Source organism: Macaca fascicularis, chromosome X (genome assembly GCF_037993035.2).
Source record: "Macaca fascicularis isolate 582-1 chromosome X, T2T-MFA8v1.1".
Classification (NCBI taxonomy): Eukaryota; Metazoa; Chordata; class Mammalia; order Primates; family Cercopithecidae; genus Macaca; species Macaca fascicularis.
Window position 1 is genome coordinate 155,689,147 of NC_088395.1, and position 144,179 is coordinate 155,833,325.

Genomic DNA, 144,179 nt, shown 5'->3' on the forward strand with positions numbered 1-144,179 from the left:
GGGGTGCCTGTTTTGTCCACACACCCTCTGAGAACAAAGTCCTCACCTCCCTGAGATCCAGAAACAGAGGTGAGGAGGCCCCACATCTGTCACCCCTGCGTGGAGTGTCCAGGGCCGACCCCACCAGCTGACCCTTTCGGGTATGAGGTGGGTGTTCCAAAGTCCTCCTGTGGGTTATTCATCTTTACTCCTGCTGGGACTTGTATTTCCTCGACCTCCAAACCCGTGAGATGAGCAGACATCTCCCTTTACACCAACGCCTCATCCCCCTGAGGGTTCCTCAACTTCCTGCCGTGGTACAAGTGAGCTTGCCACTTAGCGCCATCCTTGATCAGGCTTCCCCCTCTCCCCCAGATCTAAGAACAGAGTTCACCTAGACTCTGTGGGGTGGCTTCTTTCTGGGCTGGGAGTACCTCCATTCCTCATGAAGGGGGTACACCTTGGGTCATGCTGATTCTGGGAGTCCTCCTTCTGCTGACCAGGTGTGGATCCCTCTGTTGAATCTCTCAGTGCCCCTGGGATCAAGGTATTCACCTCCCTGAGACTTCTCATCCCCAATCACGTGGGAGAAATGAGAGCATGCCACATGTCATTCCTGCTTGGGGCCACCTGGGGCTGAGAATAGGTGACATCAGTGTCTGTGAGGTCCTTTGTTCTTTGGGAGCATGGAGGTACCTTCTTATCTTCGGTCCTCACCAAACTTCCTCCCCCTCACTCCTGGAAGACCCTGGATTCCACCCTGTGCTGACCAGGTGTGGCTCCCTCTGCTGAGCTGAGGACGCCCCTTGGACCAAGGCCCCCACTTCCCTGAGACCCGGGAGGCAGAAGTGAGGGGGTACCTCATGGTCACTCATACATGAGATACCCAAGGCTGACCAAAGGAGCAGGTGTCAGGGGGCCTCATCAGTCTGGGTGCCCTCTAGGTATTCGTATTTACTTCGGACAGAATCTGGCCCCTTCCATTTTGCTGAACCAGAGATGAGTCTTGCAGACCAAGGAAAACTTCTCCCTTAGACCCTCTTTGAGAAAGTGTGTTTTGGGGGTGGGGTGGGGCACTTCCCTTCCTCACAGTCCTGCCTGGGGCCTCCCAAGACTGACGGCAGGGGCAGGTTTCCTAGGTCTGGGATGAGAGGTCTGGTGAATCCTTCCTCAGGGCTCTGGGACTCCTCCTTCTGCTCACCTGAGGCCCCACTCCTCATAGCACAGCCCTGTCCCCATTGACACCCGATCTCAGAAGCCACAATGCACCACATGTGGCCACCGTGCCCGGGATAGCCCAGGTCACGATCCCCACTGAGCTGGACCCTGGGGTCCCCTGTGTCCTCCATCTTGTTCCTTCCCTGGTCTCCTAGGGGACCCTCTGTGGACCTGAGTCTCTATCTGTCGGATTCCCGAGGCTGAATGAGGAGGCGTCTCGGTCTCAGGTGGGGGTGGGGTGGGCCCCTTGTCCTGGGGTGCTGCGTCCCTCCCTTCAGGCTTCCCTTGTCTCCCAGCAGGACCTGGGCCCTCCCTCTGTTCTCCCGCGGCCATGCTAACGATACCAAGCCCCTTCCCTTGGTCAGCCCAGGATGCAGACATCAGGATCCGCTTGCCCGCCATGCCTGGAACTTCCCAGGGTTGACTGCAGGGGCACTGACTCCCTCTATGGGGCCTCAGCCCTCCCTCAGGGTCCTGACCCTGATGCCGGGCAGAGCCTGGCCCCTGCCCTCTCCTAATCAGTCCTGCCATGGTCACACCAAGCTCTGACCCAGAGTCCCCTGGGGCTTAAGCAGTGGGGTGGCGAAGGGGGGCCCAGCCTGAGAAGTCCGCCCCCAGCTGGTCCAGGGCTGGCAGCAGAGGTGGTGCTGGATTATTTGGGACCCTCTATCTGGGGTGGGGGCGTCCTCAGTCCTCCCTCAGCGTCTCACTTCGCCTCCTCACAGAGCCTGGGCCCGCTTCCCTCTACCGATCTTCAGCCACCACTCAGAACCAAGCCCTTGCTACTCTCTGACCCCCAGTGCGCAAGTCAGAGGCCTTACATCCGGGCACCTGGAGCTGCTCTGGGTTGACAGCAAGGGCCGAACCGGATTCTGCCGCGGGAAACTTGGGGGGTGGGGTGCGGTGGGGTGGAGTGGGGGTGGGGTGAGGATGGAGGTGGGGAACCTGAGGCTGTAGGTCACGGTGGTGGTGGCTGGGTTAGGGGTGTGGAGGCCTTCGGCCCTCCCTCAGGGTTCTGACCTTGATTCCAGTCAGAGCCTGGGCCCAGCTTGATAAGCCCGACCCTGCGGTGTGATCCAGGGCTGGCGCAGGGGCGGCGCTGTATTATTTGGGGTCCCGTATCTGGGGTGGGGGGGTCTTGAGCCCTCCTTGAGGGTCTCGCCTTACCTCCTCACAGAGCCTGGGCCCGCTTCCCTCCGCCGATATCAACCCACCCCTCAGAGCGAGGCCCCCGCTACTCTCTGATCCCTCAAGTGCAAGTCACTGGTCTTACATCCGGGCACCTGGGGCTTCCCTGGGTTGACAGCAGGGGCGGAACGAGATTCTGGCGCGGGGGGAGTTGGGGGTGGGGTGGAGCCTGTGGTGGGGTGGAGTGGAGAGTGGGGCTGAGGATGGGGCTGGGGAACCTGGGGCCGTAGGTCATGGTGGGGTGGGGGGGCCCAGCCCTCCCTCAGGGTCCCGACCTTGATGCCCCGCAGAGCCTGGGCCCTGCCCTCTCCTAACCAGCCCTGCCCTGGTCACACCAAGCTCTCACTCCAGAGTGCCCAGCAGCTTGAGCGGCGGAGGGAGGGAGTGGGTCCAACCTCACAAGTCAGCCCCAGATCGGTCCCCGGGTGGTCCAGGGCTGGGAGCAGAGACGGCACTTGGTTCTTTCGAGTCCTCTATCTGGGGTGGGGACGTCCTCAGTCTTCCTCAGCACCTCACCTTGCCTCCTCACAGAGCCTGGGCCCGCTTCCCTCCACCGGTATCAAGCCGCCCCTCAGAAGGAGGCGTGTCCCTTCTCTCTGCCCCCCAGTGCGCGTGTCAGTGACGTCACATCCGGCCTCCAAGCCTGGGCCTTCCCTGGGTCGACAGTAGGGGCTGAACCGGGTTCTGGCGGAGTAGGGGTGGGGATGGGGATAGGGGCCCTCAGTCATCCCTCAGGGGGTCCTGACCTTGATGCCTGGGTCTGGATCCCCATCCTCTGCCGATTGGGTCTGCTCCTCTGGGACCAAGTCTCTGACTCCCAGTCACATGAGGTGGCAGTGAGGGGAGGGGTGTGGTCGGGGTGACAACATTGCCAAGGTCGTCCAGGGCTGACAGGAGGGGCTGAGCTGGATTCTGTGGCCCCTCTATGTGGGGAGGGTGAACCTTCAGCCCCCACTCAGGAGGGTTCTCCTGGCTCCTGCTCTTTGGTGAAGTGATGGGTGGGAGATGATCTGTTTATGTCACCTTTGAGCATCTGCTCAGCTGCACGCGTTGCAGAGAATGGCTGTGGGTCCAAGGCTAGATGCTCCCTGGGGGGCTGCAGCACCTGTGATTGTAGGACTTCTGAGCGAAGATGCACACCTTCCCATGGGGGCTCCTCCCCAGCCAGAGCTAGACTTTGCAAACCTTTTGTCCTAAAAGATTTATTTTTACAGGGAAGAGGCTGAGCAGCAGCAAGAGATTTGGAGAAGCCATGTGTTTTGAAGGTATCCGACATATCAGAGTCCAGATCAGTGATTTTCATATTTTAATCCTCATTCATATGGTAATAAATTTTACATTGTATATGTACATTATATATGTTATATGTACATTTTGTTTATATACATGTTTTAGACATCATATACATTTATGCTTATATGTATATATACATGCATCTATATCTTTATATCATATGTATAATTATCTGTACTTATATATCTTTAGATACATATTCGTTTGTATTTGTAGACTTTATACTACATATATGCACACATATTTTATTAATATCTACTCCTAGTATGTGGGTTTCACACATACTTACTATTCTATTCCTAGTTCATTCTTTATATTCCATTACAATAATAAGTTTTTGGAAGGTGGGTCTTCCCCTACTAAGTTTGTTTCAGGTGGTGGTTAGCAGAACTCTGGAGCCATAGTGTCTAAATCAACTCAAATTTCCTGGTGTCCTGATATTACCCCAGGGCTACTGGCACCAGATTTTGTGGTGTTGCCTCAGGCTTTGCGATGATATGGGGTGGAATGTTAAACACGTTCTCCTACCTATCCTGTAATCTGCCATCTATGCAGGGTACAGACCTCCTCGATTTCCCTGCTGCTCCCTGGACCCAAACACAAGTACTAGTCGAGCACAGTCTTAAGTCATCCCCAGGGCTTTCTCTGTTTTGATGTTGATGTGTGTGTATACACACACACACACACACACACACACACACACACACACACATATATATATATTTTGTCTTTTCCCTTCTATATTTTTCTGGGGTTGATTTGGGGAGCAGAGCACAGCAACCTGAGCTTGGTTGTCACTTTGGCAATGACAGTTAAGGCACTCACTCTGTATTTAAGTGGCATTTACATCTTTGCCATATTCTGTTCCCCATCAAGGAATATGGTATACAGATCCATTTACTTGAATTTATTCCCTGAGTCTATCAGCAACTTCGCACAGTTGCTTCCATAAAGGTCTTGTTAGGCTCTTCTTATTCACATTGTGGATTTTAATGCTGTTGTGAATGGTATATTTTCTATTTTCTATTTTATGCACTAAGTTGCTTTTGTGTGGCAAGGCTCTTGACTTTGCTGTAATGATCTTCTATATGATGTTTTCTGAAGTCTTTTACTCATTTGAATAATCAATGTGTCTATTCCTTTGAATTTTCTATGCAGACAGTCATATAGTTAACACATACTATCTGTTTCTTTGCAGTCTTGGTATCTCATTTTCATTTTGTCATCCATAGCTCTGGCTCTTTTTCATTTTGATATTCACTGCAGATGTGGATGGTAATGGTGACAGCATATGTCAATGACTGGTCACTGCCGTGAATGGCAGAGCTTCTGACATTTCACATTTACATATGCTTGCTGCTGATTTTAGGAAATGGAAGTTCCTTTTAATGTTAGTTTGCTAAACGTTGTTAATTTGTACTTACATAGAATTTCTTTCAGAGCCTTTTCCTGTACCCATTGTCATGACTGTTTTTTTTCTTCTAGTCTATCTTGTGTGCAGGGAATTAGAATTGAATTTTTTGCTAACATTTAATCGTATTCTTATTCCACGCATACAGGTGGCTTCTTCGGTTAATCCACTGTTGTGTTGGATATGTGATTATCTGTTTATGAGATGTGCTGCGATATGAGTGAACACTTGCCTCACAAATTCTTTTCATGAGTGCTTGGGTGCCTTCATCTGTTTTTGAATCCAGGAGAGGGAGCCTGGGAGAATGAGTTGAACAATTGCCCTTGTTTTGGATGCATTGGAAGAGTTGAGATAAGATGGTGATTCATTTTCCCTTGCCACTTGGCTGAACTGGCCTCCAAAATTTCCTGTCCTGGAATATTTGAGGGTAGACTGAACTTTGAATACACTTTCAGTTTGTGGATGTCCCATTGGTTTTACCCATTCACCTCTTCAAGGACATCTTGGTTGGTGATTATGAATAAACTACTATATACATTCGTGTACACGATTTTCCATGGGAGAACCCAAGTTTCCAATTCACTTAGGTAAAACCTAGGAGTACGACTGATGGGTCTAATGGTAAGTCTGTTTTACTACCTAAGAAAGGGCCAAAAGGCCTTCTAGAGTGAATGTAACATTTTTCTTGTCTACCAGCTATGAATGAGAATTCCACATCCTCTCCAGAATTTGGAATTCTGAGGTATTTGAATTCTATCCATTGTAAAAGGTGGGTAGAGGAATCTTAGTGCTGTTGACATTTGCATTATTAGTGAATAATTAATGGCGATCATCTTTTCATATGTGTATCTTCATTGGTGAATGTATATGTACTTCTGTGTATCTTCATTGGTGAATGTCTTCAAATGATTTCCATCTTTAATTGGATTCTTTGTTTCCAAATGGTTGAATGTTAAAAGTTTGGTATTTATTTAGCATATGAGTTATCAGACATCAGATTACTAATATTTTCTCTCCATCTATATATTTTTGTCCCTTTCTTTTAACAGTATTTTTTTTCTTTTTTTTCTTTTTTTGAGACAGAGTCTCACTCTGTCGCCCAGGCTGGAGTGCAGTGGCGTGGTCTTGACTCACTGCAACCTCTGCCCCCCGAGTTCAAGCGATTGTCCTGCCTCAGCCTCCTGAGTAGCTGGGATTACAGGTGCCTGCCAATGTGCCTGGCTAATTTTTGTATTTTTAGTAGAGACAGGGTTTCACCATCTTGGCCAGGCTGGTCTTGAACTCCTGACCTCGTGATCCACCTGCCTCAGTCTCCCATAGTGCTGGGATGACAAGCGTGAGCCACTGCGTCAAGCTGAGATTTACAGGAAAACCAGGATTGGAGCAGTATAAGTTTGTAGGGAAGAGTTTTTGTTTTGTTTTGTTTTGTTTTTTGAGACAGAGTCTCACTCTATCACCCAGGCTGGAGTGCAGTGGCGTCATCTCAGCTCACTGCAAACTCCGCCTCCCAAGTTTACACCATTCTCCTGCCTCAGCCTCCCAAGTAGCTGAGACTGCAGGCTCCTGCCACAACGCCTGGCTAATTTTTTTTTTTTTTTTTTTTTTTTTTGTATTTTTAGTAGAGACAGGGTTTCACCGTGTTAGCCAGGATGGTCTCGATCTCCTGACCTCACGATCCACCCACCTCAGCCTCCCAAAGTGCTGGGATTACAGGCATGAGCCACCGTGCCCGGCCAGGAAAGAGGTTTTTAAGTGGCAGCATCTTTGCATGATTCAAACTCTGGAGGCATATGTATAAAGTCCAAGAAATACATGTGAAAATTGTACTTCTTGGAAGCTAAGGAGCTCACAAATGATGAAATGTGATTCACACCAATTTGTAAATGAGCACCCATTTGTAAGTGAGCAGGTCGAGACAGGGAGATCCACCTGCAGACCATGGCTGGACTGTGAATTAATCCATTCCCATGTCTGCGTTCTCTTATGGCCTCTTCCCACTTCTCTGCCACCTACTGTCAAATTAAAAATCACAGACAGGGATATGTGTCGGTGTTGGGGCTGTCTGCACGCCCTGATTTCAGAGCTGTTTTGATGTCTGTGCCCAGTTGTGTCTACGGTAAGAACTTGAACCTATTTCCTCAGATCATTCAGTCAAAGAGGCTCATTGATGATAGCATGTGTTCTAAGTTGAACACTCCAAGTCACCAGAAAAGGCTGCTTCCTTAGTTAAAACATGACATCTTTTAAATTAATTTTTGACTCAAAAAGACAGAAAGAGAAGGAATGGAGGGAGCGAAAGAGACAGAGAGAGAGAGAGATGAGAAGGAAGGAAGGAAGGAAGGAAGGGAGGAAGGAAGGAGGGAAAGAAGGAAGGAAGGAAGGAAAAAAAACAAGAAAGAAAAAGTGGGGGCGTAGTGAGGGAATCAAGGAAGGAAGTAAAAAACCCCACCGGCTCCAGTACAGACATAAAAGCCAAACGTAAATCCTGTCCACCAGACACTAATGAGCACCCTCTAAACCGTAAACCCGTAGGACTCCTTGGTGGCATCTGTGACCTCCGCAAGTAACAAGGGCACTTTTTAACCCAATGACAAAGCCAGACGTGATCTCATCTGTGTGTAAAGTGAAGATCCTGTTATATAAAGGCACCGCCACGACAAGGTATGGCCAGCAACACAGTGACATTGTGAACCCTCGGCCATCAATGCTAGCACCACAATTGGCACTCAGCAAGCAGCTCCAGGTAATTTTTTTTTCTTTTTGAGACGGAATCTCCCTCTGTCGCCCAGGCTGGAGTGCAGTGGCGCGATCTCGTCTCGCTACAAGCTCCGCCTCCCGGGTTCACGCCATTCTCCTGCCTCAGCCTCCTGAGTAGCTGGGACTACCTGCGCCTGCCACTACGCCCGGGTAAGTTTTTGTATTTTTAGTAGAGACAGGGTTTCACCGTGTTAGCCAGGATGGTCTCGATCTCCTGACCTGTGATCCTGCCGCCTCGGCCTCCCAAAGTGCTGGGATTACAGGCATGAGCCACCGCACCTGGCCAGCTCCAGGTAATTTTTAATGAGCAGAGGCAGGATGTCTGCGGGGCTTCCTAAAACCCAGCACCTGCTCGAGTATCTCCTGGGCATTTTTCCAGGGAGGTGTGTTAGGCTGAAGTCTTTATCATGCAAGTCAAAGATGTCGGAGGGGGTACTCGACTGCAAAGAAACAAAAAGGACGGAGACCATGAAGACTCTTTTGTGCAGTCAGAAAATTACTCATTTTGTGACACATTTATTGACCGGCACATATTCTGCCCAAATGCTCGCCTCTATGTGCGCTGGTCTGCGTAGTCTGGGTATGCCTGGGGCCATCGCTAGCTGGCATGTACTGTGATGTGCGGTGGCTGTGGGGGCAATGGTGGTGCAGAGCTAGGGGATGGGGGAACATGGCCATGGAGACAACAGGCTGTGCAGCCCCAGCAGCCACTAGGGTCACCGGCACCCAGAGATGGCAAAAGGGCAGCATGCCAGGCGCAGGAAGTCCTGTGGTCTCCATGGCAAGGGTACTGGGGGACGCTGTGGGAAGGGCCACCACACGCCTGTAAGAATTCATCTGGGTGGGAGATCCGGGGACAGAGAGGAATGGCTGCGCTGCAGGCCCAGGGACAGCGGCCACCGGAGTGACGTGAGCCTGGCTGCCCTCTGACCACTCGCCGGCCGGCTGGGTCACTGGAGTGTTGTCACTTGCCATGGCGGGATCGGGCACCATCACAGGACTTGCTGGTAGAGCAGAGACACTTCTGATTTGGGTGTTGGGACCCACCGCTTCCTGGTGTTGCGGTGTGACCTGATCATTCTCATTCGGAGATGTGTGATCTTGTTGCTCAGTGTCTGCTGGTGCCAGACAGGATCCAGCAGCTTCTGGCTTGTCCTCCTCCTGATGTCCTGGTGCAGACTTGACGCCCACTCTTCTCTTCATCCTCACGAGGAGGTGAGGGGAGTCTCTTTGAAAGTAGGGATGGCAGTAGAACTCTAACTATGAGTCAAAGTTTAAATAAAGAAAAGGAAACTGCAAGTCACAAGGATGAACTGCAACTCCCAACCATCTACGCCCCTGTGCAAGAGAACTCTACTGGCCCAGGAGGACTTTCTGGAAAAGGTCCCAGTCCCCAAAGGAAGCTGGGGACTCGCGTTCGCATCATCAAGGCTTACCAATTTGTGGCGGGCATTTCCGTCTTGGAAAAAGCCTCAAAATGGCAGATTAGGGTGGCCACGGCCGGCGGAAAGGGTCTTTGAAGTTGCAGACCAGGAGGGAAGATGATTCTGGGCCTCCCCCACAGTGTCAGCTGGCAACAGAATGCACCCCGGCTGGGCTGGAGGTCCTGGGCACTGGCTCTTCCACAGCAGGGGCCCCACCTACCAAGGGCAGCAGGAGCGTCTGCACCTCCTGTGCCAGGCGCCCTTCAGCGCTTCAACTTGAGCACTTCTCCGACACCAGCTAGGGTGATAGTGGTACAAATACCAGACTCCCCTGGCCTGCTCACCTCACAGGGTAAAGCGCTATGGAGTCAGGGGGACACAGCAACCACCAGAGGACATGGCTGGTCCCGGGTAGGAGGACATGCAGATACGGCTACTTAGCACCTGTGATATTTTACACACTCCAGAGGGGCCGGCACCATCCTCAGCCCTCTCCCCACATTCACTCTTAGTTCATGTCACCTCCACCCAGAGGGAGACATAGGCCCACAGTGATGGCCCCACACCCTGCCTGAGGTCGCCCACTTCCCAGGAGGCAGTCCTGGGACTTCCACCTGACCGGGACCCAGAGCCCACAGACTTAACCCCTCCAGAGGCTTGTCGTTCATTACCTTATTCAAGATGGAGACCGGCCTTTGTGCGGGGAAAACGTGGGTGAGGGTCCTGAAAGAGCATTGACGCCGTTTTCGGAAGCCATACAAGTTTAGCTGGCGGAAGAAGCTCTTTATTGAATCCGTGGCAAACACTTTGTGTGCGACGTCCCTTTCGAGAATCTCCTTTTCAAAGAGTTTTTGATTGATCACTATAGAAGCCCCTCCTTCATCCCACCAGATGGATGAAAACTGATTGCTGCTGACCAGTCTCCACAGTTTCTGCGGAAAAGGGAGGGAGAGGAGATTGTCTTCTCCCTGGGGCGGGATGTCACCATCAGGGCGCGGCCTTCTGAACGAAGCCTCCTCGGCCAGAGCTTGGAAAGCGATTTCTTCTGTCAGCAGCCTGAAGTTAGGGCTCCCAGTGGACACTGGGTCATCCCAGGCAGGGGAAGGATCTGCTGGGTGAAGGTAGGTCTCTGAGTGCAACTGGGGAGGAAAAGGCACCCTGTCCAAGCCATGACCCTGTCCTCTCGAATTTCTTTCTTCACAGAGAGCCACACTCAGTGATGGCTTGTCCTCCATCTGGCAAACTTGCTAGTGCAGTGTGGCCAGCAGCACCCCTTGGCAGTCATGTAACCAGCCCCACGACATCACAAACGGGCTCTGACTGCTGGGGGGATGACATCTCCACAAACCCAGCAAGTTATGTAATAAAGGGCCAAGGCAGACAAGTAGCTGCCCATCTGCACGTGCACATTCTAGTCCTCACAGTCATTTCAATGGGAAAGACGACACTAGTACACAGGAGTGTCGAGGGGCCCTGCCACACCTTAGGTGCAGACCTGGAGCGGTCCCCTTGTCCCAGAGCTCCTGAGCCAGGCAGAACCACAGCAAAGCCCTGGCTCAGGAAGGTCAGAGCTCACCGTCTTGAGTCATGAGCCCGCAGACACCAGCACGACTGACCCTTTGAAGCACAGAATAAAGGGTAGGATGGTGCCCACGGGTCAGGCTGTAGCCACGCCCCCCTTTCTACCCTGTCCTAGCCAGCGGCAGCAATGTGCTCCATACAGATCCACCTAACACACCCCCACTGTCGGTCCCCAGCACGCAGATGCCCGAAGGCCACTTACGCAAATGGCTTAGCTGACTGCCCCACCAGCGTCGCCATGCAGTCCAGTGAGTCGGAGGCTGCCTTCTTCCCGCCTCTCCTTGGCCTGCATGTGTCCCCCCACCAAGCAGAGACACTCTTCTACACCCCGGGTCTCTGCGGTCACATCGTGGTGGGGCATGCAGCTGTTGGCCTTCGAGCATGTCTTGTTTTCCTTGGCCAGTGTCTCCAGAGAAACGCACGTGGGTTTGTGCCCAGAGGTCCATCTCTGCAACAGTTGTTCCTTTGGGATGTGATGCTAGGAGGTCACGGGAGCGGCGTCCCTCCAAAGCAGTGTCTGTGTCACACACTGTCCCCACACACAGGGCCACCTCTCTACAGATTCCCCTGACTCATTTCTGGGCAAAGAGCTCAGGGACCTTCCAGAGACTTCCACAAACCAGTGATGCCTCCACGCTTGAGACATCCTGACCCCAGGGCCCAAGACGCACTGGCTCAGGGGGTGACGGTGAGGGGTCTGCAAACAGACTGCTGATGCTGGTGTCTCGACCCGGCCGCTGCCAAGCTGTGTGACTTGGGCACGTCACTTAACCTCTCTCAGCCTCTGTCTCCTCCTGGGGATAAGAGTAGTAGCACCTGCTTCCCAGGGCTGTGAGGAAGGATCCAGTGGGACGAATAGGAACTAGCAAGGCACCTGGCAGTTGGGTCATAGCTACTGTTGTCACTTCACAAGGCATTTTCTTGAACAGCAAGTCGGAAATCTCATGAGCCTAAGGCAGAATCCACCTGTGGCCTCTGGTTACAACCCACAGGACTGAAAATCCTTCCAGCCACAGCAACTGGTGGATTTCCTCGTCAATTGCTGCAAGTCATGAGCTCAACCCCACTTGAGTTTCAGTTCAGGCAGAACTCTAGAGACAGCTAGGGCTAGCTAGACAGCAATTGCAGAGCCTTTTGTTGCAGCATGAGCAGTCCTCAGCTGTTGACATGACTGGGGAGCAAACGAGGGCCAGCAGCAGTAAAAGGACAGTGTCTGCTGCAGACTGTCTTAGCACCCGAGGAACACTCCAGAAAGCCTCCTAAGCAGTAACAAGTGTGGCACGGTGTAGCCCAGCCAACAGTGGCATCTGCGCAGCATCCCCTCCTTCCCGCTACCCCATATATCCCTGGGAGCTGTGCGCTCAAGGACTCATTCTAAAGGCTGTGTCCCAGCAGCCGCCAGCCTCACTCGGCTGCCTGTGCCAGCTGGAGATTTCTTTCCTCTGAGGCTGGCTGAGAGGGCCATTCCAGTTCCTGGGCCATCCAGCAAATAAGATACACATCGTGCACATGTAAAACGAGGAACCAGTTTATTGAACAGCTTAAGAGAGCAAAAATAGTGGCTTTCGCTACATTTTTTTACACACTGAGCAGGAAAGGCTAAACCATCCTGCTCCCCCGTACCCCAAAAAGAGCAGGCTTGCTGGAGGCCAGTGCCAGGGGCGGAGTCATGTTCGCAGCAGAGTTGAATTAACCCCAAGTATGCCGGCGAGCAGCTGGTCGTGTTAAAACGCCACACTCTTCTCCTGGCTGAGAAGATCAATACTCATTTTTTACCCTTTTTTCAGCATAGGACCTATTTGTTTTCGGGAAGGAGGATGTTAAACTTGTAGCCTCCGGCACACGGCGGAACCTGCAGTGCTTGGAGAAACGGCACGCACACGTGAAAACATCGTGCCTACCCCAAAGCGTTCTTGTTGCTGGCAGGAGGGAAGCCTGAGACTTTCCCAAGCATAATCGTGACCCGCGTGGCCATTTCTGCTCTCAGCAACATTCTCCAGTGTTCCGGCTTCAAGCAGCGCTTGTCAGGTTTTAGGCTAGCCACTATTCTGAGAACGTCAGAAAAGCATGGACCATCTCTTGCTTGGCTTTGCTGTTCTGGCAATAGCAGCTACTACGTACCTGCATGAGTTCCAGGGCAGAAGTGGCAATGTCCCAGGAAGGCATGGCACCCCACTGGGGCGGGGTGGGTGTGCCACGGGTGTCCACTTCTGCAGCAGAAGGCATGTGCCTACAGCACAAGCTTGTAAAAAAATACTTGAACAGAATATGCTGTACAGAACTAGGGGTTAACACCGCATATGAAGATGCTAAAACATTTGTATAAATACTCTGTATACAGGCATGGAGTCACTCCCGCAGAAAGGGCTCATCGGTGAGGCTATGAAAAAGTGCTGTCAGCATGCCCAAAGAGAAACTACTTCCACCGTAGGAACAGAAAAAAGGACTGTGCTGTGTCTAAACACGTGGTGCATCAGAGACATAGTTACAGTTCCTACTGACTGCGCCAGCTACGACCTGGGAGTGCTAAGGACCTGGGAGTGCTGAGCGAGCTGCAGGAGGTCAGCCCCGTAGAGAAACATTTCTAAACAACACTTTTGATTGGGATTTCAGCACCGTGTAGACAGATGTTCCTTTTGCGGACCTGGTAAGCAGCCATCCCCCGGTGGGTCTGACGAGGAAGAGGGGTACCTGGGGCCCCTCCCAGACAGATGGAAATCCCGCCCCTGTTCTCACACTCTTCCTGGCATCCACATCTGCTGGCACACACCCCTGTCACCTGCCACTTCCACGTCCCGTCGTGGTGAGTGGCTGATAGGCGCAGGATGCAAACAAGGCATGAGATGGACGTACCTGGAGACCCAGCTCCAGTACTGGTTCTGGTTTGTGGGGTGAACGAGGGGGCAGAGGAAGGTGGAGAGAGTGCGTCGCAGTCCACTTTAGCTCTGTCCCCGGAAGTGGCATCTAATCTGGCATTTCGATATTTAATTTGGGAGGTGGGAGCACATACTTCCCAGGGCTCTGGGTAATGACCACCCTGGCCTTCTTTCGAAACATGGGTGCGATTTTAGGAGGCTCCGGAACTGGGGTCTCTTCGGTTTCTTCATTATCTTCGTGATGGAGATCATAGGAAATATTTCCATATTCTCGTAGAAATGGGAAGATTTCAAGCAGAAACTGACAGAAATCTTTGCGGATACCAAACCACCCTGAAAAATAAGAATTTTTTGTTTCACACACGAGCTCAACTGACCTTCCTGTTAACTTTCTTTCCATAACAAGAAGTTTCACTCCTACAACGTCATAATATACTTTATCCAGACTCCTGAGTCACAAAGCCTGAACAGGGCTTGAGTACCCAAAATGGGGGAGAAGTACAAATGCTAGCTCTGTGGTTCTCTGAGTGAGGTTCCCGGACTGGCAGGGACAGTGTCCCCGGGGTCTATTTAGGGATGCCATTCTCGGGCCCCAGCCCAGACTTCCAGAAACTGAGTCGGGCTAGGGTGGACTCCAGCGGTCCCCTTTTTCTGGCCCTTTTGGGATTCTGCTGAGTGCCCAAGTTTGAGAACTACTGCTCCAGGGAGTCTCAAAATATCTGCGGTGCGTAGACTATGGTGTCTTCCGCTAATCTTCTCCAGCCAGGATAAACTCATGGATGACAGTGCCACCCAAAAACACGATTTCCATCACCCTCTAGAATCTGCGAGGGCAGTAGTCATGCATGGGTCCTGGCCAGGAGGGGGCCTGAACTCATGGAGCCACCTTAAAGCCACTTTCCCAGTCCCAATGCTACTGGAGTGTCAGCTCGGTGCAGGCCCTCCCTGCTCCCGGCGGGGCAGAGGCACAAACAGCAAGCATAGCCTGGGCTGCTGGGCTGCAGTGAGGCCCGGCCCCCAAACCCACTGGCTTTCCGAAGGGCAGTGCTCTGGGCTTCCATGCCATGGAGCTCACAGCCTCGCCAGGAAGGCACCCTCTGCAGAGATCATTTTGGCAGTGTCTGCCTCAGCAAGCAGATGGAGGGGAATAGAGTGCTAGCAAGGCAAGACAGGCAAGGCTCAGGTGATGGCAGCAAGGGTATGGGGGAGGCAGAGGGGCCAACAGGGACCTAGGATGAATCCCAGGGTTTGGGTGGGAGATGTGGATTTTCCATCAAACCCTCACAGGCCTGGGAAGAATCTATCTTGATCCCCATTTTGCAGAGGAGGGAATGGGATCTCTGAGAGGTTGCCTGCCTTGTCTGGTTCTACCTCAAATGGCAGCGTGCGCTGCGAGAAAAGTCCCAGTGCAGGCCAGCGGAACACCGGAGTTATGGCATGCCCTTCCCTTAGAGGGTCCCAGAATTTCCTCAGCCCTCGCTTTCCCACACAAGCTTCTAAATTGGGGCCCTCGGAGACTCATCCCTTCCTAGACTTCTATCCATCCCCCACCCCATGGTCCCACCCCACATACACACCAAGGACTTCTCAAATGCTGAGTACATACAGTGGTTTCCTCCCTTCTGTCCAAATGTGGTTGCCATCAGCGTGATCAACGAGAGCCAAAGGGGGACAAAAATCGGGATGCAGGAGAAGGCGTTGTGGCCATCCAGTTTGTGAACCAGCAGAATCTAAAGAGACATAGTCCCTGTTGATGCCAACATCGAAAATGGATAGAGGCGGAAGCCAGACCTCATTAGGCAGCTCCTCCCCACCACCCCACCCCCACATGGGCTCCCAGAAGAGGGAACATCAGCACCGCAGGAAAAGGCAGGAAACCACCCATCCATGGGGAAAACTCCAAATGAGCTTTTATGTCCCTCTTCAGAGCTCAGCAGTAGCCTCTCCACTTGAAAAGTTCGCAATGCCAGCAGTTTTATGGCAAACTCTTCCCAGTGTTTGTTCTAAGCAGTCAACAGCTCCCATTCTAGAATTCTCCATGCGACTCCAATACATAAATCCGGCATCGAACTCTGCTTTTCCAAAGTGGAAACTGGAGCCATACAGAGGCACCATGGCTAAAAACGGTGCACTCTTCTCCCTGCCAGGCCCACACACTGCCCCCAAGAGAAAGGAAGGATGCTTTCCTTTCTCCAAATCTCCCTCCCAGAGATGGCCGTGTTCTCTCCCCTCTCCTGGAGTGGGCTCACTGTGAGCTTGACGGACAGAGGCTGCCTTTCCAGGGGTGCAGAATCCTGTCAGGGGAAGCGCAAGCTTCCGGGGCTGAAGAGGCTTCCCGTGGAACGCTTACCTCAAACGTAAGAAGGGGCACGACGATGGTCATCCAGCTCAGGGCCATGGTTATGTGTGTCCTGCGCTGCTCGGCAATCACATCCATAGAGCGCAAGAACAAGACGGACCACACGATGTAGTAGAGGACCACCAGGCACAGAAAAGACATGAGAATCCACAGCGGGACACACACAACCTGGGAGTGGGGGAGAGAAGAAGTCTCTTTAGAGCTTCCCACCCGGCCTCTGATGGAAGGCACCTTTAGCACCTTGCTGTGTCTCTCCAGTTAAGGCGGTCCCTCCCGCGAGCTGAATAAGGACGTTCTACCTCCCAGGACTGCTGCGAGGATCGCTCAGGACGGAAAAGGTATGGTATGTTCACTATGGGGCCTGCTGCCACCGTTTATGACACAAACGCTCAGTGAGTCCTCAGTCCGTCTTCTTTTGGGTGACAGACAGCCCTGCATCTGGCTCCGCAGCCTCTACCCTTCCAGAGGCCCACCCTCTCACACTCGCTCAGGCTCCCCCAGGCTCTGCTGCCATCACAGCTTCCCAGGAAACGGGACACAGCTGTCACCCTGTGCACACACACAAGATCTCACCACAACAGACTCTCTTCACAGCCAACATTCCCACAACCTGCTGAGGGTACTTTGGCAACACAAATGGGAAAGGGCTCCCCGGAAAGTGTGGCTGCCTGGGCTCCTAAGGATCCCTAACCTCACCCCTACCAAGTTAGTGAACTTGACAGGTTGATGCTGGATACAGGTTGATGCTGGATACATAGGGCTGCCGGGTCCCTGCCTCCACGGCAAGGGTGCATTCCAAGTATGTTGCTGTCGTACCAGGTAGACCTTGTCTCATCCACACACAAGCCCAGAGGATGAGTTCTGGGGATGCCACGTGGCCAAGGCTCCCCTGTGACACGTCATCGCCCTCCTGGCCTGCCCCCTGGGACGACACTTCTCTGTTCTCCCTTTTTATTAATTATCTATCATACAGCAGGAAAAGTGACTGTCTTCCTTTAGTGTGCATTCCCTGAGTATTCACACAAGTGTAGATTCGCACAGCCATAGACAGGATGTGGAAGAAGTCTGTCACCCTGCAAAACTCTCTCGTGCTGTCCCTCCACTATCACACTGTCCCACCATTAGCCCCGGCAAACACTGATCTGTTCTCCGTCACTGTACTTTTGTCTCTGCTGGAACTTTATGTAGATGGCATCGCAAGACAAGTAACCTGTTGAGAGTAGCTTCCTGCCATCAACATAATATCTGTAATGAGATTCATCCAAGTTGTTCCCTCCCTGTATCCACAGGTGGACCCTCTCATTGCTGAGTGGTATTTCATTGTATCAATGCCTACAGTTTGTTTACCCAGCCCTCCGCTGCGGATGGTTTCCAGCCCTTGGCTATCACAAACACGGTGGCTACAAACACTAGAGTGTGGGTTTCTACCTGGCTGCGCCCTTTCACTTCCTAGGGTAAATACTTAGGTGTGGGGCAGCCACATCCCAGGGTAAATGTGCTTTTAACTGCATGAGAAACTGCCAAACCATTTTCCACAATGCCTGTACCATCTGCCTTCCCCCCAGTGACACTGGAGTGTCCCAGTTCCTCTGCATCCTCCTGGGCACATGCCCTTGTCAGTGTTATTGAGTTTCGTCATTCTGAAGCCATGTGTTTCGGGCCCTCATCCTGGTTGTAGTTTGCCTTCCCTAACCTGTAATGACATTGAGCATCTTTTCCTGTGCTTTTTCCCCATGTATATATCCCATTTGCAAATTGTCAACTCTTTTGCCAATTTTTAAAGTAGGTGTTTCTTTTTGCATTTTTGAGTTTTTAAGAGTTCTCTGTATGTTCTCGGTACAAGTCAGTGTTTTGATGTGTGCTTTGCAAATATTTTCTCCCAGTCTGTGGTCTGTCTTCATTTCAATTTTGAGGAAGTCCAAATTTATGATTTCTTTCTCATATGGACTATATTAACAGTGCCATTTCTAAGTACTCTTTGCCTAATTGCAAACCCCAAAGATTCTGTCCTATGTTATTTCCTAACAGATCTATAGTTTCACATTTTCTTTTAGATCTATGATTTGAGTTGGCATAGGAATTTTACCCCTCCTGACCAGCCTGGAGTTTTTGATCGTAGGTTTTTCTGCAGAGTCTATGCACAGCCTTTCTTCCCCCTTCCCCGTTCTGTGATGAGATTCTCCTTTTTACTGAAGTTCCTTCATGGGTGGAATGTTAGATCTCAGTAGCCTTCCTTCTTGTCTCTCGCTCACTATGGGAAACATGTACTCAGACTGCTTCATCAACTGGGATCTACAGAGGATGAAGGGCAGAAAAAATCTTTCTTCTCATTTGTGGAAAGCACTAAAAATTACTAATCATTTTTTTTTCCCTGACAGTATCTTATACTAAAAACTTTGGTCTTGTTTGGACATGTTTCCTCCATGTCACAACAGAAACAGTTTTGAACCCAATGACCATTCTCCAGATACAGCACTGTGAAGTTGAGGATGAGTGGCTGAATAAAAACAAAGGCTTTGGGCAGAAGAGATTATTCCCATCTTTAAGTATGGAGTGTATTTAGCTTCCCTTCGTTTCTTCTCTGCTCCCAATTCTTTACTGTACTTTTTACTTTTTAAAGGTAACTATATTTAATACATAAAATATATTGTATGCAAAATTATACATCAAACAACAGAGAAAATAAAACTGAAACAAAAACACTAGCATGACCTTACCTCCCAGTGGCAATAGAACTCTTCTGCCTTTAGTCTCCATCTTTTTTCCATGCATTTAATAGTGGAAACTATACTGTGTTCTCTAATTTCTGTCTTGCCACTTATCTTTCTGTCTCTGCATCCATCCACCCATTTATTCACGGTTAATTTCAACCAAATGCCCAGTAACTGAAGTCACAGTTTAGAAGCATGACAGATGCCACCACCAGCAAGAGTGTAAATGGGTATGGCTTTTTTTTTTTTCTAGTGAGACAGGGTCTTGCTACATTGCACAGGTTAGTCTCGAACTCCTGAGCTCAAGTGATCAGCTCACCTCGGCCTCCCAAAGTGCTGGGACTATAAGTGTAAGCCACTGCGCCTGGCCAGGTATGGCTTTTGGAAAAGCAAGTTGGCAGTGTAGTATATGTATATAGGAATCTCAAACAGTTCCCAACCTGTAGCCCAGTAACACTATTTCTGGACTATTTCCTAAGAAAACAACCAAAAAAAAAAATTAAGGCAAAAATTTTAATGCATAAACATATACACTGCAGCATGATTTAAAATCATTCAGTACTGGCAACAATGGAAATACCATATTTTAGAAATAAGAGGATGGTTTGATACATGCACTTGAAGAATATTTTGTATCAATTAAACTTTAGAAGTCATGTTTATAAAGACCTTTTATTAACATGATAAAATGTTTATGATACAACATTAAAACAAAAAAATCAGGATACAAAACGGTACACACAGTTATATCCCAACTGTTTGTATAAAACACAGACATAAAAAACACTAACCATGTTATCTCCCCATAGTGGGATTATGGGTGACTATTAGGTTATTATTTCTGCTTGTCTGTCTTTTTCAAGCTTTCTACAGTGAATATGAATTACTTTTATAATAAAAAAAGAAGTTTATTTAAGCATTTTAAAAGTTACATACAAGCCAAGGCCAGTGGATGATCTTGTCCAGTCTTAAGGCAATGAATATAAACTGGAGAATGTTGACAGAACACAGGATTTCTAACTAAAAATGAAGAGAAGAATCAGTTAAACAAAGTATAATTTGCATTTAATATTGCAGTAATTTGGTTAACACACTAAAAGACAATACACATTATAATACAGTGTAACTTGTATAATATTATGTTGCACTGGAAACTCCTGATTTTCGGTACCAGAGGGGCACGGCAGTATTACGGCAAGGGGAAATATGGCTCGGCCTGCTGCCTTGCCCCTCTGCTGCCTTGCCCTTTGTGGCCTGAGGCCTGAGCACAGATGAGAACCTTGTTTCCAGGTTCGCTGGGAACACAGGCTAACTGCAATAGACCACTAAGCTTCCTTCATGCCCCTACCAACAATACTGTCTATTCAAAACCATCCTTGTGCGTCCTTCTTCTCATACCTCAGATTTGCCCTTGGATCCCACCCTTTCCTTTCAGGCTCCTTGAGGACCTTGTCACATCAAGCCATCAATTATAGATTCTTTACTGTATCTTTAACCCCACCTATTCCATTGATCCCTCCTAGCAGCACAGAAATAACTCCTTCTCATTAAAAACAAAAAACCCCAAACCAGATAAACCCACCCCATCCTTTGATCCAAGACCCCTCTTAGCCTCAGGTTTCTCTCTGTGAGACAGTAATGAATATGCAAGCCCCTACTATCTCATTTACCATTCCCAGCTTCCTCCATTGTGATCTGGCCTCCACCCCCCATGACCATCAGTAGACAGCTTTCATCAAAGTCACCAATAACCAGGAGACAGCAAAAACACTTCAGCTGGCATCCTACTGATACTGTGGATGAGTCTTTCCTGTTTGCTCCCCTCCTCCTGGCCTTCTAAGATCCCACCATGCAGTCTTGGAGCCCTCTGGAGTGCTCTGGTAATTCCTTCTGTCTCCTTTTCCCCCTCCTTAAATGGTGATGCTCCCCAGAGCCACAAACAGTCTTCTCTCCCCATTAGGGAGACAGACACAAGAACACACATATTTTCACTCACCTGCTGCACCCTGGACTGGGGGAGAAGAAATTTCAACCAGACCCTTGGCTTCCATTATTACCTCCTTAGTGGTGAGTTCTCTCATCTCTCTCCAACTTAGCCTTCCTGCTGCATAGCAAACCCAGCTGTGCATATGCCACTCGGCTCTCCTAGAGGCACCTCAAATGAAGCCAGTCCCAAACAGAGGTCATTATCGCCTGCACTTAGAACCTTATCTCTTCTCTTTCTATGGCCTCCCATGTCACTTTGAGGCACAACAGTGGTCTCATTTGTCAAGCCATGAGCCCGGGAATCACCCTGTATTCTTTTTCCTACACTGTTGCATTCAGTCACCACATCCTGTCCACTGTAGCGTCCAGACTTCTCCTGAATCCCGTGCCCACTTTCTATGCTGATGATGACTGCCTAGTGAGGCCTTCTTCCTCACCATCCCCTACCACTGCAGCAACCCCTTACTAACCTCCTGCCTCCAGTTCAAATGCCCTGCAGGCTGCTCCTCACTCTGGTAAAGTACATTCTTGCCCACAAAATCGAAATCTGGGACCGGGCCCAGAGCTTCCCAAAGTTCTCAGTACATAGGTACATGAGGAATTTAGTAATTCCTCCATAGACCTCTAGGCCAAAAGAAATCCCTAATGTGGCTAGGAATGTCAACCGTTGCATTGATTTAAGTAATTACGTCTAACCTAGTAAGTATTTCTAAGTAGCCACTTGAAAAAATAATTCATATAAATCTAAAGAAAAATGTTAATATTATTCTTAAATAACCAAAACTAATTCCCAGTGGGATGCGTGTGACTGTCAGGTAGCTCACCATTTCCCACGCCTTGGAATCAGACAAGGTGCTCCCACTCTTGTCACCTGTTCTTCACCTGGATTTTCACACAGCACTAGCCTTCTGAGTTTTCAAAGCAGCTGCCGAAAACCCAGCTTCTTAAAGATACGACATCACTGAAAGGAATGTAGTGTGGCCTAAAAATAAACCTGTAAACTATTTCAAGCTAGTAGTTTGTATGGTGTCCCAACAAATGTCAGGTATTACTGTTTTCCTCAAAATGTCCACTATCCCCTGGTGCCCTGCGAGTGCACTGGGGTGCCTGGGGCACTTCAGCACATGCTCTGCAGGCTGAGGATGTGGCCCCTATTTGGCCCAATCCCTCTGTAGAGGCTCCCTCTCATCTCAACTCCCACAGTTCCTTCCTTTCCACCTTGTGCTCCCGTCGGATCTGAACTGCCACAGTCCACTCAGCTGATGGAGTGTGTCCTGCCTCTAGGCTTCAATGTGTCCCAAAAATGCCATCCCTTTCCTCCCGACACAGGGCTCCCTGGCAGACCCTCAACTCCTCCTTCCCATCTCTGCATGAACCTACTCCAAACCACCCCCTCACCAACATAGGTACTGTTCTTGCGTCACAGGAGGAGGGAGCTCAGCTCCTGGTATGTTGTTTCTTCCAAGGGCAGGAATGCCAAGAGTGTGAATGTATGAAAGACTTACTTTCTGCAATTCAGGCCCAATGCAGTCCTAGCCCTTGTATAGTTGTCCCTTGGTATCTGTGGGGGATTGGTTCCAGGACCCCCCGTGGATACCAAAATCCATGGATGCTCAAGTCCCTGATATAAACTGGGAATTCTAGGGAGGGTGAAAGTGGACCATCAGATACTCTCTCTCCATAGCTCGCTCCTACCTACCAGTCATACCCATGCTGTGGCCTTTCCACCAGCATGAAAATCAGGGAATAGCTCCCCTTGTTCAAGGCCAAACCCTTCCTGGTGCTCCGGGTCCCATTCTCCCTGAGTCCCACAGGGCCTTGCTCCATCACCATCCCTCTGTCTAGGTACCTTCCCCTCACGCCTATACCTGGGGTCCAGGCTTATATGCCTGACCCACCCTACGGCTGCTATGTTTACTTCCTAAGCCAACTGTGGTCTTCTTCCTTCACTCTTTATCCACACAGCTCAAAACCAGGCATCTACAGCCTCTAGTTCTCCCCTTAACCCATCAGTATTCAGCTTTGGGCCCTCAGCTTCTGTGCAGTTATGTAGTTATGTGCCCAGGCTTTAGAGTTGGGCCGACTCAAATGGAATCCTGGTTCTGCCCCTTCGCATGTGGCCATGAACAAATGACTTATCTTCTCTGGACCTACCTCACAGGGTTGTGAATAGTTAGTAAGAAAACTACTGCATGTGATGTGCCTAGCACAATGCCTGGCACACAGTAAGTGCTCAATAAACACTATCTGCAATTATTTTCATTACTACTATTACTAGTCCTGGTATTTTATTCATCTGCATATCCCCTATGCTTAGGGAAAAAGGACTTGGCATCCAGTAAATACTTGATAAATGTTTATTGAATGAGTAAACAAACACATGGGCACATCAGTATAAGCTAACCAGAGAGCAGGGGAGGTGCTAAATCATGGGTTCTCAGGTGGGGAGATGGTCAGTTTTGAGTGTCAACTTGGCTGGGCTATAGTACCCAGTTATTTAATCAAACACTAAGCTTGGTGTTGCTATGAAGGTACTGACTTTGAATAAAGGAGACTACCCTCCATAGCATGGGTGGGCCTCACGCAATCAGGTGAAGGCCTTAAAAGCAAAAACTGTGGTTTCCTGGAGAGGAAGAAATTCTGTGCCAGGACTGCAGTGTCAACTCCTCTTAGGTCTCCAGCCTGTTCACCTGCCATGGAGATTTCAGACTTGGCAGCCCCACAGTAATGTGAGCCAGTTCCTTAACTCTCTTTATACGTACATCTGTATCTAACCTATCAGTTCTGTTTCTGTCTGATACAGGATATGAAGCTGAGAGAAGGCTGATGTCCTGGGTGAAAAGCTAGTGTTCTAAGTGAAGAAAGAAAAATGGTTATTTCCATTGTCTTTTGTTGCCTTGTTGTCTCATGATGTAGAGTTAATGATCAAACTCTTCCTAACAAAGGGTAAAAAAACTGACATCTGAATAACTGAGCAAAATATTTTACTTTTGAAAACATTCTTTTTTTTTTTCTTTTTAAGATGGAGTTTCACTCTATCACCCAGACTGGAGTGCAATGGTGCAATCTTGGCTCACTGCCACCTCCACCTTTTGGGTTCAAGAGATTCTCCAGCCTCAGCCTCCCGAGAAGCTGGGATTATTGGCACGTGCCACCACACCCGGCTAATTTTTGTATTATTAGTAGAGATGGGGTTTCACCACGTTGGCCAGTCTGGTCTCGAACTCCCGACCTCAAGTGATCCGCCTGCCTTGACCTCCCAAAGTGGAAAACATTCTTAAATATATGAAATCTCACCTCTAGTGACCTGTCATGTCGAAAGCCCCAAACACAAGCTGCAACAGACACCGGGGAAACAAAGAACAGCGGCATGAAGACCAGGAGCCAGAAATGGCTTCCTCTCTCGATTCTGTCACAGACCAGAACTTCAAACATCAACAAGAGCAAGTGGATGCCCACTGCAATCAACATGGCTTTAAATTCCACACACGTTTCTCCTTCTGCTCTAAAAAGGGAGAGAAGAAGAAAACACCCTCATTTCAGAATCTCCATTATAAGCAAGCAGTTCAGGGCAAATACCAACTTATACTGATACTTTGAATTTTACTTGAAAATTTGACAAATGTAAGGGAAATCAGGTAGAAAGCTAACTTAAACCTAAGTTTTGGTAGGCAATCTCTGAAACATCGAAGAACTACTACATAATACCAAATGAACATTACAACCAAACCAGAATTTAATGTTTTAACTGTATAGGCATATTCTCAAAAGTAATAGCCAGTTATTTCCCTGACAATGTACATAAACACTTCTGTTCACATCTTTAAATTCAACAATGAGTTACTTCCAAGAGTATTCAAGCTGATTTGCTTCTGCTGCTAAAACCAGGCAAATACCCCTTAAGTCTCACGATCCTCATTTTTCAATGAATTAAAAACCATGTAAACCATCCTTCACACAATATTATAAAAATAACTCTAGTTCTATGAACAAGTGCCGGTTATATTTAAACAAGATGGTAGTAACTATTGTTAGGTGCTATTTTAAAATGCAAATAAAACATATAAATGATTTTCATTTTCCTTTCTATTCCATTAAGATACATTAACACCTGCAGATGAAAGAGAAAGAAGAACAAGAGTTAAAACTGTTCTCAAACAAAATCAGTTTAATTAGTTAAGTATCATACACAATAACCTTAACAGATCTACAATTGAGCAATGGTAAGGCCAGCAATCAGGAAAAGGCTCTATAATGCATTTGAAAGGCCTACAATGTTTATTCAAAATACAGATGAACATTTATGATATGCATGTATTGTGGGTGATAAATACACCAGAAGTTAGATCACAGAGAAAATGCTATCAGAGGTTATTCCTGTAGGACCCAACCGTGTTCCACTGGTTAATGTTAACACGAGAATGACCACGCCTGTACATTCCTTATTCAACCCCACATACACAATTCCTTTCCTTGCTCCAAGCATCTTAAATAAGACCAACAAAGAGAAGTTTGAATATATTCTAAATATCAATTAGTAGAACCTAAATGTTTATTTAACTTTGCATTCTTTGAGAAGCAAACATTAGATTATCTGAAATATCTCATTAAAAAAAGAAAACATATACAGCCACACAGGTCATCAATCTTTCAAAACAAAATCTAAGAACTTTGAAACAGCTATACATGAATGTTCCTCACCTGCCAAGGCTCTCTGTGTAACTGTTTTACAGTTCTTAGACATGTATGTGATATGGAATTTACATGATCTGAATCATTTTTATATTTAGTAAACAAAAATTTAAAAAGTTGATGTAGTGGCTGGACGTGGTGGCTCACACCTGTAATCCCAGCACTTTGGGAGGCCAAGGTGGGTGGATCACCTGAGGTCAGGAGTTTGAAACCAGCCTGGCATGGTAAAACCCTATCTCTACTAAAAATACAAAAAATTAGCCGGGCATGGTGGCAGGTGCCTGTAATCCCAGCTACTCAGGAGGCTGAGGCAGGAGAATCACTTGAACCCGGGACGTGGAGGTTGCAGTGGGCTGAGATCACGTCATTGCACTCCAGCCTGGACAACAAGAGCGAAACTCCGTCTCAAAAAAAAAAAAAAAAAAAAAGTTTCAACTTTACACTTTTCCCACACGAGCAGCTGCCTTCTGGGAATTCCTGTACTCCTCATCTTCCCAGTGAAGGTTCATAATAGCCTCCCAGTCTCAAGTCCCCCTTTTCCCTTTATGTAGTTACAGTCTCTGTGGCAGAGAAGGGAAAGTTTCTTGCAGGTCCCAGCAACACCAGGCTGCATGCTGGTGTGAGCCAACTCCCAAGAATTTGGGCCAGCAGAGGTATCCAAGAGCAGGGAGGGCAAGAGTTGGAAACAGTAAAGGGTACTCCTCTCCCCTGCCCCCAAAGGCTCTGCTTTCCTTCTTGGCATCCAACCCTTGACTTTCCTCATTCCCCAGCTGCTGTCTGAGGGACTCATGGTCTCCTGGCCAAGCCACCTCCCTTACACTACTAATAGTCCTAAAGCTCTGGGACTACGAGGGTGGGACAATGGGAGCCCCAGCTTCAAAACTGAATTGGAGACAGATCTTTCATGACCAAACATAATATGAGTGTCTTTTCCTAAAAACAGGGTGGTTTCATGCTGCTTAGTCTAGTATGGCATACCAGTTCTGTATTTTGGGTACATTTTGGATTATACAGGCATTTGTGAGCTGGCTGGCAACTTACCCCCCAAATGGCACTGCTTTTGTAAGAAACTACATACCAAAGACCAAATTTTCAAAAACACAGAAGAGATCTGTTAGCTTATACTATAGTTCTAAGACCCCAGATAGGCAGAAAATAAAATGGTCCTTACTTCATCAAAAGTGAGAAAAGTCAAGATATTGCTCCCTCATGCTAGAGACCAATGAGTTGTATAAAGCAGTATTACCGATATTGAGGATTTCGTGCCCAGACTCCAGTTCCAACTGAGGCTCCAACAATGACCATTAACTTCCACAGCCATATTGGAGCAAAGACAGCCCAGTAACTCCACTGTATGATGCCATCCAAACGAAGGGCCAGCAGCACAGAGAACAGCAGCAGACAGGCATAGATGAGGAATTTACTAGGAGAAAAGTAAAACGATTAAAGAGGATTCACTTTCACAAATATGTGATACTGAAATGGGGAGCAATAAGAGCCATATTTGTCAGCATGTAAAAGGAGTCACTAGCTTAACCAATCATTTATTGAAAAGGTCTATGGGGCAGACATAATGTGTTAGGAATAAGAGAAACATAAAGAAGTCTAAAATAAGTCTCCTGCTTTCCAAGGCTTCCTCATAGAAGGGAAGACCACACAGAAACATATAATACAGCATGATGTTTGTGATGAGAGCTTGGAAGAGGAAATACAGATTGTGTCTGAGGCACTCAGAAGCAGAGAGGTGGTGACCCTGGAGCTGGTTCCAGAGGGCAAGCAGAAAGCTGCCAGGCAGGAAAGGAAGTGAGATGAGGAAGTATTCCAGGCAGACGGAACTAGCTATACCAAGACACAGAGACTGGAAAAGGCTGATGTGCTCTGAAAATGGTCAAGTTCTATCACTGACTGATTCTATTTCTAAAAAGGCAGCCATCTGTCATATTCATATGGCATGAACATTTTAGTATATGTATTATACTTTCTATGAATGAACAAATTACACATACACACATGCTCACGTCTCATATAAAAGGGAATCGCTACTGAAGATGTCCTTGAAATAATTAGAAATTATACTCTTGAGGACCTCTATTTCCAGCCTTGATTTAATAATGGGAATATAATTTACCTTCCCGCCTAAATAAGAAACTTGATACCATCTACAAAAGAACAGTTTTCAGACATTGACAACAGGCAGTGGAGAACAGGTGAGAGGGAGGAAACAAAGGAGGTAAACCCCATTATTGCCGCAGTTTGCAGATCAGAGGCAGCTTCCAGGCTGCAGCAAGAAAGTAGTTAAAACTCAACCCTGTCAATAACTATATTAAATATAAATGGCCAACTGAAAGACAAAGATGATCGGATTGGATTAGTAAGCAAGGCACTATATGCTGTCTATAAGAATCCCACTTTATCTATCTATAAAGACACAGACAGATTAAAAGCAAAAGGAAAGAAAAAGTTATACCAAATAAACACTAACCAAAAGAAAGCTGGAATGACTATATTAATATCTGTTTAAGTCTTCCATTGCTGCTATAACAAATTACCACAAACTTAGCAGCTTAAAACAACGTAAATTTATTATCTCACAGTTCTATATGATAGAAGGCCAGATGAGCTTGGTTGGTTTCTCTACTCAGAATCTCACAAGGCTGAAATAAAGATGTCGGTTGGTGGAATGCTTATCAGGGGACTCTGGCAGAATCCACTTCTAAGCTCATTCAGGTTGTTGGCAGAATCCAGTTTCTTGTGGTTGTAGGACTGAGGTACGTGTCTCTTTGCTTGCTGTCACCCTGCAGTTGATCTTAGATAGTAGGGGCTTCTATTGGGCCTTGCAAATAGGCCCCTACATCTCAAAGCCAGTAACAAGCTATAGCATATTGAATCTTTCTCATGCTTGGGATTTTTTTCTCACTTCTGCCATATCGCTTCTGCTTCCAGTGAGAGAAAGTTCTCTGCTTTTAAGAGTTCATGTGATGAAACTGGGTCCACCTGGTTAAGCCAGGCTACTCTCCCTATTTTAAGGTCCATAACTGTGGTAGGCAGAATTCTAAAGAAGTTTTCCAGGATTCCTGTGCCCTGATTATTCAATCAAACAGTAATCTAAGTAATACTGTGAAGGGACTTTGCAGATGGAATTAAGGTTACTAATCAGCTAACTTTACAATAGGGAGATTATACTGGATTATCCAGGTGTGCCCAGTGTAATCACATGAGCCCTTAAGACAGCAGAAGAGTAAATCGGAGAGATGTGGTGGAAGAGAGATGAGGCAGAAGAAGTCAGAGAGATTCCAGACTTGAGAAGAATTCAGCCTGTTACTTCTACCTTTGAACACGGAGGTAAGGAACCATGAACCAAGGAATGCAGGCAGGCTTCAGAAGCTGAGAATAACTCACAGCTGACAGCCAGCAAGGTAAAGGAGACCTCAGCTCTACAACCCCAAGGAACTAAATTCTGACAAGAGCCCAAATGTGCTTGAAAGCAGATGAATCCCTGGAGGCTCCAGAAAGGAATAGAGCCCTCCTAACACTTTGATTTTGACCCTGTGAAACTAGGCAGAAGACCCATCTGAGTCATGCTGTACCCGGACTTCTGACCTAAAGAACTGAGAGATAATAAGCTTGAGTAGTTTCAGTAATTTGTCATGGTAACAGCAGAAACTAATGCTAATAAATATATCTTCAAAGTCCCCTTTGCCATGTAAAATAACATATTCACAAGTTTCAGGGCTTAAGGCCTGAGTATCTGTGTATTTGTGGGGGTGGGGCATTCTGCCTACCACAACATAAGACACAGTATATTTTTGAACAAGGACTATTTCCAGGGACAAATAGAGGCACTTCATAATGATAAAGGGGTCAATTTGTCAAGATCTAACAATCATAAATGTTTATATGCCTAATAACAAAGTTTCACAATACATGTAGAAAATACTGATCAATCTAAAAGGAGAAATAAAAAAAATCAAACTGTTATAAATGGAAATTAACATTCCTTTCTTAGTAACTAACAGAACACATAAACAGAAAATTACTAAGGATATATATGATTGTAGCAACACTATCAACCAACTTGACCTAATTAATATTAATGAGTTCTTCCCAAAAAAAGCAAAATACAGATTCCTTTCAAAAACACATGGAACATTCACCAAGACAGATTGAATTCTGGGCCATAAAACAAGGCTCAACAAATTTAAAAGGACTGAAATCACACAAAGTAAATAAGCACAATGGAGTCAAACTAGAAATCAACAGTAGAAAAATATCTGGAAAATTCTCGAAATACTTGAAAAGTAAATGCCACACTGCTAAATACTCCATAGGTCAAAGACTATGAAGAAAATTGAAAAATATTTTGGATTAAATAAAGGCAAAAACACAATATACCAAAATTTGTGAGATACACTAAAGCAGTACTTAAGGGAAATTTTAGCATCAAATACTTACATTAGAAAAGATATCAAGTCAATAATCTAAAATTCTATCTTATGAAAATAGAAAGAACGTGGAGGTAAGGAACCTCCATGTAAGAAAGGGAAGGAAATTTTTAAAAAGTAAACAGAAAGAACAAACTGATAAATATAAGCACATTAATCAATAAAATACAGTAAAAAGGCATTAGAGAAAAAAATCTATGAAACTAAAAGCAGTTTCTTTGAGAAAATAAGAAAATTGGTAAATCTACAGCCAGAGTAATCAGTAAGAAAGAGTAGGCTCAAATTATTAATATCAAGAATGAAAGCAGGGATATCACTACAAATCCTAAAAATACTAAAGGGATAAGTAGGGGATATTATAAACAACTTTATGCCAGGAAATTTCTTGAAACAAAGACATGGAAACTGCAATTCTAGTTAAAACTTTTTTCACAAAGAAAATGTCAGGCCATGGCAAAATCTACCAAACATTTAAGGAGGAAATAGCAGCAATTCTTCACAAACTCTTGCAAAGAAGATGAGGGGGGAACATTTCCCAATTTATTTTATGAAGCCAGCATTACCCTGATACCAAAACTGACCAAGAAAGAAAACTACAGACCAATATCTCTCATGAACAGAGATGCAAAGATCCTCAAAAGATTTTAGCCAACTGAATTCAGCAATATATAAGGATACTACATTATGACTAAGTCTGGTTTAGCTGGGATTGCAAGATCACAATCCTGGATTAATATCTGAAAATCAGTTAGCAACCTTCGTGGTATTAGTAGGCCGAAAAAGAAAAATCACATGATCATCTCAATAGTTGTTTAAAAAGCATTTGACATAATTTGCTACCCATTCAAGGTAAAAGCTCTAAACAAATTAGGAGTAGAGAAGCATCTATGAAAAACCTGTAGTTATAATGCTTAATGGTGAGAGACTCAATACTTTCCCCTTAAGACAGGAAACACGGCAAGTTTGTCCACTTCAACGCATCTATTCAACATTGTACTAAAGGTCCTAGCCACAACAATAACATGATAAAAAGAAATTAAAAGAATATAGTTTTGAAAGAAAGAAGTAAACCTGTCATTATCTACAGACAACATGATTTTCTGTGTAGGAAATCCTAAGGAATCTACGAAAAAGCTAGTAGATCTAGTAAGTGAATTTAACAAAATTGAAGGATACAAGGTAAATGTACAAAAATTATTGCATTTCTATATAGTAGCTATGACAAATTGGAAACAGAAACTTAAAAATATATATCATTTACTGCAACTTTCCTATAAATTTAAAACTATTCAAAAATTAAAAGTTTATGAAAAATCCACCATTACAATAGCATCACAAATATAAAACAGGGACAAACGTAACAACATATATGCAAAACCTATATACTGACAACTACAAAACACTGGTAGGACTGTGGGGAAGCTAATAAACAATAGAAATTTATTCCTCACAGTTTCAGAGGCTGGAAGTTGGAGATCAGGATGCCAGCATGGCTGGGTTCTGGCGAGTGCTGCCTTCTGGGTGGCAGATGGCAGACTTCTCACACCCTTCACATGGTGAAAAGAGAGTGAGCTAGCTCTCTGGTCTCTTCTTATAAGGACACTAGTTCCAACCATGAGGGTTCCACCCTCATAACCTAATCACCTCCCAATGCCCTGTCTCCAAATACCATCACATTGGGGATTAGAGTCAACTTGTGATTTTTGACGGGACACATTCAGTTCACAACTGCCTAGAAAAATTAAAGATCTAAATAAATGGAGAAATATACTGTGTTCATAGAACACTCACTACTGTTAAGATTTACATCCTTCGTGTATTAGTTTCCTATGGGTGCTGTAACAAACTACCACAAAATTGGTGACTTAAAATAGCACATATTTATTATCCTGTAGCCAGACATCCAAAAACGGTTTCTCTGGGCTAAAATCAAGATGTCAGCAGGACCTACTCCTGGAGACTCTACGGGAGAATCTATTACTTGTTTTTTCCAGAGCTGTATTCCCTTGGTTCATGGCCCCTTCCTCTATCATCAAAACCAGCAGCACAAAATCTTCAAATCTCTCTGTTTCCACCACACTGCCTTCTCTTAATGTTATCTCCCTCTTTTAAGAGAACCTGTGATTGACTGCATTTACTCCCCACTTGGATAACCCCATCATCTCAAGACCTTTAACAGGTTCCATGGAAGTTGGTATCTTTGAGGGCCATGATTTAGCCTACCACACACACCAAATTAACCAAATTATTTTAAAGAATCAATGCAATACCAATGAAAATTGGAAGCCAGCAGGTTCTTCTGTAGAAATTGACATACTGACTTTAAAAGTCATAATGGAAATGCAAAGGACCAAGAATGGGCAAAACAATTCTGAGAAAAAGCAAAGTTGGACAATTTATACTATGTGCTTTCAAAGCTTACTATAAAGCTACAGTAATAAGCACAATGTAGTACTGGCATAAGGATAGATATATAGAACATACTAGAGAGTCGGAAAACAGACCCACACATACTGAGTCAGTTAATTTTCCACAAAGGTGCCAAGGCAATTCAATGGAGAAATAATTATGTTTCAATAAATGGTGGTACAACTGGATAAATGAGGAAAGTGCACCTCGACTCTTAAACTCACAACATATACAAAAATTTATGTAACATGGATCATAGACCTAAATGTCATATACACAACTATAAAATGTCCAAAACACATATGAAAAAAAATACTTGCAACCCAGGGTTAGGCAAACATTTCTTAGATGGGATATGAAATTGGACTTCTCCAAAATGAAAAACTCTTACTCTCCAAAAGATATCTATCATTAAGAAAATGACAGCCAAGCCACAGACTAGACGACCATACTCTGAAAACACGTATCTGACAAAGTAATCCGTATCCAGTATATAAAAAGGACTTTTACAACTAAAAAAATAAGCAAACAAGCCAATTAAAAATGGCCAAAAAATTCAGAGACATCCCATCAAAGAAGGCATACAAAAAGCAAATAAGCACACAACAAATACTCAGTATTTTCAGGTGTTAGGACAATGCAAATTAAAACCACAATGAGATAAGATTACACACACACTAGAACTCTTACATATGCTGGTGGGAATGCAAAATAGTACAGCCACTTTAGAAAACATTTTGGAAGTTTCTTATACAGTTAAGTGTATACTTCTTCTATGGCCCAGCAATCCCACACCTAGGTATTTTACTCAAGAAAAATGAAAACATATGTCCACACAAAGACTTGTAATCAAATATTCAAAGAAGCTTTATTCATAATTGCCACTGGTAACAACTCACATATCCATAACTGGTGAATGGTTAACCCAATTTTGGTATATCCATTCAATGGAATACTAATCAGCAGTAAAAAGTAACAAACTACAGGTGAAAAGAACAACACTGATGAATCTAAAACACACTATAAGTAAAATAATTCAGATTGAAAACACAAGATACTGTACAATGCTACTTATTTGACATTCTGGAAAGGGCAAAACTCTAGACACAGAAAACAGATCAGTGCGGTTACAGATAAGGAACAGAAAGCTTAGATGTTAAGTAACTTGTCTAAGAGCTCAGAGTTGGGAGTCAAACTCTTTGACTCCAAAATCCTTTTAATTCAGTATTATACTAAACAAGTTTTACACTGATAAATGAACATGTTCAGAAAAGCATCTGAATAAGTATCTGCTGAGTAGCTAACGGGTCTCCACTCGGGAAGATTAAGGATAGTCTTTATACTCTTTTGCTTATGATATCTGAGTTTTCTGTAAGGTACGTGTACTATTTTCGCACTATGAAAAATAACACAAGAAACTTCGATTGGAAAAAAGGGAGGAGGGTTGTAAGAAGATGGGACCTACAAAATTAAACTCAGAAGTAAGCCTCTAAGAGAGAAAACTATGCTGGGAAGACCATGAGATTCAGAGGGGTTGCTAACAAAAATATACATAGCATCACTGTGTCATAGTATTCTTACCCGTAAAGTTAGGGCAATAATATGTACCCCATAAGGTGGCTACGAATGTAAGATAATGAGTATAACAAGTGCTTTGTATAAAGCACTAAGTCAGTGGCTCTCAAAGTTTTTAGTATCAAAAATTTTGACGTTTAACTCTTAGAAAGGACTCCGTTTCAGTCTTAACAATTACTGAGGATCCCAAAGAGCTCTTGTTGATGTGGGTTATCCCTATTGGTATTTAATATTTCTGATACAGTGGTTATTCAAAAAATATCTACTCTTTAAAGGTAATAATAAACACATTACATACTAACATAAATAACATTATTTAAAAACATTTCCAAATCCAACACAAATTTAGTGAGAGCAGCAGCACTGTTTCTACAGTTTAGCAAAATTTTAAATGTATGATTTCATAGAAGACGCCTAGATTCTAATATCTACATTGACATTCATTCTGTTGCAATACATTGTTTTGGTTCAAGTATATGAAGAAAATCTGGCCTCACAGAGATGTGTAGTTTGTAGAAGACTACGTGCTCGCAAACGAGACGTTCCCGATAAGTCCTGCTCTTGCAAATGAAGCAGGGCGTAGGGGGCTTGTTTATGTGTAAACATCTTGAAAATCCAGAAAGTCAGGGAAAGGTCAGAAAAACAACAATGTGTCTTGTGACTTGGCAACATTCCACAAACGACTGTATAAAATAAAGCAGAGCGCGCCATTTGAGGCGGCCGCCATGTTTGTCTTGTCTCGTGTTGTCTTGTGTGTTCATTCCTTTGTTTAGGAAACATGCGGACCCCAACAGTAGTTAGAAAAGAACTATTTTAATAGCTCTTTCAGATAATGGTAGATATTCAACAGGACACTGAAACTCAACAAGTGGTAGTTTCTTAAAGGTTAACTGCGATGTGGAATCCGGAATCATATCAATGACCTTTTTGTACTCTGCTACACTGAAATCCACTGGTCTCTCTTATACTTTCAGTGAATCTTTTATCCCAGCATTATTATATAATACAATGTAGGTTGACTGGAAAATATTGGTTTACTGAGTTATAAAGAGCTTTCAAATGTCGACACATTTCATATACAATAGCAAAAAAATATCACATTACTTACCATCTCCACCGACTTCATCAGAAATATTTTAAGTACTGGGAGGCTGTCAAACTCATGGTAGTAGATACAACTTTTCAAAAATTCTGTTTTCCCCATGAAAGATCAAATTTTACCATTTATAAAAAATACCATGAGTTGTTTTCTTTGAAGGTTTGCTTCTTGCATTTTCAAGAAAATGTCTGTCAAACACCATAACACAAATAACCACAGTCTTGTCTGTCAGTTATCCTTCCAAATAAAAATGATACTCCATGAAAACAGCAGCTTGTAACTCAGGCACACATGTTTTTCCTTAAGTCAACCACTGCATTTCAGCATACAACAAGCCTTTATGCATTGTTCTCATTTCATCACATGGAATATTAAACTAGATGTGCATTCAGGGGTCAAGATTAAATGAGATTAATATTTTTCTGCTTTATCAAGGACATTCGTAAGTGAAGCTGGCATTTTTTTTAACTGCAAGTCCAGCATGTGGTGGTGAAGAATCCAGTGACAGAAGACTAGTGTAGCTGGTGCCACTGTCCTGATTTGTGCTCTGGCACCAGCTGTTTGACGCACCACTTTTGCACCACCAGTGCCAATGTCGACCAAGGCAAAGAATGTCTTAGTATTATTATTATTTTGACTTTGCGGATACCTGGAAAGGGTCTCAAGGCCCACCTCCAAGGTCTGTGGAAAACAGTCTGACAACCAGCGTACTCAATACGCATTAATTAATATTATTAATACTCGAAAACAAAAACAGGCTTTTACAAGCTGCTACAAAGAGAGGGAGAACATTTAAAGAAACCAAGATAAAAATGACTTCATCCCTTAGACTTTGGACAAGAAGAGAGCCTGTGTCAAGGTGGGGTGGAGCAGGATTCACAAGTTAATAGAAATGGAGTTATCACCACAAATACAGTGCACAATTAGTAGAGGCAGAAGTTTTCTCTCTTAAAGCAGACGGAAATATTCCAAAATCTAAAAAAACAGAGCCAATTTGTCAACTAAAGCCTGTGGCTACAAATATAATTATCAGAAACAATGGACTTGAAAACACACAATTTAAAAGAAATTAGTGGATACAAACATTAACAAATGCTAAGATAATGAAAGACACAGGATTCATATGTAAATTAGATAATAGTACAGGTAATTTTTATCCTAAAGGATTTTCAGACTATAAATAAAAAAATAGACTGCTGGTGGTGGTTGGGGGGGTAAATGCTGTAAGCTAACTTCATTATCCTCTGTAAAACAGTTTCCTTATTTAATAAAAAAAGAGAATAGTGGAACTAAAGAAAAGGGAAGTACCAAAATGTTTTAAATGCTGGAAAAGTGATTATTTATGTGGTTTTTGACATAATTTAAAGGAAACTTAAAATTTTATGTCTATTACATGGAAAAGAGAAAAGAAGATAAACTTACAAAAGGACACACAAAACATAATTCATGATTCAAATACTAGGGTTAGAAAAATATACATGGGCTGAATGTTCTTTTATTAATTTCCTACTGCTGCCATTCAAAACTGCCACAGACCTAGTGGCTTAAAGAGCATAAACCTAGTAGTTTAAAAAGCATAACCCTTACAGTTCTGGAGGTCAGAGTCCAATATGGGTCTTGCTAGGCTAAACTTAAGGTGTCAGCAGGACTATGCTTCTGAAGGCTCTAGGAGAGAATGTTTCTTTGCCTTTTCTAGCTCTAGAGGCTGCCACATTCCTTAGCTCATGGCCCCTTCCTCCATCTTCAAAGTCAACAATGAAGAATGCAGTCCTTCTCATACTGAATCACTCTGACCTCCTTTTCTGTCTCCCTCTTCTATATTTAAGGACCCTGTAAATACATTGGCCCCAGCCAGAGAATACAGAATAATCCATCTTAAGGTCAGCTGATTAGCAAACTTAATTCCATCTGCTACCTTAATTCCCCTTTGCCATGTAACAAAACATATTCCCTGGTTTCATGGATTAGAATGTGGACATACTTGGGGGTCATTATTCTGCCTACCACACCTCTATAAAAAGAAAGCTTGCTTCCTAGATTAAGAAAGTAAATCTGTTACATTCAAGAGTTACACTTGGAACCAAAGTCAAAAGTCGAACCAACTATCAGAAATCAGATGACAGAGGTTTAGCACGCCTGGATAAAGATAAGAGCAACAATTTACTATCTTTAAAATGAGATAAATTAGATTTCAAAGCCAAAAGTATTAAAATGCCAAGAGGACTAATAAGGAAAACCTAAATAACAAAAACCTAACGACATGACCATGGAATATGGAAATAATTTTAGAAGTTTTCTTTCTTTTTTTTTTTTTTTATTTGAGACGGAGTCTCGCTCTGTCGCCCAGGCTGGAGTGCAATGGCGGGATCTCAGCTCACTGCAAGCTCCGCCTCCCGGGTTTATGCCATTCTCCCGCCTCAGCCTCCCGAGTAGCTGGGACTACAGGCGGAGCTTGCAGTGAGCTGAGATCCCGCCACTGCACTCCAGCCTGGGCGACAGAGCGAGACTCCGTCTCAAAAAAAAAAAAAAAAAAAAAATTACTAAAATACAATTGAAACACAAAAACACCTGGGCAGCTGCCAAAACAAAACTCAGAGAAAATGTGTTCATTTCAAATGTTTAAATAAAAGTAGAAAACAAAGAAAAAAAAAAGAGGCAAAGGAAAACTAGTAAACTGAGTTTCTAAGAAATTTGGGGGGAAAGCCAAGACATGAAAATAATAAAAGTAAAGGTAGAAATATAGATATGAAAATGAAACTGATCAGTAATCCCAACAGCTGGCTTTAAAAAAAATTAAACTACAAAGCTGATCAAGTAAACCAAAGTAATATAATCAGAAAGTTCAAAAGATGTAATTCATACACATTCCTAGTTGGGGAAAGAGGATAGTATCTTAACTATATCAATATATTTGGAAGCAAAGTCTAAAAGGTGACTGCATAGCCAAAAGGAAATATCAAGCCTGATTTGCAAGAGAATACACAATAATGTGCAATAATACAGTGATAAGAAAATGCATTTACAAAAATAAGTTACAGTCATAGCCTAAACTACTTTGAGTTACTTTTCAAGAAATATTCAGACCAGATTCCAAATATAAAAATAGACTGCTTAATTCTCCACAAACCTGGGAGAATTGGGAGGTTCCGGTTTAACATTAATCACTACTTCTTAAAATGCACCTTTCCAGTTACACCTTTAGAATGGATTTATTCCACTCTCATTTGAATCTGTAGTGTTAGTATATTATGAATCACTAAGTAGTGTTACCTGGTGTCCTCTCTGAAATTTATATGGAGCTTTCTGCTCAGGCTCAAATTCCCTCTCTCCAGTTTGCAGGGTTGGGAGAATAGGTAGAGAAAAGGAAGCAGGGAGGGAGAGAATATACATAGCAAAGGAATGATGACTCTGACTGTAAAAGTTCTGGTATCTGTTTTCTGCATATCATAAGAATGCAGCTGGACTCTTTTTAGACCTATCAGTTTTTTTCCAGTGGAAGCTGCTGGCTTCCCTGGAGCACATACACGCGCCTTAACACATGCCTGCATGCACGTACACACGCACAGGCACATACGCACACACAAACTTTGGATGGCACATCCCAGTTTACAGCTTGACAGCATGGCTCCAAATGACAACCTGACATTCTCACAAACTATCAAGGGAATTGCCCCTCTTACACCTTATTAACCAAATTTAAAGTCTTTTAGTGGAGATTTTAGCTGGTTTTATTAAGATGAAAAATGTTTAAGAGCATTTAACCAGTAGATACAAAAAAGCACAAAAGCCAAATAATAGCAGAGCCCACGCCAGTAGGAAGATCTGCATTTAAGTTCCTCAACTGCTATTCATCAGCGGTGTGGTCTTGGGTGAGTTATTTTCCCCCAGGTCTGTTTCCTCATCTGATTCCTCATATACTGATTCATTAAGACAAGGGTATGTGAAAGCACTGTGTAAATGATACATTTTACCCATTCTAGTTTTAGCAGTACTATGAAAGACAAAAGTTCTGCCACACTGTAGGTAACAACCTTGTTCAGTAATCATTGTTGTCACTATTAGGTTGGAGCTGACAAAGTATGAGTCTCCACTTATAAAGCATCTAACAGAGTCCGAAGCTTTTGTCTTAAATTCCAGTCACCTTGTACAGGCATGACATATCAGGCAAAATAATTAAAAACTCAAGCTCCATATTAAAAAGCTTAACTTCTGGAGTCCTAGGAAACTATCTACAACTCCTTCAATTCACCGTCTCTCCTGTACAACAAAGATTTCCCAGTGGTAGATGTCTATTTGTACTCAACATCCACTCATTCAGCACCTAATTCAGCACCTCCAAATCCTGGCCCTTAAAGAACACAGCTAAGAACAATGTGTGTATAATTATCAAGTAATAGGAATGATATTTTTAAAGCTAGAAATTATACATTCAAATGAGATTTCTCTCCTTTAACCAGTCCCCTTGGGAGGCAATGCAGTAATTCCAATGGTACTTCATTACTCAAATCATCTTTGAAGCTTTTTTCTTGGAAGCACCTTAAGAACCTGCAGTCTGATCTTCTGACTATCCCAAATGGTACTACATTTTCACTGAGGGTGGATTCGAATTTTGGAAATGGCAGTCAGTCAGCGCCAAGGTTAGTGAATAGGATGTGTGATCAAACTAGGTGGAACTATTTTGGTTGAAAATGATAGATGATCATAAAGCAATGAGATGGATCCTCTTATGTGATATGTAAACTGACTTTAAAGGGAATTCCAGATGAGTAACAAGGAGTATGAACGATGGAATAGGTTTATACATTCTCTTTCCCCAAGTAACTTCTTTGAATGACAACACTCATTTGGATGTATAAGCGCCACTAAGAGGTTTGTTTTAATTACTTACAATTTGTAAATAGAGGGTTCCTTAGTATACTGGATCTACAATGTCATGGGGGAAAGGAGTTGTCACTTAACTAGAAATACGGCATGGCATGCAGGAAAGAGCACAGGCTTCATGAGACTGACGTGGATTCGAATCTTGACTTGGATTCTTCCTGTCTGAGAAACTTCAGGGAAGTCACAAGCTGTCAAGACTTTAAAATAAGGCTGATATCTAATTTTGCAGGGTTGTTGTAAAGATCATGGATAATGGATGCAAAGCCCCTACATTGGGCCTGGCATGTGGTGGGTACTCAAGAAGTCACAGCTATTATTAACAGCAACATCAGTAAAATCAAGACCATTTTCTGACTGTAGGTGGCTTGAGAGGACAGAACAACAAATAAGCAGTCACTTGAGTGGTAAGTAGTTCATTGACAGTATTGACAGTACACTTGTGCATTGGATACTGCTTTCTTAAAAACAATAACGTGTAAAAAACATTTGCAGTAACTAACACTATATATTTTTAATTCACACGACACATGTCATCTGCAGTGCTCATACCACACGGACCTCTTCACTACCTGAACATACCAGGCACTATCATGACCCCATGCCTTTGTGTACTTTGTCCCTTCTGAGATACGGAAAGGGGCCAGCCCCTCCACACCTATGGGTATTTCTCATCAGGTGGGACAAGAGACTGAGAAAAGAAACAAGACACAGAGACAAAGTATAGAGAAAGAACAGTGGGCCCAGGGGACTGGTGCTCAGCATATGGAGGACCCGCACCAGCACTAGCCTCTGAGTTCCCTCAGTATTTACTGATCATTATGTTTACTATCTTAGCAAGGGGAGTGTAGCAGGGCAACAGGTGGGGAGAAGGTCAGCAGGGAAACATGTGAGCAAAGGAATCTGTATCATGAATAAGTCCAAGGAAAGGTGCTGTGCCCGGATGTGCACATAGGCTAGATTTATGTTTCACTTTACCCAAACATCTCAGTGTAGCAAAGAGTAACAGAGCAGTATTGCTGCCAGCGTATCTCGCCTCCAGCCACAGGGCGGTTTTCTCCTATCTCCAAATAGAACGAATGGGAATGGTCAGCTTTACACCCAGACATTCCATTCCCAGGGACAAGCAGGAGACGGAAGCCTTCCTCTTATCTCAACTGCAAAGAGGCCTCCCTCTTTCACTACTCCTCCTCAGCACAGACCCTTTATGGGTGTCATAAGGCCCTTCCTTTCCCATGAGGCCATATCTCAGGCTGTCTCAGTGCGGGAAAACCTTGAACAATACCCAGGTTTTCTTGGGCAGAGGTCCCTGCGGCTGTCCGTAGTGCACTGTGTCCCTGGTTAATCGAGAATGGAGAATGGCGATGACTTTTACCAAGCATACTGCCTGCAAACACATTGTTAACAAGGTACATCCTGCACAGCCCTAAATCCATTAAACCTTGATTCATTACAGCACATGTTTCTGTGAGCACAGGGTTGGGGCTAAAGTTACAGGTGAACAGCATCTCAAAGCAGAAACAATTTTTCTTAGTACAGATCAAAATGGAGTTTCTTGTCTTCCTTTTCTACATAGATACAGTAACAATCTGATCTTTCTTTTCCCCACAAGATACCCTTCCAACTCTCTGGTCTGATGACAACTCTACAATTTTAGCTCAAAAGTCTGGCTCAAAAGACTAGCTCAATTCAAAACCTAGCTCAAAAGTTATTTCCATTATAGACTCTTCCCTGCCTGCTCGAGACAGAACTAGTGGCTCTGCCATTTGTACTTCCAAGACATTTGTTTTCTTTCTCTGTAATGCCTCATACTCTACTGAATTCTTATTTCCCTTTCATTTCTGCTTCTTCCACTAGGCTTATGCATTGAGAGGAGGACTATATTCCATTTATTTTTGTACTTAGAGCACCTAGTACATCGCTTGGCATGAGATAGGAACCTAGGAGATGTTTGATGAATCAATGTTCTAAATATACTTTGCAAATAACTATTAGAGGCCAGGTAGCTGTCTTTAGTGAACTATATTACCAGCAATCGCATTCCTTTTTCCTGACTTCAAACAAGGTACAAGATAACTTATATGGACTACAGAATGTCTTTTGAAGATGCAGCATATAGAAGTTTCCAAACACTACTGATCTCATCAGTACCCCATGCCCACATGACGGAACCCCTGGAGCAACATTTCTCAGCCTTTGTTCCAGTCTAGCCCACCTGAGGGATATACCACACTCTCATCAGGAGCTCACTACACAGATGACTAAGAAGGCCCAGTAGAGTTCTCACAGCCTTCCAGTGCCACATGGCTGCGAGGGTGGAAGAGCCTTCTCTGAACCAGCAACTCCCCCAAAGTAGCAGAAAATTTCAAGGCTCCGTGGTGAGTGCAGGGAGCCCACCTAATGCTACCTACTACCAGATCCCTACCACCCAAAATGCCTCAGAATCAGTTTGCCTATTCTAAGAACAGGGCTCTTTCACTGTTAGGAAGCCTCAGGCATTCAAGGAAGGACTTGTTTGTGAGTCCAGTACATCTGTTTCAGCATGTGTTAACCTGCACAACTAAAAAGCAATTATGAAAAGAAGTTCATGATCAACCAGTTCTGTGCCAGATGGAAATAGGCAGAGTGGGTCAGCTGGCAGCCCTGTACATCTGAGTGTTGACACCCGTGAATCATTCTCTGTCACTGCAGTTTCCAGAGCCTTGCCAACACGGCAATGGGTTCAGACTTACCAAGATCTAAAAGGTTGGAAAGGGGATCTGGAGCCATGACCCATGCCTTGGGACCCACCAAACCATGACAGTGACTATTTCTGTAACAAAGACATACTCTTCAAAGTAAATATAGCCATATTCTGCCTTAGTGCCATGTTATTTCCCATCTCTCCAATGGAATGGCTGCACTCTGAAGGTGGGAAGAGTGTGAGAAGAAAGAGAACCAGGCCACAGACCACCAGGAAAGCAGTGATTGAAGGCAGCAGCTCTAGATTTCTCTTATAGGCTCTGGAGAGTTATCCACTTATTTATTCAAAAAATATTTATTGAGCCAGGTACTATTCCAAGTATGCAGGCTACAATACTGACACAGTCACAGCCTTGACCCCATAGAACTTAAAGTTTAGTGGGGAGGCAGGTATTAATCAAATAAGAATCCAGACAGACACAAGGGTACAAATATGTACTATGATGGAGGAGTAGTAAATACTACAGGAACCGTAGAAACAGGGAGCAGTAAATCTGGTCAGGGAAGTCAGGAGAGCTTCCCTTAGCAAGTGCCAAGTGAGGATAAATAGCAGTTCACTAGGCCTAGAGGAGAGGAAAAGAGAGGGAAACATTCCTGGTAAAGAGAACAGTAGGTGACAAGGTTCTGGGATAGGAGGGAGATATTGAATGGATTCAAAATTAGAGGCAGGGGGCAAAGCAGTAGCATCAAGGTTTGAATCCCCAGCATAAGGTAACTTCCTGTGTACACCCCTCAGTTTTCTTTCTAGCTATTGGGAAGGCCTTCCTCAGCATTCAAGGGGACTAAAGCACATTGTCAAAAACTAGTAGTGCTCAGGAGACATGAAACACTACCAGCTAAAAAAACAAATCTGATTTACCAATAATACCTGGCCAATGTCCTCTTGAAATATCTGTAAAATTAAGGAACTCACTACCTCTGGCAACAATGAATCAGGAAAATGGCACAGTATAAAAGACCTTTAAACTTTTCAGGCAGAAATACATTTTAATCCAGGTAGAATTAAGATATTGATAAATATGTTGATAATTACTATAAATCTGCTTAGATACCAGGTATTTCATTGTAATTTCATATACTAATTTTTTTTGGGGGGGAAAGGGCTAAAGGAAAAAATGGTTAAAGGTAATATCAGTGCAGCACTATTTTGCTTTGGTAACTCTGTTAGCCTGTTTGATCACTTGAGGCAGTTTCTTGTGGCTTCTGAATTATCTGTCACCTTGCAAACAAGTCATGTAGCTTTCTATTTGTAAGGCACTTTGTAATCAATCATTAATTGGCCTCCTTACCCTGCTGAGAGATTATACTCATTCTACAGATAAAACAATAGATGAGTGAGTTGCCCAAGGGCACAAAACAATTCAGTTTTTACTTAACTTTCTTATCACCATCTCCAAATAGAAGACACACATGGCTTGTCCAGCTACAGCACCAACCCTACTACCCTGCAGACCAATCCTAACCCCTTGATGCAGCAGAGGAACGACTGCAGTTAGTTCTGTTACCTCCTCTATGCCTTCCAGGCCAGCAATGATAATGTCTGCACTGTGTTAGAGACACTAGCACTGCAGACCAGAACATGAACTCAAAGTGGAATAAGAGCACATAGAAAGTCACAATGACTCACAAGTTAAAATGTCACCATCCCTAGGGAGACTGCACCCTCAACATACAAATACTTCCCTAAAACTTCCTTTCATCCTCAACAAGCAGCCAAGACAACGGTCCCCAGAGTTGACCCCCATAGTACAGCACTGCACAGTACTGTAAGGCATCTTAAGTGTACAAGCCCTTCTTCACCCCTATGCTGAGACCGCCAGCATCTAAAGCACCTAGCATAGGTTACAGCACACAAATGTTCACTGAGCGCATGTCTTCCCAACTAGCAAATAAGGGAAATGCATACTCCCTTCGGAGAGCAGTGCACTTAAGTGATCAGTTAGGCCAACTCCTTATTTTACAGAAGGGCCAAAGAAGGGCAGAGAATCACCCAGTTACATATGGCCTGGTCTCCAATCCAAGTCTTAGGGCTCAGTTTAGTTCCACAAACATTTTATATGCCAGATACGGTGGGTGGGAGGCGCTGGGGACACTGAGATGAGCAGGAGATGGTCTCAACTTCAGGGACCTCACAGCCTGGGGGAAAGAACAGTTACAAAACAGTCGGGCAAGTGCAAGGACAGGCGCTTGAGTTCTTAGCCAGTGTTTTCTCCACACTGTCCACTGGGTGTTCCCCAGCTGGAAAAGAAGGCCAGCAATATCTACTTCCTGCAAATAAACTTGTAGTGAAGACTGATGAGAAAATGAGTATGGAAAATGATCAGGCTTACCCAGAAATGCATTATATAAGGCATTGCCATACCCTGACACTGACTCCAAGTATTCAACACTGTTGCAGGTATCCGTTCAACAAAGAAGCAAACAAGAGAGGGATGGGCATAAACCCAAGGAAAACCCCAAGGACTGCGCGGAACTGGAGGAAACAGCTGGGGTGGGGGTAGGGGTGTTGGGTCAAGTGAGACGGCCCTGACGCGGAGAATGGAGGGCCCGCAGCGGGGTAGAAGAGGATGGAACCGAGAGGAAGAAATTGGGACACCAATGAGGGAGAGCAAGCAGAGAGGAATGGGGCTCCCTTGGGGCAGGACGGGGCCCGCGGCCGGGCAGGGGCTGAAGGCACCGGGCACGGGAGGAGGAAGCGGGCGGGCGCCGAGGCCGACTGCTTTGCCTGGGGACAGCTTGCACCCGCAGGGAGGCTCGGGCAGGCGCCCGGGTCCTCGGGCTGCAGCATCTCGCCCGCCGTGTCTCCCCGGAGCCGAACACCAGCAATTGCCCGAGCCCGCAGCGCGGACTCCCGGGGACGCCAACGACGCCGCCTCACCTCGGGTTGAAGTCCTGGAAGAGGCCCCTCAGGTTCATGGCGGAGAACTTCACCGCGGCGTCCTCCTCCTCCTCCCCCGCAGCCCGTGCTGCACAGCCTGCGCCTTACAGCGGGTTCATGGCGCCAGCTCCAGCCGCGTCCCCGCTGCTGCTCCCGCTACTGCTCCCGCCACCGCCACCGCCGCCGCCGCCGCCGCCACCGCCCAGAGAAACCTGAGCCACCGCCCCCTGCCCCTCCTTCCGGGCTTCCGTACGGCGGCCGCGCATGCGTCCGGAGCCCCGCCCAGAGCGCACAGCGCTGAGAGGCCCCCATGCCTGGGTCTGCACGCGACCCGCCTAGGAGACGAGATGGCAGGGGGATGGAGGCTGGGAGTGAGCAGGGCACCGAGGAAGGGGATACTGACGGGCTGAAGTCCTGCAGGGAGGGAGCGCGCCGCCGAGGAGTCTGGCGGACAGGTCTTGGCAGACACCTGTCACCTTGGCCCGCGCTACCTTCTGGAGATTTTCCCCAGTGACAGCTGAGCCCTGGGAGTAGTGACAACGAGTGAGACGTTGCGTTTTGGCGATGTCATCCCAGGTTTCACCTGTCACATCTGTCAACGACTCCAAAGTTTGGGTCCCAGCTTCCCTTCCAGTTCCCAAGGCAGCATGTCCAGGTATGCTGGCTATTCCCAACTCAAGCTACCTAGCCCCAAAGTCACTTCCCGTCACAACCGCCTCCCCCTCCTGGGTTCCCTTTTTCCCTTAGCAGCAGGCCTATTCGTAGGGGGATATTCAAGCAGGAGACGTGGAAATCATCCTCATTTTTCTAACCCAATTCAGAGCCTCCTTGGATCCTGTCTAAACTTTGTGGTCACTTCACACTGACGTCTGCCTCCACTCCAGGCTGCCCTACTTACAGGTACCAGGTTCATCTTCCTTGGGCAAGTCAACATCTTTGAGTCTCAGTTTTTCTCCTCTGGAGAATGGAAAGATAAAATCCTCTTTTCTAAGCGTGTTAGGAAGATTCAGTGAGATCATGTGCATAACACACTGCCTGGTACACGCTAGGTGTTCAAAGAATGCTGTTGATATCTGGTACTCTTTCAGGTGTCGGCCCCTCGAGGATTTTGTTTGCTTTTGGAATCCAAGAGCAAGACAAGCTCATAGCAGGTGACCTAGTTTACCATCTTCACTTCGGGCAGATTTAAGTTTTCATGAGCACAGCAATGTCTTAAACATTAGTCTAGTATCATTATGGATAGTAGTCATCCTTTGTTGCAATAGCAGAGTTTCACAAATGACAATTTTATACTGTTTAGCCCCAAGGGCAGCTTGAGAGAATCACAATTGCTATAGTCATACTTGGCCTTGATGTATCACCTTTCTTCTGAGAACGTAAAAACATATCATAAGTGGTAATTAAGCTTCCCAACACCCACTGGGTAATGGATATTATTATATGAGCTGATTTTAAGGATGAGTAACCCAAATCAAGTTTTCATCTGCTGAAGCACCAGGACCCTGTCCCAGACTTTTTCACCCATCTTCCTTTCCCATCATCTGGGTAAAGTCCAATGTGTAGCCCAGAGGAGGTTCTCAATAAACACTCAAATACAGACGAGGAACTAAGGTACCGAGAAGCTTGTAAAACAGACCCTGAGCAAGCCAGCAAGTAAGGGTGGAGGAGCACAGATGCAACTCAGGGTCTAGCTGAACCTGAAGTCCACACCGTTAGAAAGAGATGCTTGCCAGTGGTCAGATCGGACAGCACCATCTTCATTACCAGTGACCTTGCCCCAAGCAGGCATGAGAAGATGGTCTGCCAGTTCAGACACTTGAATAACAGGCACCGTTGTCCTTTCAAGAGCTTCATAGATAGAGACCAGGCAGGCTTCTCAGAGTCCAGATCCTTGAGGGCAGATGCTATTTTAGTGAGATCTCAGGGAGTCCTGGAGCTGAACCACCGCTCTACAGGCCCACAAGTTCAGTTTTAGCAGTTCTTCCAGAGTTGACCAGGCCCTAGAAGCTATCTAGCAAAGGCAACAGGGCACTGATGCACAAATTACTTGTCAGTGTGTTCTTTAGCTCTGACAAGGTAAATTGCCAAGAGGAACATACGAACCTGTCTGTGAGGAAATACAGGAAGAACTGGACTTTCCCGAGGCCTTACATCCCCAGTCTTCAAGAGGTGAATTACCTGGACTGCTTCTAGAAGCCCAGCCCGGTACGCTACTGGGAAAAAAAAAAGCCAGAAACCAGATGTCCATCTGGTCCTCTCTCCAGCAAGTGCAAAAGACCCTACTGACAACCCGCTGCTCACTTCAGAGCCCTCACTCAGTGTCCCACCCTAGATGGAGGTCCAAAGCCTCAATGACCTGTGTAGACAGACCCACAAGTGATCCTGACATTAGAGAAAGATCCTGGGCCATATGCAGGCACCAGGATTGTTGGGAAGCTTAATTACCGAAATGTTTCTACGTTCTCAGAAGAAAGGTGACATATCAAGAGTAAGTATTACTAGTGGAGAAGATGACACCCACATCTTCTCCACTAGCAGAGTTTGACTTTATCTTTTTCTTGACTTGCCACAAAATTCCAGGGCTATCTTACTAGGGGCTCCCAGTGTTCTTCACTCAAAGGCAAGAAATGGCTCTGGATTGAAAAAGCATGACCCCCAAATAAGCCAGAAAGCATATTCTTGTGACTTTGGGGTGGGCTTAGGTTACAGTGTTCCAGAAGCATTAGTGTATATCTGACCATGGTTTTAAAGACTAACTTGGATTTGTACCACCCTTCTGATAAGTTGGTGGCTTGACCAATTCAATATTCACATTAGCTCCAATGTGGTGATATAGGATGGCTGTCCTCTGAAGAGCAAGGCCCTAGTGAAGAGAATCCTGGTGCATTTAGACACTTGGACTGGGGAGACCTGGCATAGGGGAAGAAAATGGCAGTGGAACAGCTCTCCACACCACCAAGGCTCCTTCCCTGGCTGCAGCAGTAGAATGGAGAGAGTGTGGAATTAGTAGATTCGAACTCAACACCAGCTTCACCCTTGCTCCAGTGGAGGGAGGGCCCGCTGGGATCCAGTCCCTGCAAGGTCTATGGGACTATAAAGAGCTTCTGGGAGGTCAGATTGACAAGTTCTTTAGCCAGGAAACATGGAGGTGCCAGTCTGCAAGGCTTTCTCAGTCTGGAATTCCCCACTCTAGGTTCCCTAAAGTCCACACTTTGAATGCCACCAGTTAGAGAATTGCTGAAGATGCTGGGAATTAATCCACCTGCAGAATGCAATCTCCCCCTTCCTGACAGAACCCGTTGTTTCAGACAACTTTAGCCTAACTTGGATGCACATTGAGATCTCCCTGGGAGGTGAGTAGGTCTGGAGTCTAGACAGGGATTTGGTTAAATACAGGGCTAGATTTAGGGGCTTGGAGAACTGGAGGAAGAGATTGCGGGGAGGCAACCGAAGGGACCACAGAGGTAGTAGCTATAGTTCTGCTTGTACTAGCAGCAACCCCCATGGCCTTCCAGAGCCCAGAAGGAGCCACCTCCTCAGGGAGTCTTCCCTCAGGTATCAAACTACAGTTACTGAGAGAGAAGAGGGAGGGAGGACAATCCCAAGGCCCCAGTGGACCTCCTGTCACCCAGGGTAGCCCTGGGAGTGGGTGGTTTATCATCCCTCATGGAGCAAGCTTTCTACTAAAGGAAGCAGGGGCCATTTCCTGTTGGAAGGCAGAATGGGGAGCATTTGCCTGGGCCTGCAAACCACCACGGTATCCCTTTGCTGCTTCTCTGGACCTCTCCTGATGCCAGGGTTTCCAGGAAGCCTTCCCAGCTGTGCCACATTCCTCCAGGGTGCGGTGTATGCAAAGCCCAGGTCAAGTGCACGTGGCCAAGCACATGGGGCAGACAAAAAGGCCCATGCTTGCCAAAGGTCACCAACCAGCTGCCCACATGATTCCTTTTTCTGCTTGTTCCCAACCTGCTCTCATTCTTGAATCTCCACTCACTGCTTGTCTTTCTCCCTTTGTGTTTCCACATTGGATTTCTGACACATTCCTCTGGGGCCCTCTGCCCTACTAATCAAATGCACTCTTCCTCATCTTGCCTTCCCCTAATGGATCCTTTCATCTTGGGTAGGCTGTAACCTTCACTCCTTTAGTCGCATTCATCTGACATATATCTTCCAGAGTGTCTGCTTTGTGCCGGGCGCTGTGGAAGGCACTGGGAACACACAGATATGAATAATGAAAACACAGCATTGTGCACGATAAGCATTGGGGATGTGGGAACCGCCGAGCTGAATCTGAAAGAAAAAATAACATTGCAGGGTAGGAAGAGAGGAAATGAGGTTCCAGGCAGAGTAAACAACAGTTGTAAAAGCACAGAAGTCAATGAGTGGAGGCAGGTGCACCATTTTGGAGAACAGTGTTGTCTGCAACCATCCTCCCTTCCCTTCCCACCACCCCACTCTGCCTACAGGCAGCTGTGCGTGTGCTCTCTCAGCTCTCTGCACTTGGAGGACTCAGTTCTAGAGTCCCATGATGCTTCCCCACTATGACCCTGCATCCTTGGATCCCGGTATGCAGTAGGTGCTCAGGCAATGGTTATGAAATGAATGCTGATGTTGGACAGTCACAGGGCACAGACAAAAAAGCAGTTCTTCCTCATCCCTTGCCTCAAACCAGGCAACTTGTGTCTGCAGAAACAATGGCCATTTCTTTCCAAGTTTCTAATATCTGCAGACATTATCTGTGGATACCCACATTCCCATTTTCCTACCAATCATTGACATGTTGAGGTTTTTTGTGTCTTCTTATAAAACAACTTATACTGTGCTTGTACAGTTCTAAGATGTGAGATGAACCATCTATTTAATAACAGATATTCAGGGGAAAAACCCTGCATGAATCAATGTACTTATGCATCTTATGATCTATACTCTTTCAGAAATATTACCATGTACAGGAGAAGGTGCACCTTAGATGTTCAGCATTAATTGCTCCTTCTTATTGATCATGAGAAGGCCTACTCTGGGCCATCTAATTGTTGTTATGAGTTGAATTGTACCCTCCAAAATATACCCTTCAATATGCTGAAGTCCTAATCCCCAATACCTGTGAAGGTGACCTCACTGGTAATAGGGACTTTGCAGCTGTAATAAAGTTAAAATGAGGTCATTGGAGTGGGCCCTTAATCCAGTATGACTAATGTCCTTGTAAGAAAAGGGAAAATGAAACACAGACCCAGAGAGAAAACAGCCATGTGAAACTGAAGCCAGAGACTGGAGTGATGCTGCCACAAGCCAAGGAATACCTGGGGCTACCAGAAGCTGGAATAGGCAAGGAAAGATCTTCGCCTAGAGCCTTCAGAGGGAGCACAACCCTGCCAACACCTTGATATTGGGCACTGAACCTCCAGAACTGAGAGAGAATTAATTGGTGTTGTTTTATACCACACACTTTGTGGTACGATACTTTGGTATGGCAGTCCCAGGGAACTAGTGCAATCTTAACCAGTGCTCTGAAGTTGTGCTATGATTTGGTTTGGCTGTGTCCCCACCCAAATCTCATCTTGAATTGTAGTTCCCCGTATCCCCACGTGTCATGGGAGGGATCTACTGAGAGTTAATTGAATCATGGGGGCAGTTACCCTCATGCTGTTCTTGTGATATGGAGTGAGTTCTCACAAGATCCGATGGTTTTGTAAGAGGCCTTTTCCCTTTTTGCTCAGCTTTTCTTCTTGCTGCTGCCATGTGAAGAAGGACGTGTTTGCTTCCCCTTCTGCCATGATTATAAGTTTCCTGAGGCCTCCCCAGCCCTGCAGAACTGTGAGTCAATTAAACCTCTTTTCTTTATAAATTACCCAGTCTCTGGTATTTCTTCATATCAGCATGAGAATGGACTAATACACCCCATTTTTCAGATGAGGAAGCTGGCAGATCACTAGGGGTCAGGCATAGAAAAGGTGCAGCCGGAACAACTAATATTTTATAGCCTGTATGAGTCGGGGTTCTCTAGGGGGACAGAACTAGTAGGATATATATGTGTATATATATTTAAAGGTGAGTTTATTAGGTATTAACTCACACAATCACAGGATCCCACAATAGGCTGTCTGCAAGCTGAGGAGCAAGGAGACCCAGTCCAAGCCCCAAAACTGAAGCCCTTGGAGACCAATGTTCAAGGGCAGGAAGCATCCAGCATGGGAGAAAGATACAGGCTGGGAGGCTAGGCCAGTCTAGTCTTTTCACGTTTTTCTGCCTGGTTTATATTCTAGCCATGCTGGTAGCTGATTAGATGGTTCCCACCCCGATTAAGGGTGGGTCTGCCTTTCTCAGCCCACTGACTCAAATGTTAATCTCCTTTGGCAACACCCTTACAGACACACACCCAGGATCAATACTTTGTATCCTCCAATTCAATCAAGTTGACACTCAGTATTAACCATCACAGAGTCTTACCCAAACCACTCGGAGGTGGCTTCCAGTTCATTATGCGGGCATAATTATGTCCTCAGAGACATAATTCCTCTTCTGGCTGCTTTCTGGGAGGAAATGGAGAAAAGGAAATTGGAAATACTATTGGCTCAAGAGAGGTTTGCAGTTGACAAGTAGGTAACCCTAGGCTGATTCAAACCTTGAAAATGATTGTGTGAGCAACAATAGTTTTTTTTAAAAAAAATATCAATAGTTTTGGAGGTATAGTTGATTTTTGGTTACATGGATACATTCTTTAGAGGTGATTTCTGAGATTTTGGTGCACCCGTCCATCACCTGAGCAGGGTACACTGTGCCCAATATGTAGTCTTTCATCCCTCACCCCTGCCTATCCTTCCCCCTGAGTCCCCAAAGTCCATTATATCATTCTTACACCTTTGCATCCTCTTAGCTTAGATCTCACTTCTAAGTGAAAACATACAATGTTTGGTTTTCTGTTCCTATGTTACTTCATTTAGAATAACGGCCTCGAGGTCCATCCAAGTTGCTGCAAAGGCCATTATTTTGTTCTGCTTTATGGCTGAGTAGTATTTCATAGTGTCTATATACCACATTTTCTTTATTCACTTGTTGGTTGACGGACATTTAAGTTGGATCCATATTTTTGCAATTGTGTATTGTGCTGTTATAAACACACGTGTGCATGTGTCTTTTTCATATAGTGACTTCTTTTCCTCTGGGTAGATACCCAGTAGTAGGGTTGTTGGATCAAATGGTAGTTATACTTTTAGTTCTTTAAGGAATCTCCATACTGTTTTCTATAGTTGTACTAGTTTACATTCCCACCAGCAGTGTAAAAGTGTTCCCTTTTTACCACATTTATGCCAGCATCTTTTTTTAAAATTTTTAAATTATGACCATTCTTGCAGGAGTAAGGTGGTATCTCACTGTGGTTTTAATTTGCATTTCCCTGACAATTAGTAACAATGGTTTTTAAATAATCATGTGGAGGGCCAACCTGCAAGTACAAGCTGTGACAGAGATAATTTGGAATGTGGCTCCAGCATTCCTCAAAACTATGAACTTGGGAGGCCAGGAGAAGGCACAGTGTGGAACCTTTTCTTTGGCATTCAGGGTGTCCAGCCAGAGGACTGTCCCTCACAAAGCTTTGGGGTGTTGGGTTGAATGCAAGGAGGGTGGGCCTGGAAGATGTCTTAGAAGCCTCCCTCGTGGTCCACACCCACAGATCCATGTATTGATCCTGGCCCCAGTTCAGTGACTCTGACTTTTGCCCCAGCCGGGGCTAGAACAAGTTATATCTGCACAGTTCCGAGATGTGAGATGAACTACCCACGACAACAGATTTTCAGGAGAAGAAAGCTGTACCAGTCAATGCACATGTAGAATCTAAGACAAATATCGGTACAGAAACATTAAAAACAATAAATGGAGGCATTTAAAACAAATATACATGGATAGGAAGATTCAGTATTGTTAAGATGTCAGTTCTTCCTAACTTCATCTATATATTTAACAAAATCCCAATTAAAATCCAGCAATTTATTGTGTCGATGTCAACAAAGGCAAGGGCTGACAAGAGCCAGGCAGGAGATCAGCTCCTTGCCAAGGAGGCTGGAGTTCAGAGTAGGGTGTTAGCCATGGCTGGTGGAACAGGGAGGTTTCTGAGGGAAGCGAGACCTTGTCTGAGAGGCCTCCCACCAGCCCCTCAGTGCGCAGGCTCAGGGCATCTGGAAACCCTCAAGACCTATCCACGGATGGGCACAAGGAGACTCCCATCTGCTCTGCCCTGCCATGGTCAAGATTGGCTCTGTCCTGTGTGATGTGTGCCCACACTGGGGGCTGCTGTGGAGGATGCTGGACCCTGTAAATGCTTCCAGGGGAGGCTGTGGGGATGTGTGGAACATCCTAGCTGCTCCAGCCCCGCAGTCCTTAGGAAACATAGGGTGAGCACTCTCCACACACATTGGCTCTAAGAAGGGACATGCAGTGTCCCTGTTTCCAGCATTGTCCTTGCTTCCAACCTGGAGTGCCACATAGGCATCTGCCCCTGGCCATTCCCAGGAGCACCTGGCTCATAACATGGTCCAGCCTTGTTCTGCTCCCATGCCCCTCTTCCCACAGCCAGCCCAGGGCAGTACAGCTGGATTTGGCAGGTGCTCCTCCTCACGTATCTCCTGGGGTGGCTGTTCCTCAGCGTGGCCTAATCCCTCAGGACCCCAAAACCCTCTCACACCAAGCTCCTTTCTAAATCCTAATGTGGGTCTAGGAGTATTCTGGGGACCACGGAGTGTCCCGATGTTCACTGCCCCCACCATCCGCTATAGCCTTTAGTCTTCTTTAACTGCCTGTCTGGGGATACAGAGGCCCTAGCTGCCTCTCTGCTAGGACACCCCAGCCACACCTCTCTGGATCAACCTCAGAAAGCAAAACCTCATTGTCACCCATTTAAGGTAATCAGTTAATCAAAAGCCAGGCATTACATGGGGGATTATTTGAATAGTACCTCCTAATCATAGTGATTTGTCACTCATCACACTGCAATGATTATTATTTACCAACCACTAGGAGACTCGCCAAAAACTTCATCATCTCCTGCCAGTTCTACCACAATATCTTGGAAGGGGATTCCTTACTGGGGAATTTCAAATGATGATATTTGCGTGTTAACATAATCATCAGATCCTATCTTGGGCCCAGTGGTTGTTAGTAGAGATAAGAATGGTAAAGCTGTAAACAGGGCCAACTGAGGCCAGGTATTGGGGAGTATGGGCTAGTTTGGGCACAGCAACAGGAGAAGGAAACCCCTGGTCTCAACTGAGATTTTGGCTATTTTGGCCACTGCCTTCCACCCATACTGAGGAGGACAACACAACTTTCAGAAGCCTGAAGATTGCAGGTAACATGAAAAACTTCCTATAGTCAGCATCCTGTAGGGTGATTCCTACCCATGGCCTTAAATGCACAGAATCTGGTTTCTTACATCTAAGGGAGCAAATGTGTATGACAACTCCTAGGTGTAGAGTGATCTGTGTTCTGTGTTGTTATGGTTTGAGAATGCATTGCTTCTGCAGCACCTTCAATAGAAATGACTGTCACAAAATAATGTGTCTGCTCATATTTCAGTGGCAAAGAGTCATCGCATGACCCTTCCTAACTTCAAAAGGACTGTGATGTTCCCCTGTGTTCAGGAAGGAAAGGAGGATAAGACATAGATGAGCACTTGTGTTTTCTCCCATAAACTGTTTTGCAGATGTCCAACATAAAGCAACTACAATTAATCCTTGAACAATGTGGGAGTTAGGGGCACTGACCCTCCATGCAGTCAAAAATCCACCTATAGCTTTTGCCTTCCCCAAAACTTAACTAATAGGCTATTGTCGACTGGAAGCCTTATTGATGATGTAAACAGTTGATTAACAGGTATTTTTGTGTATTATGTGTATAATACACTGTATTCTAACAATAAACTATAAAAAAGAAAATGTTACTAAGAAAATCATAAGAAGGAGAAAATGTATTTACTATCATTAAGTGGAAGTAAATCATCACGAAGATATCATCTTCACATTGAGTAGGCTGAGGAAAAGGAAGAGGAGGGGTTAGTCTTGCTGTCTCAGGGCTGGCAGAGGAGGAAGAGGTATCAGGGGAAGCAGGAGAGGCAGGCACACTCAGTGTAATTGAGTGAAAATAAGTTGTAATTTTCTTTTTTTTTAATCTAAAAATGTTTCTATATGGTACCAGTCTTTCTTCCACTGTTTGTTTTCGTTTCACTGCCCACATCACAGAAGGGTCCATGTCATAAAAGGAGTCAAAAGCAGTCTTAAAAAATTGGAATCCTTCTGCCAGATTGTCTAGTGTTAATTTTTATTTCCTGGCGCTGTTTCTTATACATCTTTTTCCTCATGATCTGTCACTGGTTTGGAAACACTGATCTCCATCAAGTCACTTTCTGTTATTTCCTCTGGCATGGTGTCTATTAGCTCTTGAATTTTTTCAAGATTGGTATCTTGAAATCTTTTACACTCCATCTTTTGGACCATATCCACAACCTCTTTCATTATTTCCTTATTTGTCTCTGTCATAAATCCTGTGAAGTCATGCACAACATCTGGGCATAGTTTTCTCCAGCAGAAATTTATTGTTTAAAGTTTGATGGCTTTCACAGATTTTCTATAACAATAATGGCATCTTCAATGGTATAACCCTTCCAGACTTCCACATTTTTTCTCTATGGGAGTTCTCTTCCATAGCATTGACAGTCCTTTCCATAGAGTACCATGTGTAGTGAGCCTTAGAGGTCCTTATCACCCCCTGAGTTAGAGGCTGAATTAGAGACCTTGTGTTTGGGGATAACTTCGATCATTTCAGCACCTTCAGTGTTGAACTCATTGGGTTCTGGGTGGCCAGGGACATTGTCTAATATCAAAAGAACTTTAAAAGGCAGTCACTTACTGCCAAAGCACTTCCTGTCTCCAGGGACAAAGCATCGATAGAACCAATCCAGAAAAAGTGTTCTAATTGTCCAGGCTTTCTTGTTGTACAACCCAAAGACTAGAAGCTGGTGTTTTATCTTTCCATTTCAAGGTTTGAGGGTTAGCAACTTTATAGATAAGGACAGTCCTGATCACAAACTTGACTGTATTTGCATAAAACAATAGAGTTAGCCTATTGCTTTGTGCCTTAAATCCTGGTGCTCACTTCTCTTCCTCTTCCTCACTAATTAATGTCCTTTGTGGCATTTTTCCCCCCAGAGTAGGGTATTTTCATCTGCATTAAAAACCTGTACAGGCAGATATCTTTTCTCCTCAATGATTTTCTTTTTTTTTTTTTTTTTTTTTTGAGACGGAGTCTCGTGCTGTCACCCAGGCTGGAGTGCAGTGGCCGGATCTCAGCTCACTGCAAGCTCCGCCTCCCGGGTTCACGCCCTTCTCCTGCCTCCGCCTCCCGAGTAGCTGGGACTACAGGCGTCCGCCACCTCGGCCGGCTAGTTTTTTGTATTTTTTAGTAGAGACGGGGTTTCACCGTGTTAACCAGGATGGTCTCGATCTCCTGACCTCGTGATCCGCCCGTCTCGGCCTCCCAAAGTGCTGGGATTACAGGCTTGAGCCACTGCGCCCGGCCTCCTCAATGATTTTCTTAGTGACGTCTGGAAACTTGTCTGCTACCTCTTGGTTAGTAGAAGCTTCTTTTCCTGTTATCCTGACATTTTTCAAGCCAAACCTTTTTCTAAGATTATCAGACCATTGCCTCTAGCCCAGTTTAGTGCAATACTTGTTTAGTGCAATACTTTAAAACTTGAATAACACCATCGGATCTATACAATGTGCCACTAGTGATGCTAGAATTCCTGCCAATAAGCAGAGAAAAGAAATAACATTACAAGAAAAGTTGAATTGCTTAACATGTACAGTAGATTGGGTTTGCAGCTGTAGTTGCCCACTGCTTCCAGATTAATGAAATCAGCATAATAAGCATTGTAAAAACAAAAGAAAAAAGAAAAAGAAATTCATGAAGCTGTTTCTGCAACTACATCAGCAGGTGTCAAAACCTTGCACATTTTGTGAAACACCTTTTTATCTCATATGGAAAATGCAGCCTTTATGTGGTGCAGAATTGCCACAAGAAAGGCATACCTATAGATTCTAATATGAATCCAGAAAAAGCCGTCATATGATATATATAATATATATCATATATATCCTATATGAGATATCTATATGAGATATCATATATATCCTATATGAGATATCTATATGAGATATCATATATGTCCTATATGAGATATCATATATGAGATATCATATATGTCCTATATGATATCTCATATATGAGATATCATATATGTCCCATATATCTCATATATGAGATATATCATATATGTCCCATATGATATCTCATATATGAGATATATCATATATGTCCTATATGATATATCACATATGAGATATATCATATGATATATGAGATATATCATATGATATATGATATATATCATAAATGATATATATCATAAATATATGAGAGGATATGTAGGATGTATATCATACAGGACATATATGACATATATCATACAGGACATATATGACATATATCATATAGGACGTATATGACATATATCGTATAGGACGTATATGACATATATCATACAGGACATATATGACATATATCATATAGGACGTATATGACATATATCGTATAGGACGTATATGACATATATCATATAGGACGTATATGACACATATAGGACGTATATGACACATCATATAGGACGTATATGACACATCATATAGGACGTATATGACACATCATATAGGACGTATATGACACATCATATAGGACGTATATGACATATCATATAGGACGTATATGACATATCATATAGGACGTATATGATATATATACCTGTGCTTTGCCCAAGCGTGCCCATACTCCCCAATATCTGGCCTCAGTTGACCCAGTTTATATATGTGTGTATATATATACACACATATATATTTCATTTTATTATGTATATATTTAAATATATATATATTCACATAATAAAATTATCAAACCATCCTTTGCTGGCATTATATTCTCCAGCTTTATATTCTTCACATTTCTTTTGCTTTAAGTTATCATATAATGACTTGGCTTTTTCTGGATTCATATTAAAGTCTATAGGTGTACCTTTCTTGTGGCAATTCTGCACCACATAAAGGCTGCATTTTCCATATGAGATAAAAAGGTGTTTCACAAAATGTGCAAGGTTTTGACACCTGCTGATGTAGTTGCAGAAATAGCTTCATGAATTTCTTTTTCTTTTTCTTTTTTCTTTTGTTTTTACAATGCTTATTATGCTGATTTCATTAATCTGGAAGCAGTGGGCAACTACAGCTGCAAACCCAATCTACTGTACATGTTAAGCAATTCAACTTTTCTTGTAATGTTGTTTCTTTTCTCTGCTTATTGGCAGGAATTCTAGCATCACTAGTGGCACATTGTATAGATCCTATGGTGTTATTCAAGTTTTAAAGTATTGCACTAAACATGATGAAAAATGTGTGAGAACCATGAGAGATCACTTTTTACGGCTATAGGCAATTTACTGGAGAGACAAACTCCTCACATGGAGATAATTAGCATACCATGACTTTTCAAGCAGATACAAGAACACTTGAGCTCACTGCAATAGCAACAGGAGGTGGCTATGAAATTATTACAGTAGCACAGCTTATGCTATAGTTAATTCTATGTAGTTAAGATTTAATACTACATCTCAACATTTGTTTACATTTATCTTGACTGAATAATACCATGTATGGTCTATAACTTTTTGTGTGCATAAATTTTGATAAATTTTAACCTTTTACAATAGAGTTCATATATTTTATGGTACTAAATAACAAAATAGCCTAGTATCCACATATATTTTATTCATTCATGACATAACTCTTTTCTTTTTTGTATCTCTAGGCTATGCAGTTTGTGAGTTTTTTGAAATTGTTGCAAACTCCAAAAAAATTCCAATATATTTATTTTTAAAAGTCTGTGTATAAGTGAACCCACACAGTTCAAACCCATGTTGTTCAAAGGTCAACTGTATTATAATTTATTACTACAGCAATCCTCTTCATTTCTGGGAGGAATTTCTGAAAAGGCCAGATTTGCTTCAAAATTCCCCAGCTTTTTCAAGTACCTACTTATTATGTGACAGATGCTTCAAATACAGGATCACATCTAATTTTCAAATAATTCTAGAAATCTCATCAAGGGAAGGTTCACCTTCTTCACTCAGTGGCACATTTCCGCACTTCCCTTTGCAATAACCTCTAATCTTAGTAGGTTGAGATTTTTACCCTTTTTGATTCATGGTCAAAATTTTAACTTGTGAGTCTTTGTTACTGTCCACATAACTGAATTTACCTGAAGACTTGTGCAAGTGCCATTAGGCACATTGCAAGCAAGGATTTTCCTGTGGAGAGGTACAAAGACAAGAGATAGTAGAAATATAGTTATTTTTTTCTTTTTAAATCAGAGCTAGCATGTCCAAAAAGGAAGCATTTTTCACCTCCTTGGAGGGTTCCAGGGTTTTTAGAAATTCTACTTCAGTAGATTTTTTCTTCCTACAGTGGTTTACATTGTCTTTCTGCATCTACAAGCTTTGATGTTTGACCACCTAGGTAAGCTTATTAACCTGTGTGTATTCAGTGGAAAGTCTAATAAGACATTTTATTAAAATCCTACTGCAATATCTAGATGCTTTCAAAAACCTTTCTCTAACTTTACATTTCAGTAACAAGAAGGAATATGTTGTGTGCCAAATCAGACCCTACACCCATTTGAAAAAGTTTCAGAGTGTATTTTGACTCTCAGGCGTATAACCAGGCATCTGAACATCACTGTCCAAGTGAACTTTTATGTCAAAGAGGCTGTTGCCATTAGAAGAGTTCCAGGGTGAGCAATGTGACAGCAACAGGACGTTTGCAGGGAGCAGGCATGCTCTATGTCAGGGGGAAGGCAGGTGATTCTGGGCCATTCCACTGGGAGCAAGGCAGAGTTTTCAGACGATCATTTTCACATTCTTACTTTAGGTCAGCTTTTAGTGTCTTGACCTCAGTATTCTTCTTTTTGTCACCTTAGAGACACTCTGCAATGCTTACTACAAAAATGAATTACAAGTCAGAAGGCAGACCTCAAGCTGGGAAGAATGGGAATAGCATGGTCTCTAGATGAATCAGGCCAGGGATCAGCGTGATCTCTAGATGAATCAGGCCAGAGATCTGGTGCCAGTCTGTCACTCACTAGCTATGTGATCCTGGGAAATTACTAAGCCCAGTGAGCCTCAGCTTCTTTATCTATAACATGTGTTTGGTACTTCTTATAATAGACTATTAGAATATAAGAAATTTATTAAAACACTTGGCACAGTGCCTGACATACATTGCATCTTTAATAAGTATCATTTATTTCTAATATTATTTTGACCCCAGATTTTGGAAAATATTTTTGTTTTCCAGGACATCTCAGAGAATTTGCAGTTGAATGGCAAACAGAATTATCACTAAAAAATGCTGCTTAGTAAATGTCCCTTGAAGAGGATTCATTATTTAATTAGGTGTTAGGGAGTCTTCCATAGCTGAGTGCAACTCACTAACTTTAAGATCCTAGAATTTGGGTCACAAACTCCTTTCTTCCCTCCCAGCTTCTGTTTCATTCAAACCACTATTTTTCATTCACCTCATTCATATCATCCCCACCAAAAGTATAGCCATTTCAGTGGAGTCAGCTGTACACCAAACCAGGCAGAAGAGTACCTGGCCAGTGGCTTCTGGGTCTCCCTTCCTGGGAGATTCATGCTTATCTCTTAAGAAATTCTTGCAGATGGCAGATGTTGGGTATCAATCAGCTACCTCTTACACTGTGTTCAACCACACTGGGACAAAAGTGCAGGACACTTTCCATTCCTGCCCCTGATGGAGACTCCTCTCTGCTACATCCACCACCCAAAAGGAACTTCTCAGAGCAGTTTTTCATTCCAGGCTTTTCTCTCACCCTCTGAGACTCATGGTCTGAGATGCTGGCCCTTGTCAGCTTCATTATAATCAACTCTTCAAGAAGGAACTACAGTTTCCCAAAGATCAAAATGCCCCAGCTCAGGGCATTTAACTTCACCATTCTCACCCGGAGCCCCACACCCTCACCTCTCTCTTACTTTTCCTCTGCGTCTTAGAGGACATCTCACCACCATAATTACATGACTGCAGCTCCTAGACTCTACAACTCTAAGGGTAGGGGTTTCTCTGGCTTATTCTAGTAACTCCACTATAACCCAGAGCCTTCCAAAGAGGAGATGCTCATAAAAGTTGTGGAAAGAAAGAGTCAGTGAGCAGGTCTTTTAAGTTGTAATTTCTCCTACAACCTTGAAAAAGTGAAGCAAATCCAGGTATACGTATATGTTTCAATTTTATAGAACAACAAATGAAAATGAACAAAAAGGCTAGAATTAGCACACTTTTCCTTTTATTTCTCTATTTTATGGCCCCATCAATCTTACTGATAATTTCTTACATTTGCCAAGAAAATATCTATTCCAATGCCATGGTATATTGTTCTAAGTCACAAAGCAATATGGAAGGTTTCCCAGTATGTCTCACTGAAGGCAGCAGTGATCAGACTGGAGTGGATGCTACCATCACATGAGCTACAACAGGGAGGTGCAGCCAGGGCTGCACACTCCTTGGAACCAGCGTGAGGCAGGGACAAGTGGGAGCCCTGCTCCTTCTGAGTTGGTGGAGTGGGAGCTCCCTGGGTGCAGCCACAGCCACCCAAGTTGCAGCTTTGGATACAGACCTCCCGCTTCGTGGAGCAGACAGGAGCCTCACTCCCCTGGGTGCAGCTGCAGCCACCCGAACCATGGTTGCAGACCCAGACATCCTGCCCCATGGAGCAGGCAGGAGCCCCACCCCCCTCCCCTGGGCACAGCTGCAACTGCCCAAACCATGACTGCAGATTCTGGCATACCTGCACTCTTGGGGGCCCAGGAAGGCCCCCACTGCTCTGGCAGGGTCAGAAATGCCTGCTCCTACTCCTGGCTTCTCCCTGCTATCACTAACCACTCCAGACTCAGAGCAAAGTTGGGCCAAGCCCAGTTGCTGTCACAGCCTGGCTGGGTGTGCACACACTCGGGGCAGTGCTGACACATCAGCCCCCTGCTGGCTTGGACCCCTATGGAATTCGGCCACCAATGAGCATAATAGGGAAGCTGATGGGGTGGTGAGGGCAGCTCATAACTGGCCTGTGGGCATCCCTTGGCACCTATGGCCTGGGCTCTGTGAATGACAGCAGGAGGCAGACAGGTTCCTGGGCAGAAGGGAGTGAGCCCCTGGTGAGGCCCCACCTTCAGGCCAGGGAGGGCCTGAAGTCTGGCGACTGGGCTGCCTGTCCTGTGGACCAGAGTGGGAACTTGTGGTGCCTTTTCTGGGCCCACACATGGCCACCTATGTACCAATTGGCTTGCACTTCCTCCCTTCTGAGGCCCCAAAATCCCCAGGCTCAGCCAGAGGTGAGCAGATGTCAGGACAACCAGCTTCAGAGAGGAGCTATCCACTCTAGGGCCTCCTCTCTGCTGGAAGCGGCAGAGACGGGAGGACTTGCCTGCAGAGAGAAGCTTCCCACTCCAGGGTCTCCTCTCTGCTAGAAGCTGAACACTTGTTGGGACACCCTGCCTGCAGGAAGGAGCTGCTGCCTGCAGGAGACTAAGCTGTTCTGTTGCTCATTAAAGCTCCTCTTCATCTTGCTCACTCTCCATTTGTCTGTGTACCTCGTTCTTCCTGGTCATAAGACAAGAACTCGGGACCCATTGAATAGCTGAGCTAAAAGAGCTGTAACACAAACAGACTGAAACATGCCCCTTGCTCACCATGTTGCGAGCAAAGAGAAGGAGATAAGAGCTGTGGCTGGCCCATCAGGGACCCCAGACCTGGGAGCTCCCTGAGCCAGGGCTGTGACTCCCTCTTTGGGGCGATTCCTGGCATCTCCAAGCTTCCAGGTGCCACCATATTCTGCAGTGCCAGATGTGGAAGCTGCTTGTGGTGTGCCTGGCCCAGCTGCAGGTTTGTGGAGAGCCAATACCTGTGCCAGTGTCTAGAGCTGCCTGCCCCACTGCAGCAGCTGGCATGTCGGACTTTGTACCATGGCTGGACCCCACAGTCACTCACACAACCCTTGCCATTCCACACCTGACTCGCCCTTGGTGGGAATGGGATCCAGACTGGTAGTGTGAGCTGGGCACAGCATGCCGGGTTGAGTGACCCAAACAAGCCCAGCAGGTCCAAGCAAAATTCAGGCAAAGGTGCCACTGGCCACAGAGGTTTCTTGCCAGAAAAATGACACCCCAAAGGTCCCATAACATTACAAAATAACAAACTCTTATGCATGAAATGGATTAGTAAAAATACATGTGTGATTAATATCATCCATAAACTTAGATGCTGAAACTAATTAAATCTTCTGTTAAAAGGAACAAATTTGAAAATTACTAAAAGGAAACAAAGATAAATCTCCAATCACTCAATAGAACAGGAAACCAAAGATGGTATGCAATGTGTTTCCTTCCACCCACCATGACCTCCCTTACCAAGAACTCTGACTGCTCTCTTCAAATACAGAGTGAAGAAAGGGCCTGATTTCACATGGGGTAGGTTGTGCCCCTGGAACATGCACTGTCCCTGTCCCTAAACCTGCCACCTACTGGCCCTGGCTGCAACTTGTACTCATACTCCTTCTTCCCCCTCTCTCAAAGCCTCTTCATACAGAGATGGGTAGGAGGTGGGAAATGTCCTGTGGACCTTGGCCACATACTCCAGGACTTTCATCTTGTTGGTTTTAGTGTGGGCTCTTCGACTCCACAGTAACTCATAGTGTGCAGGATCACTGCTGGGCACCTGGTGATATTCCAGGTAGTTTTCCTGCACCCAGTCTGGGGTGAGCAGCTCCCTGGGCTTCCCATAGACACTGTGCTCCCTCCCAGCATACAGCCCCATCACACTCAGGGTTTCCCATATGACCTGTTCAGGGGTGCAGCTGCCCTCCATTATAATCGTGCATAGGACTATTATCTGGAGGCCTGCTTTGAGCTTGCTCTGATCATCACCCAGCAGGCCATCATAGGAGAGGCCCAGGGAGGTGACAAGGATGTAGGAGTGGCCAGTGGTATCCACTTCCTTCACGTCAACAAAAAAGACCAACCACATGCACTTCAAGATCACAGGAAAGTAATCCTTATAATTTTTGATGACACTCTCTAGCATTTCTGCCTTCGTGATTGTCTCCTTGACTCAATACTTATAGAGCAGGAAATGAACCAACTCAATCACCTTCCCATCAAATGCTTCTTGGAACAAGGTCTTCAGGTCTGCTGGGTCTGGTGAGGTGCCTGGAGCCTCCTCTTGGTTGCTGGAGCCCTCATTGGATTGGTTCCATAGAGTGTTGTTAATGGTAGTCAGGGAGGTGGAGGCTCCCTGAGGACTCTGGGGAGAACCAGGTGACCCAGCAGCAGGCAGCCCCTCCAGGGTGCCCACTGTCAGATGAGAGGAGAAGGAGGCAGCCTCCTGCTCTTCAGCCAAGGGAGCCTGCACACCCACCAGGCCCAAAGCCTCATCTCCTTTGGCCTCAAGGCCTTCCTCAGGCTTGCAGTGTGATTCCTCTGCTCAGGAGACATGATGACTCTGGTCAGAATGGCAGGTGGGAGTGTGGGCAGGAGCTGGGCAATGGGGACCCAAAGGCCTGAGGAGAGAGGGAGTCAATGAGGGACCTCAGCTGAGAGCCAAGCCTTGGATGCTCTAACAAAGGCTGACTTATGGATCTTTTCATTTGGTGCTCCTCTGGGGCCTCCTGGGGCACCTATCTTCCTAGCTGGCCTATTCACTGAGAACTTGGAGGAAGTGAGAGTGTTACAGTGGGTAGCTAGTCAGGTATGAGCAGGGAAGGAGAAGGCTCCCCCGGCCCTTCCACACATGAGCACGTGTGCACGCATGCGCGTACACACACACACACACAAACTAGGAATGTCGGGTGACCATCAGGCTATGGTCAAGTGGTTGTTAACTATTTCTGTAAAGTAATAATTGTTCACAGCCCTTGCCAGGGGAAGGCAGTCTCCTAATAGAAAACACTTGAATTGGATCAGCAGCTTCCCAATAAGATCTCAGGGCTGGGGACAAAGTATCACAAGATCTCTGAAGTAGGCTGATAAGGTTTGGCTGTGTCCCCACCCAAATCTCATCTTGAATTCCCATGCATTGTGGGAGGGACCCAGTGGGAGGTAACTGAATTATAGAGATAGGTCCTTCCCATGCTGTTCTCATGATAGTAAGTCTCACGAGATCTGATGGTTATTATAAAGGGGAGTTTTCCTGCAAACGCTTTGTTTTTTGCTTGCTGCCATCCATGTAAGACGTGACTTTCTCCTCCTTGCCTTCTGCCATGATTGTGAGGCTTCCCCAGCCACATGGAACTGTAAGTCCAATTAAACGTCTTTCTATTGTAAATTGCCCAGTCTTGGGTATGTCTTTATCAGCAATATGAAAACAGACTAATAGATATGCCAACATAAAACCCCAAGCCAAGAGGTCAAGCTGTGCCTTTGGTTTCTCAAGTTGCCCACTTGGCCCTCTTCCAGGTTATACTTCTCTTGTTTCCTTTTCTTCATTTCCTTACTGTTCTAAAGCTTTTTTTTTTTTTTTTTTGCCTCGTTCTCTCCTTCTGCCTTTTGCCCCTCAGTCGAATTCTTTCTTCTGAGGAGGCAAGAACTGAAGTTGCTGCAGACCTATAGTGATACACCACCAGTAACTCAGGGTAACTTGGGTACCTGCCACCGCTAACAAGAGGGCTCGTCAGGGTGCAGCTTGTCAGCAGAGGCTGAGGTTCCAGCACTAACAGTAGGGCAGGTGGGGTTGGCACTTTGAAGTCTCCTCTGTTCTGGGGCCAGTGGAACCCTTTGTATACATTCAAAGTAAACACCTCACCTTGCCTGCTGGCAATACCTGGGCCTCCTCTGCTCTATGACCTCAGGACACTGCCTCAGACCAAGGCCCAAACCTCTCTGAGACCTGGGAGAAAGAAGTGAGGGGGCACCACACGGAAAATTCTGCATGGGATTCCCAAGGCTGACAGAAGGAGCAGATTTCAGGGGTGCCTCCTCTGTCTAAGTGTCCTCCAGGTGTTCAGATTTATTCCTGGCAGGGCCCAGCCCTTTCCCTCCTGCTCAACTGTGGATGAGTTTTATATGCCAAGGCTACCATTTTCCTGGGAACCCCAAGGAGAAAGTGGGGGACAATGTCCCTTCTCCACAGGCCTGCCTGGGGCCTCCCAGGACTGATAGCAGAGGCAGATTTCCTAGGTCAGGGATAACAGGTCTTCTGAGTCCTCTCTTAGGGCTCTAGGTGACTTCTCTCTTTGTTGGCCTGAGGCTCTACTTCTCATATTACACCCCTCTCATCACTGGCACCCCAAAGACACAGCAAAGATGTGCCACACACAGCCAACACTCCCAGGACCTCCCAGGGTCGAAGTCCCCTGAGTCCTCCCTCTTCTTCCTCCTCTTGATCCTGTCAGGGCTGAGGCTCACCCCTTTGTGGACCTGAATCTATATCCCTCAAATTCCCAAGGAGGCGCCTCAGTCTCAGACAGAAGTGGAGTAGGCCCCCTGTTCTGGGTTGCTGGGTCCCCTCAGGCCTGCCTTGTCTCCCAGCAGGGCCTGGACCCCGAGGCCATGCTCATGATACCAAGCCCGTTCCCTCCATCAGCCCCCAATGTGAACATCAGGATCCACATGCCTGGCCACCATGCCTGGAACTTCCCAGGGCTGAGAGCAGAGATGGAGTCTCACTCTGTGGGATCTCAGCCCTCCCTCAGGGTCCAGACCTTGATGTCTGGCAGGCAGAGCATGGGTCCTGCCCTTTCCTAATCAGCTCTTCCCTGGTCACACCAAGCTCTGTCTCCAGAGTCCCCCTGTGACTTAAGTGGCAATGGAGACGGGAGTGGCCCAGGCTGAGAAGTCTGCCCCCAGGTGGTCCAGGGCTAGCAGCAGGGGTGGCACTGGGTTAATTGGGGTCCTTTATCTGGGGTGGGGGCATCCTCGGTCTTCCTCAGTGTCTCACCTTGCCTCCTCACAGAGCTGGGGACTGTTTCCCTCCACCAATCTCAAGCTGCCATTCAGAGTGAGGCTCTCGCTATCCTCTGGCCCTTGAAGCCAAGTCAGTGGCGTGATATCCAGCCCCCAAGCCTGGGACTTCCCTGGGTTGACAACAGTAGCGGAACTTCCAGGTGTGGGAGTAGGAATGGTTATAGGGGCCCTCAAGCTTCCCTTAGGGTCCTGACATTGATTCCTTGCAAAGCCTGGACCCCCGTCCTCTGCCAATTGGGTTTGCTCCCTTCACACCAAGTCTCTGACTTCCAGTCCCCTGAGGTGGCAGTGATGGGAGGTGTGTGGCTACCGCAACAACATTGCCAGGATCTTCCAGGACTGATAGAAGGGGCTGAGCTGGATTATCTGGCTCCTCTATGAGGGGAGGGTGGACCTTCAGTCCTCACTCAAGAGGATCCTCCTCTTGGCTCCTGGCTCTTTCGATGCAGTGATGGGTGCAGATACTCTGTTTCTGTCACCTCTGAGCCTTTGCCCAGCTGCACCCCTTGCAGAGAATGGCTGCGGGTCCCAGGCCAGGTGCTCCCTGCAGAGCGGCAGCTTCTGTGATTGTAGTGGCCTCTGGGAGAAGCCGTGCACCTTCCCAGGGCGGTTCTTCCCCAGCCAGAGGTCGAATTTGCAAACCTTTTACCCTACAATATTTATTTTTACATTGAATAGGCTGACCAGCAGCTAGAAATCTAAGGAGTTCTGCCATTGGAATTATCTAACATTTCATAGCTCAGTGCAGTGATTTTCATTTTTAAACTTTCATTCAGCATCAGAAATCATACTTAACCTCATTATGCCTGTTACATTCTAATGCTCAACACTCTATTTGTAACCCAATCTTTATGTTCAGTTAAGCCAGTCTTCACCTATTAATGTGGTTTTAGGTGGTTATTAGCACAGACTGGAGCTACTACTGTTTCAAACCAGACTACTGGCACCTGTGGTCTCAGGTGCCACCTGACATTTTCACAGTGGAATAGGGGCAAAAGTTTAAACATTTCCTGCTACACGTCCTGTCATCTTCCTTCTATGCCAGCTACGGACTCTCCCTAACTTCCCTGCCACTCCGGCCACTTCGATTAAAGGTACCAGTTAAACACAGGCTTCATTCTCCCCCAGGGTTTTGCTTTGTTGTTTAGATTTTGTTGTTGATACTATTTGTTTGTTTGTTTGTTTTTTATTTTAATCTTTCTTCTATAGCTTTCCGGGATTGATTTTGGGAGTGGAGGCAGAAGTCCAAGCCTGACATTCATCTTGGCAGCTAAATTTTAAGCATTATATCTGCAAATCTTGAATGAGAAAAATTGATATCTTTTCAATAGTCTGTTCCCTATTAAGGGATTTGGAATATGGCTCTGTTTATTTGGGAACTTTTTGACCTGAATCTATCAGTACTTGCATAGTTGTTTCCATAAAGATCTTGTACGCTTTTTCTGTCTCCATTGGATAATTCCTAGATTTTGTTGTCATTGTGAATGGGGTATTTTCTATTACCTGTTCTGAGTGGTTATTTCATTGGGTTGCAAGGATTTTGATTTTACTGTAGTAACCTTCTGTATACTATTTTTCTGAAGTCTGTTATTTGACTATTCCATGTGCAAATTGCTTTGAATTTTCTAGATAATCCTATTGTCATACCAAATATTAACTCTTTCTGTTTAATATTCATACTTATTTCTTTTGATATCCATATCTCTGGCCATATGTTACAGTGTGGTTTCCAAAGATAGAGGTTATAGCATAAGTCCATGACAAGAACTCTTCTAAGAGTTCATATTTAAGTATGTTGTCCATTGATCTCAGGAAAAGAAAATACCCTGCTAACCTCATTTTGCTAAAAGTTTTGACCATGACCTTGTGTAGAATTTCCTCCAGAAGCTTTTCTGTACCTACTGTACCTATTACAGTGGTCCTTTATTAAAATCTTAATTGATAATGTAGGAAATTACAAATGAAAATTGTTTTATATTAAATGGTATTTTTTGTTCCTTGGACACGATCTGTTAATTCACTTCTATGTTGAACATACTACTAATTTAATTAATGTATTTGCCTCTGTGTGAGTGAAGTTTGGCTCAGTGTTTTCATGGTGCTGTCCTGCTCTGGTATTTGAATGAAGAACAGTTAGCCTGGGAAAATGATTTGAATAATTGCCCAACATTTTATATGCTCTGGAAGAGTTTACTCAAGGTGGTTTTGAGCTTTACCTGATAATAATGTAGAATTGGCCTCCAAAGCTGCCTTGTCCACATTTGAGGATGGCTTGAGTTTAGATTAGTTTCACTTCTTATTGTTTGGTTAAAGATGTGAAGTTCTTTCTGTATGAGTTTGTTCATGTACTTATTTTCCTAAAATATTACCCATTTCACTTAGGATTTCAAATTAAATATCATATTTATTTCAAAAATATTTTAATTACAAACATTTAAACATAAACACACCTAACAGTAGAGTAAACATTATAATTAATCTAACATACCAGACTTTCAGTATCAGTAATCTTCAATTCATGGCCAATCTGGTTCTAATTATACCCCTACCTACTCCACATAGCAGAAACTGAAATAATGCAGAGCAAACCCGAGACACCATGTGATCTCATCTCCAAATACGTCAGAGTGCATTTCTAAAGATAGCTACTCTCTTATAAAACGTAAAGCCAACATTATTATCTTTCCTAAACATTTAAGCAAGTCATTAATATAATGAAATATTCACTTATTTGTCACGTGTATCTGGTGGACATACGCTCCTGTTAAAATGCAGTTTCTTTGAATCGGTTTGCAAATATGATCTATACATCGTGTTTATGTTCCTACTAGCCACCTTAAGTAATTTATGGATTCCCCCACATTATCTTTTTTTGAAGCTCGTTTGTTGAAAATGAAGACATGCTTTGTGTTCTGTCCAGTTTCCCATACTCTGGATTTTGCTGAACACAATACTTCTCTTCCTGCATTACCTATCTGTTTTTCCACGTTGCCTACTTTTTCCGTTAAAGCCTCTTAAATTTTTAAAAATAGTTATTTTAAATTATCCACCTCATAATTCCAAGATCTGAGTCATATTAGAGTTCAGTTCTGTTGATTGCCTTGTCTCTTCAGACTATGTATTTTCTTACTCTTTTGCGTGTGTGTGTCCCTTGCAATCCTTTTGTCGAGAGTGCACATGTTGTGTGAGGTCATAGGAACAGAGGCAATTGGATCTCTACTGTGTAGGAGTTGGGCTTTATTTCTTATAGCTATAGATGCCAGAGGCTTCAAATTCCTCTAGTGTCCTTGTTTTTGTCTTTCGTTTTATTAATTGTGGCAAATGTGTAATGCTAATATAAGAGGATGGTAATAGGGAAAACTGGATGTGGGATATATAAGGATTCTCTGTACTATCTCTGCAATAATTCTGTAAACCTACACATTTTCTAAAATAAAAAGTCATTAATAAAGAATGACTCGTTGGACCCTGTTGGAAGGAACAAGAATAACCACTCCTCACATTGAGAATTGGCTGTGCAAGAGAGAGAATAAAACATTTATCCTGCATTTCCTGTACTAACTGTATTTCAGGGTGACACAATAGCTACAGTTGATGAGGAAAATTTCTTCCTTACTGGAGAATTCCAGCTGAGGAAAATGCAACGTATGAGAGAAAAAGAAAACAAGTATTTGCAATACCCAGCAATGCAACTGATGCAATCCATGCTAATCAATGGATGAAACATTGTTGAAAGGTTGATGGCGCACTCTACAATGGAGGAACAAGGATGACGCACTCTATAATGGAGGAACAAGGCTGTCTCCACCTGAGCCCACTGATCAGAGCCAATACGATCAAGGGTTGGACAGCCAGAAGTTGTATGCCTCCTGCTGGAGTACAGTAGGAAACACGAAGAGTCTCCTATGTGTACCTTTCCCCCCAACAAAAAGCCATACCTGCTTCTGGCCTCCACCTGAGGTGAACTTTGAAAGACAGGAAATCCAGTCCTGGATTAAGACATCTGGCCCCTCATTGAAGACACGGGATCTACTCTGGAACGAGCACTAGGTGTCACCAGAGAGCCTTCTGCTTTGTTCCGCACCCAGTCTTTACATATGCATCATTGTCCTGCCCACTGCAGCAGTGCCACAGCAGCAGGCCAGCAGCCTTGCCTGTTCAATGCCAGCGGTGCCTTCCATCCCCTTTATCCTGAGAGAAAGGTTTCTGGACACCTAGGCCTGTATTCTGTACCCAATCCTCAGCTCAAGTCAGTAACCTGGAATGGAAACCTGGATCCAATAAGCCAGTTCATGGTACAGTGCAGCTGACCTGGCTCTGAGGCAGTCCGTGGCTCAGAGGATCAGGGAATGCCCTTTACCTGGCTCACCAGACCAGTGTCTCTAGACCCTGCCTTCTACACTCTGTTCCAAGGCCCTGAGCGACTGCTTGTCTTTGTTCTCTTCTAGACATTTCCTCTTATAATACTGTTAGCATTCCTTCCCAGACATCCTCAGTTCTGTCTGGAAATATCTTTTCTGTGAGGCCTTCTACAAATACCATTGTAAAAACTGCAATCCCTCCTTGCCCCCAATTGCCAAGACTCCTTATTTAGTTCTCTCGATTCAATTTGTTTCCGTAGCGTTTGTCACCATAACACTTCCTTCACCTTTCACTTTGTTCCACAGTTCATTGTGTGCCTGCCCCTCCCCTCCTGCTAGAATATAAGCTCCACAGAAGCGGGGAATTTGTTCAATGCTGTATCCTCAGAGCTTAGAGCAGTGCCTGGCAAACAGTATATGCTCTGTACTCAATTGTGGGATGCGTGAAGAACTACAGCTCCATGGTCCTAGTAGTTGCAGCCTCTGCATTGGAGCCTCGTGGCATTTTCAGTCCTCCCAACCACCCAACGATCAAAGATTAAATGCGTCCCAGCATCTTCTTATTGTTGAGTCATGGAAGAGGTAAGCAACTGAGCTCTAGGGACTCCAGAGACCTGCTGTCCCGGCGCCTGGTCTGTGCTCCTGGCATCTGGGGAAGTCAGCCAGGCAGGGCTACAAACATCAGTGGCTATCTGAACGCTCTCTCTTGCCAGTAGGCAGCTGTGGCCCTTGTCCCAATTCCCTGCTCCTCTCTCTGGTCGTTTGGGTCTGCAAGCAGCCAGTGTCAAGGTCTCACATGTCCCTGGGTTTCAGCTGGGCCTTAAAGGGATTTATGTAACATTTAGTTCAAGTAGCACATTCCCATTGATTCTTGGACAAGCTCTAGACAGAAGTCCCATATTCACCCACGACTTTGATGCTACTTCCCTGGAGAAAGTAGGAAGGGTGGCCAACGTGGTTTGCAAGGTTGCATTCATCTGGAAAGTGCTCCATCATGATTTCTCCCCAGTGCCAGTAGACAGGTGCCATCCCTGCCTTTGTACACACTGTTCCTTGCTTCTCAAAGTTATTTGAGGAATCATTACGCATTCTCCGAGAGGTAACGTGACGTGATTTCATTCACTCATTCATTCAATATTTATCCAGCTCCTCATATGCTCCAGGCACTGACCTACGTGCTGGAGATACTGTATTCACTATAAAAAGGGCTTTCCAGTCCCGTGGTGTTCTTCCTAATAATGCATAATCATGCATCCCCTTCTAATCGTGAGAAGACATTAGACCCGCTGAAACTGAAGGATGTTCTACAAAAATCAGACTAGTATTCCTAGAGTCCTCCAAGACAGATTTGATGCCAAGATGGGGAAGAAGGGAGAGTATGTTGGAGCCCTAGGTCCTTGCAGACATATTCTGGAGATACACACTGGGGTTTGAGAGCACAGCAGGAGGGACTGTGGAGTGTGCAAAACCCTCCAGGGAGAGGTCAGGGGAGCAGTGCAGGAGTTTGAGGCTGCACAAGAATGACGTGACCCCCAGTGGGAAGTGCACACTACTCACCCTCCTTCTGAGATCAAGCATTCTCTTCTCTTTCCTTTAGCCATGTGACAGGGACTGGTCAGGTGAGGAGAGGAGTGTCACAGATGGGGAACCGGCACCAGATCCTCAGGGGATGGCAGGCAAGAAGCTGGGGCTCATGAAGCTCTATGAGGCAGGTTCCATAGAAGGAGACTCGGGAGTGCTGGGTTTCATTCTCACATCCTGAGAACACATCCAGAGACTTAAGTCATACACATTTGCTCCCTTCTATGTGAGATACCAGATTCTGTACTTTGAAGCCGTGGGCAGGGATGGAGGTCTTCAAAGGAGGCAACACCCCACAGGAGGCTGACTCCAGGAATTCCTGGGTTGCCATCTGCACCCTTTGGGCCATGAAGCATGACCCATCGGTATTTTAAGAGCCATGATGTGTCCTTGAAGTGGAGGCTGGCAGCCAGCAGTCTTATGCCCTTGTTGGGATTGCAAGTTTCCTTCCCTGGGGCCCATAGTTGTGTTCTCATGTCCCCCCTGCTGCTGTGTCCACACTGCCCCAATCGGGCCTCAGTCTGCTCAGCTTGGGGCTTTGCCCTTCCTGTCGCCCCGCTAACTACTGCTCAAAACCTGGAGCCTATGCTCATATGCAATTATCACTGTGATAAATTCCCTGGTAAGGATCTCCTTCCAAGGTCTTGTGGTGACAGAACTGGCAGGAGATGATGAAGCCTTTTGGTGAGTCTCCTCGTAAATAATAAGCATTCTGATATGATGAGTGACAAATCACGATGATTGGGAGATGTTATTCAAATAATTCCGCATGTAATGCCTGGCTTTTGATTAACTGAGCACCTTAAATGGGTGACTATGAGGTTTTACTTTCTGAGGTTGATCCAGAGAGGTGGGGCTGGGGTCTCCTAGCAGAGGCAGCTAGGGCCTCGGTATCCCCAGACAGGCAGTTAAAGAAGACTATAGGCTGTAGCAGATGGTGGGGGCGTTGAGTACCGGGACACTCCGCAGTCCCCAGAATACTCCCAGATCCACATTAGGATTTGGAAAGCAGCTAGGTGTGAGAGGGCTTTGGGGTCCGGAGGGATTAGGCTGTGCTGAGCATCAGCCACCGCAGGAGAGATGTGAGGAGGAGCACCTGCCAGATCCAGCTGTACTGCCCTGGGCCGGCTGCGGGGAGAGGGACATGGGAGCAGAAGGAGGCTGAGGTGAGCTGGAACCCTGGACCAGGTCATTAGGTGGGTGCTCCCAGGAATGGCCTGGGTCAGACCCCTGTGGGCACTCCAGGATGGAACAAGGACATAACTGGAAACAGCGACATCACTTGTCCCTTCTTGGAGGGAGCCAGTGGGTGTGGAGAGTGGTGCCCTAGGCAGTTAAGGACATCCCAAGTACCTCCCCATCTCCCACATGCACAGCCTTTTCAGGAGTCATTTCCAAGATCCAGCATCCTCACCCGTAGCCTTAGGTGCTGACATACCAGGGCCCAAGCCTGTTGCATGTATTGGAAGCCAGATAAAGTTGATCCAATAAGATTATTTGATTTTTGAGTAAACCATTATTTAATAAACATATCATGATCTCCTACTGGGTGCTAAGGCTTATCACGGGCACCAGTAGTTCAAAACATGGCATTCAAACCTTGCTTTGAGGTGCTCATGATCTAATAGGGGTATGTGGCTAGGTTAGGAGATTCTTTCCGTATGGTTTCAGAAGAGCCAAGGTGTGTGTAGAACACAAGTGTACAATTAGAAACACGTTTGTTTCCAAGTGAGAATAGTTTAGCCGGACTTGGGTTTAAGGGACACAGCTGGAAGCAGGGGCTCTGGATCCAGCCAGCCTGGATATGAATCTTGGCGCTGCCACTTCCTAGTTGTGTGATCATGGGCGAGCTTCCAATCTCCTTGTATCTCAGCTCCCTCATCTGTCAAACACGAATAGCAGTAGTACGTACTTCACGAAGCACATATAAGGACTGCATCAGGTAATATCTGTCAAGCACATAAACAATGCCTGGTACCTAGTAAGTGTCATAGGAGTGTTTATTAAATCAGCAACTCCTGACCTCACTAGTCACTGGTGTGTGTGTGTGGCCTCAGGATTCAGTAAGACGGCTCACGGAATGTTGGTAAAATATGGCCGAAACTTCTCCTCCCCAGGGCTGTGAGGAACTTGAAGCACTTAACCCACTGCCTGGCACAGTAAATGATCTGTCAGTGGTGTATAGTTATCCTCATCCTTAAGGCTTGCCCTGATCCTCAGGTGCTCCAGAGGGTGCTGTTGCATCTGTCAAATGTTCTTACTTTCTGCAGCCTCTTAGTGTCCAGTCCTGGTGAAGCCCCTTAACATCCTGAATGGCTTCTGCTATCATTATGCAGTGCTGGGCAGCCCTGGGTGGGTCACAGGCATTTTCTCACTGGAGCTTTCAAACAGCTCAGGTGTTTTGATTTCAAAGCTCCGTTCTTATCCACCACTACACTGGCTTACTGTGGGATGCAGAACTATTGCCGTGAGAGCAATAATAGCGTCCTCTTACTAGTACTTTACAGTTTATTCAGTGGGCCACAGAGGTTATCTCATTTGCTGAAACAAGTAACAGAACACAGTAGGCTTGAGAGTCTGGCTTTTGATTGAGCCCAAGTCAAATTCCTGGGGAGTCTATTTCTAGAGTTCCCAACAGAGGACAGGTATGGCCCCTGCCCATGGCTTAAGCCTCCAATAGTGACATTTCAGGGTCTAACTTCCACTTCATTCTGCTGTCATTTCAGAACACAGTAGTCACAGTAATTTTTGAAAACAGAAAGCAACCAGGATAGCCTTGAAGAAGTAACCCTATACGAAGCAAGGGGATGAGGGCTTCGTACTCCTCCCATTGATTCCTTGACTTGTCACTAGAAGGAAGTTGACCCCAGAAAAGAAGTTTCCTACAACTGAGGGCCACCCATGGAGAGGACCCTGGTTATCAGTCATCAACAAACAATACCTTTGGGGGAATGAGAGCCTCAGTTGTAAAGGAAAGATCTTGGTAGCACTATACCATCCACTACAGTCCATCTTCTCTCACAACACTTAAACCTGCATTTTTGTCTATAGTTTTTTTTTAAATATTTATAATGTTTTGGGGTACATAGTAGCTGCATATATACTTATGGGGCACATGAGATATTTTGACACAGGCATACAATGCATAATCACATCAGGGTACATGGAATATCCATCGCCTCAAGCGTTTATCCTTTCTTTGTGTTACACACATTTCAATTATAGTCTTTTTTGTTATTAAAAATGTACAATAAATTTTAGTTGATTGTAGTCACGCTGTTGTATGACCGAATATGACATTCATTCAATCTGACTGTATTTTTGTACTCATTAAACATCCTTTTCCGCCCCCACTCCACTACCCTTCTCAGACTCTGTTAACCATCCTTCTGCTCTGTCTCCATGAGTTCAATTGTTTCCATTTTTGGCTCCCGCAAATAAGTGAGAATATGCAAAGTTTGTCTTTCTGTGCCTGGCTTGTTCCACTTAACATAATGTCCTCCAGTTCCATCTTGTTGCTGTGAATGACAGGATCTCATTCTTTATTATTGCTGAATAGTACTGCATTGTGTATATGTATCACATTTTCTTATTCCATTCATCTGTGGATGGATGCTTAGGTTGCTTCCAAATCTTGGGTTTTGTGACCAGTGCTGCAACAAACATGGGAGTGCGGATATCTCTTCAATATCCTGATTTCCTTTATTTTGGGTATATACCAAGCAGTGGATTAACTCTACTTTTTCATGTAGAAAGTTCACCTCATTTGAACACAACTCCTCAGGGATTCTGGTGATCTCTTACTAAAGAAGTTCACATGAGAAAGAAGAGTGGAGAAACGATAGGCCCTCTGTTGCAGCTGGCCTCTAAGCCACAAGTGATAATAACTCTGTTCCTCGTCTACTATCCATTCTAGAGTACTATCAGTCTCAACCAGAATCTTTGCTGTTCTCTATTACTTACCCAGTAGAGTAGTGCAAACCCTCATCCCAGAAGGTTCTGCGCTCCTCGTCCTCCATGACCTTCTCAGGCTGTGGCACTTACAATTGTCCCCATACTATAGAAATCTGGCAGGGGACTATCAAGACACATTCAAGTGGTCACTTGAGAGCGAAAGATTCCTCTCTGTTCCCATTGTATAAGGGCAGCCTACCTCCTCCTGATGATCAGGGCCAATGCCCCTGCAAGCATGGCAACTCCTTTTTATGCTTGCTGGTCCTATAGCATGAGAAACTCAAAGTGCCCAGATGGGAGCAATAGCTTGAAGTTTAATGGAAAGAGTCTCATTAAATTGTTTTTTCCTGGTGGAAGTAATCTTACTTTGGGAACCAATATATCTAGCCAGCACCGTCCAATATGGTAACCAGCAGCCACATGTGACCATTGAGTATAGAAATGTGGTTAGTGTGACTGAGGACCTGAACTTTAAATTTAATTTTAAATAGTTTAAACTTATGTGCAAATAGCTAAATGTGGCCAGTGACACCTTATTGGAAAGCGCCGTTCTAGAACTACAGAACCTAAACTTAGGCAGCAGAAAGTACAAATTCCCATATAGGTCACAGGGAGTGACAGTAAGTGAGGTCATCCCACCTTTTGGTATCTGGATCATTTATTCTATCTTTTGATGGACGAGAGTGATAATAGATTTAGGGTATATACAGTACAGTAGAGAATGACACCCCATCCTCATAGGCTGTGAGCTCCAAATTTGCACCTCATTTGCACTGTGAAGAAGCCACTCCATTGTTTCAGTACACCAGTGGCTTTTGGGTGGCGCAGTATGAGATCACAACTTTAGATTACACGGTCATGTGCCCACTGAGCACTTCCTTTGCTACATGTGGGTCCCTTGGTCCCAGCTGATCATATGAAATATCCTGGCTCAGTGTATCCAACATTCTTTAAGCCCTCTGTTAGTGGTGCCTGACAAAGAAATGTGAGCGGGAAAGTCAAACTTACACCTCTAATGTAGACAAATTCCAGTAAAGATGAATCTCTGCTCCTTCCAGGATGGAAGTTGCTGGACGCAATCAACAAGTCACGAGGGGCTGATTAGTCTCCTTAAGCAATGGTGCCATACTGGGTATTCAGCACTGGTTCCTGGCAGTTTAAACATTTGGCAAAAATAGCTGGATATGCCTGGGTGAATGTGGACCCACGCTGTTGAACACGTGCATAGCATCCACTTCTTCCACCATGGCTATTCCACACATAAGGCCATTGTGTAGCATTAATGTGGCCAGGGACTGAGGCTGGCTAATGTCAACTAGTCAGGTCATTTTTTCTTGATTAAACGTTTAGTGTCTCTTCCACGGTGAATGCTCCCTTGAGCCTTAAGACGTGATACAAATATCTTCACATATAGTGTCCCTTCTCATACGTCCATCAATAAACCTCCTTCCCCAATCCTGCTTGTTGCAATCTGTCACTACTTGTCATTCTAAGTCCCTGAGCAGCTGTCCAATTTGTTTTTCACTGTCCATAAGTCCATTCTTAGTTTGGGTCACTTCTCTTTCAGATATGAAGTGGATCGTCAGATGCACCATTTGAAGCTCTGCCAACTGGGGATTTCTGCTCAGCATTGTATTTCTTGACCACATTTGATCGAGGTAGTATTACAACAGAAGTTCATTTTCAGTTTGCACTCTAAATCCAACCAAACCATCTATCATCTAAGCTCAGCACTTCTACTCCTCCAGCAGCTGGTCATAAGAGAACTTCCTGGTCCATTAATCTATAGGAATAAATAAAGAGCTGAAGGAGAGACACAGACACAACATTGGCAGATGATACTGGGCATTAGGTCACCTGCTTGTAATGTATGGCCGTGCTGGTGTCTGATCCTGGATGTACTACTTCTATCTTATCACAGATTACTTTTGGAATCACCTGACTTTGTGGGCCTGACAGAACCTAGCTCATGATGATCAATGGCTACATGCCATGTGCCTGAGGCCATAGTGACCTGTTGTAGTGAAGATAACACATCTGTTAAGGCTCTCGTCATTGAGCTTGCAGTGGTCCAAAGTTGCAGTAGTCCCAATGACCCATCAGGTTTTTGTAGGAGCCAGGCTGCTGACTTAAATTAAGATATGATGGGGATCACCACCGCTACATCCTTTAGGTACCAAGGATGTCATTAACATTTTCCATCCCTCAAGATGCAATATTGTTTATCACTTACTATCGTGGCCAAGGTGCAGGAAGTGCACTTGGCCTTCTCTGCTCTGCTAGCTCTTCTGCTAACAGCCATGGACCCAATCAGGGTTTGTGCCCATTGTCGAGTAAGTCCATTTCAATTTCCCATTTGGCAACTGGATAAATGGGCACTCTGGGTCAGACCTAGGCAAGAACTCCATTTATTGCTGGGCCACATTTGCTTCCACTCTAACAGGGGGCAATGATGAAGCTTCAGGTCCTAGGTGTCAGTGTCAATGCGGATTCTGTGTCCAGCAGTCCTTGAAATGTTTGGGTGTTTTCCCCCTTCCCAGTGTTCAGTTACTGAGGTGAATAGACATAGGTTCCTTTGGAAACTGGACTTGGAAAACCACGATTGTATCAACTTGCCATAGTATTGCAGGTGGTTTCCTCAAGAGGACTCTGCCATTATATTATCTTCAGTTAATAAATTCTGTGTCTGAGAATTGGCTCAGGTCTGGAAACTGGGAGATGGATTAAGGCTTTATTGGAGCAGTTTACCCAGCCTCCTGCTCATTCAGCCTTGATTTCATGTGCCTATGTAAGTTAAGCAACATACTTGTTGTCTGTTCTTCTATCTTGGCTCTAAAAGCACTGTGTTCTGTTAACAGAGTCTACTCCTCTCTGCAGATGAGATTCCCTGGTTGCCACTCAACTTTCCTGCTTAATATGATCGTTGTGATCATCTTGCTTTTGAAATGTAAGTGCCACTTCCGGAGTCAAAGGGGCAGGTGGCCCAAAGCTTCCAGTTTGGGATTGCAAGAAATAGAGACTCTGTAGACAGCATCTGCATATCACCGTATTCCGGAATTCACTGACCACAGGTGATGCTGTGGACCCTAACCTCCCATGGCTTCCCAGGGTCTGGACTAGGGGAGAAATAAAATAAAATAAAATAAAATAATAAAATAAAAATAACACTAGAAAACATAAAATACGTAGACATGACAAAATAGGTAGAAGATCTGTACACCGAAAACTACGAAATATTGCAGTGATAAATTAATGAAGGATAAGTGCCTAAATAAAGTTTATTTCGGTATATATCTCTTAAATAAATGGAGATAGGTATCTTATTCATGAGTTGGAAGACTTAATATTATTAAGATGTACTTTCTTTCCAAATTTACCTGCAGATTAAATCAAATCCATACAAAAAACCTGAAAGGGTTTTTTAAAAATAGAAATTGACAGACTGGTGTTCACATTCACGTATAAGTACAAAGAACTTAGAGTTGCCAAAATAACTTTTAAAATGACAACACAAATTGCAGGGGTTACGGTAATTAATTTCAAGGCTTATTTAAGTGACGATAATCAGAAAAGTGTGGTGTTGTCATAACAATAGAAATATATCAATGGAACTAAAGAGAGTCTAGAAATATACTCACACATACACGTATTTATGGAGAATTCATTATTGATACAAGGAGAAAGAATAGTTAACACTTATGTCTGGAATAGGTTGATATCCATATGCAAAGAATAAATTTCAGTCCATATCTTGATTCATAGAAAAATGCAACGCTAAATGGATCATAAACCTGCATGTCAAAACTAAAATAAAAAATTCTTGAAGAATACGGAGGAGAAAGATCTTTGTTACCTTTGATTACTGTGATTAGTTTAAGGATTTGAGAGTTGATCAGGAAAGGGGCAGGACCATGAGATGCAGTAACATACAGCCAGTTTTATTGGGAAGCACTTGGAAAGGGTTGCATGAGGGGAGAGAATCATCTTGGGAAGATGAATAAGGCAAGTAACCTTCCAGGAAAGAAGAAATTGATGAGGTGGTTTACATGTCTAGGAAATGTTACTCAATAGCAAGATTGGAATCTCTGGGTAAGAGGAGAGTTACAAAGGACAACAGCAGCTTGGAGGTCTTTTACAGCTGCGGATTTTCTATGGTTAGCAGATAGTGGTGCATTTTTGTGGGGTATGCAAAATAGATAGGTTCCAAATTGTTAAAATATGTTTATCTGGACTATATTGAAAGCAATTGGATGCATAAGAATTTGAGTTTAGCACTAGTGGGCTTTGGGCTAATGACCTTAAGTTGCTGTGAAGAACTAAATGCCATGGGGGTTATTTTAGGGCAAAACGCAGGGGACACCTTTGGCTCATTTATGTAGTAGCCAACAATTACTTAGATGCAATGAAAATGCACAATCCAGTAATAGAAAATGAATAACTGGAATAATCTTGATAAGGTAGGTGTTTTCCTGGGAAGTACAGGAATCCTCTGTTCTTGTCTAACTTGGGGAAAAGAATTTGGCCAAGAGATTAGTATTGTAAGCAAATTAGTAATTAGTAATGTAAGCAAAAGGTTTATTAAGGATATAAGAGAATACTTCTAGAGAGGAGCAGACTTACTCTGTGGAAAATAGTTCCAGACTGGTTTGGCTGGAAAAAGAGCAATAGCAGTGTTTGTGTAAAGAGACAGTACACTCTGGAAGACAAATCAGAGTGGGCTGTTGAAAGACAGAATGAGCCAGCAACAGCTAGTGCTGGGGGACTCTCTTTATGAGAATCTTACATGATTATTCATGAAGGGGCATAAGGGAATGTCACTTGCAATCATGTTTTAGGTGATCCCCTTGACCGCACATGCTCTGTGGTTGTGCATACTAGTACACACGTGGCATAGCTCATTAGCGTTTAAAGTCTCCACCCCAGGGTGTGTTTTTCACTATTACAATAAGCAAAAGGTTATTCCAGGGTGATTTATGGGAGGAGTGTGCATGCTCCTCAGTAGGAAAAGTCCCTACTATTGTTGTCTCTGGTTAGGGCCTGGTAAGACCCCTTCTGGGCTGGAAGAGCCTTACCACAAGGCCAGGTGTAGCCAATATAGCCATTGGTTTTTATTTTTGTTTTTATTTTTTTCTGACTGTCAGTGGGCACTGTCTCCCAGGACTCCTTTTCCCAGGGACTCCCTTGCCTGCTCATTTCTGGCTATCTGCCTACTCTAACAGGTATACATAATAATAAATCGATAACTAAAAATTAATACAGGGCTTCTAACTTCAGCCCTGACTGTAAAGGTGTTGAACATTGACACTGTCATTTTTACTACAAAAATATGCTTGGCAAACTGAAAATCAATTATGTTTCTCACACATACTAAGGAATTGATGTTGCAGGGCAAATTACCACCCAAAATCTGGAGAGTCAGGTGCAAAGAGACAAAGCTAAGTTACGCTTATCAGGAGTAGATGATTCTGGGTCTGTAACCTAGTAAAAAACCTGTAAGTGGCAATTTAATGAAATTTTGGATGCTGAATGTGGAGTACCATAAGAGTGATAAACTACTTGGCAGCCACAGTCTTGGGAGGCAAACTGTTGAGTGCTTTACCTCCAGGAGCATCAGCCAATTCGCACCTTGAAGATCTGAGCAAGCTTCTCTCATTCATCTGGGAAGGAGTAGGAGAAAAATAGCCATTGTGAAAAACACTCAAAGTCTTCTCCATAATAAAGGTGTTCTCCAGCAGTAAAAGCCTTTGCCATAGCATCATCCCAGCTTGGGGAATGGCATTCCTCCCACTGCAAACTTCTAGCTTTCTTGTCTTACCTAAAGGGCATAACTGAGTTTGATCTAAATCTTCCCCTCTACATATTTGAAGGTTGGCCTAAAGATTCCTCTATACATAGTGTAGTGTAACCTAACTTGAAGTATAAACAGATTGTAATATACCTTGTAACAAGCAACTGAGTCTCAGTCAACCACAAGGAGCCAACTGTTCAAAGCAGGTTCAAACAAGGCAAATGCCCAGCTGTGGCCTATCCAGTTCTTACTCTATGTCACTTCTGTTTTCTGTATATTACTATCCTTTATTGGTACACAAATATTATCTCATCACGTGGCAACCCCGGAGTTGCTCTGAACCTATCCTGGTTCTGGAGCTGCCTGATTTGACAATCTTTCTTTGCATAGGAACACACGAGCTAGCAAAAGGAGTTGGGGGAAATGGGGCAAATAAACTATACTGCTGGTGAAACAGTCATGAAGATCACAACTCAGAGACACACATTCAATAATTCCTGCAATTCAATCATAAGATTATGGAATGATCCTATTATAGGACCAACAGGTTCATGTGCTCACTGAGCAGTAACACTTGAATACACTACGAGAGCAAAGTTTGCAGAAGGAAAGTTTATCACAGGGCCCTGAGTAAGGAGATGGGAGGAGACCCCCAAATCCATCTCCCCAAGGAGTTCTGGGATGTGATTTTTGTCAGGCCTTTGAGCCCAAGTCTGCACGTATACATCCAGATGGCCTGAAGCAAGTGAAGAACCACAAAAGAAGTGAAAATGGCAGGTTCCTGCCTTAACTGACGACGTTCCACCATTGTGATTTGTTCCTGCCCCACCTTAACTGAGCGATTAACCTTGTGAAATTCCTTCTCCTGGCTCAGAAGCTCCCCCACTGAGCACCTTGTGACCCCCGCCCTTGCCTGCAAGAGAAAATCCCCCTTTAACTGTAATTTTCCACTACCCACCCAAATCCTATAAAACGGCCCCAGCCCTATCTCCCTTTGCTGACTCTTTTTGGACTCAGCTCGCCTGCACCCAGGTGATTAAAAAGCTTTATTGTTCACACAAAGCCTCTTTGGTGGTCTTTTCACACGGACGTGCATGACAATTTTTAAGAGGATCGTGGAGGGCAAGAGGCTGAAAGTTGGAGTGGTTGATTGATTGGGGTAAGACAGATGAAGTCATCAGGATGTGGAAACTGCATTCTTCCATGAGTCAGCTCCTCCTGGGGTCCTTCAGACCAGCTAGAATCAGTAGGTTTCACTGGTATGAAGGATTGGAAAGAATATCTCAAAAGGAAAACTTAACATTTCAGAATGTTTAAGTTGCTATCTATAGAGCAATTATGGGGACCTATAATCTGATAACAAGGTCTGTGTGATTTTGAGGAAAAGAGACAAATGACTATGAGAAGTGGGTCAGAGAGCAAGCTAATCTAATGATTAATGCTGACTGTGCTGAAAGCTTGGTTTGTTTTCTTTCTCCTCCTCTCTTCTTTCCCAGTTAATTTTATAACATTTACAAAAATGGTTTCAATTCTTTCCCTAACACCTTACAACCATATCGATGGTGGATTACAATGAATGAAGAGCTAGAAGATGCAGGCTTAATTTAATTGGTAGTTATTAAGAAAACCAAAGACAATAGGAGGAGACGAAAAAGAATACTGTGGGGCATTGAAGGCTTTGGCACCTACAGCTACAGCAAACATTAAGCCCTGTCCAAGACCTAGTCAGATTAACAGAAAGTATCACACTAAACGCTTTTCATCTTGGTTTACTATTACCAAATACATCATATTCAGTTTTTCACAAAAAAAATCCACAGCATGACACAAGGCAAGGAAAAAGAGCCTGAAGTGACAAAGCAAGTTACAAAACCATACTGAGTATGACACAAATTTTATACTTATAAAATATGAATATAAAATATCAGTGATTCATATGTTTAAGGTCTAATGAAAAAAAGTAGACAACACACAAGAATAGATGGGAAACGACAGCAAAGAGTTGAAAACTGTATGAAGTAATCTAAAGTGAGTGCTATAATTCAAAGGTAATGTAACAGAAATGAAGCATGCCTTTGATGTAGTCTTATTTAAAACTAACTTTCCTAGGTGGTCAAAACCATAACTTCTCTCACAAGTGGTACATGAAGAAAGACCAGCAGTAAACATCTTCTGACATGAAATTCCCATTTATCTTTACTTCAAGAAGGGTTTGGCCAGTGATATGGTTTGGCTGTGTCCCCACCAAAATGTCGTCTTGAATTGTAGTTCCCATAATCCCCACGTGTCATGGGAGGTACCCATGGGAGGTGATTGAATCACAGGGGTGTTTACCCAGATGCTGCTGTTCTTGTGATAGTGAGTGAGTTCTCATGAGATCTGATGGTTGTATAAGGAGTTTCTCCCCCTTTGGGCACTTTTCCTTGCTGTTGCTATGTGAAGAAGGACATATTTGCTTCCCCTTCCACCATGACTGGAAGTTTCCTGAGGCCTCCCCAGCCCTGTGAAACTGTGAGTCAATTAAACCTCTATTCTTTATAAATTAACCAGTCTTGGGCAGTTCTTTATAGTAGCATGAGAATGGACTAATACAGTAAGTTGGTACCGGGTAGTGGCGAGCTGTTGTAAAGATACCAAAAATTGTGGAAGTGACTCTGCAACTGAGTAACAGGCAGAGATTGGAAGAGTTTGGAGGGCTCAGAAGTCAGGAAAATGTGGGAACGTTTGAAACTTTCTAGAGACTTGGAGAGCTCAAGAGACAGGAAGATGTAGGAAAGTTTGGAACTTTCCAGAGACTTATTGAATGGCTTTGACCAAAATGCTTATAGAGATATGGACAATGAAGTCCAGGCTGAGGTGGTCTCAGATAGAGATGAGAAACTTGTAGGGAAATGGAATAAAGGTGACTCTTGCTATGCTAGCAAAGAGACTGGTGGCATTTTGCCCCTGCCCCAGAGATCTGTGGAACTTTGAACTTGAGAGCGATGATTTAGCATATCTGGCAGAAGAAATTTCTAAGCAGCAAAGCATTCAAAAGGTGAAAGAGCATATAAATTGGAACATTTGTAGCCTGACAATGCAGTGGAAAAGAATATCCCATTTTCTGGGGAGAAATTCAAGCCAACTGCAGATATTTGCATAAGTAACATGGAGCCAAATGTAATCACCAAGACAATGGGGAAAATGTCTCCAGAGCATGCCAGAGACCTTCACGGAAGTCCTTCCCATCATAGGTCCAGAGGCTGAGGAGGAAAAAATGGTTTCCTGGGCCAGGGCCACTATACTATGTACAGCCCAGGGACTGGGTGCCCTGTGTTCCAGCCCCTCCAGCCATGTCTAAAAGGAGCCAAGGTACAGCTCAGGCCATGGCTTCAGAGGATACAAGCACCAAGTCTTGGCAGCTTCCCTGTGGTGTTGAGCCTGCAGGTCCAGGGAAGTCAAGAATTGAGGTTTGGCAACCTCTGCCTACTTCAGAGGATGTATGGAAACTCTTGGATGTTCAGGAAGAAGATTCTTGCAGGAGTAGGGCCATCATGGAGAACCTCTGCTAAAGCAGTGATGAAAGGATATGTAGGGTTGGAGCCTCCACACAGTGTCCCCACTGGGGTATTCCTTAGTGGAGCTGTGAGAAGAGAACTACAGTCTGCCACACCCCAGAATGGTAGATCCACTGACAACTTGCACTGTGCACGTGGAAAAGTCACAGACACTCAGCGCCAGCCCTTGAGGGAAGTTGAGTAGGGGGTTGTTCCCTACAATGCCACAGGGGCAGAGCTGCCCAAGGCCGTGGGAGACCACCTTTTGCATCAGTGTGACCTAGATGTGAGACATGAAATCAGAGGAGATCATTTTGGAAATTTAAAGTTTAATGACTGACCTATTGGATTTTGGACTTGCACGGGGCCTATAGCCCCTTTGTTTTGGCCAATTTATCCCAGGTGGAATGGGTGTCTTTACCCCACTATATCTAAGAAGTAACTAACTTGCTTTTGATTTACAGGCTCATTGGCAGAAGGGACTTGCCTTGTCTCAAATGAGGTTTTGAAGTTGTACTTTTCGGTTAATTCTGGAGTTAAGACTTTGGGAGACTGTTGAGAAGGCATGATTGTGTTTTGAAATGTGAGGACATGAGATTTGGGAGGGGCTGAGGGCAGAATGATATGATTTGGCTGGGTCCCACCAAAATCTCATCTTGAATTGTAGTTCCCATAATCCCCATGTGTCCCGGGAGGAACATGGTGAGAGTTAATTTAATCACGGGAATGGTTACCCTCATGCTGTTCTTGTGATAGTGAGTGAGTTGTCTAATGGTTTTATATGGGGCTTTTCCCCCTTTTGCTCAGCACTTCTCCTTCCTGCCACCATGTGAAGAAGGACATATTTGTTTCCCCTCCTGCATGATTGTAAGTTTCCTGAGGCCTCTCTAGCTTTGTGAAACTTTGTGTCAATTAAATCTCTTTCCTTTATAAATTACCCAGTCTCTGCCATTCTTTATAGTAGCACGAGAGTGGACTAATGCAGTCAGACTGACCAGGTGGCAGAGAAGGAGAGAAGACAGGACACTCTCAGCTCTTGAGGGGCATTAGGAGGATCCAAGAAAGGGCAACTGCCAGAGTTCATCAGAGAGACCGTGCACACAACCAAGTCCACAGAGTCCCAGGCAGGCTGGCACTCAGAGCTCTCAATCCAGAGTTCAGCCCAGTGGGGTCAGGGACCTGAGGGAGATAAGGGGAAAGGGAGAAGGGAGGACAGGACAATGAGCAGGAATAGGCTTGGGAAATCTGGACACCATCATCTCCAGTTGGACATGGCCATGTGATATGAGTGAGCAGGCCTGATAGCTGAATGCACCAGTGGCATGCTGGACAACTTAGCCGTGTAGGAAAAAAAAATCCCTGTTTTCATCTGCTTTCACACCACAACAATCAACAAAGACTTCTGTGACTGAATGTATGGGGATTTCTCCTCACCAAAAAGCACGAAATCAATTCTACACAGACACCAGCTAGGTGCCTTTTAATTCAATTCCATTCTGATGCCATCTATCTGGAGATAGCATCAGATCCACAGGTTGAGGACTCAGTCCCACAACAGTGCCCTCACTTCAGATGCTAGTCAAAAGTCCAGGCCCCTGGAACTTGTAACTGATTGGCTTCAACTTCAGGTTGTCATGACCCCTTCTTCAGGCTTGATTTGCTAGATAAGCTTAACAAAATTCAGGGAAACATTTATGTTTACTGGTTTATAACAAAGGATATTTTAAAGGACACAATGAAACAGCCATATGAAGAGGTACGTGGGGCGAGTTCTGGAGGGTCTGCCCTACAAGGGCTTCTGTTCCCATGAAGTTGGGGTGCAGCACTCTCCTGGCACATGGATGAGTTCTTATGCACCTTTCTGCAAGCCTCCATGAATTCAGCTGTTCAGAAGCTCTCAATATCCTGTCCTCCTGGACCTTTTACTAAGACTTCATTGGATAGGCATGATTAAAGCATGGACAGATGTGTAGAAATATGATTGGACAGAAAGATATAACCTAATACTAAGAGACTGAGTCAGGAAACCAGCAAGGCCTGTCTGTTCAGATTCTTCCTGTTCTCCCTGAGCAGCATTGTGTCCTCCAGGGTATGGGTCAGGACCTCTTCTGAAATGGCAGTTTAAGACCTACAATCAGACAAGGTAGGTCAGAGAATTTATTTATGACCAGCTCTAAGACAGGTGAGAGGAGATGAGTATATTTTTCGTTTCTACAGCTTGTCTTAGGGAGAAAAAGAAGAAGGTGAAAGGGGGGCAAAAGAAAGTTAGAGAGCAAGATGGTGTTTTCTGAGGTCTGCTTCTGAGGCCTAAAGCACTCTGACAGTATAACAAAAGACTGTCTTCCACCTTTACTATTCTGAAGCTCTTCTGAAGCTGCTTCAGGAACCAAAGACAAAAGGAAAAATATTTTAATGAAAGATATTCTTATTGTTTTACTCACTTAGGAAATAACAAGATCTATGAGAGTGTCAGGAACCATGGAGTGAATATATGTATGTACATATACATATACACCTACATATACATATACAATCAGCCTACATTAAAATTTCCCTGTCTCCTGTCAGAAAGGGTATAGCTGGCTGCCTAAGTCATTCTCTTGACCACTCTAGTAATCCTGTGCACTCTCACCAGGGCAGGGAGCTGTCTTGATCCCCAGTGGAGGCTGACAAATTTTTTCCTGTGTACAGTGGACCCCCTTCATAGAGGTGGGTGCTATGCGAGTGGAGTTGATGACTGGTGGCTGACCATTGATACAGGCTAGGAATACCAATGAGCAATGTTAGGGAATGTGCATCTGCAAGGAGGGGTAAGCTGGAGTGGGAATGCCCAGGACCAATTAATCAGTAACTGTAGATAAAGGTCTATGAAAAATGATCCAGGTGATGTTCCCAGCTCAGAATGCTTCCCGTGGTTTCCGCGTTCTTGTCACAACAGAGAACCTGTGTCCTGTGACTACAAAAGTGGGTCTACATGTCAGCAGATAATGTCTGGAATAGAGGATTGGTTTAAAGTGCAGATATTTGAAGGGTAGATGGAAAACCCATGGAGATGGTACATACTTCCTTGTTAAACCTCCTCTAATCTAGTGTGTTGTAGGCAGCTGGCAACTTTGCAGTAACTAAAGTTAGTGAAGCAAAGGGCTGAAGGCAATATTAGGCACAAGTAGAGGATGCCAGGACACCACGATGCATCCCATATCTCACAAGTAGACTATGGTTGCCAAATTTTAGACATACAATCCCTTATTTTAACTGAAGCCTTCCATAGAACCCCAATTTATGAACATTAGAAGGCAGAGCAGTCTGGTTGAAGTGAGCACTCTAGTCCCAGAGTCCGTTCACCCAGCATCCTTTCTCCCTCCTTTAGGCAGTGGGCCCTGATGCCTCACCTGCTACAGAACACTAGGGATGTCCCTGCACTACTGGGAAAGCTCTGTGCTAGAAGACCTTCCTCAAAGGTGGGCTTCATCATGCCCCTGCACAGTCACAAATCTATGTGGATGCCATTCTGCCCAATGCACTGAATCCCAATTTTGCCTCCTGGCTCTCCAGCCCTGCCAACAACTGATAGCCCCCAATCTCTGTATCGTCAGCATACCTCACCATGTCACCTCTTGTTTACCCATTTCTTCATTGTCCTACCCCTGACCTAAACACACATAGGCACACACTGTTCTTCTACGTATTTATCTATTCTCTATTCTCAAAATGGGACTGTTTTACCCTCCCTCCCTCCCTTCAATCCACTATCCCTCTTAGAATTTTGCAAGGATCCTCCTTAGTATTGGCCCCAATCTCTGTCTCTAACCTCATTCCTAGCCCCGCTTCAGCCTCTCCTCTGGAAAAGAGGCCCCTGCTACAACCTATCATCACCAAACAGCATTATGGGCATTTTCACTGTATTTCCTTCTTTTGAGAGTATTCTTAGACCATGTACAAGCATGCTCAACAAGAACAAGGATCTTGACTCATTTTACTTTTACCTGTTGCCTCTGCTTCCGCACATGGTGCACAATCCCCTTGACTGATGTTTAGATGGCTTCATATCAACCAAAATTTATTAGAGATATGTCTCTTAATTTCCTTTAAGAAAACAAGGTAAAGTTCTTTCTGTAAGAGTTTCTCATTTAAGGAATATTAAAGAGTAATTGTCTGGAGTTCACAGCACTCTCTCTGTTCACATAATAAATGATGAGTGTTTTTAAAAAATGTCTGTTATGTGCAGGCTCACCTTATTAATATGCCTCATGTGCAATGAGGAAAACGGTCATCTCTATTCAGCTCTACCCATTGGCACTTATAATAGTCAGATACATAAAAACCAACAGTATACTTCCATTTTCCCCTTCTCATCCTATGGTCTATTCTAAGCATACATTTTGCATTTACATATGTTGTAAGCCACATCATACATTGCTATTTTTTAACTTAATACCTTTAAGTACTTTAAGTACTGTTACTTTAAACAGTCACTTTGCTGTGAAGACATTACATAATAAGGAAAATATGTTTTATACTTTGCATGCAGTTGCACCTTCTAGGGCTCTTGATTCCTTTGTATAGATCCAGATTTTTCTCTGGCATCACTTTCCATCTGCCTGGAGCACTTGCTTTAACATTTCTTCTAGTGCACATATGTTGGTGATAAATTCATTATAATTTTGCATTCCTGAAACAAAAGGGTTTCATCTTTATTTCTGGAATATATTTTCATCAATATAGAAATTTACGTCTTTAGTATTTGTTTCCTTCAATATGTAAAGATAGTACTCTCCTCTGGCTTTCATTATCTTTCACAAGAAATCTGCTGTCATCCTTATCTTTGTTCCTTTGTAGGTAATGTACATAATTTGTATCTCTGGTTACTTTTAAAAGTTTCTTGTGATTTCTTCTTAAAATCTCAGTGATTTTAAACAATTTGATTATCAAGTGCCTTGGTATACCTCTATACACGTTTATTGTTCTTGCGATTTGTTTTTAGTTTATTAGATTTTGAGGTTTATGGTTTTTATCAAACCTGGAAACTTTTCATTATTTCCTTAAGTATTTTTTATCCCTCATTTTCCCCTCTGCTTTGTGGTTCTCATATACATTCAGAATTTTTTAATTGTCTTTGCCTACAATCTCTATTATCGGTGTCATGTGTGTGTTTTATCCTCATTATTGATCATAATTTCTGCTTTTTTACAAAATTGATCATTGTGATTGGATGGAAGACATTGTGAGTTTTACTTTGTTGAGTGCTGGATATTTTTGTATTTCCATAAAATATTATTGGAATTTATTCTTCAGCATAGGTAAGTTTCTTGAAAATAGTAGCATTTTTTTCAAGTCTTGCTCTTAACTTTTTAGGTGAGATCAGAGCAGTTTTTAGTCTATAGCTTATAATGCCTCATAACCTGGACAAAACCCTCTTAAGATTTTTAGCTGATGTCCCATGCTTTATAAGGTTTTTCACTCTGAATAGAGGAAACAAGAACTATCCTCATACCTGTGTAAGCTCTGGAGATTTCTCTCTATACGACTTTCTCCTCTTCATTATTTTGTTCTGCAATTTTTAGTCTCTCTGTCCTCCCAATTCTACCTCCTCAACTCAAAAAATATCAAGGCTTTTCTGCTGTGTACTCTGTCCTCCAGGCAGTAAGCTAAGGAAATTTTAGGGCTCACTTTATTTTCCATCTCTCATCACTCAGAGATCAGTTATTTGTTTCAATGTGTACAGTAAACTGAAAATAGTTGTGTTACAAGATAAACTTAGAAAAATTAAAATTGTAAAGAGTTTATTTCAGCAAACAGCAATTCATGAATTGGGCAGCATAAAACCACAGGTGATCCAGGGCTTCACCAAAAGGGCATGAGGGCAGAACTTTTATGATGTGCATGCAGAAGCAAGGAAAAGAAAATATTTTTTTGGTTTAGATGGAGCAGTAGGGCCGGGCACAGTGGCTCATGCCTGTAATCCTAGCACGTTACGAGGTTGAGGTGGACACATCACTTGAGGTCAGGAGTTCGAGACCAGCCTGGCCAACATGGCAAAACCTCATCTCTACTAAAAATAAAAAAATCACCTGGGTGTGGTGACACACACCTGTAATCCTGGCTATTCAGGTGGCTAAGGCATGAGAATCACATGAACCTGAGAGGCATAGGTTGCAGTGAGCTATGATCACAACACTGCACAACAGCTTGGGCACCAGAGTGAGACCCTGTCTCAAAAAAAAAAAAAAAGTGAAGCAGTAGTCTTAAAGCCCCTAGTTAGTGGTTATTTGGTGGTTTCCAATTGGCAAAGCCCCTGTTAGAGGTTAGTTGGCCAACTTTGGTAAAATTTGTTTCATTTTTCCATTTGCATTGAGTAAAGTTTCCGTTTGTTTACACAGGAACTCAGGGTGCTAGAGCTGCTTCAGTCTTATGGCCTCCCAATCAATTATTTTAACAAGTGTGTGCAGTGATTCATGATTTTCTTGATACCTGTCTTCATACATATTGTTCAGTTTTTCCACTATATTCTTTAACATGTTGATATGGTTGGGTTGTGTCCCCACCCAAATCTCATCTTGAATTCCCATGTGTTGTGGGAGGGACCTGGTGGGAGGTAATTGAATCATGAGGTCAGGTGTTTCCCCTGCTGTTCTCGTGATGGTGAATAAGTCTCATGAGATCTGATGGTTCTATGAAGGGGAGTTTCCCTGCACAAGCTCTCTCTCTTTTTGCTTGCTGCCATCCATGTAAGATGTGACTTGCTCCTCCTTGCCTTCCACCATGATTGTGAGGCTTCCCCAGTCATGTGGAACTGTAAGTCCCTTAAACTTCTTTGTAATCTTCCCACTCTCGAGTATGTCTTTATCGGCAGTGTGAAAATGGACTCATACACACATTAATCACAATTCTTTCCAAGTAACTTTGTAATATAGTCAGCAGTTAGGTCATTTCTGAGTCCAGGTCTGTTTATTGCTTTTCTTCATGAAAATGAGTTACTAATTTTTTTGTATTTTATAATTTTTATTGAATGCCAGTCCTCATGTGTAAAAGAACAGTAGAGGCTGAGGTAAATAATGTTAATGCACGTAAATTGGAATGTGTCTTCTTCAGCTAGGTTGTAAGTTTGTGTGTGAGGGAAGTGTGTGGTCAATTTCTTCAGTAGTTTAGCTGGGTTTAGGCTTTGTTTTTGCTATCACCTTCAAAGTCTCCCAATGGTGATCTGTCTCTACCTGTGTGTAGAGTGAGGTCCATCATGTGGGAGTGTTATGTCAGAGTTCCTGCCCCCTCCTCGCTTTTATGAGCTCAGTAGGGCTGCACCCCAAAGAGGCTCTCTACTGATGCTCTTTCCTATTCTCCACCACAATTCTGTGGGTTGTCAGTTTGCTTTCTTTTTAAAAAAATATACATACCATAAATTTACCACTTCAAAAGTATGATTCAGTAATTTTCACTATTCTTAACTATTAATAAGTTGTGCCATATCAAATTCCAGAACATTTTCATTATCCCCAAGAGAAAACACCTCCTCATTAACCATCACTTCCCATTCCCTCTTCTTCTAGATCTTGGCAGGAATTAATCTACTTTTTGTCCATAGATTTTCCTATTCTTGGAACTTCATAATAATGTAATCAAACAACATGTAGCTTTTTGTGTGTGTTTGTCTTCTTTCACTTACCATACTATTTTTAAACTTCATTCATGTGATAGTATGTATCAGCACTTCATTTTCTTAAGGATGAACAAATGTATATACATTTTGTTTATCCATTCATCTCTTGATGAACATTTGGGTTATTTCCACCTTCTGGTATTATGAATAATGCATCTATGTGCATTAATGTACAAGTGTTTGATTCTTTCCTTTCAATTATTTTGGGTGTGGGTCTAGGAATGGAATGGCTGGGTCATAAAGTAACACTCCATTCTTAACTTTCTCAGGAACTGCCAAAATGTTTTTCATAGCAGCTGCATCATTTTGTATTTCTAGCAGTAATGTATGAGGATTCTAATTTCTGTATATCCTTAGAGATATTATTATTGTCTGCCGTTTTTATTTTTGCCATTCTAGTGTATGTAAAGTGGTATCTCATTGTGATTTTGATTTGTGTTTCCCTGATGACTAACGATGTTGAGCATCTTTTCATGTGCTTATTGGGCATTTATGTATCTTCTTTGAAGAACTGTCTATTCAAATCCTTTGCCCATTTTAAATTGGGTTATATGTATTTTAATTGTTAAAATGTGACTGTTCTCTCAATATTCTGGATATTAGATCCTTATTCCATATGATTAACATATGTTTTCTCCCATTCTGTGAGTTGCCTTTTCAATTTTTTATGATGTCCTTTGAAGTATTTGAGACAACTTGCTTAATTCCTCTAGTGAATTCACTTTCTCACTCTGCAAAAAATCTATTTCAAATCTTCTCAAATCTCCAAAACACTCTAGCCTTCAACAGTATCTGATGATTTTCCTTCCTTCCTTCCTTCCTTCCTTTGCTTCTTTCTTTCTTTCTTTCCTTCCTTCTTTCTTTCTTTCTTTCTTTTTCTCTTTCTTTCTTTCTTTCCTTCCTTCCTTCCTTCTTTTTCTTTCTTTCTTTCTTTCTTTCTTTCTTTCTTTCTTTCTTTCTTCTTTCATTTCTTTCTTTCTTTTTTCTTTCTTTTCTTTTTTTTATTTTATTTTGACAAAGTGTCACTCTTGTTGCCCAGGCTGGAGTGTAATGGCGTGATCTTGGCTCATTGGAACCTTCGCCTCCTGGGTTCAAGCAGTTCTCCTGCCTCAGCCTCCCTAGTAGGTGGGATTACAGATGCCCGCCATCACACCCAACTACCTTTTGCATTTTAGTAGGGATGGGGTTTTGCCATGTTAGTCAGGCTGGTCTCGAACTCCTGACCTCAGGTGATCTGCCCACCTTGGACTCCCAAATGTTAAGATTACAGGTGTGAGCCCCCACACCTGGCCAATTTTCCACCTTCTTATAAGGCAAATGAAAACTATTTGATGGCAGTTCACTCTTTATCCCACCTCTGATGCCACCAATATCCTGCATTCTCTGTCATTTCTTTTCTGACAAAAGACAAAGCTTTCCAGCACTATCTAAGCGCCTAGAACAGACTCTTTCTCAAGCATTTTTCTCTTGAAATTGTCTCATTTTTTCTCTTTTATTAGCTAATCCTTGCTCTTTACTGGATCATTCACACTAAAAATAATGTGACAATTTCAACTGTCAAAAAATTTCTTCCTTGAGCTCATACTGCTGCTCAGTTGCATTTTTCCCTCCAATTTATAGCATAGTTTTCCCCCACAAAATCACAAATTGATAAACTAGATTTCCCTAAAGTAAAAAACAAACAAACAAACAAAAACAAAAAACAACAAAAAAAAACACACAAAAAAGTTTTGTGCTCTAAAAGGCTCCTCTAGACAGAGAGACAACCCACAGACTGAGAGAAAATATTTGCAAGCTGTGTATCAGATAAGAAAGTTGTATCCAGAATATATAAGGAACATTTACAATACCACAATATAAAGACAAACCATCAAAAATGAGCAAATAATATGAATAGAAATTTCCCTAAAGAATACCTACCTACAAATGGCCAAAATAACATGAAAGGATGCTCAACTTCATTAGTCACTAGGGAAATGCGAGTCAAAACCTAAATGAGATACCATTTCATACTAACTACAATGGCTACAACAAAAATGACAAATAATAATGTGTTGACAAGGTTGTAGAGAAATTAGAGCCCTCATACATTGTTGCTGGGAATGTTAAATTGCAAAAAAGTGCATCCACTTCAGAAAGTGGAAAGCAGCTCTTGCTATGTGGTATGGTTTCATTGGTGGAAGATTCTGAAAAGGATCCAGTCAGGACATCCTGCCTGATTCCACCTGACTAATGAACAGAGGACCTTGAATTCAGTGAGTCACAGATTCCCTGAGGCAGAGGCACAAAGAAGAAACACATCTGGATTAGCACATGGGGACATGCACAGGAGTCTCCTGTGGATCTTGTTGATATGTAGATTCTCACTCCTTAGGGCTGAGTGGGGCCTGAGATGCTGGTTCTTAACTAGTCCCTAGGTGGTGCGGTTGGAGGAGCATTGCCTGGAGTCCACAAGCACTGTTGTAGGACAGAGTGGAAGAAATAAGTCAGCCTGGTGACAAGTGACCCTCAGTATAAGCAAATTTATTTCCTTGAAGAGGAGGGAAAGGTGAAGTAGAGAAAAAGCAGTCAGGGCAGGGCTTGGGCTTCCTCCAGGCAGATTCTGGGTGTGCCCTGGTGGTCATTCAGAAGGTGCTGGATTTGATCAAGTGGGCCTGACCTGAGGCCCTGTCACATTAGGCTCCTTAAAGATTCACTTAAGGGATAGTGATAAGCAGCTTTGAATTGGTCTTTGTGTGTAGGAAAGTATCTGTGTGTAAAGTCACGCATGGGATGATAATTGGTTGGGGGTGCTGGGTCAGCTTATGCCCTCCACTGTGATGTACTTTCCTGAGATGGCAGGAGAAGAATGGGATGGCCTCCTAGGGGTGACCTGGGCCAATCCGAGGGAGGAGGGGCACTGCTTCAGATATGGTCTTCTTCCAGACCCAGGATCCAAGCTGGTGGTGCCCTGCTGACTCCTGGTAGTTCTCAGTCCTAACCCACCTCACTTCCTGTCTGACCAATGCCAAGGCCACCTGACTGATCCCCACAGAAGGAGTCATGGGGTCTGGGTTGCTGGCACCTCCTGCCTCTGCTGACCCTGACACACGTGCATTTGGAAGCTTTTACATGGCTTCTGACTCTAGCGTTTCCTTCAAGTACTGTTCGTCTGCTCTGGCAGGTCAAAGTTGACACCACTCCTACTGCTGTACCTTCCATCAAACACCGCAGCGCTCCCCGGCGAGAACATGGAAGAAACAGTGTTTTCTGTGGCCACTGGCATCTTCACTGCTGTGTCCACATTCACTATCTTTTTGTCCTCTACGTGTTTCTCTGGTTAATCTTAAGGGGTGTGGACCAAGATTGCAGATAGAACAGAGCCTCCACTTCAATGGGCTCTACTCCTGGGACCTCATTGTGTGTCCCCACACCTGAAATCCTAAGACCCTTTCCTGACCCCACATCCTCTGCAGACCCCATGCACCACACCCCTTGACCCCGTGCCCTCTCCCTATTCAACAGCCTCCTGAGGACCCCACATCTCCTTCCTGACCTCACCGCCTCTCTCCTCAAATTTCACAACCGTCCCTTCGTTACATTCCTCTCACTTGGCACCCTCCATCATTACCTATTTGCCCTCTCAGGGCCCCTCACAGAAAGGAGTTGTCATGGTCTTGAGTCTCCTTCCAGTCTTTTCCTGCTACGTGCAAGGCCCCACAGTTTTTGCTCTTCCCAGGCCAGCGGCAGCCCCATTGTAATTCCCCTGGGCCTATGAGTCTGAGAAGCTAGCAACTGAAAGGCAGTGGAGAGGTCTTTTGGAGGCTGATGGGTGTCCTGCAGTCCTGTACCCATATGGAAGGTCCATGATACCCTTGAGTCTTTTTGACATCAGATGCTTTCCTCCCTACCAGGGGCAGGGGGTTCCTAGAATTGGGAAGGCTAGGAATTCAGGACTCCTGATTGGCTTGAGGTCTAAGGAAAAAAAAAATGGTTTCGTGTGCCAGGCCTAGGGACTTGCTGCTTTGTGCAGTCTCAAAACTTGGTGCCCTGCATCCCAGCCATGGCTAAAAGGGGCCAATGTACAACTCAGGCCATTGCTTCAGAGAGTGCAAGGCCCAAGCCTTGGTGGTTTCCAGGTGGTATTGGGCCTGCAGTTGCATGCTGTTCTCATGGTACTGACTGAGTTTTCACAAGATCTGATTGTTTTATAAGGGGCTCTTCCCCCTTCACACTGCACTTCTCTTCCCTGCCACCTTGTGAAGACGGACATGCTTGCTTCCCCTTCTGCCATGATTGTAAGTTTTCTGAGGCCTCCCCAGCCACATGGAACTACTAATCAATTAAACTTCTTTCCTGTGTAAATTACCCAGTCTTGGATATTTTTTTTATAACAGTGTGAAAAGGGAGAAATACAATCAGTGTCATCTGCAGATAGAGATGGTTTCATTTTTTTCTTTTCCTGTTGGAATGTCTTTAATATCTTGTTCTTGCTTTATTACATTGGTCTGGACTTTCACAGAGATATTGGTAGGATTGGTCGGAATTGACATCCCAGCTTTTTATCCAGTCCTTCATCGTTAAGTATGATGCTAACTGTAGAGGTTTCCTCTTTTTTTTTCTCATGTCCTATATCAAGTTGAATTATTTCTTTTTTAATTCGACTTGTCTAGACTTTTTATCATAAAAACTTTTTAATCATTTGAATATGATTAAATACATTTTCCTTTAGTCTGTTGATGCAGTTAATAACAGAGATTGATTTGAGAATATTGAATTTCTGAGATAAATCTCAATAATGATACATTCCCCTTTTAATATTGTTGGTAAAGGCAGTCATGTCCTGTCTGTTGACCAACCTGCTCAGTTGCATAAGATGGGCCTTGTACCTGCAACATTTTCTTCTTGGGAGATAAAGAGCCCTCACAGCCTGTGCTGGGCTTATTGTCTTGTGAGACAATATATTTCTTTGTTCCAGGTTTGATGCGTACCTCTGTGTTCTGATGAAATGCATGTGTTGATGGCCCTCAGGCTCCCACCCAGCTTTCTGGGTATTAAACCCAGCATGCATTAGCTATTTTTCCTATTGCTGTCTTTCCCTTGCCCCACCGACAGACCCCATTGTATGTTGTTCCCCTCCCTGTGTTTTCACTGTTCAGCTCCCACTTATGAGTGACAACATGTGATGTTTGGTTTCCTGTTCCTGCATTAGTTTGCTGAGGATAATGGCTTGCAGCTTCATTCATATCACTGCAAAGGACATTATCTCATTCCTTCTTATGGCTGAATAGTGTTCCATGGTGTATATGTACCACATTTTATTTGTATAGTCTATGATTGATGGGCATTTGGGTTGATTCCATGTCTTTGCTATTGTGAATAGGCACTCATTTTTCTATTATTCCATTTTATCTTCATTGCTGCCTAATTATGTGTATCTCTTTTAGTGAACTTTTTGTGGTTGCCCTAAAGTTTACAATGTAATCTCTACTTAATCACAGTCTACCTTCAAATAATATATTATTTCGCATGTCATGTAAGAACAATTATACATAACCAATTTCTCCCTCTTGTCTTTTGGGCAGATCTCACAAAGTCTTTGCTAGTCCAATTTGGAGCTCTGAAGCAAAGATTGCTTGGAGGAGGGGTCCCTTTTATGGGACTTTCTAAGCCATTTTACCCTCGACTTGCTCAGTCATTGGCTGGTGGCCTTTCTGAGAAGTGTATGGTCTTGACTACAACTGCATTGCCTAATCATTGATTGGTGACCACCCCTAGAAGATTGTGACTTCAGCTGTAAAGTTAGTCCCTGAAAGAGATATTAGGCTGTCAGATAAGCACACTTATTGAAGCTGTGCAGCTAATTATTTATTGAGGGGCATCTTATAGTCTCTGATTGGGTTTCCCGTGCTGACTTGTAATCTATGATGTGGCACTGGTAAGCACGTATGTACAGGATTGTGTTCCCAACTTGAGAAGGTAGCCCATCTAAACCCTCCCATATGGCAGAGGTAGCCGTTGTTCATCTTTTTTTTTTCTTTTTTAAAAAATTTCAACTTTATTTTAGATTCAGAGGATACATGTGCAGGTTTATTACATGGGTGTATTGCATGATGCTGAGGTTTGCACTTCTAATAATCCTGTCACCCAAATAGTAAACATAGTATCAAGTAGTTTTTCCAGCTTTGTCCCCATCCTTCCACCCTTTTGAAATCCCCTGTGCTTATCGTTCCCATCTTTGTGTCTGTGCGTACCCAGTGTTTAGCCCCCATTTATAAGTGAGAACATGTGGCATTTGGTTTTCTGTTTCTTCATTAATTAACTTAGGCTACTGGCCTCCTGCTACATCTGTGTTGCTACAAAGGACATGATTTCATTCTTCCTTTTTATGGCTGTGTAGTATTCCATGATGCATATATATACCACATTTGAAAAATCTGGTCCACCATTGATAGTCACTTAGCTTGATTGTATGTCTTTGCTATTGTGAATAGCACTGTGATGAAGATAGGAGTGCCTGTGTCTTTTCAGAAGAATGATTTATTTTCCTTTGGGTATATACCCAGTAAGGGGATTGCTAGGTCAAATGATACTTCTATTCCTAGTTCTTTGAGATTTCTTTGGGAGTAGCTTTTTTATTATTATTTTTGATGAAGCCTGTTTAGGCACAGCTGTAGTCCTGTATTAGTCCATTCTCTCACCGCTATAAAGAATACTACCTGAGACTGAGTAATTATAAAGGAAAGAAGTTTAATTGACTCACAGTTTTGCAGGCCTAACAGGAAGCATGGCTAGAAAGCCTCAGGAAACTTTCAATCGTGGTGGAAGACAAAGGGGAAGCAGGCACCTTCTTCACAAGGCTGCAGGATGGAGGGTTTGCGCAAATGGGGAAGTGCTACAATTTAAAACCATCTGCTCTCATGAGAACTCGCTTACTATCTTGAGAACAGCATGGGGGGACCCTCCCCCATGATCCAATGACATCCCACATGATCCCTCCCCTGACGTGTAGGGATTACAATTCGAGATAAGATTTGGGTGGGGATGCAGATCCAAACCATATCAAGTCCTTGGAATTTAGTGTTTATTATAGTTTAGATACGTTTAGTTATAAGCTCAGAAGAGATTCTTATTTTCATGCTTTATAAATCAGTGTTTTCTGGTTAATTGCACAGTACATCTGGTCTCTGGAAGTGGCAAAATAGGGTCATCACCACGTCTCTCTAAAACTGTGCAATCAACAATGCAAGCTAGTGCACCTGAACCATGTGATAAGCTGGTGTTCATTTGTACATGACCATGTGTGTACATATATCTTCGTTATCATTTATCTCAAAATATTTTTTAATTTCCTTTGTGATTTTTTTCTTTTGCCTATTGGTTGTTTAGGAGTATGTAGTTTAATTTTTGCAAATTTGTGAATATCTGAAATTTACCGATGTTATTAATTTCATATTTTATTCCACTGCAGACAGATAAAATACTTTGTACAATCTCGATCCCCATATATTTATTGAGACTTGTTTTGTGGGCTTACATATTGTTTATCCTGAAAGGTGATCCATGTATACTTGAGAAAAATATTCTGCTGTTTTGGGTGTTGTGTTCTATAATTGGGGCTTAGGTCTGACTGGTTTATGTTGTTGTTGAAATATTCTATACTCATGGTGACCTTCTATCTTGTTATACCTTTATTGAAATCAGGGTTTAAAGTCTCCAATAATTATTATTGAATTATTTATTTCTCTCTTTAATTCTTTCTTCCTATATTTTTGGGGTCTGTGTTATTAGGTACATATATGCTTATAATGTTTCATATTTTTGATAGATTAAAACTTTTATCATCATTATAAAATATGTTCCTTTTCCTCTAGTAACAACTTTTATTTTAAAGTCTATTTTGTCTGATATTAGCATAGCCACTCCAGCCCTCTTTTGGTTACTGCTTGTATGATATATCTTTTCCCATATACTTACTTTCGTCCTATTTATGTCGTTGGATGTAATGGGATTCTCTTTTTTTTGTTTGTTTTCTTTTTTTTTTTAAATTATACTTTAAGTTCTAGAGTACATGTGCACAATATGCAGGTTTGTTACATATGTATACTTGTGCCATGTTGGTGTGCTGCACCCACCAATTCGTAAGCACCCATCAACTCGTCATTTACATCAGGTATAACTCCCAGTGCCATCCCTCCCCCCCCATAATAGGCCCCAGTGTGTGATGTTCCCCTTCCAGAGTCCAAGTGATCTCATTGTTCAATTCCCACCTATGAGTGAGAACATGCAGTGTTTCGTTTTCTGTTCTTGCGATAGTTTGCTGAGAATGATGGTTTCCAGCTGCATCCATGTCCCTACAAAGGACACGAACTCATCCGTTTTTATGGCTGTATAGTATTCCATAGTGTATATGTGCCACATTTTCTTAATTCAGTCTGTCACTGATGGACTTTTGGGTTGATTCCAAGTCTTTGCTATTGTGAATAGTGCTGCAATAAACATACATGTGCATGTGTCTTTATAGCAGCATGATTTATAATCCTTTGGGTATATACCGTACAGTAATGGGATGGCTGGGTCATATGGTATTTCTAGTTCTAGATCCTTGAGGAATCACCATACTGTTTTCCACAATGGTTGAACCAGTTTACAATCCCACCAACAGTGTAAAAGTGTTCCTATTTCTCCACATCCTCTCCAGCACCTGTTATTTCCTGACTTTTTAATGATTGCCATTCTAACTGGCATGAGATGGTATCTCATTGTGGTTTTGATTTGCATTTCTCTGATGGCCAGTGATGACGAGCATTTTTTCATGTGCCTGTTGGCTGTATGCATGTCTTCTTTTGAGAAATGGCTATTCATATCCTTTGCCCACTTTTTGATGGGGTTGTTTTTTTTTTTCTCGTAAATTTGTTTGAGTTCTTTGTAGGTTCTGGATATTAGCCCTTTGTCAGATGAGTAGATTGCAAAAATTTTCTCCCATTCTGTAGGTTGCCTGTTCACTCTGATGGTAGTTTCTTTTGCTGTACAGAAGCTCTTTAGTTTAATTAGATCCCATTTGTCAATTATGGCTTTTGTTGCCATTGCTTTTGGTGTTTTAGACATGAAGTCCTTGCCCATGCCTGTGTCCTGAATGGTATTACCTAGGTTTTCTTCTAGGGTTTTTATGGTTTTAGGTCTAACATTTAAGTCTCTAATCCATCTTGAATTAATTTTCATATAAGGAGTAAGGAAAGGATCCAATTTCAGCCTTCTACTTATGGCTAGCCAGTTTTCCCAGCACCATTTATTAAATAGGGAATCCTTTCCCCATTTCTTGTTTTTGTCAGGTTTATCAAAGATCAGATGGCTGTAGATGTGTGGTATTATTTCTGAGGGCTCTGTTCTGTTCCATGGGTCTATATCTCTGTTTTGTTACCAGTACCATGCTGTTTTGGTTACTGTAGCCTTGCAGTACAGTTTGAAGTCAGGTAGCGTGATGCCTCCAGCTTTGTTCTTTTGACTTAGGATTGTCTTGGCAATGCAGGGTCTTTTTTGGTTCCATATGAACTTTAAAGCAGTTTTTTCCAATTCTGTGAAGCAAGTCATTGGTAGCTTAATGGGGATGGCAATGAATCTATAGGTTACCTTGGGCAGTATGGCCATTTTCACGATATTGATTCTTCCTATCCATGAGCATGGAATGTTCTTCCATTTGTTTGTGTCCTCTTTTATTTCACTGAGCAGTGGTTTGTAGTTCTCCTTGAAGAGGTCCTTTACATCCCTTGTAAGTTGGATTCCTAGGTATTTTATTCTCTTTGAAGCAATTGTGAATGGGAGTTCATTCATGATTTGGCTCTCTGTTTGTTACTGGTGTATAAGAATGCTTGTGATTTTTGCACATTGATTTTGTATCCTGAGACTTTGCTGAAGTTGCTTATCAGCTTAAGGAGATTTGGGGTGGAGATGATGGGGTTTTCTAAATATACAATCATGTCATCTGCAAGCAGGGACAATTTGACTTCTTCTTTTCCTCACTGAATACCCTTTATTTCTTTCTCTTGCTTGATTGCCCTAGCCAGAACTTCCAACACTATGTTGAATAGGAGTGGTGAGAGAGGGCATCCCTGTCTCGTGCCACTTTTCAAAGGAAATGCTTCCACTTTTTTCCCATTCAGTATGATATTGGCTGTGAGTTTGTCATAAATAGCTCTTATTATTTTGAGATACATTCCATCAATACCGAATTTATTGAGAGTTTTTAGCATGAAGGGCTGTTGAATTTTGTCAAAGGCCTTTTCTGTGTCTATTGAGATAATCATGCGGTTTTTGTCTTTGGTTCTGTTTATATGGTGGATTACGTTTATTGATTTGCATATGTTGAACCAGCCTTGCATCCAGGGATGAAGCCCACTTGATCATGGTGGATAAGCTTTTTGATGTGCTGCTGGATTCGATTTGCCAGTATTTTATTGAGGATTTTTACATCGATGTTCATCAGGGATATTGGTCTAAAATTCTCTTTTTTTGTTGTGTCTCTGCCAGGCTTTGGTATCAGGGCGATGTTGGCCTCATAAAATGAGTTAGGGAGGATTCCCTCTTTTTCTATTGATTGGAAAAGTTTCAGAAGGAATGGTACCAGCTCTTCCTTGTACCTCCGGTAGAATTCGGCTGTGAATCCGTCTGGTCCTGGCCTGTTTTTGGTTGGTAGGCTATTAATTATTGCCTGAATTTCAGAGCCTGTTATTGGTCTATTCAGGGATTCAACTTCTTCCTGGTTTAGTCTTGGGAGAGTGTAAGTGTCCCGGAAATTATCTATTTCTTCTAGGTTTTCCAGTTTATTTGCGTAGAGGTGTTTATAGTATTCTCTGATGGTAGTTTGTATTTCTGTGGGGTCAGTGGTGATATCCCCTTTATCATTTTTTATTGCGTCTATCTGATTCTTCTCTCTCATCAATTTTGTTGATCTTTTCAAAAAAAAAAAACAGCTCCTGGATTCATTGATTTTTTTGGAGGGTTTTTGTGTCTCTATCTCCTTCAGTTCTGCTCTGATCTTAATTATTTCTTGCCTTCTGCTAGCTTTTGAATGTGTTTGCTGTTACTTCTCTAGTTCTTTTAATTGTGATGTTAGGGTGTCAATTTTAGATCTTTCCTGCTTTCTCTTGTGGGCATTTAGTGCTATAAATTTCCCTCTACACACTGCTTTAAATGTGTCCCAGAGATTCTGGTATGTTGTATCTTTGTTCTCATTGGTTTCAAAGAACATCTTTATTTCTGCCTTCATTTCGTTATGTACCCAGTAGTCATTCAGGAGCAGGTTGTTCAGTTTCCATGTAGTTGAGCAGTTTTGATTGATTTTCTTAGTCCTGAGTTCTAGTTTGATTGCACTGTGGTCTGAGAGACAGTTTGTTATAATTTCTGTTCTTTTACATTTGCTGAGGACTGCTTTACTTCCAACTATGTGGTCAATTTTGGAATAAGTGTGATGTGGTGCTGAGAAGAATGTATATTCTGTTGATTTGGGGTGGAGAGTTCTGTAGATGTCTACTAGGTCCACTTGGTGCAGAGTTGAGTTCAATTCCTGGATATCCTTGTTAACTTTCTGTCTCGTTGGTCTGTCTAATGTTGACAGTGGAGTGTTGAAGTCTCCCATTATTATTATATGGGAGTCTAAGTCTCTTTGTAAGTCTCTAAGGACTTGCTTTATGAATCTGGGTGCTCCTGTATTGGGCACATATATATTTAGGATAGTAGCTCTTCCTGTTGAATTGATCTCTTTACCATTATGTAATGGCCTTCTTTGTCTCTTTTGATCTTTGATGGTTTAAAGTCTGTTTTATCAGAGACTAGGATTGCAACCCCTGCTTTTTTTTGTTCTCCATTTGCTTGGTAGATCTTCCTCCATCCCTTTATTTTGAGCCTGTATGTATCTCTGCTTGTGACATGGGTCTCCTGAATACAGCAAGACTGATGGGTCTTGACTCTTTATCCAGTTTGCCAGTCTGTGTCTTTTAATTGGAGCATTTAGTCCATTTACATTTAAGGTTAATATTGTTATGTGTGAACTTGATCCTGTCATTGTGATATTAGCTGGTTATTTTGCTTGTTAGTTGATGCGGTTTCTTCCTAGCATCGATGGTCTTTACATTTTGGCATGTTTTTGCAATGGCTGGTACTGGTTTTTCCTTTCCATGTTTAGTGCTTCCTTCAGGATCTCTTGTAGGGCAGGCCTGGTGGTGACAAAATCTCTAAGCATTTGCTTGTCTGTAAAGGATGTTATTTCTCCTTCACTGATGAAACTTAGTTTGGCTGGATATGAAATTCTGGGTTGAAAATTCTTTTCTTTAAGAATGTTGAATATTGGCCCCCACTCTCTTCTGGCTTGTAGAGTTTCTGCCGAGAGATCTGCTGTTAGTCTGATGGGCTTCCCTTTGTGGGTAACCCGACCTTTCTCTCTGGCTGCCCTTAACATTTTTTCCTTCATTTCAACTTTGGTGAATCTGACAATTATGCGTCTTGAAGTTGCTCTTCTCGAGGAGTATCTTTATGGCATTCTTTGTATTTCCTGAATTTGAATGTTGGCCTGCCTTACTAGGTTGGGTAAGTTCTCCTGGATGTTATCCTGAAGAGTGTTTTCCAACTTGGTTCCATTTTCCCCCTCACTTTGAGGCACACCAATCAGACGTAGATTTGGTCTTTTCACGTAATCTCATATTTCTTGGAGGCTTTGTTCATTTCTTTTTCCTTTATTTTTCTCTAGACTTCTCTTCTTGCTTCATTTCATTCATTTGATCTTCAATCATTGATACTCTTTCTTCCAGTTGATCGAGTCATTTACTGAAGCTTGTGCATTTGTCACGTATTTCTTGTGTCATGGTTTTTATCTCTGTCAGTTCGTTTACGACCTTCTCTGCATTGATTATCCTAGTTATCCATTCCTCCATCCTTTTTTCAAGATTTTTAGTTTCTTTGTGCTGGGTACGTAGTTCCTCCTTTAGCTCTGAGAAGTTTGATCGACTGAAGACTTCTCCTCTCAACTCATGAAAGTCATTCTCCATCCAGCTTTGATCCGTTGCTGGTGATGAGCTGCGTTCCTTTGGAGGGGGAGATGTGCTCTGATTTTTTGAATTTCCAGCTTTTCTGCCCTGCTTTTCCCCCATCTTTGTGGTTTTATCTGCCGTTGGTCTTTGATGCTGGTGACGTACTGATGGAGTTTTGGTGTGGGTGTCCTTCCTGTTAGTTAGTTTTCCTTCTAACAGTCAGGACCCTCAGCTGTAGGTCTGTTGGAGATTGCTTGAGGTCCACTCCAGACCCTGTTTGCCTGGGTATCAGCAGCAGAGGCTGCAGAAGATAGAATATTGCTGAACAGCGAGTGCTGCTGTCTGATTCTTGCTCTGGAAGCTTCGTTGCAGGGGTGTACCCCACCGTGTGAGGTGTGAGGTGTCAGTCTGCACCTAATGGGGGATGTCCCCCACTTAGGATACTCAGGGGTCAGGGACCCACTTGAGCAGGCACACTGTCCATTCTCAGATCTCAGCCTCGGTGCTGGGAGATCCACCGCTTTCTTCAAAGCTGTCAGACAGGGTCATTAACATCTGCAGAGGTTTCTGCTGCTTTTTTTTTTTTTTTTTTTTTTGCTCTGCCCTGTCCCCAGAGGTGGAGTCTACAGAGACAGGCAGGCCTCCTTGAGCAGCGGTGGGCTCCACCCAGTTCGAGCTTCCTGGAGGCTTTGTTTACCTACTTAAGTCTCAGCAATGGCAGGCGCCCCTCCCCCAGCCTCACTGCTGCCTTGCAGTTAGATCTCAGACTGCTGTGCTAGCAATGAGGGAGGCTCCGTGGGCGTGGGACCCTCCCGGCCAGGTGTGGGATATAATCTCCTAGTGTGCCATTTGCTAAGACCCTTGGTAAAGTGCAGTATTAGGGTGGGAGTTACCCGATTTTCCAGGTGTTGTGTGTCTCAGTTTCTAAAGGGATTCCCTTCCCCCTTGTGCTTCCCAGGTGAGGCGATGCATCGCTCTGCTTCAGCTCTCACTGGTCGGGCTGCACAAGCTGACCAGCACCAATTGTCTGGCACCCCCTAGTGAGATGAACCCAGTACCTCAGTTGAAAATGCAGAAATCACCCGTCTTCTGTGTTGCTCACGCTGGGAGCTGGAGGCTGGAGCTGTTCCTATTTGGCCATCTTGCTCGCACCCCGGGATTCTCTTATAATCAGTATATAGTTAGAATAGGCTTCCAAAATATATTTCTCCAATCTCTGACTTTAATTAAGGTGATTAATCCATTTACATTTAAAATTACTGGTAAGGTAATATTTCTGTGTTGTAGCCAGTGATTTACTCTTTATATCACATATGTATTTTTCCTTCTTTATGTTTTCAATACTACCTTCCTTTGTGAAAAATATATGTTTTTCTAGTTCTACCATTTTAATCCCATTGTCATTTAAGGTATTATTTTCTTAGCAGTTGTCCTCGGGACTACAATTGATAGTTTAACTTGCACCAATCTATTTAAATTAATACCAGCTTAATTAAAATATATACAGTGGGTTTGTTCACATACAGTTCCATTCTCTTCCTACTTCTTTGTGTTGCTACTGTCATATGGTAACAGTTAAGAGACTGGAATGTCCAGGGTTGAGGATTCCCACAGAATAGGAGCAGGCCTGGACTAGAGCAATGACAAGTAGATGGAGAAAAGGGGCCTCAGCTTCATCCTCTAAAATGACCTCAGTTGTGCATATCAGAGCTGGTCACAAATATTTGGTTCTCTTCTTTCTGGGCACATAAGATTGCTTTTATCTGCTCCTTTAAATTTAAGATAGGGAGAAAAGAAAATTGGCAACACATTAGGCACAAAAAGAGATTTATACTTGGAAAGTAGGTAACTCTAGGCTTTTGCAAAATATGCAAACATTTGTGCAAGGAACAATGCACTTTTTAAAATAACCATTGGGCCATCCCAATGAAGTGCAAGCAGTGGCCTGGAGAATTTGGAATGTGGCTCTAGTACTCCTCACAGATGTGAACCTAGGAAACCAGGATCAGGCACAGTGTGGGACATTTTCTTTGGCGTTCAGTATGTTCACCTGGAGGACTCTCCCTTGCAGAGCTCTGGGGTGTGAGATTGGATGCAGGGAGGGCGAGCCTGGAGGAAGTCTTGGAAGCAACTCTCACAGACCTATGTGTTGATCCAGGTCCTGGTTCAGTAGCCCTGGTTATTGCCCCAAGCAGGACTAGAACAAGTTATATCATGTCTATGCAGTTCAAAGATGTGGGATTAAAGAATCCATGGTAACAGATTTTCAAGGAGAAAAGAAAATAAATGCATTTATTAATGCACATATGGATCATAAGACATATACAGGTTCAGGAATATTAAAATGTGGGGGAAGATACAGCATGGGCACACAATAATAATGGCCACTTATTAATGACCACGTTATTAGGGTTAAGCATTTTACATACAAGTGGCATGTTATATGATGCTCACATAAACACTCTTAAGTTGTACTATTATTACTCCCATTTTACAGATGAGAAAACTGAAGTACATAAAGGATACCTGATGTATGGGCTTATAAGTGACAGAGCTCATATTCAAACTTACTTTCGTATGGGTTCAAAGCCCTGTCTCTTTTACCGGGTTGAGCTACCCGCCCCCCACCACAAACAAGGGAGTGCCAGCCATCTTCCACTGCTGACTATTGCCTTATCAATATGCCCCTAGGACTGATCTTAAAGGAGCCAAGTGGTGGTGCCAGTGAGAGCTTGAAACAGAATCCTACCCAATGGCCTCTCTCCTGTTCTATCCATATGACATGGAGACAAATGCCGTGGAGGAGAGGTGGGTCCTAGGATAAAGAAAGATGGAGAAGTTTCTGCATTGAGAACTCCAGATGGGCTGCAGTTCAGAACACCTGCAGTTTGGAACCACCAGCCCCGCAATGAGCTTGTGCTCCATTAATAGAACATTGGGGATCCAGAGGGGAATGCAGATGAAGTGAAGACATTAAGGAGTTAAGTGGGAATGAGAAGGGACTTCGCTCACTATTTTCCTCCCCCTCTTTTTCACTCCTGCTTCATTCAGAAAATATTTGGGGCAGGCTACAAAGAATTATGTAATACAGCAAGATAAAATGCATTACACACAAATAAAACAAAGGGATCCCAGAGATAAATCAAGTGAGAAGATGGTAGAGCCTGCAGCAGGCTTAGAACCCCAAATGTGCCAAGAAGTCCAGCCTCCAGGAAGACTTCCATTGACCTTTAGGGTACCCTGGAAGCTCATGGCCCAAGTGCAGTTGCCAGGCTACAGCGACCATTTGACATGAATATTAGAGGTCCAGTCTTCCAGAGGCTGCTATTATGTCCAGACATGTGTCCTGCCTTGCTGTGTACCTGCCTGGCCTGGTCTCTTTTATTCTCAGCAGATTGGGTGACTCAACGATTTCCTTCAAGCCAACTCCACTGAGCAGGCTGGCAACCAGATACATGGTGGGGCAAGTAGGACGAAGCACAGTGCTCATGAGACATGTGGACTCTCACTGCATCCACGTAGGTGTCAGTGTCTGCAGGGCTTGTTTGCACTACCCTCAGTCTGAGTGATGGGCAACCTTGGCTTTGTCCTCTCATGCTATTTTGTGGATTTCCCTTGGGACATAACAGGCATCCTGCCACTAGCCCCTGCTGTCCCTATGTTCAGCTCCTGCCCTGGGATCAAGGATAAAAGGAGACACAGGACCCCTTATTTGCTCCGGAAAGGCTGACGGGGTAATTGCCACAGGGAAGAGCTGGTGATATGGTTTGACTCTGTGTCCCCACACAAATCTCCTTCTGAATTGTACTCCCATAATCCCCACGTGTCGTGAGACTCGGTTTGAGATAATTGAATCATGGGGACAGTCACCCCATACTATGCTATTCTCATAATGGTGAATGAATCTCATGAGATCCCAAGGTTTTTAAAAAATGAGAGTTGCCCTGCACAAGATCTTTTTGCCTGCCGTCATCCATGTAAGACGTGACTTGCTCCTTTTTGCCTTCCCCCATCATTGTGAGGCCTCCCTAGCCATGTGGAACTGTAAGTCCAATTAAACTCCTTTCTTTTTCAAATTTCCAGGTCTCGGGTAAGTCCTTATCAGCAGCATGAGAATGGACTAATACACCTTTCAAGAACCATGCAGGAGGTCAGCCGCTTGCCAAGGAAGCTGAAGTTAAGTGCAGGGCTTCAGTCATAGCTGGTGGAACAGAGAGGTTTCTTAGGAGAGCAGGACCGTGACTGACAGGTCTCACATCAGTCCCTCAGTGGGCAGGCTCAAGACATCCAGAGACAGTCAGGACCTTCGCATGTATGGGCACAGGAAGGCTCCCATCTGCTCTGCCTTACCCTGGTCAGGATTGCTTACATCCTCTGTGGTGTGTGACCACACAGGAGGCTTCTGTGGAATATGCTAGACCCTGGGAATGCCTCCAGAAGAGGCTGTTGGTGGGGCGCTGTGAGACCCCCTAGCTGCGCTAGCCTTGCAGTACTTAGGCATCCTAGAGTCAGCACTCTCCCCATCTGTCATTTCTCTCCAACAAGGGACACTAAGTGTCCCAGTTGTCATCCTGGAGTGTGACAAAGCAGTCTGCTCTGGAGCTCTTTCTGGAAGCACTCAGTTCATGACATCTTGCAGGGCTCCAGCTCACCTCCAGTCCCATTTTACTTCTACATTCCTCCTGTGGCCAGCCTAAGGCAGTGTAGATGGATCCAGCAGATGATCCTTCTCAAACTTTTCCAAACTCATCACAGCCTACATCCTGTGGTAACAAGAAAACCTTACCCTTCCTGGCTCCTTTCCAAATCCCAATTTGACCTGAAGATCTTCTGGGACCTGGAGGAGTATACTAATGACCACAGATCTCATAGTCTGCTTCACCCATTAGTCTTCTCAAACTATTTTGGGGGTACAGTGAGATCCTAGATGGCTCTTTGGCCACTGAAAGAACAGTTCTGCATCACCTCTGTGGATCAAGTTTAGAAAACAAAAACTCATAGGCACCTTAACGAGGTGATTAGTTTAATTAATGTGTGGGCATTACATAGGGGATCATTTGAAAAGTAACTCATCATTATAGTGATTTGACACTCATTCACACAACATTCTTTATTATTTACCAACCCCTAGGAAACTCACCAAATGGCTACCTCATCTTCTGCCAGTTCCATCTGAACCACAATACTTTGGAAGGGGATTTCTAAGTAGAGAATTTTAAATAAAAGATTAACTGCTCATAAACCTCAACACTGAGTCTTGAGTAGTTGTATTGGAGAGCTACAATTCCAAGCCCCGGGGGGAAGACTGAAGTCAGATACAGGAGACTGCGGGCAATTGTGGGCACCGCAGCAAAGGTGATGGGGGCTTAGAGATGGGCCTCAGGAGAAGGAAACCCCAAATCCCGACAGGTACAATTAGGCTGTTAGATTCCACCTTGCAGGGACTACAGTGTTAACTTGCAGATCCAAACAAGATGGAAAAAGAAACAGGGCATCAGGGAAAGGTCACAGCTGCCTCCTGACAGGAGAGAGTGTTCAGATAGCCCTGGGTGGTTGGAGCCCTGCCATGCTGACTTACCCAGGATTCCAGGAGCACAAACCAGAAGCTGGGAAAGCAGGCCTTTGGAGTCCCCTTGAAATTCAGATGCTTACCTGGTCCAGGAGCCAACAATTAGAAGATAGTGGGAGCATCCAAACTTTGGCTGTTGGGTCATCGGAAAGATTGAAAATTCCATGAGACTTTAGTACAGAGAAGCTCCAAATACTAGGACCATAGAACTGGCAGTTCTTTATTCATTCCATAAATGAATACCGAGCATGTACTGTGTGCCAGGCACTGCCCTGGGCTCTGAGGATACAACATTGAACACATTTACTCCCTTGGTGGAACTTATATTCTAGTGAGGTAAGGGGTAGGCACACAATGAATCATGAAACAAACTTAAAGGTGCAGTAGATTTAATGGTTAACTTACAAATCACCTTTGGCAGGCTTCCAAATTAACTCACCTGGGGGAGGTCTTGTGACTTCTGGTGACATCCTGTCCGTCAGTAAAGTGTCTTATCCTGTGTTCCACAAATTGTTTACATATGGATTAATATGTAAGGTACCAACATTGAAAAGTTGGCTGATTTATTTTTAAATCATGAAGTTTTACTGATTGTCTTGTATATGGACATTTTAGCCTGTATGTTGCAATTTGATACAATGATTCTAATCTCCGTATTGTATTCCCTAATAAAAAACGACAACTGCCATACAAAAAGTTCTCCTCTCTTCTTCTAAACTCCCCCATAAAACCCTTCCAACTTGTAAGACACTCCAGAACACTCCGAACTTTGTTGTTTTCTCCTCCCAGGTCAGTCCTCACATTTGGCTTCCAATAAACATTTATCCAATTATTTTTGCCTAATCAGCCTTAATTTTGGTCCACGTGGTGATAAATACTATGGAAACACATTGAATCTAAAGAACTGAATAAGTGTTTGGGATGAGTTAAGAGGAAGGATTGCAGTTTTAGAAAGGGTATTCAGTTTTTAATGAGGTTATTTGTTTTTGTTTGTGCAATTGTTTAAGCACCTTATAGATTCTGGATATTAGACCTTTGTCAGATGCGTAGTTTGTGAATATTTTCTTCTATTCTGCAGGTTGTCTGTTTGCTCTGTGGATAGTTTCTTTTGCTGAGCAGAAGCTTTTGAGTTTAATTAGGTTCACTTGTCAATTTTTGTTTTAGTTGCAATAGCTTTTGAGAACATAGTCATAAATTATTTCCCGAGAGTGATATCCAGAATGGTGTTTCCTAGGTTTCCTTCTAGGATTCTTATAGTTTGAGGCCTTACATTTAAATCTTTAATCCATCTTGAATTAATTTTTGTATATGATGAAAGGTCAGGATCCAGTTTCATTTTTCTGCATATGGTTAGCCCGCTATCCGCACACTATTCATGGAATAGAGATTCCTTTTTCCATTGCTTATTTTTGCTGACTTTGTCAAAGATCAGATGTCTGTAAGTGGGCAGTTTTATTTCTGGGCTCTTTATTCTGTTCAATTAATCTATGTGTCTGTTTATCTACCAGTATCCTACTGTTTGGGTTACCTTGTAGTATAGTCTGGAGTTAGGTAATTTGATGCCTCTGGCTTTGTTCTTTTTTCTTAGGATTGCCTTGGCCATTCGGGCTCTTCTTTGGTTCCACATGAATTTTAGAGTACTTCGTTTCTGATGGTACTCATGAACATACAGATGGCAATGAAAGACACATGAGAATACTAGAGGGTGGAGGAAGACAGGGAAGCAAGAGTTGAAAAATTAACTATTGGGTACTACGCTCACTACTTGAGTGATGGGATTAATAATATCACAAATCTCAGCATCACACAATATACCCATGTAACAAAGTTGCACATGTACCCCCTGAATCTAAAATGAAAGTGAAATTACAAAAATAAATAATAAAGACACAAATTCTATGAAGAAAAAGAAAAGTTATTCACAGAAGGCCTCACAGAGAAGATATTTCGAGAAAGACCCGAGGGTGTCTGGAAGGCAGCGTTAGCTAGCAGTATTATAGGAGCATGTGTCTAGAAGAGAACAAAGGCGTGCAGTACCTCAGGGCCCTGGAACAGAGAGTAGGAGGTGGGGGTCTAAGGAGGCTGGTCTATTGAAGCCAGACCCTTTTCTCTGAGCCATAGGCTGTCTCAGAGCCAGGTCAGCTGCACTGTACCATGAACTGGCATATTGGATCCAGGTTTCTATCCAAGGTTACTGAGTTAGTTTACATTATTCCAGCATTTGAGATGTGGGGTAGGTAGACGTATAGTTGGAAACAGATTAGTAATGGATTGAAGAGTTTTGATGCTGAATATCAAGTATATTGGGTATATTATACTATACTGTTTTACATGTTTGACACTTTCTATAATAAAGATATTTCATTATAAATATCATGGCATTAAATTTGAAATCCTAAGTGAAATGAACTATATTTTATAAAAAAAAAAAATGGCCCGGCACGGTGGCTCACACCTGTAATCCCAGCACTTTGGGAGGCCGAGGCAGGTGGATCATGAGGTCAGGAGTTTGAGACCAGTCTGGACAATATGGTGAAACCCTGTCTCTACTAAAAATACAAAACTTAGCTGGGTGTGGTGGTGCATGCCTGAAATCCTAGCTACTCAGGAGGCTGAGGCAGGAGAATTGCTTGAACCTGGGAGGCGGAGGTTGCAGTGAGCTGAGATCGTGCCACTGCACTCCAGCCTGGGTGACGGAGTGAGACTCTGTCTCGGGGGGGGGGGGGGGGGAAAGATCAAATTGGTCCATAGAGAAATAGAAAACTTTAATCAAACATTACAAACTAAAACTGTGTTATCAGTTCAAACCACCCACAAATGATCCAGGAAAAGAAAGTTTCAGAGGCCAGTTTTACCAAATAATTAGAGAGAACTCATTGTCATCCTAAGCAAACTCTTAAAAACCAAACAAAAAGATGGGCAATTGTGGAACTCATTTTCTGAGACTAGTATTCTTTGTTTCAAATATCAGAAGAGGACCTCACCATGAAAAGAACACTTAAACCAAAGTTACTACATAGCAACAAATATCCTAAATAAATTAATAGCCAATTCATTTGGGTAGTGTACTAAATGGAAAAACAGGATATATCCAAAGAATGAAAATACAATTTGACATTAAAATATACCTTCAGTGTGATTCCCTATATTAACAAGATTATAGAGGCAAAACATATGATCATATTAACGGATACAGAAAATGCTTTGAAAAAATTAGTAATCATCCATGATAAAAATAACTAGAAAATTAAGAGTAGAAGGAAATTTTGTTTCATCAAATCAATAGCAAATATACTTAATTATAAAATGTTGGAAGCATTCATGTCAGGGACAGGTCATAAATGTATGCTATCATTGCTGTTTTTCAAAGTTGTATTGGAATACAAAGCCAGAGATACGGATACCAAAATAAATAAGAGGTATGTATATTGGAAAGAAAGAGTGATATTTGGTAGGGTAATGCAACAGTCTATTTAGAAAATTCAAAAATTGCGCACCTGAAATAGTCAAATGAATAAGAGACATGTGAAAAATAGTGAATGGAAGATCAATAAAGCAAAATCAAAATATTTGCAAAACAGACAACAACTATTAAGAACAGGTCATAGAAAATATCCCATTCACAATAGCAACAATATCCAAAAATTACCTAACAAGACTAACAAAAGCATGTATGATTTTTACTGAGGCAACTATACAAGTACTGACACATCCAGTTCAAAGAGCGCCCAAATAAACAAGGCAGTATATGATACCATTGACAGGCAATAGAATATTGCAAAGATGGCAATTCTATTTTCAAAAATTGACAGACATAATTCCTTAACCAGCCAAGATGACGCTCAAGCTCGGGCATCTGTTGGTTTTGGATTGTTTTTGTTTTTGTTTTAGACAGGACCTCACTCTATTTCCAAGGCAGGAGTGCAGTGGTGTGAACACAGCTCACTGCAGCATTGACCTCCTGGGCTCCAGTGATCCTTCCACCTTAGCCTCCCTACCAGCTGGGACTGCAATCACACACCACCACACCCAACTAATTTTTCATTTCTTTTTTTCTTCTTTCTTTCTTTCTTTCTTGCTTGCTTGCTTGCTTGCTTCCTTTCTCTCTCTCTCTCTCTCTCTCTCTCTCTCTCTCTCTCTCTCTTTCTTTTCTTTCTTTCTTTCTGAGATGGGGTCTTGTTATGTAGCTCAGATTAATCTTGAGCTATGGGGTTCAAGTGTTCCTCCCGGCTTGGCCTACCAAAGTGTTTGGATTACAGGTGTGAACCACCGTGTTCAGCCTTGGGCTTCTATCTTAGGCTCCCCAAAACAACCCTGGAAAACTACAGACTAAAAATACATAAATAAAGGAACAAGAAAACAATATAAACAATGAAATCTAAACCAAAAAACATGAGCGATCCCTGAGAATTTCATTGTATTTTGAAGGAATACTTGTGATTGCGGGGGAAGAGTGGCAGGGAAGTTGGGGTGGACAGGAAGAAGGAAATGTTTAAAATTCTGCCCCTACTTCACTGTGGAAAACTCGGGTAGCATCTCAGACCATAGGTGCCAGTAGTCAAGGGGTAACTTCAGGACAGGAGGAAACACTGGTTGATTAAAGGAATATGGCTGGAATTTGTGCTAATAACCACTAAAACCATGTCAGTAGATAAAGATTGGCTTTTTAACAATTATCATTTTAATTGAAGATAACGAATGGATTAAATTAGAGTATTGACCATCAGACTGAAATAGGCATAGTTAGGTTAAGTATGATTTTTGACACTGAATGAGAATTAAAAAATGAAAATCACTATAATGAACTACGAAGTGTTAGATAAATTCTAAACGCAGGACTTCCACAAATTTCTTGCAGCTGCTTAGCCTCTTCAGTGTAAAAATAAAGCTTTCAGGGCAAAAGTTTGCAAAGTCTAGATCTGGCTGGGGAGGAGCCCCCGTGGGAAGGTGTGCGTCTTCTCCCAGAGGTCACTACAATCACGGGTACTGAAGCCACATGGAAGCACCTAGCCTGGGATCCGCAGCTATTCTCTGCAAGGGATGCAGTTGGGCAATGCTCAGAGGTGACTGAAACAGAGTATCTCCCACCCATCACTTCATGAAAGAACCGGCAGCCAAGAGGAGGGCCCTCCTGAGTGAGGACTGACGGTCCACCCTCCCCACATAGAGGGGCCACAGAATCCAGCTCGGTCCCTCCCGTCAGCCCTGGAAGACCTTGGCAATGTTGTCCCCCAACCTCACACCTCCCGATCACTGCCACCTCACGGGACTCAGAGTCAGAGACTTGGTCCGAGAGGAGCAGACATCATTGGCAGAGGACGGAGCTCCAGGCTCTGCGAGGAATCAAGGTCAGAAACCTGAGGGAGGATTCAGGCACCCCCATGACCCTCGATCACATCTCCACCCCTCGCCACTACTCTTCCCCGCCGCCCCGCCCCCATACCGGCAGAATCGGGTTCCGCCCCTGCTGTCAATCCGGGGAAGCTCCAGGCGTGGGGGCCGGATGTGACCTCCATTGGCTTCCGCCTCTGGGATCTGAGAGAAGCGAACGCGTCTTTCTGAGGGGTGTCTTGAGAGTGGCAGAGGGCAGCGGGCCCAGGAGGCAAGGTGAGAGCTGAAGGAGGACTGAGGAGGCCTCCTCCCCAGATAGAGGGCCCCAGATAATCCATCGCCAACCCTGGAGCCAGCCCTGAAATAAGGGGGGACCAAATTGTCAGGCTGAGACAATCCCCCACCTCAGTGCCCAAGGAGACTCTGGGAGTCGAATCTATGGTGTGACCTGGGCAGAGGCAGTTCCATAAAGGGTGGGGCCCCGGCCTTTCCAGACATCAACATCAGGACTCTGAGAAATTATGGAGAGGTTCCACCCCATCGTGATAGAGGGGCCCCAGAGTCCATCCTTGTCCCTGCAGTTAACGCAAAGGACCTCCCGGCTTGGTGCTGCGGACTTGCACATTAGGGGGTCAGAGAGAAGTGACAGCCAGGTTCTGAGGGGTGGCTTGTGATCCGCTGAGGGCAGCAGGCCCAGGCTCTGTGAGGAGGCAAGATGAGATGCTGAGGGAGGACTGAGGACACCCCCTCCCCAGATAGAGGACCCCAAATAATCCAACACCGCCTCTGCTGCCAGGCCTGGATCACCCCACGGGGACGGACTTCTCAGTCTGGGCCGTCCCCTCCCGCCACTCCCCTCGGCTTCTGTCCCCCGCTGCTTAAGCCTCAGGGGACTTTGGGGTCAGAGCTTGGTGTGACCAGGGCAGTGCTGGTTAGGAGAGGGCAGGGCCCAGGTTCTGCCAGGCATCAAGGTCAGGACCCTGAGGGAAGGCTGAGGCCCCACAGAGCCAGGCTCCCTCTCTGCTGTCAGCCCTGGGAAGTTCCTGGCATGGCCGCTAGGCATATGGTTTCTGATTTCCGCATCCTGGGCTGACGGAGGGAAGAAGCTTGGTATCATGAGAACGACTTAGAGGGAGCACAGACAGGGCCCAGTCCCTGCTGGGAGGCGAGGGAGGCCTGAGGGACAACTGAAGGGACCCAGCACCCCAGAACGGCTCCCCCGCCGCCACCCCGCCGTCTCAGACTGAGGTGCCTCCTCATTCAGCCTTGAGAATCTGAGGAATGGAGACTCAGATCCGCAGAGAGGGTCTCGGGTGCAGCCCTGCCAGCATCAAGAGGAAGAAGAAGAAGGAGGACTCAGGACACCTTGGACTCCAGGTCAGTAGGGACCTTGGCCCTTGGAGTTCTAAGGCACAGTGGCCACATGTGGTGCATCCTCACTCTGCCTTTGTGGTGTCAGAGAGGAGTGGGTTGTGGTCTGAGGAGTGGGGCCTCAGGTGAACCCAGTGGGGAGTCCCAGAGCACTGAGGGAGGACTCAGGCAACCAATTATCCCTGAGGTAGAAAACCTGCCCCTGCCATCAGTCGTTGGAGACCCCAGGCAGGACTCTAGGAAAGAGAGGCAGCTCCCCACTTCCTAGTTGGAGTTCTCTGGGAGATGGTGGTCTTGGCCTGCAAAATTCATCCACAGTTCAGCAGGAGAGACATGGATAGGCCTTGTCAGGAGTAAATCTGAATACCTGGAGGACACCCAGAGAGAGGAGGCACCCCTGAATCTGCTCCATCTGTCACCCTTTGGCATCCCATGCAGGGGTGTCCGTGTAGTGCCCCTTCACTTTCTGCCTCCCACATCTCAGAGAGGTGGGGCCCTTGGCCTGAGGCGGGTCCTCAGGTCAGCAGAGGGATACACACCTGGTCAGCACAGGGTGGAGTCCAGGATCTACCAGTAGTCAAGGAGAGGAAAATTGATGAAGACTGAAGGTAAGAATGTACCCTCCCGCGTGCCAAAGAAAAAGGGACCTCACAAATCCCAGCTTCCCCCGTTTTCATCCCTGGGAGGCCCCAGGTAGGGGAGGCATGTGCCGTGCTCACAATTCTGCCACCAGGTTGGGGGTGGCACCTTGCTCATGGAGGTGAGCACCTTGTTTCAAGGGGGTGATGACAGGTCAGCAGGTGGAGCCACACCTGGTCAGCAGAGGGAGGAGTCCCAGGATCTTTAGGACTCCAGGTGTGTGTGTCCCCTTTGTGAGGACTGGAGGTATCTCCATCCCATAATGAAGGGATCCCACAGAGTCTCTCTATCCCCTGTGGTTGGCTGTATGGGGACCTGATCATGGGTGGCCCCAAGTGGCAAGCTCACTTGTACCACAGGCAGAAAGTTGGGAAACATTCAGGGAGATGAGGTCTTGGTGTAAAGGGATATGTCTGCTCATCTCAGGGGTTGGGAGTCAAGGAAGGACAGGCCCCGGCAGAAGTAAAGATGAAAAACCCACAGGAGGACTTTGGAATCCCCACCCCAGAACCGAAGGAGCCAGCTTCTGCTGTCAGCTCTGGACAACCACATGACGAGGTGATGGGACGTGGGGCCCCTTACTTCTGTTTTGGAATCTCGGGCAGGTGAGCACTATGTTCTCAGAGGATGACTTCCAGTCAACAGAAGGAGCCCCATCTGGTCCGCAAATACAGTGGTCCCAGGATCTGCCAAGAGTCCAGGTGAGAAACCTGAGGGAGGATTGAAGGTTGCCCCTGGCCAGAACACAGAGGAGGGCCACATAGAAATCTGCTCTGCCCCTGCTGTCTCCCCAGAGAGCATGGGCAGAACTATCTGCTGAGACCCCTCTCTTATACTAGGATCATTGGTCTCAGGGAGCAGAGGCATTGGTCTGAGAGGGCTGCAGTTAGGTCAGCAGCGGGAGGGTCCCAGGCATGACCAGAATCAAGGTGGGAGCTGACGGGACCGCACTTACCAAAAACATGGGACCCAGCCCTTTCCTGCCCCTTCTGTTTGCCATGGGAAGTCGCTGGGATCATGGGTGTTTCTGTTTCCCTGATTTCCTCTTCTGGTGTCTCCTGGAGGTAGAGTTGGGTTTAAGGAGATGGCCTCAGGTCAACAGAGGGAGGGTCCCAGGCCAAGATAGGCATCAAGATGGGGACCAAGCAGGCTCCTTACCCCAGGACACATGGACCCAGCTGACTGTCACCATCTCTTGCTGTCCTTCCTGGGTAGCCTTGTGTACATGTGGGCAGATGTGTATCCCCACATGTCCTCTTTCATATTAGGAAAGAGCTATGGATCTGAGAGTTTCTCAGGTCAGGAGAGGTGTGTCTTCCAGGCCCTGGCAGGAGAAAGTTGAGGGCCCTGAACACAGAGGGGACCATCCACTCCAAAAAAGTGAGAAACTCACAGAGTTTGGCCCGCCTTTCTGACTGTGCTGGCGTGCCAGGATAGGTGCTTGCAGTGTGCAGCCTGAGGGCCCCATGATTCCTCTTCCAGAAGCTCCAAAAACCGAGCAGTGAGGCCTTGGTCTCAGGCAATGTCTTCAGGTCTCAGAACACAGGAAGCCCAGGCAGTGCCAGCAGTCTAGATGAGATGTTCACCCTCAACCTGCAAATGGCCCCACCTGCCCCAGTACACTGAGGGACCCCCCGCTTGCAGTCTCACCTGCCCTACCTCAGTCCTGGAGCCTCCTGCTCTGATGTCCAGCTGCATCTTGAGCAGCCTTCTCATTTCCTTTTTCAGGTTTTTAGAGAACAGGCCAACCAAGAGGACAGGAGCCCCAGGAGGACCCAGAGGATCACTGGAGGAGAAGTGTAAGTAGGCCTCTGTGAGATTCTCCATGGTTCATATCTCATCTGAGTCTGCTCTCACACTCCCTCTCTCCCCAGGCTGTGGGGCCCCATCACCCAGATCTTTCCCACAGTTTGGCCTGCTGACCTAACTGGAGTCATCATGCCTCTTGAGCAAAGGAGTCAGCACTGCAAGCCTGAGGAAGGCCTTCAGGCCCAAGAAGACAACCCGGGCTTGGTGGGTGGTGCACAGGCTCTCCAAGCTGAGGAGCAGGAGGCTGCCTCCTTCTCCTCTACTCTGAATGTGGGCACTCTAGAGGAGGTGCCTGCTACTGAGTCACCAAGTCCTCCCCAGAGTCCTCAGGGGGAGTCCTCCTCTCCCACTGCCATGGACTCCATCTTCGGGAGCCTATCTGATGAGGGCTCCAGCAGCCAAGAAGAGGAGGGGCCAAGTACTTCGCCCGACCTGATAGACCCTGAGTCCTTTTCCCAAGATATACTACATGACAAGATAATTGATTTGGTTCATTTATTGCTCCGCAAGTATCGAGTCAAGGGGCTGATCACAAAGGCAGAAATGCTGGGGAGTGTCATCAAAAATTATGAGGACTACTTTCCTGAGATATTTAGGGAAGCCTCTGAATGCATGCAACTGCTCTTTGGCATTGACGTGAAGGAAGTGGACCCCACTAGCCACTCCTATGTCCTTGTCACCTCCCTCAGCCTCTCTTATGATGGCATACAGGGTGATGAGCAGAGCATGCCCAAGTCTGGCCTCCTGATAATAGTCCTGGGTGTGATCTTCATGGAGGGGAACTGTGTCCCTGAAGAGGTTATGTGGGAAGTCCTGAGCATTATGGGGGTGTATGCTGGAAGGGAGCACTTCCTCTTTGGGGAGCCCAAGAAGCTCCTCACCCATGATTGGGTGCAGGAAAAGTACCTGGTGTACCGGCAGGTGCCCGGCACTGATCCTGCATGTTATGAGTTCCTGTGGGGTCCAAGGGCCCACGCTGAGACCAGCAAGATGAAAGTTCTTGAGTACATAGCCAATGCCAATGGGAGGGATCCCAGTTCTTACCCATCCCTGTATGAAGATGCTTTGAGAGAGGAGGAAGAGGGAGTCTGAGCATGAGATGCAACCAGGGCCAGTGGGCAGGGAAACGGGCCAATGCATGCTTCAGGGACACACCCAGCAGTTTCCCTGCCCTGTGTGAAATCAGTCCCATTCTTCCCTCTGTGTTTTAAGGAGAAGTCAGTGTTATCAGTAGTAGAAGGCACAGTGAATGGAAGGGAACACATTGTATACCGCTTTTAGGTTTCTCTTCCATAAGGTGACTTGGAGATTTCTTTTTGTGTCCTTTTGGTAATTTTCAAATAGTGTTCCTTTAATAAAAGTTTTAGTTAGCTTCAACATCTATGTATGTGGATGATGCTGACCACACATGTAGTTTTGCTTATCCATTTCAAGTGCAAGAGTTTGCCATTTTGTAAAACATTTTGGGAAATCTTCCATCTTGCTGTGATTTGCAATAGGTATTTTCTTGGAGAATGTAAGAACTTAGCAATAAAGTTGAACTGGTGTTGTGAAACAGAAATAAAAGGAGAAGGTCATTAATTCTTGTCTTATCCATGTTCATCTGTTGTTCTATGAAAGTACACACACAAACAGACACACACACACACGTACACCCCCCCCCCACATACATATTCACGAAGGAAATGCAGTTTCCTATTGAGTTGCAGATTCTCTGAGATGTCCTGGACAATAAGAAATATTCCAAAGTAGAGAGTGGTAGCACCTGGGGTCAAAGTAATACTAGAAATGGCTGTCAATCCTTAAATATTCAATATATTCCAGGCATTGTCCCCGGTGTTTTAATACATTTGCTACATTATAACAGTCCTAAAAAATGGTCTATCAAACCCATTTTCTGGATGAACCTGAGTCTCATGGTGCTCAGTTACTTTCCCAAGATCTTATCACTGGGAAACCACAAGGTTGGTCTGAATTCATCTAGAGCCCATTCTATTCTCACTCTTTCCAGCCTGAAGTATACCTCTCTCCTTTAATTCCTTTGTTTTCTCAGTACTGCATAATGTCTCTTAAGTGGCCAAAAGAAGGACCCTGTGGAGATGGTACTGAAAGCAGGCCTACGAAAGGAAGGTGACAATGAGAATGAAACATAATCTGGGGATAGTCTGTGGGCTTTATTAACCTAGGGTCCTCCTGCCTGAGCCCTAGGGTTCCTGAGAGCTGACTCTACCCAGGTGCAGGAATTTCTGTCCAGCCCTAACACTTTCCCTCATCATAGAGGCCTTCTCTTAGTCTCCCCTATGTGCCCTCTCTTCCAATTGGAATCTGGCCTGCTGCCTGCTCCTCCCTGCTGCTTGCTGTGAAGGCTAAGTGAAATCACCTGCCCTCCCCTTTACACATCCTGTCACCCCAACTGTGTGTCTAAATACACTCTCAAACTTTTCTAAATAGATGGTGAGTGGAATGTGATTAGCACATGATAATACTATTCTTGAGATATGAAGTTATACAGAGAGAGTTTTTTTAAACCACCTTGTTATTTGTAATAGGAATTTAATGGGGTGTTTTATTTGAAACTGGTCACTGAACACATACAAGGATGAATGACGTTACCTTGGTGGTGAAAATCTAAAGTCTCCCGCATAAGCTGGAGAACATGGGAATCACTGTGGAGTCAACATCTACTAAGGCTGAAGTCCTAAAACCCCAGAGTCTCCCAGGAGGTGAAAAATGCTGCCTTGGTGGGAGTACTAGCTCAAATTTTAGTAGAATAATTAACCAAGTTTCTACTTTCTCTTGTCTAGTACTTGCCCCACAGGAAAATATGGGCTTTCATTGTGTCTAAAGGCACCTGACAGGTGTTTAGGCATGTGGAGGGTAGCAGAAACTCACAGGTTAAAATTTTGACCAGGAATCCAATGGAGGAAAAGTTCTAAGCCTACTAATTGTTTAATGGGTATTATAAAGGGAAGATTCCCTGATGAGCCTTCCTGCTGAGACTTTTCAAGGTTCTTGGACAGTTTTGATCCTACATTTCAAAGCATCAGTCACGTAGCAGGCACTTGAAAAAGTTAGAGAACTTCAAGGCAAATGTGGGCTTCTCAGAAACTCCCAGCAATGAGAAGGGTTGTTTAATACCAAATTATCATAATTGCTTTTTTTGAGCACCTCCTACACAACAGTTTATGGAGGAGACTACACCACTCACTCACATTTTATCTTTGTCTCCTTCCCGGACACATGGGAACAGTACAGCCCACTTGCAGTTTGGAAGGGTCATGTGACCACTTGTTACCACTGAAACATGAGCAGAAGTGTTGTGTGTCACATCCAGGCATTTGAGAACCAGTGTGCCATTTCCAAGTTTTCTTCCTCCATCCAATAGTAAACACGGCAGCTTCATTTGAGATGATGGATTCAGAAGGTGGAAGCAGCCTGGATCCCTGGGTCACGTGAGAGTAGAGAGCCCCTGCCAAACCGCATCAGAACTTATGGGCACATAAAAGAAACTTTTCTTGTGTCAAGCCATTCAAATTTTAGGGTTTGTCTGTTGCATCAACTAGTGGTTATTTTTACTGACTAATACACAGCTACTATTTTTGCTGTTTTTCTTATTTAAAGAGTCTCATCACAAAAATAGCAGTGTGTATATGTATTCTTGTTGCAAACAATCTAAATATACACATATATTATAATTTCTTCCTTTTCAAAGTCCTTGCACAATTTAAACCCCATCACAGAGTTCACCATAATTATTAATCTGATATGTATTATTTTAAAGCTGATTTTAGGCTTCTTATATACAGATGTGCTATGAAAATACTAGCATATTGGTCATTTTGATAATTATGTATATATTGATATGCTACTTGCCTTTGCCACTTAATAAAATGGATACAGAATCTTACCATGACAGTACGTATATATCTCCCTCGATTTTGTAACCACTCTCTAGAATCTTAAAGCATTAATATGTCATAATTAATTAAACCATTCTATACCTGACAGATAAATAAATTGTTCTCTAGTTGTTGTTATGATTAATAGAACTAAAATCAACATCACTGAACGTGAATTATTGTGCAAATGTGCATTTTTTTACTAAGAAATACATAACAATGTGAACATTAGGTTAAAGTGGAAAGGGTGGAAACAGTTTACAGTTTTATAAATATTGCAGACATTTCAATCCAAAATCTGTAGCAATTCATGTTCTCACAGATTAATGTGTAGATCAGTGAGGGTGGTGGGAGAAATTATAAGAAGGAATTATAGGAAAAACACAAACCTTCTTGGAATGCCAGGAGGTTCTGCAAAAGCTTTGAAAGATAATTGGGCTGAAGGCAGCCAAAGTCTCTTATCCAGAGCCTGAGAGCAAAAGGTAGATAACAAGGAAGTGTAAAGAAATTGATCTAAATAAGTTAGTTTACTTAGGCCCCAGAACCTGGTCTTTAATCATCTGTGCACAGGACTGCTGTCTCTGGGGGCGGGGGGGCGGGGGGAGGGCGACCATATTAGTTACCCACAAGACGTGTTGACTCAAAGCCTTTGTCATTAAATCTGTACTGAATATTTGCCCGCAGCGCTGGCTTGTTGTTGGGGCTGAGGCTGCTAAAACTCTTCCTGTGAACAGCACAGTCTCCTAGCCATCTCTTTCACGAGATACCTGTGTGTGAGTACATTTTTTCATCCATTGCTTGGTCAGGGTCTGCCAGTCAGACCTGGCAGGTGGTGCCCCGTGTGAGGAACGCTGCAGCGGATCACAATGGAACCCTCAAAAACGAAGGCGAAGAGACTGTGCAGTCAGTAAGTCAGTAAGTCATAGGTGCCCACTCGGGATTTCCAAGATCGAGGGAATTGTTCAGGCTAGGGTTTCATCATCAAACAACAGGCATCAGTGTATATAAAAGTATATAAAAGAGTATAAAAAAGTATCGAAACAGCTGCTTAAAACTAGCAGAGCCTCAGTTTCGCAGCCTCAATTAAGGGACCTAATGCAAACTGTTGCTTCCCATAACCCATGGTTCCTGGGAGAAGGTATACTACATGTAGAGCTCTGGGAACAAGTTGGGAGAAATCTTAACATCATGTACAAGGGCAGCGGGTCCCAACAACATCTCTAACGTTATGTTCTTTAGTTAGGGTTGCTTTGGTCCCGCTATACACAGAAGAGCCTAAAAAGGGAAGAGAGGAGGAACCATCACCTACCTCACCACCTCTATCTCCCTCAGCCCCCTGTTTCTGGGCAAATATACCAAAGAGGAAATGGAGGTTTTGTCAAAGCCCCCTCCTCCAATAAATTCCAATAAATTGGAAAAAAAGACAAGGGATACACTACAGCTATGGGACCCTGTCTTAGGTAAGTGGCATTCATAGGGGAGCTCTTGGCCTGCCCGGTAATGCAAAATTGACAAGACGATCGGGTATATGAACCCATTTCTTTTAATGCTTATAAAGAGATAAGAAAAAGAATTAAAGAAAACAGAGCCGCTAGCCCATTACAAAAGGAATAATTGAAGCCATGTCAGACAACTTCTGTATGACCCCATGGGACTGGTCAGTGCTAGCTAAAACAACTTTGGAGCCCAGCCAATACCTCTGAAGGGCAGACTATGATCAGTTATGCAAACAACAAGCCAGTCAGAATCAATTGGCTGGGCAAAACATAACAGCTGCTATGCTCCAGGCGAGGGGTCCCCATGCTGATGTACAATGACAACTAAATTTTGATCCCCAGGTCTATGCACAAGTGTCTTTGTGCACTCTCAGGGCTTGGGACTGAATTCCCCAGAGCAGAGTTCAACAGGGATCTTTTATAAATGTTTGACAAGGGCCTCAGGAGCCATTCATTGAATTTATCAATCAGTTAACCCAGGCAATTAAGAGACAAATTAGTCATGCTCAGGCCACTGATATCTTATTGTTGCAATTGGCCTATGAAAATGCTAACATCGACTGCCAGCAAGCAATGCAGGCAATCAGAGGAAACGCAGCCATAGTTGGGGAATTTATACGAGCATATCAACTGGTGGGGACTGAAACACACAAAGCAAAAATATTGGCTATGGCATTAAGGCCTCCGAAAGCGAAAAAGGAGAGAAACCTAAATTGTTTTCTATGCGGCGAGCCAGGCCATATGAAGCGGGAATGCCCCAATAATAGAGACCAAGGTAACTCAGGAAAAGAACCCCCTTCTATATGCCCCTGATGTAAAAAGAGGAAACATTGGGCAAATAAGTGCGGGTTCAAATTTGATAAAAACGGCAACCCCCTAAGTAATCAGGTGGGAAACTTCATGAGGGGCCAGCCCCAGGTCCTGTTCCAAACAGGGGCAATGCCAGCAGCTTTCTTCAGTCAGATGGAAAGCCCACAGTCTTCTCTCTCAGAGCAGCCACCACTGGAAGTGCAGGACTGGACTTACTCTGCCCCAGCGAATTAGTGCTAAAAGAAGAAGACTCTAAAAGGGTTGCAACCAGGATCTGGGGCCCACTGCCTCCGGGAACAGTGGGATTAGTTCTAGGGCAATCAAGCCTATCCAGTAAAGGAATTAATGTGCTCACTTGAGTAATTGATAGTGATTATCAAGGTGAGATATTAGTTATGATGGAATGTAAAGGTCTGCATATTCTTCTCCCTAGATCAAAGGTAGTCCAGTTAATACTCTTACCATACTGGGTCCCCAATGCCAAGGGAGAAGGAAGGGGAAAGGGAAGTTTTGGAAGCACAGGAGCCACAGGAGTATATTGGAACCAATTAATCACTTATCAGAGACCCATGATTACCTTAAAAATTGGAAATAAGATGTTACTAGCTTATTGGACACAGAGGCAGATATTTCAATCACGAGTGATGAAACTGTCCAGAAACTTGTCCTTGGGTCACTCAGAAACAAAAAATTGTCGGCATTGGGGAAGCGCACACAGCCAAGCAGAGCACACATCCACTAATATGCTGCAATTTGGAGGGAAGGAAAGCAGGTATACAACCTCTAATCATGTCCATCCCTGTTAATCTTTGGGGGTGGGACCTATTAGCCCAATGTGGCGGTCACTCTACAGACCCCTTTCTAATAATGGCCACTGTTGTAATTCCTCCCCTACCCCTGATGTGGCTCTCTCTAGATCCAATTTGGGTAGAACAGTGGCCTTTAAAAGGAGAGAAATTACAAAAAGCCCGTGAATTAGTTGAGGAGCAATTAAAAGCCGGCCATATAGAACCATCAAATAGCCCGTGGAATTCACCCATTTTTGTCATTCCCAAAAAGTCTGGTAAATGGAGACTTTTGCATGGCTTATGTGGTATTAATGTTAATTTGCAACCTATGGGGCCCCTTCAACAGGGGCTCCCTTCCCCCGCGGTGATTCCTCAAGATTGGCCTATAGTTGTTACGGATTTAAAAGAGTGCTTTTGTGCTATTCCCCTTGCAAAACAAGGCAGAGAAAAATTTGCGTTTACAATGCCAGCTATCAATAATGAAAGGCCAGCTCCCGGATTTTATTGGAAAGTGCTTCCTCAAGGAATGCTGAACAGTCCTACCATGTGTCAGTATCATGTAAATCAAGCTTTGCTTGCCAGTAGAAAATAATTTCCTAATTGCAAGATTATTCATTTTGTGGATAATATTTACCGGCAGCCCCAACAGAGCCAGTACTTTTAAGTTTATATGACTCTGTTGTAAAGAACACGCAGTTAAGAGGTTTAATCATAGCACCTGAAAAAGTACAAATGTCCTCTCCTTGGAAATATCTTGGGTACATACTAACTTCCCGGGCAGTAAAACCTCAAAAGTTTAAATTAAATACTAGCAACTTACACACCTTAAATAATGATCAGAAATCACTAGGCAATATTAACTGGCTTCGCCCCACCTTAGGCATAACTACTAATAAGTTACAAAACCTGTTTTCTATCTTAAGAGGCAATGCTGCCCTAGACTCTTCTAGGCACTTAACTCCTGCAGCATAAAGGGAAATTGAGGGAGTAGAGTAAGCTATTTCTCACAGGCAACTAGATCACATAGATCCACAATATTCAGTTCAGTTGTTTGTTTTTCCCACTAAACATTCCCCAAGAGGATTAATAGGCCAGATGGCCCCAGGGCTGCACTTTCTAGAATGGGTTTTTTGCTCACATAACAGGACTAAAACACTCTCTCTATATATCCAGCTAGTTAGTTAAGTCGTCCATTCAGGGTGCAGACAAGGCAATCAGTTGCTAAGTTATGACCCTGATGTCATCAGAATTCCTTTGAGTAAAAAGCCATTTGAAGCAGTATTGCCTTTATCTTTAGACCTGCAAATAGCACTCTCTGATTATACAGGCCATATAGAGCATGCCCTTCCTGCTGATAAACTACTTCAGTTTTTATCTCATACTTCTGTGGTTTTGCCTACAAAAATAGTTCACTCGCCCATACCTAACACTTTAGCACTATTTACCGATGGCTCTGGTGAACATGGAAAAGTGGCTATTTGGTGGAGACTGCATAATTCCCTCACTCGTTCTGGATTTCCTAGCACTCAGAGAACTAAAGTTGGAGCCTTAATACTGGCCTTGGAGAATTTTTTCGCTTAGCCCATCAGTATTGTTAGTGACCCTGCTTACTCTATTTATTTACTGCAGAACCTTGAAACAACCCTCATTAAGTCCACTCCGGAGCCCACGCTGTGTGCACTTTTTGCTCGACTTCAGCAATTGCTAGATGAACGTACACATCCTATTTTTATCACATATATTCAAGCTCACAGCTCTCTGCCTGGCCCATTGGCTTATGGCAATGAACGAGCAGACCTACAAGTTATGACATCGCTGCTTAACCAAGCCACCCAATAGCATCAATTTTTCCACCAAAATTGGAGAAACTTATCTAAACAATTTCAACTGACCCAGAGAGTAGCTAGACAAATTATCCTGCAATGCCCATATTGCCAGCTCACAGGCACATCCCCTCCTTCTACAGGTGTTAACCCTAGAGAACTAGAACCTAATCAGTTATGGCAAATGGATGTTACACACATCCCTGAATTTGGAAATCTAAGATGTGTACATGTGTCTGTTGATACCAATTCTCACTTAATTAGTGCTCATGCCTTTCCTGGAGAGTCCACCCAATGTGTCATTAAACGTCTTCTTTTAACTTTTGCATTTATGGGGCGGCCCACAAAACATAAAACTGATAATGGTCTGGCTTATGCCAGCTCACAATTTCAACAGTTTTGTCACATGTGGAACATTCAACATTTCACAGGCATCCTGTATAACCCCCAAGGACAGGCCATAGTAGAACATGGCCATCCACCCTTAAAAATATGCTAAAAAAGGGGGGGGGAATATGAGTAAGGACCCTGCAACACTATTGGCACAAGCTTTATTTACTCTTAATTTTTTTAATTTAAATGATACATTTCAATCAGCTGTAGAAAAGCACTTTGCCAAAACCTCTCAAGACATGAAACCTGCTGTTTCATGGAAAGATGTAAGCAGTAACGCATGGTGTGGTCCAAATGAATTGCTAACATGGGGGAGAGGATATGCTTGTGTTCACACCCCCCCCCCCCAGATCCTCTTTGGATTCCAGCAGGATGCATCAAAGCAAACCATGGCATGGCTAGGATCCAACCTAATACCAGAAATGAAGAAAATGACCCAGCAGGACCCGCAGCCCTAGACAATGCTGCTTCCTCGGATGACACAAGCCCGGGACATTACCTGGGGGATGCTGAAGAAGACAACTCAGGAGGCTGAGCGAATCCTGCTCCGGACACAGACACCATTCACTCCAGATAATTTGTTCCTTGCTATGCTCTCTGTTGTACATTTCAACTCTCATAGGGCATTGATCCTTTTAATGCTCTCCCTTTGTCTGCAATCTGTACCTGCTACACTCCAGTGGGCTCATTGCTTAGATCTGCTCTTCTTCTGCCCTGTCACCTGGGCAGACACCCCCTTCCCAGCCTCTAGTAACATAACTGCTTGGCTGGGAGAGATAGATTTACGCCTAGTGGGGTCCCTCATTAATGGCACACAGTGGACTAAGGTGCCAGGTAACACTACATATCACTCCACTATCCTCCCACTGTGTGTAAGTTATAAAAGTTCTGACCCTTACTGTGTACCTGCCCAAACACAATTTTGGCCACATTGTGGCAAGGGAAATGCCTTAACAGTCTTAGTAGCAGGTAGCCTCAAACGCAGCAACGCAATCAATGCCATTTTCCCAAACATTCCTCCCTGTGCTAAAGAACGAAGCCAGGAAAGTAATGGATTCCATTTCAGCTAGGAAGTCTGTCACTGGGGACAGGCCTGTAGCCTCCAGTTAGGCAATTATAACATCTTAGACTGGAGCCCCCACAGCCATTTGCAGGGCGATCGTACTGATGTCCACGTCTATCTTGGTATCAATGGCAGTTTTGTAGCCACATCCTGTTCCCCTATAATTTGGGCCGATGGGGGGAGGGATATCCCAGACCCCAAGTAGAGTCCATGCCACCCAAAGACACTTTATGGCGCCTGGGACATCTTAGCACTTCCCTTAACACCTGGCATGGGACCTGTCATAATTCCAGTCACAATTACACTATGACCTTTTTTCATAATCACACTGATCAGTGCCTGATTTGTACTACCCATCCATATGTTTTCCTTATGGGAACCAATATTTCTATTACACCCCAAAACTCCACGTTTGTGACTCGAATGCAGGGACAGGCTTGGTTCGTCTCTTGTATCACTAATTATAATGCATCTAATTTAAATATTGCTAGTGTCATGGTATTGAGGAGACAATCTGAGCCTTTCCTACCAGTCAATTTAACACGTGATTGGCAAGGTTCCTCTGCCCTTGCCACCTTAGAATGTGCCCTGTCCCAGGTCAGACGCAAAAGATTTATAGTTACACTTATAGCCTTTACGGTCTCAGCCATACTCATCCTAGCAACTGCTAGTGTTGCTGTAGCATCTATTACTGAATCAGTACAGACAGCTACTTTTGTAGATAATTTGGCCAGAAATGTGTCTAATGTACTTAAGCAGGGTATAGAGCAAAAGATTCTTGCACATCTACAAGCCCTTGAGGCTGAATTGGAATATATAGGGGAGCGACAAGAGGCACATGCATTCCAACAGCAATTAAACTGTGACTGGTAGCTTAGGCACATCTGTGTTACCTCTCTACCTTGGAATCAATCAATACATAGTTGGAATGAGGTGCAACAACACCTCTGGGGAACCTTTCATGATAATTTAACAGCAGACGTAAAGTAACTTGAAACTAAAATTCTAGAATCCCTAAAAGCCATAGATCTACAAGCCCAACAAATAGCCATACAGAAGGGTGTGCAAGAACATCTCTCCTGGATAGATCCCCACTCCTGGGGGTCACTCCTTGATTGGAAAAGAGCGTTGATAATTATACTCATGTTTGTCTTATGTTATTTACTAATTCTAGGATTCAAAGCCAGAATATGAGTTATAACCATTGTGCCAGACAAACCTGTTGCTGCACACATCTATGCTCTTCAATCAACAAAACCTGATGCAAAAAACAGAAAAGGGGGAGATGTAAGAGATCAGTCAGGGTGGTGGGAGAAATTATAAGAAGGAATTATAGGAAAAACACAAACCTTCTTGGAAGCCGGGAGGTTTTGCAAAGGCTTCAAAACATAATTTGGCTGAAGGCAGCCAAAGTCTCTTATCCAAAGCCAGAGAGTAAAAGGTAGATAACAAGGAAGTGTAAAGGAATTGATCTAGATAAGTTAGTTTACTTAGGCCGGAAACCTGGCCTTTAATCATCTGTGTGCAGGACTGCTGTCTCTGGGGGGCGACCATGTTAATTACCTACAAGATGTGTTGACTCAAAGCCTTTGTCATTAAATCCATACTGAATATTAGCCCACAGTGCTGGCTTGTTGGGGCGGGAGGCTGCTACAACTCTTTCTGTGAGTGGTCTGGTCCCCTAGCTCTCTTTTTCACTGGATGCCTGTGTCTGAGTACATTTTTTCATCCATTGCTTGGTCAGGATCTGCCAGTCAGACCTGGAATTAATGTATGTGAATATTTTATACTCTTGTGAACATTGTACTATATTAATTTTAAAATTTTGATCAAAAATATGAGTGAAAAATATTTTCTCAATGTTACTTTAATTTGTGTCACTGCATTCTCTAGTTAGGTTAATTAGAACACTAAGTTAATTTCTTACCCATATGAAGCTGGATTTATGCCGTGTTCTAAGTAAGACTATTCCTCTGGGCATGATTTAAAATTTTGAAATGTCAACATATGTTTTTCATTTGAGGAGGAAAGATTCAGTCAGACTGACCAGGAGGCAGGGAAGGAGAGCAGACAGGACATGCTCAGCCCGTGAGGGGCATTGGGTGGATCCAGGGGAGGGCAATTGTCAGAGTGCATGAGTGAGACCACATGCAAAACCAAGTCTACAGAGCCCCAGGCAGGCTGACACTCAGAGCTCTGAATCCAGAGTTCAGCCCAGTGGGGGTAGGGACCCCGGAACCCAGGGGAAAGGAGCCAGAGGAGGAGGGAGCGTAGGACAACGTACAGGAGTAGTTTTGAGAAATCTGGGAATAATAATCATCAGCTGGGTTGGCATTTCAGTGTCGTGATGGTGTCCTTTGAAGCCCAGAAATTTAAAATTCTTCTGAAGTCCAATTTATCTATTTTTTTTTCTGTTCATGCTTTTGGTGTCCTATCTAGGAATTATTTGCCTAATCTAAGGTAATGAAGATATACCCCTATGTTGTTTTCTGCAAATTTTATAGTAATAGCTCTTATATTTAGGTCTATTATTCATTTTGACTTAATTTTTGCATAGTGTGAGGTAAGGTCAAACTTCATTCTTTTGTATGTGCTTATCCAGCTGCCCCAGCACCATTTGTTGAAAAGATTATTCTTTTCCCCATTGGGTTGTCTTGGCACCCTTACTAAAATCAGTTGTCCCCAGAGACATGAGTTTATTTCTGCACTCTCAATTCTATTTCATCGATCTATACTTCTATCCTTGTACCACTACTCTCTTGACTACAGTTGCTTTGTCATAAGTTTTGAAATCAGGAAGTGTGAGTCTTCCTACGTTTTTTCTTTTATCAAGGATGTTTAGACTAAAATGGGTACAATTAATATTTGACAAGCAAAATCAATTGTGGGAATAGCATTTTTAAAGCATTTTATGTGTCATTTTTAAATAATTCTTACTTTTTGTGGGTACATAGTAGATGTACATCTCATAAGTACATGAGATGTTTTGATACAGGCATGAAATGTGTAATAATCACATCATGGGAAATGGGGTACCCATCCCCTCAAGCATTTACTCTTTGTGTTACAAACAATCCAATTATGTTCTTTTAGTTATTTTAAAATAACTAAAAACTATTGACCATAGTCACCCTGTTGTGCTATAAAACAGTAGATCTTATACATACTTTCTGACTATTTTTGTCTCCTTCCTGGAGACCCATTAACCACCCCTACCGCCCACTCACCCCCAACCCTACTACCCTTCTCAGGCTCTGGGAACCAACTTTCAACTCTCTATGTCCACTCGTTCCATTGTTTTGATGTGAAGATCCCACATATAAGTGAGAAGATGCGATGTTTGTCTTTCTGTGCCTGGCTTATTTCACTTAACATGTTGTTGCAAATGATAGAATCTCATTATTTTTGATGGCTGAGTAGCACTCCACTGTGTATATGTACCATATTTTATTTAACCATTCATCTGTTGATGGAAATTTAGGTTGCTTCCGAATCTGGCTGTTTTGAATAGTGCTGGAACAAACATGGGAATACAGATATCTCTTTGATATATTGATTTCCTTTCTTTTGAGTATATGATCAGCAGTGGGATTGCTGGATCACATGGCAGCTCTATTTTTACTTTTTGGAAGACCGTTCAAACTGTTCTTCATAGTACTTATACTAATTTACTTCCCACCAACAGTGTATGGGAGTTCTCTGTTCTCTACATCCTTGCAAGCATCTGTTGTTGCTGTCTTTTGGATTTAAGCCATTCTAACTGGGGTGAGATGATATCTCATTGTAGCTTTGATTTGCATTTCTCTGATGATCAAACAGGCAGAGCACCTGTTATATGCTTGTTTGCGATATGTATGTCTTCTTTTGAGATCGGTCTATTCAAATCAATAATGAATTCTGTACAAACACATATATGTGTGAGCATATTTCTAGACTCTCTCTTTAGTTCCATTGACACATTTCTATTGTTATGACAATACTATACCCTTGTGATTATTGTGACATTATAATAAGACTTAAAATTAAATAGTGTAACCCCTGCAACTTTTGTTGTCTTTTCTTTTTAATTTATTATACTTTAAGTTATGGGATATATGGGCAGAATGTGCAGGTTTCTTACATAGGTATACACATGTTGTTGTGTTTTTAGACAAGAACGGAGGATTCCTGTACTTCCCAGGAAAACACCTACCTTATCAAGATTATTCCAGTTATTCATTTTCTATTACTGGATTGTGCATTTTCATTGCATCTAAGTAATTGTTGGCTACTACATAAATGAGCCAAAGGTGTCCCCTGCGTTTTGCCCTAAAATAACCCCCATGGCATTTAGTTCTTCACAGCAACTTAAGGTCATTAGCCCAAAGCCCACTAGTGCTAAACTCAAATTCTTATGCATCCAATTGCTTTCAATATAGTCCAGATAAACATATTTTAACAATTTGGAACCTATCTATTTTGCATACCCCACAAAAATGCACCACTATCTGCTAACCATAGAAAATCCGCAGCTGTAAAAGACCTCCAAGCTGCTGTTGTCCTTTGTAACTCTCCTCTTACCCAGAGATTCCAATCTTGCTATTGAGTAACATTTCCTAGACATGTAAACCACCTCATCAATTTCTTCTTTCCTGGAAGGTTACTTGCCTTATTCATCTTCCCAAGATGATTCTCTCCCCTCATGCAACCCTTTCCAAGTGCTTCCCAATAAAACTGGCTGTATGTTACTGCATCTCATGGTCCTGCCCCTTTCCTGATCAACTCTCAAATCCTTAAACTAATCACAGTAATCAAAGGTAACAAAGATCTTTCTCCTCCGTATTCTTCAAGAATTTTTTATTTTAGTTTTGACATGCAGGTTTATGATCCATTTAGCGTTGCATTTTTCTATGAATCAAGATATGGACTGAAATTTATTCTTTGCATATGGATATCAACCTATTCCAGACATAAGTGTTAACTATTCTTTCTCCTTGTATCAATAATGAATTCTCCATAAATACGTGTATGTGTGAGTATATTTCTAGACTCTCTTTAGTTCCATTGATATATTTCTATTGTTATGACAACACCACACTTTTCTGATTATCGTCACTTAAATAAGCCTTGAAATTAATTACCGTAACCCCTGCAATTTGTGTTGTCATTTTAAAAGTTATTTTGGCAACTCTAAGTTCTTTGTACTTATACGTGAATGTGAACACCAGTCTGTCAATTTCTATTTTTAAAAAACCCTTTCAGGTTTTTTGTATGGATTTGATTTAATCTGCAGGTAAATTTGGAAAGAAAGTACATCTTAATAATATTAAGTCTTCCAACTCATGAATAAGATACCTATCTCCATTTATTTAAGAGATATATACCGAAATAAACTTTATTTAGGCACTTATCCTTCATTAATTTATCACTGCAATATTTCGTAGTTTTCGGTGTACAGATCTTCTACCTATTTTGTCATGTCTACGTATTTTATGTTTTCTAGTGTTATTTTTATTTTATTATTTTATTTTATTTTATTTTATTTCTCCCCTAGTCCAGACCCTGGGAAGCCATGGGAGGTTAGGGTCCACAGCATCACCTGTGGTCAGTGAATTCCGGAATATGGTGATATGCAGATGCTGTCTACAGAGTCTCTATTTCTTGCAATCCCAAACTGGAAGCTTTGGGCCACCTGCCCCTTTGACTCCGGAAGTGGCACTTACATTTCAAAAGCAAGATGATCACAACGATCATATTAAGCAGGAAAGTTGAGTGGCAACCAGGGAATCTCATCTGCAGAGAGGAGTAGACTCTGTTAACAGAACACAGTGCTTTTAGAGCCAAGATAGAAGAACAGACAACAAGTATGTTGCTTAACTTACATAGGCACATGAAATCAAGGCTGAATGAGCAGGAGGCTGGGTAAACTGCTCCAATAAAGCCTTAATCCATCTCCCAGTTTCCAGACCTGAGCCAATTCTCAGACACAGAATTTATTAACTGAAGATAATATAATGGCAGAGTCCTCTTGAGGAAACCACCTGCAATACTATGGCAAGTTGATACAATCGTGGTTTTCCAAGTCCAGTTTCCAAAGGAACCTATGTCTATTCACCTCAGTAACTGAACACTGGGAAGGGGGAAAACACCCAAACATTTCAAGGACTGCTGGACACAGAATCCGCATTGACACTGACACCTAGGACCTGAAGCTTCATCATTGCCCCCTGTTAGAGTGGAAGCAAATGTGGCCCAGCAATAAATGGAGTTCTTGCCTAGGTCTGACCCAGAGTGCCCATTTATCCAGTTGCCAAATGGGAAATTGAAATGGACTTACTCGACAATGGGCACAAACCCTGATTGGGTCCATGGCTGTTAGCAGAAGAGCTAGCAGAGCAGAGAAGGCCAAGTGCACTTCCTGCACCTTGGCCACGATAGTAAGTGATAAACAATATTGCATCTTGAGGGATGGAAAATGTTAATGACATCCTTGGTACCTAAAGGATGTAGCGGTGGTGATCCCCATCATATCTTAATTTAAGTCAGCAGCCTGGCTCCTACAAAAACCTGATGGGTCATTGGGACTACTGCAACTTTGGACCACTGCAAGCTCAATGACGAGAGCCTTAACAGATGTGTTATCTTCACTACAACAGGTCACTATGGCCTCAGGCACATGGCATGTAGCCATTGATCATCATGAGCTAGGTTCTGTCAGGCCCACAAAGTCAGGTGATTCCAAAAGTAATCTGTGATAAGATAGAAGTAGTACATCCAGGATCAGACACCAGCACGGCCATACATTACAAGCAGGTGACCTAATGCCCAGTATCATCTGCCAATGTTGTGTCTGTGTCTCTCCTTCAGCTCTTTATTTATTCCTATAGATTAATGGACCAGGAAGTTCTCTTATGACCAGCTGCTGGAGGAGTAGAAGTGCTGAGCTTAGATGATAGATGGTTTGGTTGGATTTAGAGTGCAAACTGAAAATGAACTTCTGTTGTAATACTACCTCGATCAAATGTGGTCAAGAAATACAATGCTGAGCAGAAATCCCCAGTTGGCAGAGCTTCAAATGGTGCATCTGACGATCCACTTCATATCTGAAAGAGAAGTGACCCAAACTAAGAATGGACTTATGGACAGTGAAAAACAAATTGGACAGCTGCTCAGGGACTTAGAATGACAAGTAGTGACAGATTGCAACAAGCAGGATTGGGGAAGGAGGTTTATTGATGGACGTATGAGAAGGGACACTATATGTGAAGATATTTGTATCACGTCTTAAGGCTCAAGGGAGCATTCACCGTGGAAGAGACACTAAACGTTTAATCAAGAAAAAATGACCTGACTAGTTGACATTAGCCAGCCTCAGTCCCTGGCCACATTAATGCTACACAATGGCCTTATGTGTGGAATAGCCATGGTGGAAGAAGTGGATGCTATGCACGTGTTCAACAGCGTGGGTCCACATTCACCCAGGCATATCCAGCTATTTTTGCCAAATGTTTAAACTGCCAGGAACCAGTGCTGAATACCCAGTATGGCACCATTGCTTAAGGAGACTAATCAGCCCCTCGTGACTTGTTGATTGCGTCCAGCAACTTCCATCCTGGAAGGAGCAGAGATTCATCTTTACTGGAATTTGTCTACATTAGAGGTGTAAGTTTGACTTTCCCGCTCACATTTCTTTGTCAGGCACCACTAACAGAGGGCTTAAAGAATGTTGGATACACTGAGCCAGGATATTTCATATGATCAGCTGGGACCAAGGGACCCACATGTAGCAAAGGAAGTGCTCAGTGGGCACATGACCGTGTAATCTAAAGTTGTGATCTCATACTGCGCCACCCAAAAGCCACTGGTGTACTGAAACAATGGAGTGGCTTCTTCACAGTGCAAATGAGGTGCAAATTTGGAGCTCACAGCCTATGAGGATGGGGTGTCATTCTCTACTGTACTGTATATACCCTAAATCTATTATCACTCTCGTCCATCAAAAGATAGAATAAATGATCCAGATACCAAAAGGTGGGATGACCTCACTTACTGTCACTCCCTGTGACCTATATGGGAATTTGTACTTTCTGCTGCCTAAGTTTAGGTTCTGTAGTTCTAGAACGGCGCTTTCCAATAAGGTGTCACTGGCCACATTTAGCTATTTGCACATAAGTTTAAACTATTTAAAATTAAATTTAAAGTTCAGGTCCTCAGTCACACTAACCACATTTCTATACTCAATGGTCACATGTGGCTGCTGGTTACCATATTGGACGGTGCTGGCTAGATATATTGGTTCCCAAAGTAAGATTACTTCCACCAGGAAAAAACAATTTAATGAGACTCTTTCCATTAAACTTCAAGCTATTGCTCCCATCTGGGCACTTTGAGTTTCTCATGCTATAGGACCAGCAAGCATAAAAAGGAGTTGCCATGCTTGCAGGGGCATTGGCCCTGATCATCAGGAGGAGGTAGGCTGCCCTTATACAATGGGAACAGAGAGGAATCTTTCGCTCTCAAGTGACCACTTGAATGTGTCTTGATAGTCCCCTGCCAGATTTCTATAGTATGGGGACAATTGTAAGTGCCACAGCCTGAGAAGGTCATGGAGGACGAGGAGCGCAGAACCTTCTGGGATGAGGGTTTGCACTACTCTACTGGGTAAGTAATAGAGAACAGCAAAGATTCTGGTTGAGACTGATAGTACTCTAGAATGGATAGTAGACGAGGAACAGAGTTATTATCACTTGTGGCTTAGAGGCCAGCTGCAACAGAGGGCCTATCGTTTCTCCACTCTTCTTTCTCATGTGAACTTCTTTAGTAAGAGATCACCAGAATCCCTGAGGAGTTGTGTTCAAATGAGGTGAACTTTCTACATGAAAAAGTAGAGTTAATCCACTGCTTGGTATATACCCAAAATAAAGGAAATCAGGATATTGAAGAGATATCCGCACTCCCATGTTTGTTGCAGCACTGGTCACAAAACCCAAGATTTGGAAGCAACCTAAGCATCCATCCACAGATGAATGGAATAAGAAAATGTGATACATATACACAATGCAGTACTATTCAGCAATAATAAAGAATGAGATCCTGTCATTCACAGCAACAAGATGGAACTGGAGGACATTATGTTAAGTGGAACAAGCCAGGCACAGAAAGACAAACTTTGCATATTCTCACTTATTTGCGGGAGCCAAAAATGGAAACAATTGAACTCATGGAGACAGAGCAGAAGGATGGTTAACAGAGTCTGAGAAGGGTAGTGGAGTGGGGGCGGAAAAGGATGTTTAATGAGTACAAAAATACAGTCAGATTGAATGAATGTCATATTCGGTCATACAACAGCGTGACTACAATCAACTAAAATTTATTGTACATTTTTAATAACAAAAAAGACTATAATTGAAATGTGTGTAACACAAAGAAAGGATAAACGCTTGAGGCGATGGATATTCCATGTACCCTGATGTGATTATGCATTGTATGCCTGTGTCAAAATATCTCATGTGCCCCATAAGTATATATGCAGCTACTATGTACCCCAAAACATTATAAATATTTAAAAAAAAACTATAGACAAAAATGCAGGTTTAAGTGTTGTGAGAGAAGATGGACTGTAGTGGATGGTATAGTGCTACCAAGATCTTTCCTTTACAACTGAGGCTCTCATTCCCCCAAAGGTATTGTTTGTTGATGACTGATAACCAGGGTCCTCTCCATGGGTGGCCCTCAGTTGTAGGAAACTTCTTTTCTGGGGTCAACTTCCTTCTAGTGACAAGTCAAGGAATCAATGGGAGGAGTACGAAGCCCTCATCCCCTTGCTTCGTATAGGGTTACTTCTTCAAGGCTATCCTGGTTGCTTTCTGTTTTCAAAAATTACTGTGACTACTGTGTTCTGAAATGACAGCAGAATGAAGTGGAAGTTAGACCCTGAAATGTCACTATTGGAGGCTTAAGCCATGGGCAGGGGCCATACCTGTCCTCTGTTGGGAACTCTAGAAATAGACTCCCCAGGAATTTGACTTGGGCTCAATCAAAAGCCAGACTCTCAAGCCTACTGTGTTCTGTTACTTGTTTCAGCAAATGAGATAACCTCTGTGGCCCACTGAATAAACTGTAAAGTACTAGTAAGAGGACGCTATTATTGCTCTCACGGCAATAGTTCTGCATCCCACAGTAAGCCAGTGTAGTGGTGGATAAGAACGGAGCTTTGAAATCAAAACACCTGAGCTGTTTGAAAGCTCCAGTGAGAAAATGCCTGTGACCCACCCAGGGCTGCCCAGCACTGCATAATGATAGCAGAAGCCATTCAGGATGTTAAGGGGCTTCACCAGGACTGGACACTAAGAGGCTGCAGAAAGTAAGAACATTTGACAGATGCAACAGCACCCTCTGGAGCACCTGAGGATCAGGGCAAGCCTTAAGGATGAGGATAACTATACACCACTGACAGATCATTTACTGTGCCAGGCAGTGGGTTAAGTGCTTCAAGTTCCTCACAGCCCTGGGGAGGAGAAGTTTCGGCCATATTTTACCAACATTCCGTGAGCCGTCTTACTGAATCCTGAGGCCACACACACACACCAGTGACTAGTGAGGTCAGGAGTTGCTGATTTAATAAACACTCCTATGACACTTACTAGGTACCAGGCATTGTTTATGTGCTTGACAGATATTACCTGATGCAGTCCTTATATGTGCTTCGTGAAGTACGTACTACTGCTATTCGTGTTTGACAGATGAGGGAGCTGAGATACAAGGAGATTGGAAGCTCGCCCATGATCACACAACTAGGAAGTGGCAGCGCCAAGATTCATATCCAGGCTGGCTGGATCCAGAGCCCCTGCTTCCAGCTGTGTCCCTTAAACCCAAGTCCGGCTAAACTATTCTCACTTGGAAACAAACGTGTTTCTAATTGTACACTTGTGTTCTACACACACCTTGGCTCTTCTGAAACCATACGGAAAGAATCTCCTAACCTAGCCACATACCCCTATTAGATCATGAGCACCTCAAAGCAAGGTTTGAATGCCATGTTTTGAACTACTGGTGCCCGTGATAAGCCTTAGCACCCAGTAGGAGATCATGATATGTTTATTAAATAATGGTTTACTCAAAAATCAAATAATCTTATTGGATCAACTTTATCTGGCTTCCAATACATGCAACAGGCTTGGGCCCTGGTATGTCAGCACCTAAGGCTACGGGTGAGGATGCTGGATCTTGGAAATGACTCCTGAAAAGGCTGTGCATGTGGGAGATGGGGAGGTACTTGGGATGTCCTTAACTGCCTAGGGCACCACTCTCCACACCCACTGGCTCCCTCCAAGAAGGGACAAGTGATGTCGCTGTTTCCAGTTATGTCCTTGTTCCATCCTGGAGTGCCCACAGGGGTCTGACCCAGGCCATTCCTGGGAGCACCCACCTAATGACCTGGTCCAGGGTTCCAGCTCACCTCAGCCTCCTTCTGCTCCCATGTCCCTCTCCCCGCAGCCGGCCCAGGGCAGTACAGCTGGATCTGGCAGGTGCTCCTCCTCACATCTCTCCTGCGGTGGCTGATGCTCAGCACAGCCTAATCCCTCCGGACCCCAAAGCCCTTTCACACCTAGCTGCTTTCCAAATCCTAATGTGGATCTGGGAGTATTCTGGGGACTGCGGAGTGTCCCGGTACTCAACGCCCCCACCATCTGCTACAGCCTATAGTCTTCTTTAACTGCCTGTC

The 144,179-nt window shown here is 44.0% G+C and overlaps 3 protein-coding genes and 2 long non-coding RNA genes across 8 annotated transcripts; 2 read left to right on the forward strand and 3 right to left on the reverse strand.

Annotated features, from left to right (window-relative positions):
- Positions 1 to 8,324: 8,324 nt before the first annotated feature.
- LOC123571402 (heat shock transcription factor, X-linked) lies at positions 8,325 to 10,636 on the reverse strand. Its single transcript, XM_045384478.3, is given in 3 exon segments — positions 8,325 to 8,434; positions 8,437 to 9,106; positions 9,942 to 10,636. Coding segments are annotated over 3 exon segments (1,269 nt in total). The 5' UTR covers positions 10,506 to 10,636; the 3' UTR covers positions 8,325 to 8,399.
- A 1,727-nt stretch (positions 10,637 to 12,363) lies between these two features.
- On the reverse strand, positions 12,364 to 45,712 carry TMEM185A (transmembrane protein 185A). Of its 4 annotated transcripts, none has more exons than XM_074028914.1 (7): positions 45,499 to 45,712; positions 26,722 to 26,898; positions 24,081 to 24,283; positions 19,734 to 19,817; positions 16,078 to 16,254; positions 15,334 to 15,457; positions 12,364 to 14,060 (listed from the first exon to the last, which is right to left on the reverse strand). In XM_074028914.1, exons 3-7 carry the CDS (start codon positions 24,252 to 24,254, stop codon positions 13,816 to 13,818), a joined length of 804 nt encoding a protein of 267 aa, XP_073885015.1. In that variant the 5' UTR covers positions 24,255 to 24,283; positions 26,722 to 26,898; positions 45,499 to 45,712; the 3' UTR covers positions 12,364 to 13,815. The 4 variants fall into 4 exon arrangements, with proteins under 4 accessions (XP_073885015.1, XP_005594840.1, XP_073885016.1 ...); XM_005594783.5 differs by having other exon boundaries at positions 24,081 to 24,288; XM_074028915.1 differs by having other exon boundaries at positions 15,334 to 15,474; positions 24,081 to 24,288.
- A 75-nt stretch (positions 45,713 to 45,787) lies between these two features.
- LOC135969228 (uncharacterized) lies at positions 45,788 to 80,652 on the forward strand. The gene is made up of 4 exons (XR_010584372.2): positions 45,788 to 46,153; positions 51,216 to 51,312; positions 79,073 to 79,163; positions 80,364 to 80,652. It is a non-coding gene; the product is annotated as an uncharacterized lncRNA (long non-coding RNA).
- Positions 80,653 to 119,665: 39,013 nt separating this feature from the next.
- On the forward strand, positions 119,666 to 123,780 carry MAGEA11 (MAGE family member A11). The gene is made up of 4 exons (XM_015444351.4): positions 119,666 to 119,761; positions 121,000 to 121,095; positions 122,123 to 122,193; positions 122,269 to 123,780. The coding sequence occupies exons 1-4, from the start codon at positions 119,666 to 119,668 to the stop codon at positions 123,293 to 123,295; spliced, it is 1,290 nt and encodes a 429-aa protein (XP_015299837.1). The 3' UTR covers positions 123,296 to 123,780.
- A 13,503-nt stretch (positions 123,781 to 137,283) lies between these two features.
- On the reverse strand, positions 137,284 to 139,557 carry LOC135969189 (uncharacterized). The gene is made up of 2 exons (XR_010584302.1): positions 139,467 to 139,557; positions 137,284 to 138,266 (listed from the first exon to the last, which is right to left on the reverse strand). It is a non-coding gene; the product is annotated as an uncharacterized lncRNA (long non-coding RNA).
- Between the last annotated feature and the right edge of the window lie 4,622 nt (positions 139,558 to 144,179).

What these genes read in the sequence shown, in the direction of transcription:
- MAGEA11 (XM_015444351.4), top strand. Translation starts at nt 119,666, where the DNA reads ATGGAGACTCAGATCCGCAGAGAGGGTCTCGGGTGCAGCCCTGCCAGC. An exon ending in CAGGACACCTTGGACTCCAG is followed by an intron (nt 119,762 to 120,999) that starts GTCAGTAGGGAC and finishes AATCTCGGGCAG; the next exon opens with GTGAGCACTATGTTCTCAGA. An exon ending in AGGATCACTGGAGGAGAAGT is followed by an intron (nt 122,194 to 122,268) that starts GTAAGTAGGCCT and finishes CTCTCTCCCCAG; the next exon opens with GCTGTGGGGCCCCATCACCC.
- TMEM185A (XM_005594783.5), bottom strand. Translation starts at nt 45,536, where the DNA reads ATGAACCTGAGGGGCCTCTTCCAGGACTTCAACCCGAG. An exon ending in GCACGAAATCCTCAATATCG is followed by an intron (nt 24,289 to 26,721) that starts GTAATACTGCTT and finishes CTCCCTTTTTAG; the next exon opens with AGCAGAAGGAGAAACGTGTG. An exon ending in TGCCCCTTCTTACGTTTGAG is followed by an intron (nt 15,458 to 16,077) that starts GTAAGCGTTCCA and finishes ATGTCTCTTTAG; the next exon opens with ATTCTGCTGGTTCACAAACT.